This window comes from Mustela lutreola, chromosome 2, assembly GCF_030435805.1.
Source record: "Mustela lutreola isolate mMusLut2 chromosome 2, mMusLut2.pri, whole genome shotgun sequence".
NCBI classification, from domain to species: domain Eukaryota; kingdom Metazoa; phylum Chordata; class Mammalia; order Carnivora; family Mustelidae; genus Mustela; species Mustela lutreola.
In genome coordinates, this window is record NC_081291.1 from 122037276 (window position 1) to 122181454 (window position 144179).

The window sequence follows — 144179 nt, forward strand, 5'->3', positions numbered from 1 at the left end:
ATCAGGAGTGTCAGAAGAATACAACAAAGGCAATCTCAAAACATAAGCTATAAAATGGTTTAATATGGAAGTGCATTGTGCATGAGAAAATTGGAAAGTATTTAGACATAACCATTTGGGGGCAAGGATGTCTGAAGTGACACATAAGTTTTTTAAAGAATTGACTGAGGAATCACTTCCTACATCCTTGAGGAAATCTGTTGTAGATTCTATTAGACTATTTCCATTTTATATTTTATTTTATTATTTTTTAAGATTTTATTTATTTATTTGTCAGAGAGAGAGCGAGAGCGAGCATAGGCAGACAGAGTGGAAGGCAGAGTCAGAGGGAGAAGCAGGCTCCCTGCGGAGCAAGGAGCCCGATGTGGGACTCGATCCCAGGCTGCTGGGATCATGACCTGAGCCGAAGGCAGCTGCTTAACCAACTGAGCCACCCAGGCGTCCCTCCATTTTATATTTTAAAACTTATTTTGTGGGGTGTCTGGGTGGCTCAGTCAGTCAAGCATCCAACTATTGATTTCGGCTCAGGTCATGATCTCAGGGGCATGGGATGGAGCCCCACGTTGGACTGCATGCTCAGCAGGGAGTCTGCTTGGGATTCCCTCACTTCCTTCTTCCCTGCCCCCACTCTAAAATAAATAAATAAATCTTTTTTAAAAAAAATCTTATTTTGTTGTTGGAAGAAAAGCTATTACTTTAGTTCTATAAAATGTATTATATATATAAAATTTGGCCTCATCCTGAATACAATAGACTTGGAATACATACAACACATTCAATAGAGCAGTACTGGTGTATGGTACAATTTGATGGTTCTGTTCTTCTTAATGCACTTGTCATTCAGAGCAAAGCAGGCTTAGAAAAAAATATTATGATTTCTAGGGTATCATTTAAAAGCAGAGGTTATAAAGCCAGGGCACTCTGAATTTTAGGGTATATCCCTGAGACCCAGATTCTCAGATACATTCAACACCGGACTGAGAGCAGAACTTCTTTGAATTTGATCGTAGGAGAAAACACCCTGCAGAAGCAACTGCAACCAAATTCCCAGAAAAATAATGATCACTCTCTCCCTTTCTATGACTCTGAGCGGGGCATGGGAGTAGAGTTAGGTACGAAGGTTATTTGAGTAAACCAAAGTGGCCAAGTTCCTTCCTTAATTCATTTGTTCATCAAGTACCTACTGTGTGCAAGGTCTGCTCTTACACACTACTTGGAACACAAGGATGAAACAGGGGTTTTATCTTCAGAAGTTCTTTATCGCAGATCCCATCCTCCTCTTTTAATAGAGTAAGATGTCAGAACAAGAGCCTAATAAGTTAGAAATCTAAGTATCAGCGAGTGGCACCCAAACACAAGAACACTGAGTTCAAGCATTAGAAGCAGGATACACCCCTGCAATTGTCTACACAAATCAGCAGGTTTCAAAATAGTAATCCAACCCTTTCCATCCCTCCCTCCCTCTCTCTCTCTTTTCGTTCTTTCTTTCTTCCCCCCCCCATTTTCTTTTGACATGGATTACATCATCATTTGCAATATTACTAATTGCTGGATCACTTAGATGCATTACTAGGCTCTTAGGAAATTATTTCTGGTAATGAAATTCTTTTCATCAGATCGACTTTCAGATTTGCAATACAGGCTTGTCCTCTAACAAGTAAGTGTTCTTTTCAGAAAAATATGCGGCAGATGTGGCAAAACAGAAATATAATATTCTTGGAAGTGGGCTAGTTTGGATAACAATTAAACTTTCATATTTGGACTTTATTCTTTTTTTTTTTTTTAAAGATTTTATTTATTTATCAGAGAGAGAGAGGGAGCGAGCACAGGCAGACAGAACGGCAGGCAGAGGCAGAGGGAGAAGCAGGCTCCCTGCTGAGCAAGGAGCCCGATGTGGGACTCGATCCCAGGACGCTGGGATCATGACCTGAGCTGAAGGCAGCTGCTTAACCAACTGAGCCACCCAGGCGTCCCTGGACTTTATTCTTCTAGTAATTTGTCTGTAGCAAATTTTCACCAAGGTTGAAGTCATCATTTTGTGCAACTTATTCTTAAATCTTCAAACAAAGATCAGTAAATTCTTGTTATATCTTTTCAGATTTTTGTAGTAAGAAGTTGTTGATTTATATTTCCCTCATTCTTTTCTGGAATAGAATATCTCAATAATTTCAACCAGGTTTTCCCAAATATTAGCAACTTGTTATTCAATGAATAAACTTAACCCGATTACTTCTCAAAGGCCTATAACATCTGTTGAAGTTCCAGGGCACAAGGACAAGACAGAAAATATCTAAAGAAAGTGGGCTCTGAAGTCAATCCAATATAGGTTCCATGTAAGCTCTGCCATTCCCTGTGTGACTTCAGGTAAATTAATCTCACTCAGTCTCAGTTTCCTTATTTATAAAATGGGGATAAAGTGTACATTGTAAAGTTATCATGAGAACTAAGCACAATATAATAAAGCAGAGCGCCTGGTGTATAATCAGAGTTCCTTAAGGAATAATTTCCTTCTGCTTCCTTTTTAAAATGATGGTGCTAAAGCTCGGGATTTAATCATTAAAACAATCAGTGACAGATGCAAACCATTCAAGTTTCAATCAACTTTCCTGACACTTTGGTATGTAGAATATTTGACATTTCTCCTTTCTTCTTCATGGAAGAAGCACCCCCACATCAGGGAAATGAAAAAATTGGGGGAAAAACACCTATAATCTCATCATCCTAGCACTACAACAGTTTCCATTTTTGTCATGGTCTGGCTTTTATACAAAAAGTCCACATGTTCTGCACAGTCGCAAACAGACTGGGCTTCGCATGGCATCATCTCTTTCAATGTACTAATAGATTTATTCCAGGTGATAGTGGGAAGCAGCTGAAGAGCAAGAAATGCAAAGCTGCGGAGGTGTTCAAGTTCTCTCACATCGTTCAAACCTTTCTCCTTCACAGAAACTCCACAAAGAGCTCCTCTGCTGTGTTCGTTACCCAGGGCGGTTTCTTTAAATTGTTTGACGTCAGAGAAGGAATGCTATAGCAACAGTCTGTCAAACTGGAATTAACTCAGAAGAAAGATGGGGGTGGGGAGAGGAAAACTGCTCCCCGGCGGTACTGACTTCAGAGGAAGCAAACTGGGTAGTTGCATTCATTTTCTGACATTTTAAACATTACAAAGAAGAAGAAAGAAAGGAAAAGAAAAGGGAAACAAACAAACAAAACAAAAAACCTCGGTTGAGATGCATACGATGTTTAACTCCTGCAGAGATGAGCGACTCGCCAGGATCATGTGAAAGGCCTGGTTTCACCAGTAACAACTTCCAAGTATTGGTCATTTATTTAGAGGCAGGCTCTGGGCAAACGGCATCTCATTTGATATGTTAGCACGTTTAGGAGGTAGGGATCATCCCTCTTTGGCCTGTGACCAAGCTGAGCCCCTGAGACGTACGCAGGCACCCGACCAGCTGGGATTCCAATGCAGTTTAGTGTGACTCTGGGCTCCAGTTTACTTTCTTAAACGTAGAATTCCAGGCTGTTAAACCTAAACAGAACGGGGTCTTCTACCTCAGCCCCCCATCCTGCCCACGAGCAAACTGAGGGTTCTGCGGTGCCAGGAAGGAAACCGGCCACACCACTTGGACGCTCTGAAGTGTGCTCTTGCGTCCAGGCGCCACAACGACAAGAAAACGAAACTGCCTGGGAATTAATGTTTTTCTTCTTCTTCTAGCAGGAAACGAGACAGAAAATAGGAAGCAGAAGCTGCGCGCGACGCCCGCCGCCGCCTTCGCCCCCTGTCCCCCTGCTCGGGCGACGCGCGCTCCAGGGTGCGCGCGCGCCCGCGCCGCGTCCCCGTCGGGCCCGCGCGCCTCGTGCCTCGCGCCTCGCGCCTCGAGCCACGTCCCCGCCCCGGCCCCGGCGCGCCGCGGAGTTGGCTGCTGGGCGGCGCGGGCCTGGGTGTGGCCGGCGGATCTCGGTGGCGCTCGTCGCGGCGGTGCGCTTCGCTCTGCACGCCGGCTCCGCGCCCGAGGAGCTGCTGAGCTCCCCGCGGACTCAGGCAGCGGCCGGTCGACGCGGACCTGAGTCCCTCCAGGTAGGCGGCGATCGCACGCGCCGCGGCTCGTCGGAGCGCCCCGCGGGGGGGATCCCGGGCTTCCCGCAGGGGGCGTGGGGCGCCTCGGGGCCGACCCGCCAGAACCCCGCCCGGGGGTAGAGTGGGGCTGGTGGGGTCGGCGAGCCGGGTGGCGGAGCCTGCCAGGGAGGGACGGGACGGGCGCGCCTTGGTCGCGCTGCGCTCCCGCACGGGGGTCAGCCGCTCGGCCGCCGCCCCGGGCACTTCCTGGGCGGCTCGGACTGCTCGCTCTGGGAAGCGAGGGGGCGGCCTGTAGTCCCTCGGCCTCCACACCCCCAGGTGGGTCCCTACGCCCCGAGGCCTCCCGGAGGGACTCAGAGCGCGAGCTGGTGGTTGCCCCAAAAATAGCGGTTAGTCGGGACTGCCCAGAAGGGTTATTGGGTGGAGAGCTCTGGGAAAGCTCATAAAAGTTTTCCGCTGAGTGCTAAAAATGAGTCTAGCGGTTTCTTGTTAAATTTGTTTTGGAAATGGTTGTGTCCAGTATTGGGGGTGGGTGGGTGGGTAATGGATTATGAATTCTTGTATATTCTGTACATGATAAAATGTTTTTCCTTTTCTTTCCACATTCTTTCTCTGCTTCAAAACACTGCTTCAAAAATGATTGCCTTCTACTTTGGTATTTATTGCCATACGGTAAGGGAAGACTGAGTTTCCAAAAGTTTAAAAACAGACTTTCATTTGTTTATAGAAACGATGCTTTGTTATTTTGCATCTCTCTCTCGGTCTCTGTCTCTCTTCCCTTTTCTCCCACTCCTTCCCTTTCTCTTCTGGTAGAGGATGTGGATGCATCTTTCTCTTTTGGCCACTGGCAGAATAGCTCGGCGTGTAGATTAGCACCCTGCTGGGAAGTTTTCTTAAGACATTTGAGATTTAATTGTTGATGAGAACGCTCTCTTTTCATTCCTTTTTAGTGTTGCAAACTGAGATTGTGACTCTGGAGTAGAGCTTCTAGAACTTACAGCACACACTGCTTATTTAAGATGAAATAAAAGTCTTTTCTAGTTGTGGAGGAAAAGGACGGTTTGGATACATAAAATTGTATGCTTTGAGTTTCTTTGCCATTATACATTTTAAGACTCGTTCGTGTGGGACTTAGGGTTATTACCGATCTGTGGCTCTGAAAGTTTATTGTGTATTTCAGTATTTGGCTCAAGATCATTTCAAGATTTTCCGTATTGTAGATGAATCTGAAACCGAAATAGAAGCTTTTAAAATACTGTTTTATTGAACGTGGTTAACTGTCTTGTGTATACACATTTGTAAAATTATAAAATTGGTTAATATGGCTTGCAGTACATTCAGGTGCATGTCTGTGAGCCATCAGCGTTGTTTACGAGGCTATTCTTGAGTCATTGGTCTTTGTTAACTTGTAGAATTTCTTCTTTTGTAATTTTCCCCGGCTTTGTTGAGATATAATTGGCACATAACATGGCATAAGTTTAAAGCATACAACCTGATGATTTGATATTTATATACATTGAATAATGATGACCACAGTAAGATTAGTTAACACGCTGATCACCTGTTTGTGCCAGTGGCCGTATTTAGCCACTGTCAAGTATAGAATACAGTGTTGTTAACAGTAGTAACCATGCTGTACCTTATATCCCCAGAGTGTCCTCTCTCGTAACTGGAGGTTTGTGCCATTTGATCAGCATCTCCCTAGAATTGTTTCTTTTAAGCCATTGGTGCTTTAGTATGTCAGCACATATTTTTACACTTTAAAAATAGATTCTGGGACATTTTGAAAATTGAGAATTAGAACAAAGTATCGGACATTTTTTTGCCCTTACCAAGTACTGCCTGAGATGATGTAAGTTCTGGGAGTTTTTCCGGGGGGGGGGGGGGGTTACTAAAGTACACTTTGTTACTAATTCTTTACCTTGCTGACTGGCTTAACCTGTATTTGTTCTAGGAACTAATTATTAGACATTTGTTCTGGGCCGGGGGTGATGCTGTACATTATTCTATTTATATCTTACATGGACTTGGCAAAGTAGGCATTATCCAGTTCTACAGGTGAGGAAACTGTACTCCTGAATTCTTAAATGACTTGCCTGTGGTTCAGTTCACTCAATTTGGGATTCAAGTCCAGACCTCTCTGAACCTGGAGTCCACCTTCTTGCTTCAGTGCCACAGTGATTTCTTGCCAGGACATGAGGAATGACCCTCAGTTACTCGTTAGCACATTTGTAGACTTTCCAAGACATGCCAGAGATGTGGATTTGTTTTTCCAGTGTGATTGTTACCATGTGGCTGTGTTAATTGTACACAGATCCTTGAGTCAGCCATTCTCTCACCTCTCTGTTTCTGGTTCAACGCCTGGCTCAGAGTTCAAGACCTCCCTCTGCCCAGGGCAGATTTTCTCCTGTTGACATTAATGGGTAGTGAAAACTTGATTATCCTTCCAAAATAATGATCCCATTTTAATGTGGGTTTTCTAGAGCTATACATACAACTATTTTGGAAGGTTATGAACAATATGGCAGTCTCTTTTTGAATATGAGAACCCTCTGATATTCCTCAAATTAAACCAGAAGATATTTCTTTTGAAGAATTTATTTACTGACAGAGAGAGAGAGCACGAGCGCATGTCTGCGCACAAGCATGGGGAGCTGTAGGTAGAGGGAGATGGAGAAGCAAATTACCTCCTGAGCAAGGAGCCCAAAGCCATACTCTCTCCCAGGAACCTGACCTGTGTGGAAGGCAGAGGCTTAACCAACTGAGCCACCCAGAAGCTCCTTTGTCTCCCATCTTAAAATTCTTTTCTTGATCTACTGTTTTGCCCTGTGTCTCCGGCTCCACATTGAGAAAGCTTTTTTTTTTTTTTTGAGAAAATGTAATTTTTTTGATAGAATAAAAATAAATGCAGGAGAGGATAACCAGAAACTAGTAAGTTACTTACAGGAGGTGGGTAGGAACTTAGTAGAAGGCATAGTGGAGGGAATGACACTGCTGTGACTATATCTTTTTGTATAGTTTTGGAAACTTGTTTATGTTTTATATGTTCAAAAATAAAATTAACAAGGCTGAAATAAAAAACGTCCAAAATTGAATACAAACAGCAACAAAGGAACCAACTATGTTTCAATGAATAACATGAACTCTCTGAAGAAAAGAAAAATCCAAGTAAGTTTTTAATACAGTACTTTGACTATCTTCCTTAAATCTAAAGGTAGAAAGGATTACAAAAATAAGAAATCTTGACCCCTGTGTGGTAGATATACAGTAACTCTTGAACTATTTTGTATGTGTCATAGAAATAAGCAAATGAGTAAATTCATTGATATTTTTTGAGGTAGAGTTTTTACTGTGGGAAAAGAAATAAAGATGAAATGGAAGAAGGCAGTGAAGCATCTCTGGTGTTTGATTGAATTTAGAGTAACATTTTCTAGCTCTGTCTGATGGAAAGGTCTAGAAGCAATGATACCCTAGTAGCAGTAAGCACAAATAGTGCCCAGGTCTAAATGGCTGACTCCAGGGCTGGGGCAGAAATAGCAGAAGATTAGCCTAGAATACAGGGTAAGGAAGTATTCCCCAAAATGGTGGTGGTACTTCAAAAAGACATAGGAACTAGCTTGAACAGCCAAATCTGGGAAAATTTGAGCCTCAAAATGAATAATGGTAATAATGGGTTATAACCCATTGAATAAAGTAAGAATCCACAAGTTCATAATAAGTAAAGGAAAAGGAGAAAGCATTCTCAAGTAGACTGTCAATAAAAATGTAGAAGGAGTAATAGAATTAGAAAACTGACTGGCGGGGCGCCTGGGTGGCTCAGTGGGTTAAGCCGCTGCCTTCGGCTCGGGTCATGATCTCAGAGTCCTGGGATCGAGTCCCGCATCGGGCTCTCTGCTCAGCAGGGAGCCTGCTTCCCTCTCTCTCTCTCTCTCTCTGTCTGCCTCTCCATCTACTTGTGATTTCTCTGTCAAATAAATAAATAAAATCTTTAAAAAAAAAAAAAAAAGAAAAGAAAACTGACTGGCTTGCAACAATTATGGTCTTGTTGGTTCACACCAGCATTACTAATGGAGAAAACTGGATGGGGAGAAGGGTACTAATACAGTTTCCAGTGGTCTCTCCAGAGATTAATGACCAACGGGGAAAAGGAGTACTTCACAGTGAAGAAATCTGGCAGACACCATCTCAACAAACTGATCAAAGTTAACATCACCAGTAGTGGGATAAATAGGTTCCTCTTGGGGCACCTGGGTGGCTCAGTTGGTTAAGCGTCTGCCTTCAGCTCAGGTCCTGATCCTGAGGTCCTGGGATGGAGCTCCGTGTGTGCTCCTGCCCAGCGGGAAGTCTGCTGCTTCCTCTCTCCCCTGATCAAGCTTGCTCATGCTCTCTCTCTCCCCCTCTCAAATAAATAAATAAAATCTTAAAACACGTTCCTTTTGATGTGCTTAATTGGGGACATCATTACTTTTCTGTGGTTTTTCTAAAATGCATAACCAAAATCTACATAGAAGAAACAATTGAGGGACCTTAACTGAGGGCATTTGGGTGGCTCAGTTGGTTTAGCATCTGCTTTCAGCGCAGGTCATGATCCCAGGGTCCTGGAATGGAGTCCCCTATTGGGCTCCCTGCCCAGGGCCGGTACTCTGCTTCTCCCTTTTCTCTGCCCCTTTCCTCTGCTTGTTTGCGAGCACAAGTGCATGTGCTCATGTATTTTCTCACTCGCTCTCTCATGCATGCTCTCACTCAAATAAATAAAATTTCGAAAAAGTGCTAAAGATTAAATAAAGGAAGTTTAAGAGCTCTGACAAAGTGCAGTGCATAATCCTGGATTGGATCTTGGATCAGAAAATCTAACTGACCTAATAGCATTATCAGGACATTGGCAGAATTTGAGTATGTAATGAATATTAAATAATAGTATTGCATCAATGTTAAGTTTTCTGAATTTGGTCATTGTACTGTGGATGTGTAAGACAACGTCCTTGTTCTTAGAAAGATACACAGTGAATTATTAGAAGTAAATGGTCAGAATATCTTCAATTTACTCTCAAATGGACAAACAATAATTATTAGACTGAAAAGAGAATGATAAAGCAAATGTGGCAAACATTAACAATTAGTGAATAAGTGAAAGGTCTAAGAGTATTTTTCACCATACTGCTTTTTTCTTTTTTTATACTACTTTTTTCAACTATAAGTTTGAAATTTTAAAAAATGAAATGTTATAAGTAAAACCTCAAAAAATAATAAAGCTACTTTGTGTCCGAAAACAACGACAGAAATCTTGGGAAGAGTCCATGTAGGCTTATCTATTCCTCAGCTCCCCACCTCTCCTCTTCTAAACCCACTACAGAGTGATTGATCCTTCCTGTGCTGTAAAAAAACGATTCTTCTCATGGTCACCAGTGACATCAGTCTTGCCACATTAGGTCTCTTGGTCACCTTTAGCACGGATGGTAGAGAACTGCTTCCTGCTGAAACAGTTTTCCCTTGGCTTCTGGGACATGGACTCTTGATTTTCATCCTGCTTCACTGGTGGTAGCTTCTACTCCTCAGAAGATGGTGTTATCCTCCATCCCGTTGCTTAGGCTGACAGTGAAAGTTATTCTGAAGTCTCCTGTTTCACTCATCCTGCATTTGGTCCCTCATTGTCAGCTGTGATGGCTCCTAACTTACTGTCCTTCCGATTTTGGCTGTTTTTTATTGTTTGTACTGCCACTGCCTTTGTGTCAAACCACCATCTTCCTGGGACCGGACTGCAACAGTAGCTCCTCACTGATCTTTCAGCTTCCAGTCTTAGGCAACAGAACCCATTACTGTTAGATAAAATCTGAAGTTTTTACTGTGGTCAGGAGGCCCACATGATTACATGGTTGGTCTTCTGCCCACCCCTGTGTAATCTCTTCTGCTTTGCTCACTACCCTCCAGTCTCACTATCCTCTCTGCTGTTAATTCAGTATCCCAGGTTAGTTTCTGCCCCAGGACCTTTGGATTTACTGTTTATTCTTCCTGGAATGCCCTTCTCCCATTTAAAGCATGGCTCATTCAATCATTTCATTCAGGCATTACATATTAATTTGTTTAAAAATAGCCTGCCTTGTCACTAACTTCTTGCAGGTTTTTTTCTCCCACAGAGTCCTTATCTGTACTTGAAATTGTTTGTTTATGTGCTTTATTATCTGTCTCCTAGACAGATACAGATTAAAGCTCCACGACAACAGGACCTTTTGTTTGTTTTATTTACTGCTGAATCCCTAGAGCCTGGAATGTGACTGGCATGTAGTTGGAACTCAGATATTTGTTGAATGAATGAATAAATGCATGAATTAATATTTGCCACCTTTTCTGCTGTATTTTGTCTAATACTGTTTCCAGTTGGGAAGGCGGTCTCAGAGAATCCTATAACGGTAGTGCTTTTGAACTTCTTGGTTGATACTACTAAAGCTTCTTGGGAAGCTAACAAGTTGGTAATTTTCCCAGCTTCATCTTCCTTTTGTCTGCCCTCTGGTGGAGGTAATACTGATAAGCAGCCAGATGAGTATAGTGGGTCACTAGGAAGAAACAAATTACCCACAAACTGGGTAATTAACTTTTTAAATTACAGAGGTTAAAAAATTGTAATTTTTGGTAAGCCTCTAAATTGACCATATTAATATAGGAATGAATGACAAGAAAAAGGACAATAGTTAAAGAGAGATCTGGTTTAGGATAAAAAAAAAATTAGCTCCAGAGTGTTTTGGATATATAAAATAATTCCTGTTTAAGTATACTACTTTCTCTGAAAGTAGTTTTTTATTTTTTTTTTTTTTATTTTTTTTTTTTAAAGATTTTATTTATTATTTATTTGACAGAGAGAGAAATCACAAGTAGGCGGAGAGTCAGGCAGAGAGAGAGAGAGAGAAGCAGGCTCCCGCTGAGCAAAGAGCCCGATGCGGGGCTCGATCCCAGGACACTGAGATCATGACCTGAGCCGAAGGCAGCGGCTTAATCCACTGAGCCACCCAGGCGCCCCTGAAAGTAGTTTTTTAAAGATTTTATTTATTTATCTGACAGAGAGTGAGCAAGCACAAGCAGGAGGAGGGGCAGAGGGAGAGGGAGAAGCAGACTCCCCACTGAGCAGGGAGCCCAAAATGGGACTTGATCCCAGAACCCTGGGATCATAACCTGAGCTGATGGCAGATGATAAACCGACTGAGCCCCCCAGGCACCCCTCTCTTAAAATATTTTTAATATTTTTCCATTTTTAGCTCACAGACACCTTTTTCTAAACTACTCTTTCGGTTAATCTTTTGATTTTTCCATTACAGAGAGCCTTCTAGAATTGCCCAAAGCTATATTTACTTAATTTGTTTTGCAATAGTAGTCATATTAAATGATTTTAATGTGCATGTACTACTGACTTGATAAAATAATTTAAGTTTCTCTTAATGTCCATCTTTAATATTTAAGGCAGTACACAGCTTAATGTAACCCCTTCTCTAACCCAGTTTTGGCTTTAGCAGGGTTGTTTCCTGTGCTGTTTGATTATTACCAAGAACGCTTTGTATATACCTTGCTGGGTAAGGGCATACTCCCACCAAAATGCTTACTGTACAGTTGGGACCCCAAAAGGGAGCATTTGCTCAGGGGGTGTCATTAATGCTGGCATCTTTGCAAGTTTTTAGAGCTCTGAGGTTCTCATCTTAACAACTATGTAATATTTCAGTGTATGGATGTATCATATCTCCTCTTCTGTTGATTTATGTTTGTAATTTTTTGTTATATAAACAGCTGAAGAGTGATGGTCCTTAAACATTTAATTTTTATTTATTCAAAAATACTATATTTTTAGAAGTCTTACTGTTTCTTCTTCTTCATCTAATTTTTTTAATCATTTATATATATTTATTAACATATAATGTATTATTTGCATCAGGGGTACAAGTCTGTGATTCATCAGTCTTACACAATTCACAGCACTGACCATAGCACATACCCTCCCCAATGTCCATGACAAAGCCACCTCATTCCTCCAACCCCCTCCCCTCCAACAACCCTCAGTTTGTTTCCTGAGATTAAGAGTCTCTTATGGTTTCTCTCCTTCTCTGATTTCATCTTGTTTCCTTTTTCCTTCCCTTCCCCTATTATCTTCTGTCTTGTTTCTCAAATTTCTCGTATCAGTGGGATCATATAGTAATTGTCTTTCTCTAATTGACTTACTTCACTCAGCATAATACCCTCTAACTAGTTCCATCCACGTTGTTGCAAATGATTTCACTTTTTCACATCAAAAAGATTTCACTTTTTGATGGCCGCATAATACTCCGTGTGTGTGCGTGCACACACACTCCCCCCACATCATCTTTATCCATTTCTTGTTCATCATCTAACTTGTAATACATTTTTAAGTATGGAGAAATTGATAGAATCTGTACTGTGGAGGGAGAACACTACTTTGGCATAGACAAAGATGAGGATGGGGGGGGTCCCTGGCTCAAAGGACTATTAGTCCCTGTGCTTGTGCATAGGGATTTTTGGTAGTTTTGTTATGGTAACATGTAGCAATGGCTTGGCTCATTTTTTTCCCCTCTTCAATTTTTCTGGAGTTCCCCATGTACACACTCTTTTATTATTATTATTATTTATTCATTGGACAGACAGAGATCACAAGTAGGCAGAGAGGCAGGCAGAGAGAGGAGGAAGCAGGCTCCCTGCTGAGCAGAGCCCAATGTGGGGATCGATCCCAGGACCCTGGGATCATGACCTGAGCTGAAGGCAGAGGCTTAACCCACTGAGCCACCCAGGTGCCCCCATGTACACACTCTTATCCTGGAATTGTTTAAAGGGTGAAAATTGGGCTTTAGCTATTTGGTAATGTAAAATTAAAAACCCAGTAATATACCTTAAGCTGAATGAGACTGCGTTGTCTAACTGGCTTTCAACATAGATCATACATTGTATTTAGGATAGTTAACAAGGCTTCTAGTGACCAGGTTTTTATAAGGAAATAATTTAAACATTTTTTTAATCTCCTAGACTTCTGTAAATTAAATTATGTACGTAGTAGAAAAATGGACGATAGCTAATTATTTAAGGATTGAAATTCATCAACAAGGGATCCTCATTATGTGTATTACTTATGAAATGAGTCTCTGGGGAAGCTGTTGTGGGAGTAGGACTAAACTTTTTGAAAAATGTGGTTTTAGGGCATCTGGCTGGCTCAGTCCAAAGAACATGAGACTCTCGATCTTGGGGTCATGAGTTTGAGCCCCACGCTGGGTGTAGAGATTACTTAAATAAACATTTAAGAAAAAAAAGAAAAATGTGGTCGTCTTGTCACATGATATAAAAAGCAAAAAAAATTGTTATTTTAAAATTTTTAAAACTTAGATATTTTCATGGTTATATGTTAATGTTTATGAGAACTAAAACTTATCAAGGAATTTCATTATTTTATTAATTAATGTGTGACTAGGGAAGCTTTTGGGGGGAAATTTTTTTTTTTAAGATTGTATTTATTTATTTTGACAGATAGAGATCACAAGTAGGCAGAGAGGCAGGCATAGATAGAGAGAGAGAGGAGGAAGCTGACTTCCCCACTGAGCAGCGAGCCCGGTGTGAGGCTTGATCCCAGGACCCTGAGATCTTTTTTTGTTTTTTTTTTTAAGATTTTATTTACTTGACAGAGAGAGAAATCACAAGTAGGCAGAGAGGCAGGCAGAGAGAGAGAGAGGAGGAAGCAGGCTCCCCGCAGAGCAGAGAGCCCGATGTGGGGCTCAATCCCAGGATTCAGGGATCATGACCCAAGCCGAAGGCAGAGGCTTTAACCCACTGAGCCACCCAGGTGCCCCCTGGGGGAAAATATTTAAAAACACACACAAATATTCCTTTGTGACTTGGGTTATAAAAAAGAAATGTTGCTATGTAAATTTCATCCATGGTTATGCGCTAGTTTTCAGTGAGGAAACATCTTTGTAAAGTTTTTAGAGATAATGGAGACATGTCCTGAAGGGCTAGTGAAGCATCAGGAATAATGTGTGTTTCCTCAGCAGTGCTGAAGAGCAGTCTTGGTGTATGTGAGAGTGAGTGTTGCTAAAACACTATTCAGGCCACCTGGGAGAGAGAAGACCCTTTGGACAGATGGCTTTTGAGAACCTTAGTGGTGGGGAAGGGAGTTGAGGATGGAGTGGAATCACAGATAGCTAGTGTGGGTTATTAGCTGTTAGTTTAAACCCAAGAAAGCAGTTGTGTGATATTTTGGTAAATAAAGTATGATCCTGAAGTGGCATTGGTGGAAAAGTGTTCATCTCAGACTGATACCACACGGATGCATTTGCTTTTTAATTAGTAAAACCTCCGAAGTTTTACCTTCTACCTAGGTATTAATGGCTTTATGTTAGAAAGAATGAGATCTGTAGTGGGAGAAAGACGCTAAGTGATGTACTCTTATTTCTACTTAACTATTGGTAACTTTAAGATAATTTTACTTCTTAAAATAAAGATTTTTAACTTTTTTTTAAAGCTGTGAACACATGAAGTTGCAGCTACCTTTCCATGAATATGTGATTGGCAAGTCACATTTTGTGCCATGTAGCCAAATTAACAAATAAGCTAGATCGTGATGCCTTATAAACATTATAAACCTAGAAACATTGGATGGGCACTTAACAAACACTTGTTGGGATGAAATTCTTATAGCCACTGTTGTCATATTTTCATCTTTTAGTGGTGGGATTCATTTAAACATTTTTTAGATATAATCAAGAATAATGTGTAACAAATTCTGGTTAATTTAAGGGATTGATTTTGGTTAAAAAAAAAATACACACACAACACAAATTATGTGACTTTAAAGTGATCTAAGACTGTGTGATTTAGTGATACAGAGATGAACCATACTTGGTCCCATAAAAAAAAAAAATCCAAGAGATAGGGGCACCTGGGTGGCTCAGTGGGTTAAGCCTCTGCCTTCGGCTCAGGTCATGCATGATCTCAGGGTCCTGGGATCGAGTCCCGCATTGGGCTCTCTGCTCAGCAGGGGGCCTGCTTTTCCCTCTCTGTCTGCCTCTCTGCCTACTTGTGATCTCTCTGTCTCTGTGTCAAATAAATAAATAAAATATATTTTTAAAAAATCCAAGAGGGGAGTTAGAGAGGAGAAGGGAGTTGGGGGAAGTTGGAAGAGGAGGTGAACCATGAGAGACTATGGACTCTAAAAAACAATCTGAGGGGTTTGAATTGACGGGTGGGTGGGAGGTTGGGGTACCAGGTGGTGGGTATTAGAGAGGGCACGGATTGCATGGAGCACTGGGTGTGGTGAAAAAATAATGAATACTGTTATGCAGAAAATAAATTAAAAAAAAAAAATCCAAAAGGCAGTAATACTTGAGTGAAGTCATCTGAGAAAAGACAGTCTGAGAAAGTTAGGATTTGTAATTTATATAATCGTAATTTATTTCCTAATGTCTGAGTCACAAAGTCTTAGAAATACTAAAATTGAGGCCTCTCAACTTAGAGAAGGTAGTTGTAGGACTAAGTAAAAGGAAAAGAGGTAGTGCAGCTAAAAATATAAGCATTCTAGAAACAGTTTCAGTTTAAGGGAGATCCTTAGTATGGTAAGTGCAGTCATATTCTCATGAAACATTCGGTTTTGGTTACATAGTATTTTAAAATATGTGCTCTGTTGCAGCCCTTCTGTACCGATATCAGTCAGTAATTAATATCAGTCAGTAATTACTTTTCGGAAGAAGATAAACTTTTTTGATTGGGGTGGGTCGTTGTGAGTGCCTAGTGCAGGGTAGGAGTTAAAGACATGTTTGTAGTGGAGGCAATTTGGATTTGACAGGTCAGGATAGTGTTCATTTCTTATATATGTTAAGACTGTTGCTAAAAATAATAGGAATAATGCAGAAAGAAAAATCCTTTTGAAAGCTTTCCCAAATGTTCACTAGAAAAAAGCTAAACCTCTTCACTTTAAAGCTTCCATTTTCTCTCCAGTTCTGTAGGGAGAATACACTAAAAGAATGGAAACACATGCATGCATTCTACATTTAGAAGAGGCACTCTGCATCTGGTTTTTATATAGTACCTGATATTATTATAATCTTAGGTTTTGTTACTACCTTTGTCTCAAAGAGTTCTTCCCTTTTCCTTGATTTAAAGGATAATTTTATAACTTGTAATTTAAAAATTAAACCTAAAGAATTTATAATGAAACACTCAGCTTTTTATAAATGGCATAGTTTAAAAACTACAGTCGTCACACATTTTATTTATAACACACAAATGTAAAAATGTGTAGGAGTGAAACAACAAAATCCGTTTACTTTAAATTCCATGAATACCTTCCTTTTTTTTTTTTTTTTTTTTACTTTAATGCATGACATTTTATTGGGCCGTGGAATTTACTACCTGAGTTTAGATTTCTGCCACGATGACAAGTCCTGTTCAAAGAGAGAGCCCCTAATTCTTACCCAGAGGGTTCACCCCCAGTGGATCTGTTTATGATAGTCTGGATAAAGAGCTTGTTTTCTTGTTGGTTGATTTCTGTGTGGACTGATTATGTTGTGACTTGTTAAGAAAACTAAATCACAAAGTTCTTTTTTAAAGAAAAAAATTTAGTAAGAGCTACTTTTGGCAGATGAGAATCTAAGTCCCTTTTTTAGTTAATTCCGGAGATACATGAAGGAGTATTGGCAGGTGTTTTCTCACATGCTTTGCTACTTTAACAAAGATCAGTGCATTTAAGTCTTAAATTAAAAACTTTTTTTCAAGCATCTCTCTTTTCTGGTGTCCTAGGTATTTCCTGATAGAAGATGTCCTTTCAACTCTTGAATTTATTTCATTCTTAGTTTCTTAAAGAGTAATAGCATGACCAAATACAGATTTAAAGAAGGTAGTGGCTGCCAAAAAATTCAAGTTTTTGCCAGATGGATTGTTTCCCTTGAGGAAGGGGAAGATAACACCTGAAATACGTCAAGAAATTGTTAATGATTTCTTTGTAAAAACAGATATCTTTAAGTTGTGAGTGTTTGAGAAATAGGAAATTTATATGGGGAGTGTCTGTTTTTTCTCTTACCATTCTGAAGGCATTCCTCAGAAAAAAAATTCAAAAAATTTTAACAGTTCAGATATGGGAAATAATCCTGTCCTATTAACAACAACAACAAAAAAAAACCTGATAAGAATGGGAATTTTTTTTCTATAATTGTGTATTCCAACTACTATGTTTATTTTTTAAAGTATTTAGATGTTTTGTTTGAGCAGGAAGATAATATAAATGCCATTTAGGTTTTTTTAGGAAACTTTTTTTTAAGATTTTATTTATTTGAGAGTGTGAGAGAGAGCACAAGCAGCAGGGAGGCGCAGAGGGAAAGGGAGAAGTCGACTCCCCGCGGAGCAGAGTGAGTCTGATGGGGGACTCTGAGATCCGGACCTGAGCCGGATGCAGACGTTTAACCAGCTGAGCCCCCTAGGAGCCCCTTAATGAATACATTCTTTAACCTTCTCTCAGTCAAAGGGTTTTAGATTTGTTTCCTATAGAACCTAGTTCAGACCTGTGTTTCTCAGACGGTAGGAGGCAGCAGAATCCGGGGGGGGGGGGGGGGGGGGCTTGGCTGGGAAAGGCCTAAAATGTGCTTTTCTAGCAAGTTTCTCAGTGGTACTGCTGCTGCTGGTTCCCACACTTTGGGAACCACGGATCAGGTTATTTAGTGGAATCGTGGTTAGCAACCGTGCTGCTGCTTCCCTTACACACCTGAGGAACAGGGAGGGCTTCAATCTCAGAGTCAAGGCATTGGAGTTGGGGGTTGGCCGCATGCTGGGCTGGGCCCAGTACTGCTGTCCTCCCAGGTAGGTGGAGTTTGAGAAAGGCCTTTACATAATTGCATGTTTTCTCTCCTACCCTCTTTCCCCTTTTGACTCTCTTTTCTCTCCTTACCACTCATTAGGGAGTCCTGGTCTGTATAATAGGGGATAGGGATAGAGTCCTCTCCTTGCCAACAGAAGTCTCCAGAGTTCTCAGGGAGGGATCTTCTGCACCTCTCAAGGAGTTACGGAGAGAACAGAGGGGTTACATGGCCGCACAACTGGGAGGCTGGGGCTGTGAAAATTGTAATAATTGGTAATAATTGTATTTTCTTTTTTGTTTAAAGTATTTTGTATTACATCTATTGATCCAGATACTGATAATGATCTGATCAGTGCTTCTGGTTATATAATGTCTTTGATACTTCCCTTGCTGGGCCAAATTAGCCCTCACTTAAAGTTCCAAGGACATTTTGTGAATGTGCATCTCTGATTTCCCAAACAGTCCCATAGGGTATCTCCACGCTACTGATGTCAGCAAATTGAGACTCAGAGCAGGCGAGCAGTCCTGGGATCACACAGTAAGGACGCTGCGAGTGAGTCAGCAAGCTGTTAGGTTATATGAACTCAGGTATGTGTGGTAAGCTCCATAACCTGTGGTTTCGTCATCTGTGGGATGGGGAAGACACTAGCCCCTACCTTCTGAGGTTGATTTGAAGCCATTAAATGAGTTACTGTGGAGAATTTCGAATAGTGCATGGCACAAAAGTGCGCAATGAATGCTATTTCTTGGTTGGCTGACTCCTACTAATGCCTCAGTTCTGGGCTTATCCTGACTTTGTGCCATGTGATCTTCCTCTTAGGCATTACAGGTCAATAATCTCTTTTCCAGAAATTGGAGATCCAAAATGCTATGCAAATGGCAGGTTTTTTTCATACATCACTTAGTGGCAAAACCTTATACGATTTGGACGCATTTTGTACGGCAACCAGGCCTGATCTAACTTGAAACCTGCTAGTCTGTTTTTCCCCACCTACTTGTGAATGTGCTTATGTTTTGTTACAGAAATACTCCTTAATTATATGGGCTACTGCCCCAGGGTCCATACCTTTTTAAAATCTGAACACTGCCCAGATCCAAGCCACACCTGGTGTTAGGGCTGTGTATAATGAGATTATGGACCTATGGGAGTGTGCCCCTCAATGTCTGTTTTCCTACTTGAGTGTGAATTCCTGGGGAACTGGAGCTGTCCTATTCATACGTAGCCTCAGGTCTTTGTGCATGATAGACATTCATTAAATGTCCCTTGAAAGAAGGAACCGTGCCACAGCATAGCGGTTAGGTGAAGGGAAACCGACTGAAGAGCGTGAGCACCTTATTTGTTTCCTAGAACACAGACAACACAGACGGCCGGCAGTTCACAAGAGGTGGAATTTTTTACTTTGGGTGCCTGTAAGTGTTCAGTGGGATGAGAAAGTAAAAAAACCTGAATGCCTGTGCTACAGTTTCAGCAGCTCTAACTTGTATTCTTCTGGCTTATCCATTCACCCCCTGCAGTCCTAGGTTTTTAGTTGACTTCTGTGAAAGCCACATGGGAATATCTGTACATGCAATGCTTGGGGTGGATAGACAAGTTGGCTTTTAAATTCCATGCTAAGAGGGGTGTCTGGGTGGCTCAGTGGGTTAAGCGCCTGCCTTCAGCTCAGGTCATGATCTCAGGGTCCTGGGATCGAGCCCCACATCAGGCTCTCTGATCAGTGGGAAGCCTGCTGCCCCCTCTCTCTCTGCCTGCCTCTCTGCCTGCTTGTGATCCCTCTCTCTGTCAAATAAATAAAATCTTAAAAAAAAACAAAATGAAGCAAAAGTAAATTCCATGCTAAGAATGATTGTAAAAGCTTTAAATACCTAATTCATTATGGGTTTGCAGTTAGGTGTTTTTTTTTTTTTTTTTTTTAAATTTTACAAAGTATAGGAATTAACAGATTGCCAAGAGAAACGTAGAACATTAGAGATTATAAAAACAAATTTGAATTTTTCTGATGAATAGACTTACTAAGCAAAAGTAGTTTTATGCCTAAATTTACAACCTAAAATATTCTTTCATGCTTTGTGAGCTTTCATGATCAGGATGAAAATTATTAATAGCTAAGAAATAATTCATATTCCTTATTGCATATAGATGAAAATGGCTCTGTTCACTCACACAGCAGTATAATTGTATAGACTACATAATGCCTTGCTTTGGTAAAGATTCTGTGGACGTTTTAAGAAGTGGAGAGGGAAGGCTGAATTACGCAAACAGTGGCTCATTGGTTTTTTTTTTATATGTGTAACTGGCACAGCTGAACTTTTAAAAAGATAACTGATATGCTGCTTTCTTCTCAACTTACAATGCTTTCATTATATGATAGAGTAATTTCAGTTGTGTTAAATGAATCATTTATTCATGTTGAAAAAGAACTTAGTCAAGAAGTTATGGTAACTGAAAGACACTGTGCTTATATTAAAATAATTTCTGTTAAGTTATTAGTTTAAAATTGCTTTTGTCTATCATTTCAGTACTACTTCAGAGATTGTGATGAACCGCTTCAATATGACCTAGATTAAAAATCACCATTGGTGAAATTTCTTGACAATTACACTGAATCCTTCTGATGTTTTTTGTGTTTTGTTCTTGGTTGTGTTTTTATGTATAATTTCAAAAAATCTTTTAAGACTTTATTTTTAAGTAATCTCTACATACTCCCAACGTGGGACTTGAACTCCTGATCCTAAGATCAAGAGTCCCATGGTCCACCAACTGAGCCAGCCAGGTACCCCTGTAGTTGTGGGTTTTTTGTTTTTGTTTTTTGTAAAGGAATGTAGAGATGGCTCATCTGTATCTCGTATTCCTTTATCTTTCCCTCCTCCTAGGAGGAAAGTTTCTTGGCTAGCTGGCTGAAGATAGATTCTGGGAAATATAAGTATTTAAGTGAATGGGGTGGGGACAGACAGCAAAAAAAACCCCCAGAGAAACAATAGTGAGATACAAGGGGAATCTAGGAAGTTGGGGTCATGAAAGCCATAGTAGTAAAGGGAATGAGGAGGGGTAATATCATTAGTCAGATTTAGCAGAGAAGTTTGATGAGCTGCCCTTTGAAAACATCAGTGTGGCAGGGTGAAGACAGCCGCGTTCCAGACTCTCACACATGTTGGATTCAGTCCCCACCATGCCTCTAATTTTAGGCAAGTTATTTCACCTGTCTGAACCTCCATTTCCTTTTATTTTTACCTCATTCCACTTATTTTATGGTTCCCAGTGGACTTAAGGTGTGGTAAGAGTTAAATGGAGGCATATTAAATATTTACGTTTTTGTTTTGTTTTGTTTTGTTTTGTTTTGTTTTTTAGCAAAAATCTATTTGGATTGGGCATACGTAGGGGCAAGATTCTTAGAGAAAGAAGCAAAGCTAGGAAATTATTTGATTAGCTATAGCTATGTGGTTGCCTTATTTGGAAAGCCTAGTTGCCTGTGATTGGTTGTCCTTGGGTTTTACAAGTTTAGGTTTGGGTTTGCTTATGTAGTTTGTTAAGGTATTAGAACCGCCTCAGTCTAAGGGTCTCCTTGTTCAATTTATTATTTTTTTTAAGATTTTATTTATTTATTTGAAAGAGAGAGAGCACAAGAAGGGGAGGGTCAGAGGGAGAAACAGACTCCCCACGGAGCAGAGAGCCTGATGCTGGCTCCATCCCAGGACTCCAGGATCATGACCTGAGCTGAAGGCAGTCGCCCAACCAACTGAGCCACCCAGGCGCTCCTCCTTGTTCAATTTAGTGCAAGAGTTAAATTAACTTATTTATTGTGGATCCACTGTGACTCACTTCTATATATTTGCTTGCTCATTGGTAACATAAACACCCATAAAGCAAACCCAGCTCACGATTCAAAAGTTAACCATTACTTGCAGCTATTGTACTTGTGTGCTTCTTCCTTGTACTGTTTATCATTCCCTTTAAGAATATTTTGTTACATCGGTGTGCATTCTTAGTTGTTTTTGAGCTTTATAAAAAGAATTATGCTGGTATGTGTCTTCTGGAACTTGTTCCACTCCCTACCCCCCCCCCCGCCCCCACGCTCAAATACTACTTTTCAGATTACTCTAGATTGTCTGTACTTGTAGTTCATTTGTTTTCTTGTGATATAATAATTCATTGTGAAAGAAAACACTACAATTATCCATTCTCCTGTTGGTGGGCATTGGGGTTTTAAATTTCTTGCTCTTACGAGTAGTATTATATGAATCCAACTCTCTTTCTTTTTTCTTAAAAGATTTTATCTTTTTTTGGCAGAAAGAGAGATCACAAGTAGGCAAAGAGGCAGGCAGAGAGAGATGGGGAAGCAGGCTCCCCGCCAAGCAGAGAGCCTGATGCGGGGCTCGATTCCAGGACCCTGAGATCACGACCCCAGGCGAAGGCAGAGGCTTAACCCACTGAGTCACCTAGGTGGCCCTGAATCCAACTCTTGACACATGAGCACATGTACTTGAGTTTCCTTTAGGGCTTATGTACCCAGAAATGGAATTGAATCTTATTTTTTCTAATAAACTAATAAACTTTATATTTTCTAATAAACTTTTTAAACAGTTTTATTTTATTTAAACAGTTTTATTTATTTTTCTAATAAACTTTTTTTTTTTAAGATTTTATTTATTTATTTGACAGAGATCACAAGTAGGCAGAGAGGCAGGCAGAAAGAGAGGAGGAAGCAGGCTCCCTGCTGAGCAGAGAGTCCGATGCGGGACTCGGATCCCAGGATCCTGGAATCATGACCTGAGCCTAAGGCAGAGGCTTTAACCCACTGAGCCCCCAGGTGTCCCTCTAATAAACTTTTTAAACAGTAATCTGTATACCCCATGTGGAGCTTGAACTCATGACTCCAAGATCAGGAGTGGCTGGTATGTCCTACTGAGCCAGCTGGGGGCCCCCAGAAATGGAATTGTCATATTGAAAGATAGAGGTATCCTCACCTTTGTTAGATAGTGGCCAAGTTATTTTCCAATAGATTTCCTACCAGAGTGAGTTACCTTTTCCCCCAACCTTGCCAATTCTTCTTTTTCTTTTTCTTTTTTCTTTTTAATTTAAGTAATCTCTGTTAGGTGTATGACCAGTGTAGATGAAAACCTTAATTTTTGCCTAGCATCACTTCTTTTTTTTGGTCATTAATTCAGGTGAAGTCTGATGATCAGTGAGAGAGTATGTTTTGGTTTACTCCCTTCATAGGTTGGGTTCTTGAGTATCTTCAACTTTAAGGAAGATTTGGAGTTCATTTATGAGGCAGTTCACCTGGCTGTACCCAGTGGTAAATTTCTGTAGTGGTGGTTGACTATTTATCTTTCTGGTTTTCTTTGTCCTGCCATTACTTTCCATGTTTCTCCCCTACATTCACAAAGTATTATGAACTATTTTGCCATTTTCTTGGTTTTTGTTCTTATTAACTATGGATGTAAAGGATCTAACTACAGGAGGACAAGTAGCTGGAGGACTTTGTTGCTTGCAGTAAAATATGTGCCCCTGGAGGGGCACCTAACAGAAAACAGAGTAGGACTTCTGGGGACTCAGACATAGTGAAAAGCCCCAAAGCTGAAGGCAAAGAGGCATCAATTATTTTACCCCTCCTTTCTTTTTTAGAGCTTCTGACATATGGGAACCAAATCAACCTCAAGGCTTACTAAATAGCCCAATGGTCTGCTGCACACACACCCCAACCCAACTGTTGACAATCATTCTTAACAATATTCTCTCTATATCCCACTATAAAAACTGAGATAAGAGAAGGTCAGCCAGAAGGGCTACCTAGCACCTTCAGGTAGTCTGAATTGGAGCATGCTTTAGTTGACCGTTTGAGGCAGCGACTTACTAAACTGTACCTTATGCCATAATATCATCCTCAGGAATCCAGAGCTTTCATAGCCCTGATACGTCCACAGACCAGGTCAGTACAGGGGCTGGCCACTTCATTAGATCCTCCTTTAGACCTTCAAAACATAACTTACTAGGATTTATTTTACTTGGTTTCACCTAGGGGTATCTTTGTGGCTTCATTTTACCCTAGTCAGCTCTAGGCTTGTATGGAAGTCATTTATAATTTAGTTTGTGCTCGATGTGATCCTTATTGGTATTCTCAGCAATTGTCAGGTGGGAAGAAAAGAGCAACAGAAAGTGTGTCATCAAAATATTCTTTCTCCTTAGTGACAGAACCAATCAATTTTCCTTAAAGAGTGAAAAACAAGTTCCTCCTTTTAGCAGTAGGTCATGGAAGGTAGGGGAAGGCAGCTTTAACATTTCTTTTGAGGCATCTGGAGAAAGTTTGCAGTTCTCTCTGTCACGGAGGAAAAGTGATTTTCTCTTTACTTTTCTGAGTTCTTGGCTGAGACACCCTGCAATAAAAGATAAATGAGAAAAACAAGTTTTTGAACATGTTTGTATCCCTCACATATACATCAGAGATTTCCAGGGAGAAAAATGTGTAACTCCCTAAGGTAGCCAAGGCACCAGCTGACAGACAGTCTCTTCAGCTAGAGGAAGAAGAACTGGCGCCTTTGGGAGTGCTGGTGGGGTAGGGAAGGGGACAGTCCTGGGAGGTTATCAGGCAAGGCAAGGGTAAACAAAGGTAAGGTGTGTTGGTGCAGATTTAAATCCTGCACTCTATATTGGTTCAGACTCTCTGGTTTAGAGTCCTTTCCTTCCTAGAACAGAAAGCAAGACACTCTGACAAGTAGAGATTTTCTTTATAAATTTAAATTTCCATTTCAGAGGATAAGGTCTCTTGTTTTTAGTCTCTCCTGTGTCTGCTGTTTCTCTGAATAATTCTGTGTCACATCCTTAAACCATCATTGGGATGGCATATTCGCTACCTTTCATTTGGTACAAGCATCTCAAGGGCTCTGATTTTGCCACTAGAAACCTTTCTCAGACCCATGCCTTCTGACCACTCCCCCATTTCCATGATGCCTGCTTTAATTTAGCTGACGGCAGCTGGACAGGAGTGAATGAAGCTTGAGAATTCAGAAGTCCCTGTGAAGAAATGGGGTCATGTATAGACAGCTCTGTTTGAGAGTTCATAATGAAGGGTAGAAAAAGGACGGCCCCGTGATAGTGAACTGTAGAGTCAAGGCATTTTTTCTCTCTCTCTTTTTTAAAGGTAGAGACTTGGGCATGTTTAACCCTGATACAAAGTATCCACTTAAAAGTGAAAGGTTACCCACAGGTGGTGGTTTGCTAGATGAAACTGAGGACTTAAAATAGCCTGAATTGTTAACACTTGAATACCCTCACCAATCTTAGCTTTACAAGGAGCGAATGAACAAAGATTAAGTGTGCTCTGTTTTATGATACCACTAAGTCTGCATGTTACCTAGAACTATTCCTGTCAAACACATTGTACTTGAATATCCTTTAACCTGTGGATCTAACTTAAAGTTTTTGGCAGTATAGAGGATAAACAAGTTAAATGACCATAAGGAAGTAAGCAGAATGCAGGACATTGAAAAGGACAAGTCGCTCATTCTGTCCAGTAAGTCAGTATTTTAGGGGGAACTATAGCAGGCAATGGATACTTCTAGATGGAGAGATGTAGCAGACATAACCCAGTGTGTTATGTCATCTGTAATTTGATCCTAATTTGAACAGATCAGATGTAAAAAGACATTGGTGGAGTAATTAGGGAAATTTGAAAATGGACTAGGTATATTAGCCCCTGAATAATTACTGTTAATTTTGATAGATCTATTAATGTTAATATGGTTTAATAGAGAAGTGTCCTAATATTTCTGGAGATGAGTGCTGATAGATTTCAGAGTGGAATGTCTTGCTGTCTGTGACTGACTTTAAAATACTTAGGAAGTGGAGACTCCTGGATGGCTCAGTTAGTTGGTCAGGTCATGATCTCAGGGTCCTGGGATTGAGCCCTGGGTTGTTGGGTTCCCTGCTTCTCCCTCTTCCCCCCGCCCGATCCCCACTGCTTGTACTTCTACTCTCTGTCTCTCTCTCTCCAGTAAATAACATCTTAAAAAAAAATAGAAATTTAAAAAAATGAACAAAATCAAGAAAGAAATACAGCAGTAACACGAACAATTTATAAATGGTATGGTATATATATATATATATATAATGGGTGTCCATTATATGGATTTCTCTACCTTTCTATGTTTGAAATTTTCCCTAAAAGACTAGAACAACAGAGGAACAATGAGAACTTGAATGTTCTAGAAGAGATTATTAAGGGAAGTATAAGATTACTGGAAAGACAGTAGGTAGGATTTTTTTTTAAAGGTTATTATTTATTTGACAGAGAGAGATCACAAGTAGGCAGAGAGAGCGAGGGGGAAGCAGGCTCCCTGCTGAGCAGAGAGCCCGACACGGGGCTTGATCCCAGAACGCTGGGATCATGACCTGAGCCGAAGGCAGAGGCCCCAACCCACTGAGCCACCCAGGCGCCCCAGTAGATAGGATTTAAATCACAGGTGGAGGAATTGGACCAAAGGACAGAAAAGTCAGTTCCTCTATTCCAAATGGAGGGAAAGGAGAATGTGATGAGTCTGTTACATTTGTATAGTTTTACATATCTATCTGGTGGTAGAAAATTGAAAGAGTTCATGTCTGATGGCTTCTGCTTTCTCTGTGATAGAGAAGGCAAGGTCATTTGTAAGATGGTGTGAAAGGTCAGAAGCTTAAAGAGTTCAAAGGAACTGAGGTAGTTGATAGAGTGAAAGTGATGAGTAAAAAGCTAGGTTGCCGGGTGGTTTTGAGGGCCCAGTTGAGATGAGTGAAATGAATTTGTAGTGTAACTACTATGCGCTGTTTGGCTTTTTAAATCAATGTTTGGTGGCTTGAGTACTGGCCAAAAGAAAATAAGTAGTTGAATTCATACAAGGTTGTGATTTTTGTCTGTTGAGTGTGACAATGTAAAAGGGTTGGGGAAACTAGGGTTCTGCCAACTCATGTGGGTATATTGCTGGACCTGGAGTCTAATCTGTTGAAGAAGGGGACTCGGAGGGACAGGATGAAGGAGTTCTGGAGGAGTGCTGCACAGAGCAGTGATTGTCCTCAACTACAAGGTATTGTATGCCTGAAAGTTACTAAAAGACTAGATCTTAGATGTTCTCTCTACAAAGAAGAAATGGTAATTGTGTGATGGGACAGTTAACTCTTTGTTAATCGTATTGCAATAAATAAATGTCAAAATCACTTTCTGTAACTAAAACTTACACAATGACTTACACAATGTTAGGGGTCAGTTAGATCTCCATTAAAAGGCAAGAGATACCATAAACTCCTATTGAACTCCTCTCTCTCATGAACCTTCTCCTTCAAGGGCTTCAAAGTGTCTGGGATTTTCACTACTTACAAGATAGTAAATTAGCCTGTTAACTGTTTCATAGATGCTAGCAGATGTGAGACTCCTTGGTCAGAGACCAAGGACTTTATTCCAGCACAGCAAGTAGCCTATCCTGGTGTTGGTTTGTGCTGATTCCCCCATGTTCCTCAGTTCCTATGGGGTTAACACCAGTAGTGGGCCTAGATAGAGGCCACATGTAACCAGATTTGTGTCGCAGCCCAGAAACACTGAGCTTGGGGAATGTACCACTTTTTTGTAAGTGGAAGCAAACCTCTTCTGTCTTGGCGGGAGACATTGTCTCATCCCTCAAGGTTGCTTATCCAAATAATCCCTGAGAAACAGCTCCGGTGAGAGCAATTAAGGCCTTACAGTTTGGCAGACCCAGGAAAAATGTGTAGGGATATTCAGGGTCCTTGACCTCTCCCAGAAGTAATCCAGGAGTGGAGAAGTAACCACTCCATAGAGTGGTGGTGATGAGGGAACTGCTTTCTCTTTGTCATTTCTGTTCATGGTACTCCATCCTTTTGGGCACCCAAGCTGGAAAATCTCCTCCATTTGGTGCAGATCCTGGTATATCCTGAATAGCTCTCGGTGGCTGTGTTACCTGAAACTGGATTTGCCTTTTGGTGAGTGTTGAGCCAAAAGGCAGAAGCCAAAGTAAAGGAAAAGGAAAAGGAACGGTTTTACTTGCAGTAAGTAAAAGAGAACAGTGGGTTAATTTTTTTCCCCTCCCCAAAGCAGTGTCTCGAAGGAGGACAAAATTGGGGAGCTTTTAAGCTAAGGGTGCATACGTATTCGTGAAGGAGCCTCGTCGGTGGGGAATACAGCATGGAGATGAGGCAAAAGTCGTCCTAAGGTGATGGAATCCAGGTCAAAGTCACGAGGAGCTGTAAAAGCAGAGGCCAGTGTCCTCACCTCTCTAGCTCTGGATGGATGGACTGGTATCTGAGTGCTTAGAGGGTTTAGATCCTGCAATAATAATTCAAGAGTGTGGGTCAGGTGCATCTCCTGGCCTGATGTGGCTGGCTGTTCTCACATTCTTTCCCAAGATGTCTGGGGCCCTGAAATGACTTTTAAAGAGAGCTGGGTCTGTTGATCTTTTTTCAGGAACCCCTTACTGTTTCTGTTTACAGCTCTGCTGTAGAGAGTCAGTTGTATGTGGGTGGCTGTTGGGGTGAAAAGGCAGTAGTCGATGGGTAGGTAAATGGCAGTTTTGAACACCCTGAAACAAATGAGACCTGTGATGGACCTTCTTTTTAGTACATCAGCAACTCAGTAAGAGCTTTACACCAGTTTTGCATGCCCAGAATTTTTTGGCACTCAGCAAATAAAGAAGCATCAGAACCAGAGTTTTTAGGATTTGGGGGCCAGTGATATCTTTGGAAATGTCCAGCAAAGGTAATTAAGGTTGTGAATTTAAAGAACCTGAATGCTACTTATTTCATTAGGCAGAATGGTCTTCCAGATTGGCTGTAATCCAACCAGCCTAGTACTCTCTGAGGAACATGCTAAATTATTAAACATAACTTCATCAAGAAATGGTTAAGCCTTATAATGATAAAAATTTGCTGGACATTTAGATAAACAGAGAGCTGTATTATAGTAGTAAATTGGACATGGATTATTAGAATGATGTCAGTTCTTCTTACTTTGTAGTTTAAGACCATTCCAAGCAAACCTAATTAACTTGTTAACTTGACAAAATAAATTTAACCCTAATAAACAGATACTTGAACTACAGTTGAAGTGAATGAAGGCTGACACCAGAAACACATCGTCTCTTATTGGAATCAGAGTCTCTCAAGTGGGAATTTAGAGTTGGGGTAGTCATTTGGACCTCTAATTTTGACCTGAGGAAGTAAAAACTGGGTCTTGTGCTTGGAGAATCAAAGAAGTTATTTTGTAGAAAGGAGAAAACAAATAGAGAAAAACAGGGCAGGTAGAGGAAAAAATACTACTAGTCTTCAACTTTGGTTTTTTCCTGAGGTGGTAATATTCCTGCCTTTGGGTTCTGTGATTCATCCTAAATCCTTAAAAATTTTATTCCTTTATTAAGCTATTTCAGGTTAATTTATTGGAGAGGTGTCTTGGGTGCTAGGGATGTAGCAAAAAAAAATAAAGTGAACAACGTCCCCTCCTCGAGGAGCTTACATTCTACCAGGAGAAAACCAACAACAACTAAGCAAATACATGCTAGATGGTGTTGTCATGAAGCAGCCATATAGGGTAAGGTGGGTGCATATGGGCTGTCAGCAAAGGTCTGTCTGAGGAGGTAACATTTGAGCAAAAGTCAGCAAGCAATGAAAATATCAGGGGTAAGAGCGTTTCAGGCCAAGGGAAGAGCAGGTGTAAAGACACTGAAACTAGATCCTACTTAGTGTGTTCAGAGGACATCAGAAAGCCTTTGGAGTGGCTGGAGCAGAGTGAGGGGCAACATGATGGATAAGGTTAGAGAGGTGTGTAAGGGATTGTGTAGGGCTCTGTAGGTCAAGGTAGACTTAGGTTTTCCTCTGAATTGGAGTGGAAAACCTTGTAAGATTCAAAGGAGAAGAAAGACGATGACTCGGTTGCTATACTTAGGACAGAGGAGGACAGTAGAAGGGAGCCCAGGTGAGAGATGGTGGTGGCTTAGACCAAGGTAGGCAGAGTGGGGGTAATTGGGTTTAGTCAGGTCCTAGTTACTTTTCTGAAGGAAGAACTGCAGGTTGTGCTGATGGGTTACATGTAGGGTGTGAACGAAATAAGGATGACTCTCCGGTGTTTGACTTAAAAGGTTGACAGGACTTCCCATTTACTGAAACAGGGATGACCTGGGGGTGGAGTGGGGTTCGGCTTTGAAGTATGAACTCTGTGGTGCCTATTAGACATCTAAATTGGGATAAATAGGAATTATGGGTGTTGTCTGAAGTGTCATAGATGATTTCTCTCTGTACTGTATTCTAGTCCTGACGGTCTGTAAATTAGGCTTGACTCTTCAACTCAGGATTTCTCTTACATCCTGGGATCACGTTCTCCGTTGGACCCTTTCAGTGAGTAATTGAGGTCTGTATTTGCTAAGTCGGTTGTTGCCGGATCTTGGAATTGCTAGCTCGCTTGAATTTCGGAAGGATCAAAGAGAAGTTGTGTGTCAGTGGTTTAAAAAGTAGGTTAATGTGTAAATGGAGACCTGAATCTAGCCCGCTGGGTTTTTGTTTTTGTTTTTATTTTTGACAGTTGCTTCCACTTGCTGATTTCTGAGGCAAACAAGCAGAAGGATGAGTGAGCTGGAGCAGTTGAGGCAGGAAGCCGAACAGCTACGGAATCAGATCCAGGTAAGAGCAGAGTTTCTCGTTCTCGAATTTTGACACTTCTGTTTAGTAGCAGCAATGAATAAAATGTGTTCATTATTGAATCCGTTTACAAATACTAAATGCACGAGTCTTGAAGTGGTCAGTTTGTTTTTATCATACCTCTAAAGTACTTTCTAAAAACGATTTCCTAACAAATATCTGTGTGGACTTAGGACCTCTGTGTCCCTAAGAAGTTAATACTCTATATGTAATTACTGTGGAGAGACAAACCTAATTCTTATTCACAGACCTGGAATTGTAGCTTGGTTTTTGGTGTCCTGTGATGAGGCAGATATTATCACGTTGCAATACACTAGAAAAATCTGAATCTCTGAAATATTAGATTGCAGAAAAACATGAAAAATTATTAGTGGCATAATAAACACATACCTGTCATCTTTTACTCTTGGAAATCAACTCAAAACAGTGAAGAACTTAAACAAATACAATTTTTATCTAACCAGAAAATTTAAAGACCCTTAGAACTTCATGCCAAGAATCAAACAGTAATGCATCAAGGTGTGGGAAAACTGAGAGGGACGGTTTTTGCAAAGTGACTAGTACTCCCTCAGCAAAACACCAGTAACCCTCTGGAACAGTGGAAACACGTTTTCCTGGACCAAGAAGATAGAGATAAAAGATGGCATGTCTATTTTCCTTCATGTTTAGGAAGCCTCTTGGTGAGCAGGGTAGAGGAAAGAGACTGGACTGTATCCTTGCCGTGCCTACTTACTGCAGAGAAAGCAAGGTTTGAAACAGTAGGGGATACACAGAACTTCAGAACAAAGCCAGGAGAATCCCTAATGACTCAGAACACTGCTGGCCGCCCCCCTGCCTGTGAACCTTCTTCCGCAAGAGCTGTTTCAGAACTCGTCTGATTTGATGACGGAAGAATCAGAAGAGAGAATCAAGCATAGGATCTATACACAGATATTACAAGAAAAGAGGAAAGGAACAGGAAGAACAAAGGATGGCTGAAGGACACTCACCAAAACAATGTGGATACTGACTGGATTGAAATCCTAACGAACCAAATCTCCTTTCAGGAATTCAAGGATGTGGATGATTAAGATGCAAATAAGAACTCTGACTTTGGTAGTTTAGGTGTCTGACAAAGCTGTCAAAGGAGGGATTTATTTTGCATGGGATGATGAGGGAAGGACTCACAGAATAATGTCTGAAGTAGATATTGCCAGCACCAGAAGGGATTCTCTGCCACCTCTGCTTGGTGTCACTTGCTGCAGAAGCTGAACAGGACTGACAGACTGGCTGAGTGCATGGTCCCATGAGCATGTCATTTAAAAAAATGTTCTCTGTATACACGAGCTTGGATTTTTCTTTCTTTCTTATTTTTTTTTAAATTTTGGAATATATAAATGAGATCATATGGTATTTGTCTCTGACTTCTTTCACTTAATGCTCACAGTGTCCACCCGCGTTGTTGGAAATGGCGAGATCTTTTCTTTTTATGGCTGGATAATACTCTTGTGCTTGTGTATGTACCACCTAGATTTTCTAGTTTTATGGTTTCGGGTGTTAACTTCAAGTGTTTAATCCATCTTGAGTTTATTTTTGTGTCTGGAGTAAGATAGTGGTATAGTTTCATTGTTTTGCTTGTGGTTCTCCAGTTCTCCCCCACACCATGTATTAAAGAGACCATCTTTCCTCTGTTGTCATAAATTAATTAACCATACACACACAGGTGTATTTCTGGGTTCTCTGTTCCATTGATACATGTGTCCATTTTTATGCTAATACCGTACTGTTTGATAACTGTGACTTTGTAATGTAGTTTGAAATCTGAGAGCATGATGTCTCTGGTTTTGTTCTTTTGTCTCAAAATTTCTTTGGCTACTCAGGATCTTCTGTGGTTTCATACAGAGTTTAAAAAGTGGAATGTGTATTTTTGTGGAAAACACCGTTCGATTCTCGATAGGAATTGTCTTGTGTCTGTAGCTTGCTTTGGGTGGTATGGATTAACAGTTTTCTTTCGATCCATGAGCCACAGAACAGCTTTTCATTGATTTTGTGTCTTCCAAGTTTCTTTCATCTTTGTTTTAATAGTTTTCCGTGTACAGGTCTTTCACCTCCTTGATTAAATTTATCCCTAGGTGTTTTATTCTTTTTGATGCAGTTGTAAATGGGATTGTTTCTTGATTTCTTTCTGATAATTTTTAGTGCATAGAAATGATACATTTTTTTTTTTAGATCTTGTATATATTTTGTATGTCTTGCAGCTTTACTGAAATTTTTTTTGATAAGATTTTATTTGACAGAAAAACAGCGAGAGAAAGGGAACACAAGCAGGGGGAGTGGGAGAAGCAGGCTTCCCGCTAAGCAGGGAGCTTGATGTGCGGCTCAAACCCAGGACCCTGGGATCATGACCTGAGCCGAAAGCAGACGCTTAACAACTGAGCCACCCAGGAATCCCCTGAATTTATTTCTTGTGTGTGTGTGTGTGTATGTATGGTCTTTACGGTTTCCTATATATAACACCATGTCCTATGCAAATAGTTTTATTTCTTTCTTTCCAGTTTGGAAAAACTGTTCCTTTTTCTTGCCTAATTGCCCTGCTGAGGACTTCCAGTAATATGTTGAATTACAGTGGGTAGAGTGGGCATCCTTGTCTTGTTACTGATGTCAGAGGAAGAGCTTTCAGCTTCTCATTGTTGAGTATGATGTTAGCTGTGGGCTTGTCATATAGAACTTTTATTACGTTGAGGTATACTTCCTCTATACCCATTTTTTTGAGAGTTTTTCTCATAAATGAAAGTTGAATTTTGTTGAATGCCTTTCTGCATCTATTGAGATGAGTGTATAGCTTTTGTCTTTCATTTTGTTAATGTACTGTATCATTGATTTGTGGATGCTGAGTCATCCTTGCATCCCTGAGGGAAGTCTCACTTGATTATGGTGTGATTGTTCCAGTATACTGTTATATTTGGTTTGCTAATAATTTGTTGAGGATTTTTACATCTGTCTTGATCAGGGGTATTGATCTGTAATTTCTTTGTGGTGTCGTTGCCTGGGGTGGTTAGCCAAATACATGGTCGCATACTAATCTCCTTAATCCTCTTAGCAACCCTTTAATGTAGGTGGTTTTGCTTTGTTTTATAGCTGAGGAAACTGATCCTCAGTGAGAATGAAATAATCTGCCAAGGCAACGTGGCTACTAAGTGCTAGCTCCAGGATTCAGGCCAGGTATATGTATGTTTTTAAAGATTTTGTTTATTTACCTGAGAGAGTGTGCGTGCGTGCATGCACAAGCTGTGGGATTGGGGTGGAGGGAGAAGGAGAAGCAGACCCACTGAGCAAGGACCCAGGTGCTGGGGTGGATCCCAGAACCTTGACCTCATGACCTGAGCCAAAGGCAGACACTCAACCGACTAAGCCACCCAGGTTCCTGTGTGCCAGAGCCTGTGTCCTCCTGGCCCTGCAGCCTGTGTTGTCCTATGAGTCTGGGGCCTGTTCTCTGATGATGCGCTGCTCTTTCCCCCTTCATCGCCCTTTTACAAATGGTTTCCTTTGCCTAGGGTCGTACTACCTTGGCTCCAGTTTTCCGCCCATTGACTCCTGTCTGTTGAGTCCCAGTCCTCTGAAAAGCCTCACCAGAGTCCTGTCCTTGGATTTAGTCTCCTTTCATTGAAAGGCCCGCCGAATGGCGTGGTAGAAAGTGCATGGGCTTCAGCTCTTCCTAATCCTGTGGTCTTGAACAAGTTTAACTTTTGTGACTCTTGATCTCTTTCCTGTAAGGTGAGAATACCAGTGCCCAGTATGTAGGTTTGTGGAGATCACGTGAAATGACGTGCTTAGGACTTACCAGTAAATTACGGCACTTTGGGTTTGTGTTACAAGGTTGACCAGAGCTGGCCTCGTTTTTATAGTTCCCTGGGGACATTTGCCTCTGCTGCTTATACTCTAATCATTGTTCATAGCTCACCAGCGTCCCAACACAATTGCATGCATAGATGCAGGTGCTCACATTCCTCTCCCGTAATTTCAAGTGACCACGTGTATGTATGGTGCTATGTACTGTACCTCTCAATTTAATCACATCATGCTATATTTCAAGGCCCTCCGTTTGTCCCCCTCACTTCTAGAATATATAATCTAACTGTATACTTCACTGTGGTATAAACACATGACATAATGGAAAGGTATGCAATCTTACGCAGTTGGATTTATTTTAAATTTAAAAAGTAAAGGAAACATTCTTCTTTTATAATTGTTATTTGGAGTGAGAAATAGGTCACTTTTGCACAAGGATGTCTTACATTTTGGTGGACAATATGGACTTCAGCCTTTAATTGGGAATCATTTTTTTAAAGATTTTATTTATTTATTTGACAGAGATCAATTACAAGTAGGCAGAGAGGCAGGCAGAGAGAGGGGAAGCAGGCTCTCTGCTGAGCAGGGAGCCCAATGCAGGGCTTGATCCCAGGACCCTAAGCTCATGACCTGAGATGAAGACAGAGTCTTCATCTGAACCCACTGAATCAAACAGGTGCCCCAAACTGGGAATAATTTTATATTCATTTTATAATGGATAAGTGTCCATAAGAATAAATCCTTCTGCATGTGAGTAGAACCTTCGCATGATTTGCAAGTAACTGCTAATTGTATAATGCTTATATTCCAACGTTTTAATTTTATCAATTTGCACTATTCAGTAATTATCATTTACTGTTTAATTGTAGTACTAATATTACAAACCTTCCATGAGGGCTGACATTTCTGGCTTGTCTACTGCTATAACTGTGGGCCCAGGATAGTACCTGACATTTTTTTTATTTGAATGACTGGGTTAAGAAAGGTGACCTAAACAAGGATAGTACCATTTTCACAAAGCTTAAAATTAGAAAACTGTTTCTAGAATTTAGTCTTTACCTCCACCACTTTTGGAACATAGATAGCTCAGGCCATCACCATCATTTCTGGAAATTCTTTTCATTGTAGGATACTGGACTAAATTATTCTTTGCCAAATGAGGCTTCTCAACCCACAATTTGACTAAGAATGAGAGAATCCTATGTTTGTGTAACTACTTGTGAACACCCTTACATAGAAATAGTCTAAGTGTTACAAATAGGTTGAAAGGCAGCTAAAAAAGGTCGTGTGTTCCATCTAGTCTTGGCTGCAAGCAGAGGCAGGCATTTTTCCTTCAGCTGACTGTGACACGCTGCCCATTTGGGGCATTTATTCAGCTACTGTGTGCTTCCTCTTTGCACAGGAGTGTGCTAAGTACAGTAGGGAAAATGTGTTGGAGAGGATAGTACCCTGACCTTTGAGGTGAAAAAATTGTTTAGTAGGAAGAATTGTGCTTCTGATTTCCCCACGTTATATGAATCCTCTCAGTTTATTGAGAAACTTGATTTAAAACATCTTGTTGCTTATTAAATGTTATTCGTTATATTGATTTGTTTCACTGTTATCTTCTTTTTGATAAGGCCTTCACTTGTGTAAAAATTTAAGTTCTCTTTGAAAGGCTCTCCTAGAATGCTTAAGCGTAACCAGCTGCTGACATGTAAGGACCTTGCTACTTACAGATCTGACTCAGTATGAGCCATTTCCTATTACAAAAATTGTTTTCCTAATGTATCTTATCTTTTCTTCATTGGACCTAAAATACTCCTAATTGCGTTTACACTGTACACAGATACTAAGCATTTTAAAGAAGTGCTATATATTTATAAAAATACTTCCGAAATGACCTGAGTATGCTATAAATATCCTTCCTATCACCTCAACTTCTAAATGCCAGAACAAACCAAATGGGAACTCTGAACCTTTTTGCTGAAGCTTAGAAACATATAACTCTGAATACTCTGGGCCCATTAAATCAACCTAGTTCATTTTTACTCATGGAGATGCAATTTAAAATCTTTTAATCATAAACCAGAAGTATATTTGTACAATAGAATTGAGAGTCCCTAAATGAACCCATATATCTAGGGCTGATTGATTTTTCTTTTTCAGTGAGGATAATACGACCATTTGAGAGGGAAAAAACAATCTTTTCAACAGATGGTGCTGGGACAACTGGATACCCACATGCAAAAGAATGAATTTGGACTCCTACCTTATATCATTTATAAAAATTAACTGAAAATGGTACCTAGATATAAACGGTAACAGTGTTGAAAATTTTAGGGGTGCCTGGGTGGCACTGTCATAAGTGTCCAACTCTTGGTTTTGGCTGGAGTCATGCTCTCAGGGTCCTGGGCTTGAGTCAGCTTGAGAGTCTCTCTCTCACACTACCCCTCCTGCTTCTGCTGTCTCTGTCTCTCAAATAAATAAAATCTTTAGTTACAAAATTTTTACTTTTTTTTAAAACACAAACTGTTAACCTTTGTGGCCTTGGATTCAGCAGAAGTTTAATATGACATGGAAAGCCCAAGCAACAAAAGAAATAGATAAATCAGACTTAATTTAAATTAAAAACTTGTGTAAGGACACAGTCAAAAAAACGAAAAGATAACCTACAGAATGGGAGAAAGTATTTGCCAATTATATATCTGATAAGAATCTAGTGTCCAGAATATATATAAAGAGCTCCTACAACTCAACAATAATAATGCAGTTTAAAAAGGGGCAAAAGATTTGGACAATTCTCCAAAGATCTACAGATGGCCAGTAAGCTCATGTCCAGATAGATATTCCATGCAAAGAAGATGCTCACCGTCACTAATCATTAGGGAAATGCAGATAAGAACTACAGTGAGATACCACTTAACAGCCATGAAAGTGGCTATTAAAAATAAGAATAAAGATGACAGTGTGGGTGAGGATGTGAAGAAATCAGAAAGCTCATACTGCATTCCTGGTGGGAATGTGAAATGGTACAGCTGTTATGAAGAAAACAACTTGCCACTTTATTAAAGAGTTAATTGTAGAGTTACGCGTCACTCACCACTCCTTGGTACATATACCCAGGTGTCGCGGCCGGCGTGACAAATTGACCAGGAACATGAGGGTAAGAGGATGGTAAAAAGAAATTAAGAGACAAAGAGATGGGGGCAGGAGGAGCACTGAGGATGATGTCCAACGGTGCCAGTTTTATTCCACATCTTACAATCATTTATAAGGCAGACCACAATAGGAGGAGTAATACATCAGTATCTATAACAAGTTTACATTAACTACAAGCAAACCTCATGATGCCAGGTAGTCTTGCTAATGCCATTAGCAAGACAATCAACTGGGGAGTGGGTTATGGGAAGTACAGGAACAACAAGGACCAACTAAGAATTCAGGACCCTGACCACGTTGTTCCCTTCTGTAGGGAGAGCGTGTGGGAAGTCATGTAGGTGAGAGCACAGTGCATAGCACAGACCCTTTCTCAGTGTTACTCAACTTTCCTGTCCTTAACTCCTTGTCAAGGTGTCCGGACTTTAAAGGAGACACAAGTCAGGGCCTGGTTTGATCCACGACTCCAACCATGCCGTAGCCTCCAACACCCAGGAGAACTGAAAATGTGGATGCACAACTCACAAGGGTGTTCACAGCCTCAGTATTCACAGAAGCCAAAAAGTGGAAAGAAATTAAATGTCCATCAGTTAATGGATAAACAGCATGATCCTTTCAAACAGTGGAATATTACTCAGCCATGAGAAGAAATGGAGTACTGACATTTGCTACAACATGGATGGACCCTGAAAACCTACATTAAGTGAAAGAAGCCAGACACAAAATGTCCTATTAAAAGATTCCATGTATAGAAATGTCCAGAATGGACAAATCCATAGAAAAAAAAGTAAACTAGTGATTACCAGGGAATGAGGGGATTGGGGGGTATTGGGATTTTTTTGTACCTTTGTTTCTTCTTCTAACTTTTTTTTTTTTTAAATGGTAACTGTTCTGGAATTAGTGGTGGTGGTTTCACAAAGTTATGAATGTACTGACCACTGAATTTTAAATAAAGACTATGTGGTACAGTGAAAGTTGGATTTGTAAGTCTATGTTTTCAATGAAAATAGTATTTTAAGTCCTATCCAGAGATTTCCATGTTTAAATGTATTATAATCTTCTTTCTTTACTTCAGGATGCTAGGAAGGCATGTAATGATGCAACGCTTATTCAGGTAAAGTTATTTTTCTCTCCATTCATTTAAGTAATTCACATGAAAGAGCTTGATGTGGATGCAAATGATACTCAGATAGTTATTAGTATTTAATTTAAAAAAGTGAGCTCTGTATTTAAAAATACTACAGTTTGTCAGATGCTGTACATGTGCTTTTTATTTTTTTAAAAAGCTTTTATTTATTTATTTATTTATTTGACAGAGATCACAAGTAGGCAGAGAGTCAGGCAGAGAGAGGGGTGGGAAGCAGGCGCCCTGCTGAGCAGAGAGCCCTGTACATGTGCTTTTTAAAGCACACTTGTTCAAATAGAAGACTCTAGGGGGAAAAATATGTAGATTCATATGTATTTTTTTAGGTAACTTCTGATTCATTTTGATATGCACTGATTTTACTTTTTTTTTTTTTACATCAACTCTTAGGAAGGTTTTATTAGTTTAATATTGATAATTCTTATTAAGGAAATATTTTATGTGCTCTACTAGAGCTTGCTTTCTTATGAGCAGTTAAAAGTATCCATGTTTTTACTCTTTGATCATCTACTATTTGATTTTTATCTGTGGCTTTTTTTCCCCCTAAAGTTAGAAGGTATGTCTATTCTTAAAAGTTAATAGTCTATGATAAATATTCTCACTGGAAGGTGCGCAAATAGGAACATTCAAAGTTCCTTTTTCTTCAACTTACTGATCCTGTAATGGCTCTGGAATTATTTAAAGTACCTTCTGTTGCTATAAAGTTGTCTTCTGTCTTATGCCTCTTATTTCTGCTTTATTGTCTGAGGTATGTCTGACTTGTAAAAAATAACATTGTTGTTGTTTTCTAAAGATCACATCAAATATGGATTCTGTGGGCCGAATACAAATGCGAACAAGACGTACGTTGAGGGGTCACCTAGCTAAGATCTACGCTATGCACTGGGGATATGATTCAAGGTTTGTACCTGCTTTTTTTAAAAAAATATTTTATTTATTTATTTGACAGAGAGAGATCACAAGTAGGCAGAGAGGCAGGCAGAGAGAGAGGAGGAAGCAGGCTCCCCTCCAAGCAGAGAGCCCGATGCAGGGCTTGATCCCAGGACCCTGGAATCATGACCTGAGCCAAAGGCAGAGGCTTTAACCCACTGAATCACCCAGGCGCCCTGCATTTTTTTTTTTTTTTTTTTTTAGAGATGCTGAGAGACAAGCGGTAGGAGAAAGGTGGGGAGAGGAGAATCTCAAGCAGACTCTGCACTGAACATGGAGCCCAAGGCAGGGATCAGTCCTGGGATCATTACCTGAGCCAAAGGCAGAGCAGCCTAACCAACTGAGTCACCCAGGTGCCTGCGCCAGCTGATTTTTAAAGAATGTATTTCAGGGTACGTGGGTGGCTCAGGGAGTTAAGTGTCCAACTCTTGATCTCAGCTCAGGTCTTGATCTCAGGATTGTGAGCTCAAGAAGATTGTTGCTGCTGCTATATAAATTTCCTGCTAATGTCATTTACCTATAGGGAAGGGATCCAGATGGCTTGGTGACAGGGAGGGGAATGTGACTTTTTTCCCGACTGGATAGCTTTTTAAAAGATTGTATTTATTTATTTGACAGACAGAGATCACAAGTAGACAGAGAGGCAGGCAGAGAGAGGAAGGGAAGCAGGATCCCGGCTGAGCAGAGAGGCCGATGCAGGGCTCGATCCCAGGACTCTCAGATTGTGACCGAGCCAAAGGCAGAGACTTTAACCACTAAGCCACTCAGGTTCCCCTGGATAGCTTTTTTATATCTTTTGAATTTTATATCCTAGTGAAAATGTCCAGAGCAAAACAATTAGTTAACATTACAGTTAACTAATAGTTGTTTAGTTAAGAGTTCATATTTAACCAGCAAACAATGCTTTCTGCTGTTCAGGCCCAGTCCACTTTTCTCAGCGGTTACACCCATTTCTCACACACTGTGTGCAAGTGGAAAATTCACAGTTCCTGAAACACGTGCTGTATTTTTCTCCTTGTCAATGAACATACCCTCCTCACAGAATGTGGACTTCTACCTTTAGCTTACAGAATTCCATTTTTCAGTATGCGTTCTTTTTGGCAAGACTCAATAAGACTCAACAACAGCATTGATTTTTATACCACCCCTCTGACAACTTCCACTTACTTATCTTACTGTAAACTTGTTGTCAATGCCTTCTCTCTGCCAGATGGTAGAGGACTCAAAGGCAGGAGGCATATATATCCTGCATCATATCCAGAAAGGCTGCCTTGCCTTCACAGGCTCCCAGTTCAGATTTTTAGGTGGAGGGAAATACGTTTTTAAGGTTATATGTACACTGTTATCATTAAGCCTAAGTCAGTAAATAATGAACCAGTCAGCTATTAGCTGTTAGAATCTTGAATAAGAACTAGAATGTTGTCACCATAAAAAGTTTAATCATTTTTTTTAGAAAAGTTGAATTATAACCAGAGACATTTTTAGTAAAAATGTTTAAATTTAGTAAAATGTTTAAATTTTGCTAAATTATGTATCCTACTGAAAACTTTTGGCATACAGAAAAATTTATTTTTTTAAGTTGGGAAGATAATTTTCTGGTATCAAGTTTTTAATTAGAAAAATATTTTTTTCTTAACTATTCTATAGTAATGCAGTGGATGACTAATTTAAGCTACTTTTTTCCTCTGTCAAAATATTTTTGTGTTTTTTCCTCTAGGCTACTAGTCAGTGCTTCCCAAGATGGAAAATTAATTATTTGGGATAGCTATACAACAAATAAGGTAGGATATCTTAGTCATTCTCTTTAATCTTTTTTTTGGTCTGGTGTCCACCAGTGCTTTCCTTTATTCAGTTATTTCAAACTTAAATTTCCTTCAAAGATAAAATTACTCCATTTATTTTACTCTAGATCCTCTGTTTGGGCCTACTATTTGCTTTTAATAATTAAGCCCTTTTATGTTCCCAAGGACAGTGGAAGGACTATCATTCAGTGTATTTTACTTGAGTCTCCTACTTTGTATTTTAGTATTAGAAAAGGGTGTGCATTAGTTTTATACATGGATGGTTTATTTCCTTAAAGTTTTATTTATTTAAGTACTCTCTACATTCAGTGTGGGGCTCAGACTCACAACCCTGAGATCAGGAGTCCCAGGCTTTTATGAGTGAGTCAGCCAGGTGCCCCTATAAATGATTTTTTTTTTTAATTACTGATTTCCTAATGGGCAACAACCCTGAGGTTTTTATTTCTAGTTGTGGGTAAGCCACGTTGCTATGGTGAGGGTTTTCTTGGATCCACTGATTTGTGTTTCTGGCTTGCTCAGGAGATGCAGAAGCTTGGAGGCAAAAAACAACTATTTCCCATCTTGGCAAAAACCCAGTGGGTCCTCCTAATGTGTCCACTGGAAGGAGTCCTTGATGTCAAAGGGTTGAGTGGCAGTGGAAAACCTTCCACTCAAGAAACTTAACATATGAAATACCTTTTATATTCTGTGTATTTCTATCACTACTATTATATATTATTAAAGATTTAAAAGTTCTGTTTTGTGAAGTAAACAATAACTTCAGCCTGATTGAGATTTTAAAGCTAGCTAAGACAGATTCATGAGTTTCTCTATATTAATTGGCCCATCCAGCATGTCTTTCAGCCATATTTTTCTAGAACAAGAAGAGTTTTTATAAAATATTTTAGGTTTAAGCAAGAGCATAATAGGATTCAACCAGTGTGTTCATTCTCTGGACCATTTAGCCTTGCTGTTCCCATATACCTTAAATTTTGTCACCTACTTGCAAAATTGGGTAAAAAGGCACAGCAAACTATTGCCATTTTAAAAATTTGGGTGCAGAGTGTATATCCAACTATTAGAAGGACACAGTGCCATCTCTCTCTCTCTTAAGATTTATTTATTTGATTGAAAGAGAGAGCACAAACTAGGGGGAGAGGCAGGAAGGAGAGGGAGAAGCAGACTCCCCACTGAGCAGAGCTCATGGCAGGCTTGATCCTGGACCCTGGGGTCATGACCTGAGCCAAAGGCAAACGTTTAACCAACTGAGCCACCCAGGTGCCCCCACAGTGCCATCTCTTCATAGGAGAACCTTTATTTTTAAATTTTTTATGGAAGAACCATTTTAATTGGCTCTGATACTTGCTTTTGTTTATGTCATATTGGAGAAAATTCCTCTTTTGACTACTGTTGCCAGAACAAAGAATTTTAGTAAGTTCTTTAACATTTGCATTTAATATTTTGAATGGATATATTTATTAGCATTGAAACATTCTACATCCTTCTCTTAAAATAATTCCTGAAAAAAACACTTAAATCCAAATGAATTGGTGATATATGCTAATGTGCCTGTTAGTTTTTCTGTATTATTAGTATTTTATTTTTCATTGTTCATTTAAACCATTGCATTTTTAATTTGGCTTATTTTTAGTTAGATGCATTTAATTTTTAGTCATATTTGCTTCATTGTAAACCGGTTTGAAAAATGGTCTGTTTTTGTAATCTTAGTAATAGTTTCTGTGTTATATTTGTTGTACAGATGCATGCTATTCCTTTGAGATCTTCCTGGGTGATGACCTGTGCCTATGCTCCGTCTGGTAATTACGTCGCGTGTGGAGGGCTGGACAACATCTGCTCTATATATAACTTAAAAACCAGAGAGGGCAACGTGAGAGTGAGCCGGGAGTTACCGGGTCACACAGGTGAGCTGCACTGGATACTGTCCTTTCCTACGAAATAGGAGGACTCCTGAGTGAGCCAGTGAGCTAGAGTGTGTGGCAAATCGTGCTCAGCTGCTGAAGGTTGAGTGTTTATCAGGTGAGAGTAAAAATGACTATGAGTCAGCAAAGCTCCAACTTTAAAGATCTACAAGTGATGACTGTAACCTTATTTTTCTTTCAAAAATAACACTATTTTATGAAAATGACAGATCAATTGCAAAAGATTGAAACAATAAACCCCACAGATACAGGGGTGCTTGGGTGGTCAGTCATTTAAGCGTCTGACTCTTGATTTTGGCTCAGGTCATGATCTGAGGGTCGTGAGTTCAAGCCCGTGTTGGGCTCCATGCTTGCCACGGAGCCTATTAAAACAAAACAAAACAAAACAAAACATAATTAGCTGTTTTCTCTGCCACCATATAAGAGTTAATGGAATTTTGGCATCTGAGTTATGTAACTGAAAGTGTGTATTAGATACATAGTGAAAAATACTTCATAAACGTGAGAGTACATTGATTTGCCAGGGTGCACACCGTAGAGTGTATTTGATTTTCAGTGTTAATGAGGAATTTATTGCCACTCATCAGACTTCTGCCTCTCTGAATTCTTGGTAGTACTATTTGATGATGCTTTTCATAAAAACCTCTAATATCCTTTTCCTGCCATATCCATTTCCATATTAGGAAACACTGGTAAATTCTGAGCACTCAGGTGACCGTGTTCCATGAAACCGTCACTGAGGTGGTAGTTTCTTATAGTGTTAGTAGAGGAATTCCCAGCGCACCAAACCCAGTCTGCCATAGGTGATAGAGATTTGTGTAAAGGAATCTCTCTCTTCGGTAATCATGGTAGGCAGAAGGGAACTGTGTCCCAAGTTTGTCATTTCTGGATTGTCTAACAGGATATGCCATTGACATGGTAATTACCTGAGAATTTCCTGATAAAATTGAATTGAGTTGCAGACAGCATAGAACTGGAAGTAAAACTATAGGTTATGCCAACAAATATATGTTGCCTACGTATTGGGTTTTAAAAAATGTGTATTAGTATTTCACGTGGTAATTGGGTTATTCTGTTCAGTTAACCTAAAATGTGTTGCTCTCCGTGCTATAGGCTACTTGTCCTGCTGCCGATTTTTAGATGACAGCCAGATCGTTACAAGTTCAGGAGACACAACTTGGTAAGTGTGGTCCATGCGAACACTGATTTGGGGATTGAGGGCGGTAGTTGGAACTAACATAAGGAAAGATCTGATAGCTGTTATTTTAATTTACGTTTAATTACAGTGCTTTATGGGACATCGAAACTGCCCAGCAGACCACCACTTTCACTGGGCATTCTGGAGATGTGATGAGTCTTTCCCTGAGTCCTGACATGAGGACTTTTGTTTCTGGTGCTTGTGATGCTTCTTCAAAATTGTGGGATATTCGAGATGGAATGTGCAGACAGTCTTTTACTGGACATGTGTCAGATATCAATGCTGTCAGTGTAAGTAAATAGCATTTCTAAGGAAACTGTATTCTGGATATAAACTGTTAAAATCTATAATATGGTTATAACAACAAAAACCCCAAACAGGTAGCTACAGATAGATTAGGCCAGATAAGTATTCTGTGTATATGAGCATGAACTAATCATATGTGGTTATTATTGTCCTATTTAGGTCAAATGCTAAACTGTTAAAAATGACTAGAATTTCCAAAAGTACTATGAATGCAAATGCTTTTGTGTATGAGACACTCCTCATTTTGGAAGAAGATATATTTGGGGAAAAAATGTTTCCTGTTTATTCACATATAATAACAAACAAATCCATTTTTGGGGGGCGCCTGGGTGGCTCAGTGAGTTAAAGCCTCTGCCTTTGACTCAGGTCATGATCTTAGGGTCCTGGGATTGAGCCCCACATCGGATTCTCTGCTCACCGGGGAGCCTGCTTCCCTTCCTCTCTCTCTGCCTGCCTCTCTGCCTACCTGTGATCTCTGTCAAATAAATAAATAAATAAAATCTTTTAAAAAAATGAAAGCCATTTTTTATAATTTTGTTGAACATCTAAAAAGTAAAAGTGGTAGAAGATCACTTAAAAGTAGATTGCTGCAAACTGTAGTATACCACAAATTTTCTCGGCAACCACAAAACAGCAGCAAAAACCAAAAACCAACAAAAATGTTGCTAAAAAACCAAGACACGATATTTAAAAATGCAAAATTTTTTTAAAAACTCAAAAAATGTAGAAAAAGAACAAAGAATAGGACAAAAGGCAAAGAGCAAGATGGTGACTTTAAACCTAATACTGTCAATACAATAATCATATAAAATGTAAATGGTCTAAACAATAAAGACAGAAACAGGACTCTTTTTTTTTAAGATTTGAGCGAGAGAGCAAGCAAGCACAAGTAGGGAGGGGAAAGGGGAAGGTGGGAGAGAAGCAGACTCGCTGCTGAGCAGCGAGCCCGATGCAGGACTCAATCCCAAGACCCACCCCTTATTATTTGGCCAGCCTGGTTAGAATAGAATGTTAGAGCAGGTATACCTAATCTTCTCCATCTCTGTCTTCTGTCACCTCTCTCGGGTTGATGGTATTCTGTTTTCCTAGTTTGTGTAGATTTTCTCAGGGATGAATGGAGTTTATTAAATGCTTTCTCTTCATCTGTTGAGAAGATCATGTGGTTTTTGTTTTTAGTCTGTTATTGAATTCACATTGATTTTTTCCCCCCCCTAATATTAACCCAACCCTTTATTTCTGGGACAAATCATCCTTGGTCATCATACATAATTGTTTTTATATATTACCTTTGATTTATAAAAGTTTTTATGAAGTTTTATAGCCATATTCATAAAAGTTGTTCTATTTTTTCCTTTCTTCAAATTTTTTTTCTAGTTTGGTATCAGACTAATGTTGATAAAGGCCTTGTAGGCAAAGTTGGGGACCATTCCCTCCACTTCAGTTGTCCGGGACAGTTTGTGTAGAATTGGTCTTACTTCTTCCTTAAATGGTTTATTTTTTTTGTTTTGTTTTTGTTTTGTTCTTTGTTTTTGTTTCTTTTTTTAAAGATTTTAGTTATTTAACAAATAAATAGAGAGAGAGAGTATAGAAGCAGAGTTCCCCCAGCAAGGACCCTGGGATCATGACCTGAGCCAAAGGCAGACGGACACTCAACTGACTGAGCCACGCAGGCATCCCAGATGTTTGGTTTAATTTCTCTGTGAAAGCTCTCTGGGAGAGTTTTCTTTGTGAGAAGAGATTTAACGGTGAATTTAATGTCTGTCTTAGATACAGACCTGTTGAGGTTATCTATTTATCCATCAAGTCCTAACCCCCACTACCTCAAGGTGTGTGACCTTATTTGAAAATAGGGTTGTTGCAGATGTGATTAGCTGAGCCATACCAGATCAGAGGTCTTTTAATCCAAGATGACCAGTGTTCTTAGAAAAAGGGGAAGGCTCCAGACCAACAAGCAGAGAAGTTTAACAGTGTGAAGAGTCCCAGGGAAAAGACTACCAGCCACAGCCCTTAGACACCTTGACCTCAGGCTTGCAGCTTCTAAAACTGCGAGATGTTAAATTTCTGCTGTGTAAGCTATGCTGTTTGGTCCTTCGTTACATGGTAGTCCTAGCAAATGAATACATTTGTAGAGTTTCATCTGTTTTATCTTCTCAAAGAACAATCTTTTGGTTTGAGTGATTTGCTCAATTTTTGTTTTATTTAATTGATTTTTCACTCGATTATTTCTTGGCTGTGTAGTTGGGTGTCATTTTCATTTCCTAGGTGTATAAGGTAGAAGGTGAAACCATTCATTGGAAACTTTTTATTTTTAAAGATTTTATTTATTTATTTATTTATTTATTTGTCGGAGAGGAAGAGAGAGAGAGAGCACACAAGCAGGCAGAGAGGCAGGCAAAGGCGGAGAGAGAAGCAGGCTTCCCGCTGAACAAGGAGCCGGATGCGGAACTCAATCCCAGGACTCTGGGATCATGACCTGAGCCGAAGGCAGCGTCTTAACCCACTGAGCCACCCAGGCATCCCAGAAACTTTTTATTTTTAAATATTGAAGCTTATAGTGGTAAATTTCTAAACATTGCTTTTGGTGCATCCCACAGGTTTGACTGTTGCTGTGTTTTCATTTTCATGTAGTTAAAAATTTTTTTAATTTTGATCTCTTTGACTCATGAGGTTTTTAGAAGTATGTCGTACAGTTTTCAATTATATGGAGATTTTCTAGATATTTTTATTTTTGTTTTTAATTGTATTATGGTCCATGAATACACTTTGTATGACTTATAGGATTCTAAACTTGAGATTTGTTTTATGGTCCAGAAAATGGTCTGACCTAGTCACTGTTTTGCACATGGAAAGAATCTCTGTTCTGCTGTCACTGGATGGAGAGTTCCACAGATAACAGTTATCTCAAGTTGGCTAATAGAATTATTCAGGTCTTTTGTATCCTTACTGATAACTCAGTTCTTTCTGTTATTGAGTAAGAACTTTTGAAATCTCTATTTGTGTATTTGTTCATTTTTCCTTGTAATAGTTTTTGCTTCAGTGAGTATTTGAAAGCATAAAACTTCAGGATTATTGTGGTCTCTTGGTTGGCTGATTTGTCATTATGAAATGTCCCTCTTTATCCCTGGTAATATTATTTACTCTGAAATTTTTGTGTGATGTTAATAGAACTACCCTGGCTTTCTTTTGACTAGTCTTAGCATAGGCATATCTTCTTCCTTGCTTTTGCTTGCTGTTTATATTTTTATATCCAAAGTGATTTTCTTATAGAGAAGTAGTTGGGTCTAAAGAGTCCTTTTTCAGGGCACCTGGGTGGCTTGGTTAGTTAAGCATTGGCCTTCGGCTCAGGTCATGATCCCAGGGTCCTGGGATCGAGTCCTGCATCGGGCTCTCTGCTCAGCAGCAAGGCTGCTTCTCTCCTGCTGTCCCTTCCCCTGTCCTACTTGTGCTTGCTTGCTCACTCACTCAAATCTTAAAAAAACAAACAAAAAAAACAGAGTCCTGTTTCTGTCTTTATTGTTTAGACCATTTACATTTTATATGGTTATTGTATTGACATGATTAGGTTTAAATTCACCATCTTGCTCTTTGCCTTTTGTCCTATCTATTCTTAGTTCTTTTTCTACCATTTTTGAATTTTTAAATACGATGTCTTGGTTTTTTAGCAACATTTTTGTTGGTTTTTGGCTTTTGCTGTTGTTGTTTTGTGGTCGCCGAGAAGATTTGTGGTATACGTCTACAGTTTGTAGCAATCTACTTTTAAGTGACTTTCTACCACTTTTTCATACAGATAACCCCCCCCCCCACCGCCCTTTGTGCAGTCCTTCTACACTCCTTTCCTAAGTCTGAAGCCCTACAATACACTGATAGTATTGTTGCTTTCAAGTGCTGATGCTCCTTTAGGGAGATTTAAAAAATAAAGTCTTTATGTTTATTCACATAGTTACCATTTTCTGTGCTCCTCATCCTTTTGTTTATAGATTCAGATTTTCACCTGTTTTTCTTCTTGAAGGGCTTTCTTTAATGTATCTTATAATGCAAATCTGTTAATGTCCTTCAGGTTTTATATATTCTAAACATTTTTTATTTTGCCCTCAATTTTGAAAAACACTTTCACTGTGTTTTTTCTTTTCTTTTCTTGATATTATGAAGATGTTATTCCACTGTCTTCTGGTTTATGTTGGTACTGATGTGAGATGTGCTGTCATGCTTATATTTGGTCTCTGCACAGTGTGTCCTTTGTTTTCCTCTGCCTACTTTTAATATTTTCTGGTTTTTCTTCCTTATTCTTTTTTTTTTAGAAAGCCCCTCCTTTCCCTGAAGATTTTATCTATTTATTTCAGAAAGAAACCAGGTTGAGCTCAGGCATGGGAAAGGGACAGAGGGAGAGGGGGAGAGAGAATCTCAAGCACACTTGGTGCTGGGCATGGAGCCTGACTCAGGGCTTGAACCCACAACCCCAAGACCATGAGCTGAGCTGAAACCAAGAGTGAGTGGCTAAACCAGCTGAACAACCCAGGTGTCCTTTCTCTTTGTTTTTTAAGCAACTTGATAATGATGTGTCTTTGCGTAATTTTCTTCCTATTTCTTATGTCTGGGATTGTGGATTATAGTCTTAATCAAATTTGAAATTTTTAGCCATTATCATTAAAATATATTTTTGTCTCTTCTCCCCTGAGGGCTCCAAATCCACATATATTAAGACACCTGAAGTGCTCCCACAGTTCACTCACACTGTGTTCATTTTATTTTTCAGTCTTGTTCCTCGCTGTATTTCACTCTGGATAGTTGCTGTTGCTACATCTTCCAGCTCATTACCCTTCTTCTGCAGTGTCTCATCTGCCATTAATCCCATATAGTGTCCTTTTTAATCTTGGACACCTTGTCTGTTAAGTCTATCATCTGTGATATTTTGGGGGTTTGTGTCAGCTGAATGATCCTCCCTCCCGATTATGGGTCCTATTTTCTTGCTTTTGCATGTCTGATTTTCATAAGATGTGATGCCACACATTGTAAATTTTACGTGCTGGGTGCTGAATAATTTTGTATTTATATAAATACTATTTAGCTTTGTTCTAGGGCATAGTTATCTGGAAATAATTTGATCCTTTCAGGTCTTACATTTCAGTTTCGTTAGGTGGCACCAGAGCAGCACCTTATGTATGCTTCTTTGTCCCATCCTTGAGGGAAAACCTTATGAGGTTTTCCCTCTTGGTAGGAGGGACAGATGTTATTCCTGGGCCTGGGTGAGCCTCAGCTTGTTTCTGATTATCTTTATGGTGTCTCCTCTGCTTGAGAAGTTTCCTCACACACCTGTGATCAGTACTCAGTTGAATACTTGAGGGGCCCCTTATTATCTCTTGACTTTATCTACCAAGGGTTGTCCTGTCTGGTGCTCTGGCCTGTGAACTCTAGCCTTGGACTCCTTCGATTCCCATCTCTGTCCTCTCAACTCTGGGATGCTAGTGGCTCCATTTGGGTTCCCCTTCCAAGTACCATGACCTATAACCTTTCTCCAGGCAGGAAGTTGAGGTAGTTACGGGGCTTGCCTCATCTGTGTCATGTCTGTCAGGGACCACTCTCCTCTGTTGACTGATATCCAGTGTCATTAGAACCATGTTTCTTTCCCTCTCTCTTTTTTAAAGATTGATTTTATTAAAAAAAAAAAAAAAAGATTTTATTTGACAGAGTGCAAGCAGGGGTAGCAGCAGGCAGAGGAAGAAGCAGACTCCCCACTGAGCAGGGAGCCCCATGTGGGGCTTGATCCCAAGACCCTGGATCACGACCCAAGCAGAAGGCAGATGCTTAACTGACCGAGCCACCCAGGCACCCCTAAAACAATGTTTCATGTATTTTTGTCAATTTTATTTATTTTTTTTATTCTGTCTTTTTCAGCATGGCGGTAAATGTAATCACTGTTACTCCATTTTGGCTGAAAGCAGAAGTATAGCAAAGAATTTTTTTTTTTAATGAGCTGAAGAAAGAAAACAATTTAAAGAGGCTTGCCCAGTATTTTAAAGTAATTTAAAAGGCTAAAATAGGGGGCGCCTGGGTGGCTCAGTGGGTTAAGCCGCTGTCTTCAGCTTAGGTCATGATCTCGGGGTCCTGGGATCGAGTCCCATGTCGGGCTCTCTGCTCGGCGGGGAGCCTGCTTCTCTCTCTTTCTGCCTGCCTCTCTGTCTACTTGTGATCTCTCTGTCAAATAAATAAATGAATAAATCTTAAAAAAAAAAAAAAGGCCAAAATAGACCTATCCTTTTGAATTGAAGATATCAAAACATAAGGACAAAAAAGTTCTAGAAATATTCAAAGTGAAAAAGTAGATTACCTAGATACAAAAGATAGAAAAAGTCAGGCTAGACTTACACTTTTCCATAATAGGGCTGGAAGGTTTCTGAACAATATCCACTGAGTGTTGAGGGAGAGATATTGTAAGTCAGGAATTTTAAGTTTCAGAGGCTATACTTTATGATAGGGGAGAAAAATTCTAGTAAATACAGCATAGGATAAGAGGTTTAGACCACATATAGGAACTCAAGGCAATACATGTAAATGGTCGCCACTATTACAAGATATGTTGTAAGTCAGACTGTATGTACAAGAGCTATATCTAAAACAAAATGGCCCAGGAAAGCTAGCAGTGAAAATGAAAGAGGGGGCAAATTATAACCTGAAAGAAATCTGGAGTAATTCTAGTATATTTCTATTATACTAAGTAAAATTGAAACAGATTGCAAGATGAGAAGTTTTATGTTAACAAGAGATGGTGTGTAGTGAAGCTATCACACTGAAATGTACACGAAGCCAAAGCCATTAGAAAAGCGAGGAGAAATGAATCCAAAACACCATTGTGTGGGAGACTTTCATCTACAACTTTGAGATCCTGATGTCCTGTGTAGGCAGGAAAAAAGATGAAGGATTTGAATACTCTAGTTTAAACATTGCACTTTGCACTGGACAGATGATTTTTTTTTTTTTTTAAGATTTTATTTGTTTACTTGACAGAGATCACAAGTAGGCAGAGAGAGAGAGGAGGAAGGAGGCTCCCCGTGGAGCAGAGAGCCCAATGTGAGGCTCGATCCCAGGACCCTGGGATCATGACCTAAGCCGAAGACAGAGGCTTTAACCCACTGAGCCACCGAGGCACCCCTGGACAGATGTTCTTAATCATAAGAACCAACTACAGGGGCGCCTGGGTGGCTCAGTGGGTTGGGCCGCTGCCTTCGGCTCGGGTCGTGATCTCAGAGTCCTGGGATCGAGTCCCGCATCGGGCTCTCTGCTCAGCAGGGAGCCTGCTTCCCTCTCTCTCTCTCTCTGTCTGCCTCTCCATCTACTTGTGATTTCTCTCTGTCAAATTAATAAATAAAATCTTTAAAAAAAAAAAAAAAAAAAAAGAACCAACTACATAGTAGGCCACTAAAGGAATACTAAATATGAAGTGAATAGCTCAGGACTTCGGGGAAAAAAAGAACAGTTCACAGTAGGAGAGAGAGAGGAAGGAGCTGGTAAAGAGAAAAGCAGAAATGCAGATTTGAAGTGAGAACCTCTCCCTGAACCAGCGGGTCCACCACCCCCTACCCTCTTGCCCCTTCTCGGTGGTCCGTCCAGCCTAGCTGCAAATCTGACATCTGGAGAGCTGTGAAAAACGTTTTCTCCCCTACGTTTAGTGTAGACTTACTCTGTGGCAGAACCTGACTAGAACGACAAGGAGCTGCTCAGTGACTTTACTTACCCCACTTAGTATGATGTATCTGTCCCTGGACACACTGGACACTACTCTGGGCCCAGTGGAGTTCTTCTTAATACACAGCATTTTCCTCTTCTAAAATCTGAAAAACTTTAAGTTCTGAAAAACAGCCATCCTGAGGGGTTCATATCAGCCTCTTAGGGACTGTGAACCTGTGGTCACCCATGACCCACGCTGCCTCCCTCCCTCTCTGAACTGCCCAGTCCTCCCTTTGCCTCAGTCACACTGGCCTTCTTGCCACCCCTCTAACCTCCCATCCCCCAACCCCGCCAGCACATTTTCTACGGCAGGGACTGTCACCACTACGGACCCCTCTCTGTGTCTCTGATTTTCCCAGCAGAAGCCACCTCTCACCTCCCGCCTGCTGGTGGTGGAGGGGGTGCTCTTTAGTAAATACAGCTTCTCAGTAAAGCCTTCCCTGGACACCCTAAGCTTTTACCCATAAGCTTTGCCCTTTTTCTGCCCCCCCCCCGTATTTATCATTATCTAACATGCTTATTTTTTTATTTGCTTTTCATGTTTGTGGTATGCTTCACAAGAATATAAACTCTCTGGAGACAAAGGGTTTTGTCAGTTTGTTGACTTCCATAGATCTCCAGACCAGCATTTAGAACTGTACATGATACAATAGGTACTTAATGAATATTTGTTGAATGAACAAATAACTTAGAAAATTTTATAATAGAAAAACAAAATTTTATAATAGAAAACTGTTAGAAAATTTAAAATTTCAAATACTCAGAAGACTTGACTCCCTAAATCTCTGGTAAACTTAAGAAGGGTAAATATTGCAGATACATAAAATTAAGAATAGTAAAGGTTACATTGCAAACCCAAAGAAACCCAACTAAATGAACAGCCAACATCACACAGACTTTTCTTTAAATGTATCTGGCAGATTTCAAATATATTTAAGTATTTCCTGTAGTTCTGAGGGCCATCCTAAGCTCCCAGTTAAAACTAGTTCATCATAGCTTTGCGCAGTGGCAGTATTGTAGCCAATGAGGTTTATCCGAGGCGTGATTATTGCTAATTGAAAACTAGTTCATCATATTGATCACGTGAGCTTCTCTCATCCAGCCTAGGAAATGTGAGATTTTGAGTGTGAGAGAATGCTGTTACCAGTTTTGCCTGGGAGAAGAGCATGAATGGGGACAATCCTATACAAAACAGATGTCTGGTCATCCTGTGTCTCGAACATAGACTGGCGTGCTGTGCCCCATACACTGAGCTGAAAGGGGTGATCTGATTGGGTGTTCCGTGCTAGGTGTCCTTTACTGTACTATAGCTTCTGTTTTGGTCCATGGTAGAGAACAGGTTTAACCCCATACATGCTGATAAATATATGTAAATGGTATTGTTGGACTTCCTGCAAAGGAACAATGGAGAGTATCTTCCTGGCTGTTAGGATGGAAGAAAGTGGTCAAAATCATTAGCCTCTAAGAAGGCGGTAAGGGTTTGGTGAAGCCTTTCACTTGCTTAAGGACCTTCTTTCTAAACTACTCTGTAGCCTGGGAGAACTAATAATTTGGATCCTGGGTAGATAGAGGAAATTATGGCTAGGGGTTCCTTATGCCTTTTGGGAACTTGAAAAGGTTTGAAAAAAGGTTTCAGAAAGGTCTCAGTGGGTTAAGCCGCTGCCTTCGGCTCGGGTCATGATCTCGGGGTCCTGGGATCGAGTCCCGCATCTGGCTCTCTGCTCAGCAGGGAGCCTGTTTCCTCCTCTCTCTCTCTCTCTGCCTGCCTCTCTGCCTACTTGTGATCTCTCTCTGTCAAGTGAATAAATAAAATCTTTAAAAAAAAAAAAAAAAAAACCATCTCCACTGGGACCAGATTGAAACTAAAAGCACTAAAATAAGAAGTACTTGCATTTCTGGGACGCCTGGGTGGCTCAGTTGGTTGGACGACTGCCTTCGGCTCAGGTCATGATCCTGGAGTCCCGGGATCGAGTCCCGCATCGGACTCCCAGCTCCATGGGGAGTCTGCTTCTCTCTCTGACCTTCTTCTCATTCATGCTCTCTCTCACTGTCTCTCTCTCAAGTAAATAAATAAAATCTTAAAAAAAAAAAAAAAAAAAGAAGTACTTGGATTTCTGAGAATCTGTTACCTTGTTATCACTGCCTTCTTCCACCATCATCCTGAGTGTGGGGGGACTTCTTAACAGTGAAAACACTGGAGGCTTGTTACTTGTATTAAGTAACAAGATGATAATACCATCACCATTATTTAAATGGATCTGAAACGTCCAGCTGGTATAGTTGGACCCAAAATGGAAATAAAAGCTGAATTAGAAAGTAAAACAAATATCATTATTTGCAGGTGATACAGTCTGGCTCTCTAGATATCCCAAATTTCAGTGTGTTTTCTGGGTGACAGAAACCATTTTAAAATCAGTAATTTTCTTACATACACCAATAATAACCAGGAAGAAAATGGAAAGGAAGAAAATCCTATTGGGAATAGCAACAGAAGTTAGGAAAGAGGCATACATTTAATGAGAAATGTGTAGAATCTTTATAATCATAAAATTTTTTTGGAACTTTTTTTTCTTTGTTGTAATTCCATATTCCCTGGATACCTGGCTGGCTCAGTCAGTGGAGCATGTGACTTTTGATCTTGGGCTTGTAAATCTAAGCCCTGTATTTTGGGTATAGAGATTACTTAATAATTGTGGGGTCCCTGCGTGGCTTAGTTAAGGATCAGCTCTTGATTTCAGCTTGGGTCGTGAGTTGGAGCCGCACCTGGGGCTCCGTGCTGGGTCTGGAGGACTCTCTCCCTCTTTCCCCCTACCAACTCTTATGTTCTCTTTTTCTGAATTAAAAAAATAAAATCTTTGAAAAAGTACCATCTTCCTGAATGAAAAGACTACATGTTTCAAGCTAATCATTTATCCCTTAACCTAATTTTTAGGCTTAATACAAATTTTGAATCAAAACCCAAGTGGAGGGGTGGCTGGGTGGCTGGTCTGTCAAGTGTCTGACTCTTGTTTTCAGCTCAGGTTGTGATATCAGGGTCATGAGATGGAGCCCTGTGTCCAGGAGAGTCTGCTGGGATTCTCTCCGTTTCCTTCAAAAAAACCCCCAAGTGGATCTTTTTTTTTTGAGATGAGTCAGAGGAATATGAAGAAAAGAAACTTGATCAGATGTCTGTGAAATTGAAGTACGGGGCGGGGTGGAGAAAACAGATTGATTTGAATCAGAGTACCATGAATATTTTGCCATGCCAGATAGAAAAATTTACTGTCAACTTAGGATTTTTTATTTTATTTACTTATTTAAAGATTTTGTTTATTTATTTGACAGACAGAGATCACAAGTAGGCAGAGAGGCAGGTGGAGAGAGACGGAGAAGCAGGCTCCCTGCTGAGCAGAGAGCCCGATGTGGGAATCTATCCCAGGACTCTGGGATCATGACCTGAGTCAAAGGCAGAGGCTTTAACCCACTGAGCCATCCAGGCACCCCTAGGATCTCTTAAAAAATGTGGTACAGGTACAAGAAAAGAGAGACAAAACTAACATTTTTGTGTGTACACAAGAGTTCAGTGAATTAAAGATGTAACAACAAAATCAGTAAAATGATTATTTAAAGAGTTGGGACAGTTACTTGACTATTAAGAAAATTAAGTTATATCCTTATGCTGAATGCTGGTATATCAAATAAATCCTGGATAGATAAAAATTAAGATGTGAAAAATGAAATTACTTTAAAAAATTAGAAAAAGATACAATTGAACATCAGCTAATAAGCCTGAGAAAGGACTGTATTCATAAATCAATGGAAGAAATCTCAAATGGAAAGGTAAATTTGGTTACATAAAAATGAAATTTTATATTTTTAAAAGAAGGTATAAAGAACTATAAAATGTGTAAAAATAAAATTTGCATTCATCTTATTCCTACAAATCAGCAAGTACTAACAGCATAGTAAAAAATAAGCAAAGGTCGTGAAAAATCAGTTCACAAAAATAATACAGATACACAGATGACCAACAGATACCTGAAAAGTCTTTGTTTTATTAAAAAAAAAAAAATCAGTGTTCTGCTAGGTTCTGAGGAAAGAGGATTCACAAACTAATAATGCATAGTTTACTACTACCTGAAGTTTATACCTAGCCTAACTAGGCTGATTTATGTTCTCTTTTGTAAAATCTTTCCTGTTTATTTTCATGATGGGACTTTGGAATGTTTAAGACTGCATATATAAATTCTATAAACAGTGCCATCTGCTTTAAATCTTCTAATAAGCTGCATGGAGGAACAGAGCCAGTCTTTACGGTGTACTTGCTGTGCTGAACCACGGACCTTGAATGTTAGTTCATTCAGTCCTAACCAGCACGCTGAAACTGAGGGCTGCAAGTGTTAAGAATTTTCAGGGCCCGACATTTCTTACCCGGAAGAAGCCAAGTTGGAGTTCAAATTTAGGTCTCATCACTCTGCCTCATGTGGATTTTGTATACTTCTGGGGAATAAATGTCTGTTCCTTTGCTTTCTAGTTTTTCCCAAACGGATATGCCTTTGCCACTGGCTCTGATGATGCCACGTGCCGGCTCTTTGACCTCCGTGCAGACCAGGAGCTATTGCTGTATTCTCACGACAATATCATCTGTGGGATCACTTCCGTAGCCTTCTCAAAAAGCGGGCGCCTCCTGTTAGCTGGTTACGATGACTTCAACTGTAACGTGTGGGACACGCTAAAAGGAGATCGTGCAGGTTGGTAAAGAAGTTTCAGTCGGTTTGGATTTTGTCAGGAAACAGCAACAGGTTCCTGTCGGGTGGTTCTCCCGGCCTCCCGGATGCTATGGAGCCATGGGGAATGGCACCCTGACAGCTCTCATTCGTGGTCCCTAGTGACATTCCCGTTTTGTAAAGAGTAGTAACATCTGGTTCTAGAATATCTTGTTTGGTAAGTTTTGCTCTGAAGATGAACAGTGAATCTGATTCAGTGTGGACTTCGCTAGATTGCAGTTTCTTCTAACCTGACAGGAGGCACTGTAACTGCTATGAACCCTCTTCCTTCTGGAGTGGATCTTGGCTGGGACAGGACACAGGCCCACTCTCCCCTTAGCCCCATGCTCAGACTTCTCCCCTGTGGCCTTACAGTCCCACTGTAGACTCATGAATAACACCTTACACAGAGTGATTTTAAGTATTTCTTACAATCAGTATTATGCATAAGGAATCAAACAGGTACATGGCTTGTTACCAAAGCAGCAGCCCTCTGGCCCCAGCTGCTATTTCCTGTTCCCAAAGGTAGCTCCTAAGTATGTACTTCCGTATCTTTAAATAACACGCCTTTCCTGCTCTCCTGCTAGCACTCAGTTTGTGTGTGTGTGTGCACTCCCACATGGTTTATTAGGAGCAGCAGGAGAGATGTTAAAGCTGAACACTCAACAGAGACTTGAAGTTTTAAAACAACGATTTGAATGAATCATTGACTTTTTTTTTTTTTTTTTTAAACTCGGCATTCTCTGTTGAGGGCTCAGCTTTAACAGTTCTCCTCCTGCTACAGCTGCATCCTTCCTGTCTTCTAATGTTTCCCACATAGAGTGGATTTTATTTAGAACATCAGTCAGTGTTTACACAATTAGGACTTTTGTTTAAAGAGGTATTAGGCGTTTTGCCTGGATTGAATCAGTTAGTATCCATAACAGATCAGAATGTGTTTGTTTCCCATAATTTTTGGTTTCGTTGGCCCAACTGGATACTCTAACGGTAAAAATTGAATGGCGACTTGTGAATTGCTATCTCATTTTCCTTTCCAATGTGACTTGGAGTATTTAGTCACAGTGCTCATTTTCTGTTACTTCAACCCACGATTGTACATTTGCCTGTTGCCAAACATTGCTGTGCCAGAGGGACTACAGGGTCTTAAGAGTTAGATGAGGTTATGTTCCTGCGGTTGGGTGAACATGATTGAACATGATTTTGCTTTGTTATAGATACTGCAGACTCAGAGTTTATTTAAAAAAAAGTAATTCTTGAATTTGATATAGTCCAAGTTTGAGTGTAGATCTTCATGATTCTCATTTTCCTTGCAGTTACCTAGCTTACCCCTCACACCCAGGCTCCCCATTTGGAGCAAGGAGCCTCCTCTGACAGCCAGGTAGCCAGAAAAATTTTTAAAAGGCAGATGTCCACTTCAGTACTGACGGTCTACGTTATCCCGGTGTATTGCTGAAATAGGGATGGGGATGAAATAAAACCTCGTGAACAGATTTCTTGCAAACGAATACTTCTTGAAGCTAAAGGCAAAGTCATTCCTGAGACTGCTTTTGGCAGTAGTTACTCAAGATGTGGATATAGTGAATATATAGGTATTCTAGACTCTTTCTGTCTTGTTGATATTCTAATGAGTTTTAAGTGTTCTGTTCTCTGATTTCCCATACCATGCATACCGTTTCTTTCCAGCTCTTTCGTCCTCACAATTGTTTGTTGATAATTGTTTCAGAAACCGGTGAACATACACTTAAACATGCACAGTACGCCTTGGAAAATAAAAGATAAAGAAAAGATTTGAAAATGAAATACGGTGTTTTGAAAAAAATTTTTTAAAATACCCTTCTAAATCTTGTATGCACATAATTGTTTAATTCTGAAAGTTGGCTCTTGTTAACTTTTTACTAAACTTCTGCTTTTCAGGTGTTCTTGCTGGTCATGATAACCGTGTCAGCTGTTTAGGTGTAACAGATGATGGCATGGCTGTGGCAACAGGCTCTTGGGACAGTTTTCTTAGAATCTGGAATTAATAGTGCATACATGTTTGCTGTTCTCCGTTGCTATCTGGAGAAATCAGTGCTACAGCCTATCGCTGTGAGAAGAAAATTCTACCTTATATTTGCAGGTGAAGATTTTTCTATTGAGATTGTTATATACAAAAAGATTTCAGTAAACTACAAAACAAAACAAGGGGGGAGAGGCAAGGGTGCTTGCTGAGATTGAAAGGACAAGTGCATTAATTTGAGGAATTAAGCTAATTGAACCTTGATGAATTTTTGTTGTACTCGAAATTCTTTATTTTGTGTAGGACAGAATGTTCACATTAGAGCGGTTTATTATGTTTGATTGTGTTTTTTAAGACTTAAATTTTTAACTTTCTATACATAAGAAACATCACATTTTTGAGTTTTGTAATGGAGGAAGTAGGCATTGTAAGAGATGGAAGTGATCCCATATGTATGTGTACTTACGTTTAAAAAAGTCTCCTTGATTTCTGACCTTTTAGCTCCTTGTTGCTTAATGTTTAAGAATGCTAGCAGGCCTAGATATCTCTGAGGGCAGTCCCTGTTGAATATCGTTAGTTTCTGGTGTATCCTTCTGCCATCCTGTGAATTTAAGTAAGTGCTCACTTTCAGTCCCTGGCCTTCCTTGAAGGCCAGGGAATCAAGGAAGGTATCATTCTGAAATTTTAGACATACATAAGACATTCTTACATAGTTAGCAGTGATTGCATAAAAAACAAATTCTAAACATTTAAAAAATCTGGTTATGATCTAATGACGCTTTGAGTAGCTCTCTAAAGAGCAGGGCTTTCCTAGTGATTTCATATTCTGAAACAGAGTTTGTAGGTTACCCTCATTATTTCAGATTAACATTTGGGTTGTCCTTGCATCTGAAGAATTTTGTCCAGTATTCTCCATTGATAGACATGTAGATGGGAAATACAATGTGATGGCATTACGTTGTTGAAAGAAGTGTTAAAATCTAACCTTCACTAGACTTGATCAGTTACAGTTGTGTAGCAAGGTGGCTTTATGAGTTTGTGTTCAGTTTATATCAATTCAGATTTCCTATTATCGTGACTTAAATTTGGAAAAGGAAACATTCAGACTTTTCGCTCTTCTGTGATTTTTCTCTTGGCACAAAAAAATGGTTTCTAAGTGATTTCGCCAAAAGGAATACTTAGATCCATGTGACTCCACTTTAAAGCCAAAAGAAAAATTCCAGGAGTCCTTAAAGGAGTCAGAGGAACATTGCTTAGTATTTTCCTAAGCAATTCCTACTTGTCATTGATATAATGTGTCTATTACTAGAATGCCCCCCTCAATTTAAACAAAGATACTTTCCCCCTATAACTAAAGCTAAATGATTGATAATACAAGATTATTAGCCTTGATTGATGAAGTCATGGATTATTCTTAATACAGAAGTGCATTACTTTTGTAATTTAGTAAACCATGTCTGTTTCAACTTAGGTTTCAACTTTTGATCACATGTAACCCTAATCTAAATGCTTCCCCAATTTTACTTGTGAATTTTCATTTTTATATTGTGAATATGCTAGTAAGTGCATCAACCATAATGAAGTCTGTTATCAGTTTTAAGATCAGCTGATGATGGTAAAAAGAAAATGGATAAAGGAAGAGTAAGATATAGGACCCAAAACAGACTATTTTAGATGGCAGGCATGAATGTATATTTATAAACACGTAAGATTTCTATGAACTTTTTTTGGAATTAATGTTTGTGGACTGTCATTTCATAAAGAATAGCTCTTTAAGGTAAGGCATAGCTTAAAGAATAGCTCTTTAAGGTAAGAATATTTTAAAGGAACGTATTCATTTCCCAAAAAGGTGAGGGTTTGCCATGTAGTTCAGCAGTTCATTCCAAATTCCTGTAAGAAAGCCCTTCTGCCATGTGCAAAAGCATCTCCTCTACCTTGAAAGTTTCTCTAGCAACAAGATACTTTTGCCAGAGGGGCACCAGACTATAAGAATTCCATGGTCTTAAGCATGTTGATAGAAACAGTTGAAATCTTTGTAGATAAGCTTAAAAGTAGTTCCCATAATTAAATGTGTACTAGGCAACTAAGACCCAATCACTATTGTGCTATTTATACATAGACCAAATGGTGACCTTATTACCACATTAACTTACTAGCTAAATCTTTGCTCTCCAGTAATACAGGTTCCAATTGCTAGGGATATTTATTTACTGCAGTTTGAGTTCAGCTGATAGTCTCAAGTGTTGTGCATAAGATTTCTAACCGGTAAGAGTAATACAGTATTTAAGAATTTGCATCAAGATTGTTGCATTTATTTGGTGCCTGTTTTCTTTTACCTTATAAGAAACATTTTAACATAATACGCCTCAGCATGTTTATTTATAGATTAATCATCTCAGAAAGTGTCCCCCACCCCCAGATCTAGCAAGAATAATTTAAGAGAACATACTCTTTTTTAAAAAGAGTGATGATTGCCATGTGGTTCAGCACATAATCCCAAAAGCTGGTAGCAAAGACCTCTCTACTTTGATGGACAGACAGTCCTCAGTTTTGGCACCTGTACTAGAGGTTTAGACTGAATATCCAAGGTCTCATCCTTCCCTCCTTCCCTCAGATTTTTCTAGCTTGATCCGTTGGTTCCATGCACACCACACAGAGTTCATCTTCACAGATGCAAAAGTTTGGGTTTAATATTTCAATTTTAAGAGTCTAATAGGCCATTCTCATTTTAATGTAGACTCAGCTGAACTGCTACTGCATGATAGTGAACTAGTATCCTAGACATACAGATATAGGTGCTTCTGGAACATGTTCGGCAGTCTTAAAGTTAACCTGTTAAGAGAAATGGATCTTGCCTTCTCCAGGTGACAGTGAAATTTTTATTGCTAAAATATACTGTGCCAGTATTATAACTAACCTTCTCCAACACTATTGAAGTCTTAGATTTAATAATTTTAACCTTTCTAAAAGTGACAACATTCAGGGAAATTTATGCTTTGGTGTTACTGTTGAATGTTCACATTTTAAATTACAAGGCAGGTGAATGCCTGTGGCTAAAATCTGTTGATGTTTAAAGTTAGGAAACGGATTAATCAATCTTAGAAATGGGCCTATCATTTTCACAGTATTCTCTCGAGAGTCTTGAGGGTTTAAGTCAGGCTTAAACATTTCTGCTTTTAAATCAAGTACTGTGTTCAGCTTCAAATTTCCCTTTAGCCATTGTGGAAAGCAAAATTTTAAACTGTCTTATCTCCTGTTAGAATTTTTTAAAGCACCCACAAGGTTAGACCATCTTTCTTGTGAGAAAGAGTAGCACAATGAAAAAAAAATTAGTACTTTAAATTAGACTGTTTGGGTGAATTATGTTTCATATTTACTAGTTTTTCCTCCTGCTCATTTTGAGTTGCCTTAAATTCTGTGGTATATCTTAAAATAGGTACTCATTAAAATGGTTCATAGTTGAATGTCTAAGCTAGCAGTGTATCTTTTAGAAGTTTTAGTCACAGATTGATGGTACACCTTGTATTTAGCGGATTTGTTTGCATGTTGATAAAATTTCCTCTTTTTTCTTAAATCCAATTACTGATCCTATAAAATAGTTAAAATGCAGCATCATGAAAAAGCTGGTTTTGTGTTTCAACTGGTGTTAAGTGTTCCCAACAAAATCTTACATCATGTAGTATTTATTTTTTAATTGAACTTCAGTGATACTTGGTAGATATTTCAAGCCTTTTTGTTTTTTACACAATGGTGCTCTATTCTATTTGTTTTGAAAGCATCTGAACACTTGGATTCACGTATTCTTATCCAAAGGCATCCACACAGAAGTGGTTTTTAAAGCTGATTAAATTGTTTTCCTTCACCTACAGTGGTTTCTACAAACTTGTAGCCAATTGACTTTGAATGTCAGTAACATGACTATGGGCAAGGTGAACGTAGTAGATTAAAGCTCTTAGAAAAGCTTTAAACCAAACTATGGACTTGTACCATGACTTAATAGTATTCTTGGATCTTTCTTGCACAATGATTCATTATTTGTACAGTAGCTCTGTGAAATGTTGCTGTGAACTGATATTGTAATCAATAAAGTGCTTTTAACCAGATTTCATGTAATGTTTTAATTTTTAGAATCACACTAAAGGGGTGCCTGGGTGGCTCAGGGGGTTAAAGCCTCTGCCTTCGGCTCAGGTCACGATCCCAGGGTCCTGGGATCAAGCACCACATCTGGCTCTCTGCTCAGCAGGGAGCCTGCTTCCTCCTCTCTCTCTGCCTGCCTCTCCCCCATTTGTGATCTCTGCCTGTCAAGTAAATAAATAAAATCTTAAAAAAAAAAATAAATCACACTAAAAATAGGTGCCTGGGTAGCTCAGTCAGTTAAGTGTCTGCCTTCAGCTCAGGGCATGATCCCAAGGTTCTGGGATTGAGCCCCGCTTCAGCAGGCTCCCTGCTCTGTGAAGAGCCTGCTGCTTTCTCTGTGCCACCACCCCCCTCTTGTACGGTCTCTCACTCTCTGAAATGAATAAATATCTTTGTTTTTTTTTTTTTAAGATTTTTTATTTATTTGACAGACAGAGATCACAAGTAGACAGAGAGGTAGGCAGAGAAAGAGGAGGAAGCAGGCTGCCTGAGGAGCAGGAGCAGAGAGCCTGATGCGGGGCTCAATCCCAGAACCTCGGGATCATGACCTGAGCTGAAGGCAGAGGCATTAACCCACTGAGCCACTCAGGCACCCCATGAATAAATAATATCTTAATCACACTAAAAATTAAGCCTTAGAAGTAAACTCCAAGCCTGGTATTTCATGCTCGGCCCTTTTTCCTTTCCTTAACCACCTCCTCACCACTGTGAATGCTACCTACTGTTAAAAGGCTGAAAAGTTACTGCTTTCATTTCTTTGTCCTTCAAGAATGAATTGGAGGAACTTTTTCTTGGCCAGGAGAATGAAATGAGGGAGTCTCTTTTCTTGGCAGGGTGCATGGGCCAGTCTACTACATAAAGATTAAAACTCACTGCCAGCATAAATGCTACATTTATCAACTATCAGGCAAACAAGTTTTATTTTCACCTTGCATACTTATAAAAATGTAGTTCTATAAAAAGTTTAAGGCTATACAAAGTTATAAATAATCCTGCAAACATACAGAGTAAACCAAGTATGTGCAACAACTTTGAACTACAGCTGTGAATTGACATACTTCCTGTATAATTCATGGCCTTAGAGGGGCACATATCTCTAGGCATAAAGGTTGGGTTTCATTACTTCAGTGTTCCATTTCCAACATTCATGCATTTTCACACTTGATCAGGTGGAACTACAGTCAAACTGGGGATGGAGAACTTAACTGTAGCTTCACTATACCAGAACCACTATTCTGGTAGTTCCAACTTGAGCATGCATGAGGATCACCTGGAGGGCACGTGAAAACAGACTGCTGGTTCCCAAACACTACTGGATTCAGTAGGTATGGAGGAGACCCTGCAATACGCTTTTCTCAAAAGTTCACACAAGTGATAATATACTTAATCCAGGGACCAGACTCTGACAGCCACTGTACTTTTACTAAGGAGGTGATACCAAACCACTATGCTCTTTCAAAAAGTTCAAGTACTTTCATATAAATATTAAGGTCTTGAACTTGTAACCTAAGTTAGTAGTAGTTTTAGACATCAGTTTTTCATGTGGCAGTTGCTACATTTGTTGGTAGCATGTGCTATTATTTGGTTATAAAACAACAACAAATGCTATAAAGTAGTACTTGGATTTTAATACTGCATCCTAGTATCTGATCTGCATAAAAATACATTTTTGAAAGGCTTCTGTGACCTAAGTAATGTTATTTTCTCCTTAAAATATCCTGGAACAAAAAAAAAAAAAAAAACCTGTTTTTGCTATGGCTGTAAAGGTATTTTCCTTTTGCCCCACTCCTTCCCATGCCTTTACTCTGGGATCCTATTTTGGGCCTGGGGTGCAGGCACCTGGGGCTGGTCTTAGGAGGGTGCTAGGCTGCAGACTGCCTTGTACCCCCTGGACACCCTCACATGGTTTTTCTGTGTTATTTCATAAGACTCTTTGAAGTCCAATAAAGCATGTAGGAGATTTTAACCTCAAAAAAAAAAAAAAAAAAAAAATATCCTGGAACATAATGCTGCACCAAAAAGACTTGAGTAGCATCCAGGAGTCTTAAAGGCACAAGAAAGGAAATACCAAAGATAAAAGAGCCTAACATGTTATCCCTCTGTGGAATAGCAGAAACCATCCCCGGCCAAATGCACTGTCATGATGCATCTAACAAGCGTCTAGATGCTGGTGCTTTGGTGATCCTCAAGACTACATTTTGCATAGCAAACCCCCGGAATGCCATTTTGTATGTTTCCATATATGTTTCTATTAGTTTTTACACAGAAAGAGACACAGCACTCGAACTCATGAACATTTCATTAAGTTAGAATATCAACAGTGCCCTGGCAAATTCATACAATTAAATAAAAGTAAAAGCCACCTGGGGGGACAATCCAGCAGTATTCCCAGCAAAAACCTTCTGAAGAATAGCATTTGTACATGACCGTAACCACTGAAAATTCAGAGCTCCCATATCTTGGGCTATTTTTATCACTTCAAACTTTATTCCTAAAACTGAGATAGAAAGGTTTTCTTGGCCATAATCATAGCTGAAGCAGAAAGTACTTCTTTAGAAACAGATCAGGCAACTATTTATTCAGACCCAGATAGTTTTTAAAGAGACTTTATAATAACAAACCTTTATACTATTTTACATCAGTTTTAATGAGAAAAAAGAGGGAGTAAAAACTGTGTATTAGTGGTTTACATACCTGCCAGGATGGCAAAAGTGATTGTAACTTGCATCAACAATACACTCAAGAACATTCCACACTCCTCCTCGATAGAGCAATACAGTTTATAAAACAACAAAAACAAATGACTACTCCCATTAAGGTGGGCATCAAAAATTAGTTTTGAGAAAAGATGAAAGGAGCATTCTCTAACTCCTGGATGCCAGGAAGCAGAGTTTTTCAGAATCAAAAACAAAGAGAGCCCTAATTAAGAACAAGGCCCCACCCCTCAGGGGTCACATAGTTGGTTCTGTTGCTTTTAACTAATTCATCATTTTTAGCACAATTTAGCCTTTCTTTACCCAAAATTAAAATTAAAAATACATCACAACACTCTTCAGAAATGCAAACACCCTGAGATAGATAATTACCAGAATCTACACAAGGATTTGCTATTTAGGTACAGTTAGTATAATTCATATTTAAAGTCATTTCATAAACAACTGTCCCAATCTTCCAAGTTCCATTTTCTCCTATGATGATCACCAAAGCAATCTCTACTGTTAAGATTCTTCTTCATTGCTTGAATGTAGAAACTGCTTAGTAAAATTCTCCAGTTCATTTTCAAGTTGAACGGCTTTATTTCTAATTTAGAAAAATGAATAAAAAACCAATCTAATTATCATAAAGTCCAGTGAGAAAAAAAAGTGCATTCCATCCAATCTTAAGAAGAAAACCACTAGTCAGGTGTTGCTACATTTATCTGAATGCAGATTAAATTATTACCAACCTTTTAAGAGTATGTATATATGCTATTACTTTGCTGTAAACACAGAATCCAATGTCCAGAACTTGAAAAAGGTACACTGAGATAAAAACCAAAAACTTAAGAAAAGCATAAGAGACAAAAGAATCCTATTACCTTACATGGGAGTTATATCCAAAGTCTTTGAATTCCCTTTAAGTTAAGCATAAAGTATAGAATAACTGGTTTTATGTATACATAAAGTAGCTGTCAGATGTCAAAAGACCATGGTATACCAAAAGTTTGTTTTTTTTTTTTTAATACTAGGATTATACCTGATATAGCTAAGTATCCTAAAAAGAGGAAAATAGGAACACTGACAGAGGAACACAGATTGTGTCTCCCATTCTCATACTATGCCAGGGCGTGCACATACTTGAATGAGTTTCTCTTTTCTCTTGGTCTTGTACTGTTGCTGGGTGCATACTGTCAAGGTCATGTACTATAGACTCCACTGCGTGCTGCTTCAGGCTTCTGCTGAAGCCTGAGGTAAGTTTTATTTGAATTACTAATCCTAATGTAGCAACAATGGAGATTCTAAATATTATGGTATTTGTTATTTTATACTTTCCTGTTAGAAAAAGGATGAGCAGATCATAATTATTCATACATAAGTCAGTCTGGCCAAAATAAAAAAGCTACAGTAAGTGCCAATAATATCATTTACATTTTACTCTAAACAAGATGAAACACTACTAAAAAAACTTACCTAAGTCAAACACACACACAAAACCTATTAAATGTAATCTTACTAAATTTGAAAGGCTGTATTTGAGATAATCTTAAATCAGTTAGAACGGAATAAAATTTACTTGGCTGTGTTTGTATGTATAAGGAAGTTAAGGTCTAAGTGATGGCAGTCTTTTTCAGAGATGATGAAATTGAGGAGTGATGACAATGTCACTGTACATCAGATTAAGACATCGTGGACAGACTTAACTGCAAGTGTTTTAGCTGTACGTCCCAAAATTTAGTTCACAAGGACAGCCTCTATAATTTGGAGACATTGCGAGCTGCTCTTGGATGAGCAACCATATGAGGCACATGCACTGGTAAACGGCAGCAGCTATTAATTGCTGCTTAATGATAACTTGTTAGGTGAGCCAGCTAATGGGTAAAAGGTGAAAGTTAGGGACTACCAAGAAGTAGTTTCTTCTACTACTCATCACTCATACTCCTGGTCAAGTCCCCAAAGGCAAACTTTACTTAGATGCCACAAAATCCATGATAAGTTTTATTAAACCAGAATTGAACAAATTAGGATGTCTTGTTTACTTCTGTTGCTTTAAAGTTAAGTACATCCAACAGTCCCCCAATGAAAATGGAAGTTAAGGGTCTTGAATACAGAGGACTAAAAACTCGCACTTTTGGGGCACCGGGGTGGCTCTATCAGTTGAGTGTCTGGCTCTTGGTCTCCACTCAGGTCATGAGCTCATGGGTCCTGAGACTGAGCCCCGTGTTGGGCTCTCTGCTCAGCAGAGTTTACATGAAGATTCTTTCCCTCTGCCCTGCCCCTCAACTTGTACAGGTGGTAAAAGTGTGCAAGCATGTGCCCACTCTCTAAAATAAATAAATCTTAAAAAACAAAACCAAATCTTGCACTTTTAATTACAAAACTTCTGCTCTGAATGGGGACTAGTATGGCTTAATAGTTTTAGATAAAGATCTAAAAAAATCCTTTTAATTTTTTAATTCAGATTTTCTTTTTCTTGTTGAAATTAGGTTTCACTGAAAATGAAAAACAAATGGAGTATGGAAAATAACCAAATGTAAAAAGTTTTACTACAAATTCACTAGTTATTTTATATAATTATACTCAAGTAACGAGACCAACAAATGTTCACATTATTGAGAAAAAAGATTCAAATACCTTAAGAACTTCGAATTGTTTTGTATCTTCTCCAACTGATCTATTTCTTTGGATAATCTAGCAATTTCTTCTTCCAGATGTTTCTGTGTAATATCAACTTGTTGGCACAGGCGAGCAAAAGTGGTTGCCATTTCCCTTAAAATAAAAAAAGCTTTTTTTCAGCAGTCATGAATGTCTTTTAAAATGAATGAAGCTTTAATTTAAAGCTTATACTGAAAGACTAAGTTTAAAATATACCTAAAACATAAGATATCAAAGAACACTTTTAAGAATGCTCTGAAGGAGGCTATGGCCCTTGTAGCCTTAATTTCATCTGGTCTCAAGACAAATGCTCAACAGGCAGTATCAACCTCTAATGAATATGAATAAGCTATAAAAAGGCTGAAGATGGGTGTATTTCTTCAGAAGCATAATAAGCCTTACTCGTTCCTTGCCTATACAAATAACAATTACTGAGCACAAGCAAGAAAATTTCATAAACTTGTGACTTAGACAAAAAAATAATTTAAATCATAGCAACACTGAACCATGTTTCCATAACTAAAGGATTGTATTTAATTTGTGTGCCAGTTAATATGGTAGCTTTGGCAAACATGTTATTTTTGCAACTGGGAGCATGCCTAGTAGGTGTGTATACCTCTAGAATATGATTAACTGACTTTTCTCTACAACTATTCTATGCATATTCATCTTCCTCATGTTTTTTTTTTTCCTTTCCATTTCAACCCATCTCACCAAATATCAATATTAAGACAAATAAGAATCTTTCATTTTTTTCATATTTCATTAAATCAATATTTAGCGAGTATTTTTTAACTGAGTAATATATCGAGGCTGCCTCCATTAGGATGTAAAGTCTTTTAAGAAAGAGATCAAGTTATCTCTATTTCCTATAACCACCATTAGCATAGATATTGGCACAGTTATTAGCACATGGTAGGCAATTAACAATTGATGATTAAATGAATGAAAAGCTTCATTTTTTTAAAAAGCTTTGTTTTTACATATATAACCTTAGCTGATTTCTTCCGGAGGTCTAGGTACCTCCATTAGAAAAAATATCTTCCTTAATATAAGTAAAATGAAAACTCTTGTATAAGACAAGAGCTCAGTAAATATCTGGCAAATATCCTCCAGTCTGTGCCCTCATTGTTTCTATTCTCTGCAGCTCTGTGTTAGTACAGGCTTTGAGCTTGTGTCTGAAAGTTTAATCTCCCTTTAACTCTGGTCTCCTCAGCCTAAACCATTCAATACACCACACCACTGTGGTTATTTTTATAGAACTAATACACCACACCACTGCAGTTATTTTTATAGAACTAAATGTCAATGACATCAACTTCCAGGACGTCCAAATATCCACGCTCCTGTCCTAGTATTAGGTTTATATTCGAATGTACCCCACTCAAATACACATCTGCCATACTCAAATTTCTCATGTTTCTGAACACATTTCTTCTCCCACTTACTTTCTTTTGGTTTGGGGTGTTTCCCTCTGCCTACATCTTCCTATTCCACACATTCAAACTTGGTAGGCTACTCTTCCTTGTGGGAAATCTTTTTTTTTTTTTTTTTAAGATTTTATGTATGTATTTGACAGAGAGAGATCACAAGTAGGCAGAAAGGCAGGCGGCGGGGGGCGGGGGGGGTGGGAGCAGGCTCCCCGCTGAGTAGAGAGACAGATGTGGGGGTCAATCCCAGGACCCTGAGATCATGACATGAGCCGAAGGCAGAGGCTGTAACCCACTGGACCACCAGGCACCCGGGAAATCTACCCTTCATGATTTAAGATTCTAGAGCCTCATATTATGAAGCTTACTTATCACTTACATTACTTACCACTTTTCAACTTTTATTGTAATTATCTATGTTATTTCTCCCATTAAATCACAATTCTCTTCAGCTCAGAAAACAGTTTAATTCAGCTCTCAGCAGCATCCAAATACAGACTATTATGCATTAACTTAATTGCAGTTCTAGATATTAAATCAATGAAACAAATTTTAAGATATATAAAAGAAACTAGTGGACCCAGTATAATAAAATTCTCTTCAGGGGCACCTGAGTGGCTCAGTGGGTTAAAGCCTCTTTAACTTTGGCTCAGGTCAGGATCCCAGGGTCCTGGGATCAAGCCCCGAATTGCGCTCTCTGCTCAATGGGGAACCTGCTTCCCTTCCTCTCTCTGCCTGCCTCTCTGCCTACTTGTGATCTCTGTCTGTCAAATAAATAAATAAAAATCTTAAAATAAAAAATAAAAAATAAAAAATAAAAAAAAATTCTCTTCAATTCTAAAAGAATTATGCCTTTAAACTTGTAAATGCAGTGGGGCACCTGAGTGCACCTGAGGGCTCAGTTGGTTAAGCATCTGCCTTCAGCTCAGGTCATGATCCCAGGGTCCTGGGATTGAGTCCCACATCAGGATCCCTGCTCAGTGGGGAGTCTGCTTTTCCCTCTTCCTCTGCCCCTACCCCTGCTCCTGCTTAATTCTCTCTCAACAACAACAACAACAAAAAATCTTAGACTTGTAAATTTCGGCTGTGACAGTAAAAATACATTACACTTGCCATCATGCTTTTTTAAAATTTTTGGTGGCATTTGGTTCCCAGATTATTTTTTTCACCTTTTTTTTTTTTTATTTTTGAAGATTTTATACGTTTGACAGAGAGAGAGTACACAAGCAGGGGGAGGGTCAGAGGCAGAGGGAGAAGCAGGCTCCCCCCTGAGCAGGGAGCCCAACGAAGGGCCCAGGACCCTGGGATCATGATTCCAGCCAACGGCAGACGCTTAACCAACTGAACCACCCAGGCTCCCCTTTTCTTACCTTTATTGAGATATAATTTACATACTATAAAATCTGCTCACTTAAAATAATACAATTCAATTTTTAGTATATTCACAGAGTTGTGTGACCATGACCAAAATAAAATTTTAGAACCTTTTATCACTACCACCCCACAAAAAATCTCATATACATTACCAGTCATTACCCTTTGCCCCTTTCCCAACCCTTGGCAAATAATAATATGCTTTCTGTCTCTATACATTTGCCTACTCTAGACATTTAATATAAATGGGACCATACCTTATGTGGTCTTTTGTGATTGGCTTCTTTCACTTAGTATGTTGTCAAAATTCATCTTGTCTTGGAGCGCCTGGGTGACTCAGTGGGTTAAATGTCTGTCTTTGGCTCAAGTCATGATCCCAAGGTACCAGGATCAAGCCCTGAGTGCCATCATGCAGTTCTGAGCATGTTTGATACCCTTGTTTTTTTTCACCTTGGTGGTGATTACAAATGTGTTTATACTGTGGTAATTCTTTTGAGCTAAACTCTTGTTTATGCATTTTTTATACATATCATACATCAGTAATGCTTTAAAAAAAAAAAAAAGACATCTTTCAACTTACTGTTGTACTTGATGGCTACAGTTTGCACTGGTGAAACTAACAATCATCTGCAGTTTTTCCGTTGCATAGTTCACAAACTGCTGTTTAAAGGCTCTCTCCTTGGCACGTGTGGTCCAGGTCAGCCTCTCATAAAGATACAAAGCTCCATACATACTTAATGAAACAGATATGAGTTTCCACCCTACAGTTTTCCAGATCTGTAGGGATAAATTCACAGGTTATTTCAAGAAAGAATATCACTACTAGGGAGACTGTACATTAAAGCATTTTAACAAACTCATCAGCCCCCTTTGACTCAAATCCGTATTTTTAAAAAAATGTATATTCCTTCTCTGTTAGAAAATCTGAAGCTACTGGAAATCAATCAAGATGAAAAAGGAGCTATACATAAATACCAGGCAAGAACTTTTATAACCTGCCAGACATTTACTAACTTGATATATCTCAAGAAGACATGTGAATTTTTTTTTAGGTCAGAGATTTTATTTCATTTATTTTTAAAGATTTTATTTATTTATTTGACAGACAGAGATCCCAAGTAGGCAGAGAGGCAGACAGAGAGAAAGGAGGAAGCAGGCTCCCCGCTGAGCAGAAAGCCCGATGCGGTAATGGATCCCAGGACCCTGGGATCATGACCTAAAAGGAAGGCAGAAGCTTTAATCCACTGGGCCACCCAGGCGCCCCAGGTCAGAGATTTTAAAAACCAAAATCTATGTTGTTAATGATGTGAAAAAAATTTTAACAGTTAAAAAGAACAACTAAAAAGTAATCTTGAATATTTTAAGGCAGATCCCACTGGTATTCAGAGAAGTCTACATAAGGGACCTGAATAATTCCTGTTACTCTAAATTATAAATATAATTTATGTGCTGTGAAGTGAAAATAGGAAGCATTGTTTTAAGGACTAGCTAGTTGGTGGTATTTTTTTTTCCCTAAAGAGGTATTTGTTAAAAATGTATACTGTGGCAATCATTTTGCAATATATATATATCAAATCATTATCTTGTATGCCTAGAACTAATACAATGTTATGACAACTATACCTCAATTTAAAAATAAGTAAGTCTGTATTTTTAAAAACTTAAGATTAGACCTGTGAAACGCATCTTTATTCACTAATTTTAGCCAACAACTTTTCATGTCATTCTACAAATTATCCTGGAAATAAAAGTAAATATACCTTTCTTTTCATGTCTAGCAGACAGCTTTGCAAAACTCCAATTTTAATTATACTAAAAAGAACTTCTTACCACTCCTCCAACAACTATGATGCCCATAGAAGTTCTAGATGTGAGAGAAGCTAATCCTGTTATTAAGGTGACCATGAGTTCTTCCTGTGATGCACTGTCTGGAGTTGCTGGATTGGTTGGAGCAGTGGGAGTAGAGGCTAAAGATCTGGGAAGCTGATAAGGTTGGGGAAAAAGGATTATTATAATTAAACAACTACAAATGGAATAGTTACATTTATAAGTTCTATTGTATTTCTTGTATAATTACAGTAGTAAATCTATAAAAAGAATGAGTCAAATAATGAGTTTACTATAAATATATGAAGAAAATAAAAAGTCTCAAAATTATTTTCTATGACCAATACTGAATTTTTATACTATATGATTCTACCTTTAACAGTAGGCCCTCAACTCTCAAGTGGAATTAAAACTGTATTTTAACATTCTCACATGAAAGACACAACCTTAGAAAAAAATTTTTTTAATTACTTAAAAATTAAAATCTTCTACACTTCAAAATACACTATACGAAAATTAAAAGACAAGCCACAGACCAGAAATACATACTCTGAAATCATGTATCTGACAAACAACTTGCATCTAGAGAATATATAAAGAACTTCTACAATAAGAAGCCAAATAATCCATTAAAAAATGGGTAAATGATCTGAATAGACATTTCACAAGATACACAAATGGCCAATACAAGTACACAAAAGATGTTCAAAATCATTAGTCATTAGGGAAACACAAACTGAAACTACATGAGATACCCCTTCACATCCACTAATAAAAAAGACAGACAATAACAAGTCTTGATGGAATGTTGAGAAACAGAACCTTAATATACTGCTGGTGGGAATGTAAAATGGTGTAGCTGCTTTGGAAAACAGTTTGGCAGTTCCTCAGAAAGTTAAACATGGAGTTACCGCATGGCCCAGCAATTTCATTCCTAGGTATATACTCAAGAGAAATGAAAACAGATGTCCACATAAAAATAGTACATGAGTGTTCATAGCAGCATCATTCATAATTGCCAGAAAAGTACAAACAACTTCAGTGTCCATCATCTGAATAAAATATGAGATAATCTATAATGGAGTATTATGCACCTATAAAAAATGGAGTACTGGTATATGCTACAACATTCATGTACCATCATGATGAATCTTGACAATACTCTGCTAAGTGAAAGATGCCCCAGGGACAAAAGGGCACATTTTTTATTATTCCGTTTATAGGAAATGTCTAGAAAGGGAAAAATATGACAGTTACAGAAAGCTAACTAGCAATAGGGCTGGAGGGGAGAATGATCACCTGCAAATGGACACAAGGGTACCATTTTGGGGTGATAAGTTCTAAAATAGGATTGTGGTGATGGTTTTAAAACTCCACTGATTTTCTGAAAAAGTATTGAATTGATAAATTCAAAAGTTTTTTTTTTCTAAATGCTTGCATTTACTCTAGTTGAAGTCAAAACTTCAATTTTATTTGAAAACAAAAACTTTTAAGGAAAAAACTGTTTCAAAAAGGAATGTGGAACAACTACAACAGTACTGAATGAAAACGCTGGAAGTGCCTTTCCCTTTGCACAGTATAACTAATTCAGAAATGGCTCTATGTGATTGGTATTAGCTCATAACTATGCAAACTGGACACAACTAGTTGTATTAGAGAAATCACATAAGCAAAGTAGAAATATTTTTTAAAAAAGAGCAAGAATCTCAACTGGTAGAATCAAAGATAAATAACTGTGTAGTAGAGCAACAACAAAATCAAAAGCTTACTCAAAAAGAAAAAGATACCTGGAAGATGGGTTCTGATAATCCTAGCAACACCCTCTGAGCATTCACTGGGCCCAAGAAACGATGGACAAGGGAAGACCAGCCCAGGGAAAAACGAAATACAATATCCTCTTGAAAATCTGAACATAACTTGTGGCAATTTAGGTCATAGCTGAGATCAAATTTCTTGCAAGGAATCAGTGTATGTAGTTTATTTTGTATACCAGTTGGAAGTAATGGCTTCAAATTTTCTAGATAAAACAAAATAATGGTATTTAAGAAACAAGAGTAAATAATGTTTTACTTTTTATAAAACCCCTTCAAGGAAACTAAGTCCTTTCCCAATGAAATAAATAAACTACACATGAACTTATAGACGTAAATATTACCAATTATTTCTTGCTGGGACTGAAGCATTGAAGCATTGACTTCATTGGTACACCGATCCGCCAAATTTCTTCCCATACCATCTTCTATGTGCTTATTTAACTCCTGTTAACATGGTACATGTGCCCATTATTTTTTCTCTAGAACATGTACAGATTTTGCAAAAACTTAAGTGTAGTAAATGGTCTTATTTTAAGAGAATATTTTTGGGTACTTTATATATAAGATAGTTTCTATTTATTACAAGAGTGCACAGGGGCTAGAAAAGTTCAATCATGTACTAATTGCCAGGAAGACATTAAAATGGCTAATCCACTAAATAAAAATGTAGAATAAGGAGAGGAAACTGAGCAAACTTTTACTTTTAACAATAATTTAACTTACATTTTTATATACTTTCAATACACTTGGAGTAGGATGAAACTCAGAACAAAATTCATCAACTAAAACGGAGAGTCGACAAATTTCATCTGTCATTGCACTGGAAACCTGAAAATATGAAGTTAAAAAAAATTAACCAAGATTATCAACTAGTCAGTCAAACTGTAAAAAAACTTAATAAAATGTGCCTTTAGGCTAATGGTGATAACATTTTTAGGATTACCAAAAATATTTTCATTTCCAGAAATTTATTTTATTTAAAGATTTTATTTTTAAGTAATCCTACACCCAAGGTGGGGCTTGAACTCACAAACCCAAGATCAAGAGTGGCACACTCTACTGACAAAGCCAGTTTCTCCATTCCCAGAAACTGTAGTCATAAAGTCACCAACTTACCTTGTTTGCCACCTCTTCTGTAACTGCCCTGATTTTTTTCTTAACATCCAGTGTTAAAAGATTCATCTGGTTTCGGATAAAGTCCAGTCTATCAATTTGATCTTCCCTCTCTTCCATTGAATAAACCCTATTGTAGTAGGTAGAATAATTAATTCTCAGGAAATACTGAAATCCCAAAGCTTATTAAGCTAGGGCATTCACTTAGGTAATGAACCATCTGCTGGCATGATACAGTGGCAAAAAAAAATCCAAAACTTACATTTCACATCTAAAATGATTCAAATAATATTTCATTTACAAAGTATTTTCTAGAGGATCGAATATAAACTACTTTGTCTGTGCATGTAGCATCCAAATCCCAAATAAGGACTCTCCAAACACAGATACGAACAGTCACAATAAAAATAATGACTTCATTTAAAAAACAGGGTCAGCAAATGGCATCCTGAAAGCCAAATCCAGCCAGCTGCTAGTTTGTGCCATGCCATGACCATTCATATGCCTCATATGCCTATCATCTGTATGACTACCTTTGCCCTAAAACTGCAGAACAGACTAGTTGCAAAAGAGAAAGTACAACTCACAAAGCCTAAAAGATCTACTATCTAGTTTTTATAGAAAATTTGTCAACCACTACAGGATCTAGGAAAACAAAGACCTGAGCATTTTAAAAATTATCTTCAGCTAAGAGAGTTCCCAAGACATGATTATATAAACCATTCTCAAATCACATGTTCTTTGTGCTGTGTATAGTTCAATGTCCTGTATTTTTAAAATCAGTAATATTAAGGTCAACTGGTGGACCAAATGCTCACTCTGGCTACTATGATAAAACAACTGAGCTGAAAGAGGCATAAATAATAAAATAATCTCATAGAAACAGTGCACAGGGCCCGAGATCAGACTCTTGAGTTCTCACTCTTGTGTTTCATTTATTAGAAATTCTCTAATTTTGTATATGATGCATTCCAGGAGAAGTGTCATAATTAGGCAAGAGATTTAGGTGTATTTGTTCCCAGTAAGATCAGATGCATTTAAAATTCCCAATTTAATGTCCTCTTAATCTCTGATGCTTTGTATCTTTCCCTTGATTGGCTTAAGGCCACTAACTGTTCAATTAAGGCTTAACATTCCGTATCACATCTAATACCGGGATCACATCTAATAACCTCAGCTTTGTTTCAAGTGTACCAAGTCTGTGAGAACTAGCCTTTTCCTCAGTGTTAGCAATTTCATGAATTTACTTTCATCTTTATGTCATAAATGGAGTAACAGTGCAGTACAATGACATATAGGGTAGTGCTTACCAAACTGACCTTCTGGCTGGCAGGTAATATCGCCTTGTTTACCAGTTGATAAAAAAACCACAACTGGCATCAAAGAGAGATTTCTAGGTATCAGTGTATAAACATGAAAAATGTGTCATAGGTTGAATATAAAAAGAGGTCCACCTGCTTTTTGGATTTCTTCAAAATATTCCACTTGTTCTTCCACTGCCTTAAAGATATTTTAAAACTATGAAGCACGTTAAAATCATAACTCTTGAGAATAATGGGTTCCAGGAAATGCAAATGATGTTAAGGTTGTAGAATAAATATTTACAATTTCAAATATTCATTTAAAACCATGCAAGTAGGCTGCTGACTTAAGTGCTAAAGTATTTAAAAGATAACAATTTAAAACCTTAGTTTAAGGAATTTATACGGACATGAACTGACATTTTTATTTTGCAATAAAATGAATTCATACCTTTTCTCTGCTGCTGCCACGTTTACTGAATCCATTATGTTTTTCACAGTATCTAGTATCTGTTTAGCTCTGATAGTGTGCTGTTCAAACTTTGTTTTCACTGCTGACTGCGAGATACACTCCTGCGAGGGCCCAAGCCATAACACATTACTGTAATTCCATCCCAACATTTTCAGGAATTTAAACACAAAAACTTGCTGTTTGTAATGATAACCAAAACATAAGGGCAGAAAATAAATGCATAATAAAAAGAACTTAAAATAACAAAGGTTAAAAAACCTACAAGAAATCAAAAGTAAAAAGGGTATTAACAGCAAGTTCATATCTTTGTGTAATTTTACACAGTAATGTGCAATGGTTTTTTGACTATATTTTAAAAAATAAATGAATAAGCAGGGTACTGTTGTCAATGTTAAAGTTTTCTCCATTAAAATTACTAACTTTATTGGGATTGCCTTTAATCTATTTCTAGTCTGTCTTAATTTTTCTCATGCTTACAATAGATAACCTAATGAAGTTCTTAACTGAGTTATGAATGAGAATTCCACATTTTAAGAAATCAGTTGATGATAGAACATAGTTATTAGAAATTAGGACTTGTATTAAAACTTGAACATGAAAAAAAGTCTTTAGCAACAAGCAACCGAAATAATAATATTGTTTAAAAAATACCTACAGCTATTTCAAAGATAATCCTATTATTGTCCTTGCTCTATAGTTTGTGCAAACAGGTTCGAATGATGCCCTATCTTATTTGTTTCATCTTTAAGCTAATTGTAGCTCATAAACCATTCACAGCTGTACAAATCTGGTTTCATGACCACTGTTTTTTTTTTTTTGTTTTTTGTTTTTAAATAGAATACGGTAGAATGCATCACATATAGTAATGGACACATTTATACTATAAAACTTGTTTCAATTTCAATACATCTGAATACTATTATCTAAAATATTTACTCTGAATTCATCACTGAAAACTTACAAAATTATATTAAAACTCATTCTTACTTTATAGAAAGTTAAATTCTGCACTGACATAACATCTAAAAACAACTACAAGTGTTTACAGAAGAAGGTCATCTGGTCTTTGAACAATCACTTGTCTGTATCACAGCAGCAGTAACTACAATAGGTGTTTCGTAGAAGTCACATTTATTCCCTGTGATAAATTTTTTTAAAAATTGAGAATATACCCCAACTTTCCATGATTTCCATGAATTCATCTTCCTGAACCTCTTTTCACTGCAACCAGTATAAATTGTGTTAACTATCTTTCATCACAATAAACAGCTTTCAAGCTTTAAAAAGTATTCACTTAATACCAAAGTATTTATTTTGAAATCACTAGTATGTTCATTCAATACACTATTTATAACCTAGAGCCTTCACATTTCTAAAATGATTACCTATTCAATTCACTAAGATAGAAAAAACTTTTATAATTTCTTCTGCCATTTTAGCTGTCCTCTGTGGTACTATGAGGTATGAAATAAAAACAGATTCACTTCTTTAGTTATAGGACATTGAGGGTAATTCATTTCCTTAACACTTTATAAAACCTTAACTTAAACCTATGACTTTCTTCCACTGGATAGCCTAACTTTTGTTCATGGTTAAACTTATTTATACATCACTCAACATCACTAATCCTGAAAAGACTAGTTGTAGGAAGTTATGGTATTCCCATTCTCTATGTGCCTACAGAAAAACCACCAATAAGTACACAATATTAAACAGTTAAACTGCTTATTTTTAACAACCAAAACAAAGCTCTGATTTTCTTTAAATAACTGCACCTCATAAAATGACAAATTAACCTCCATAAAAACAATAAAAGCATAAAAATATTTTTAAAAGAAAAAAAGGTTAAAAGAAATCCTATATTCCTCGATGAAGCAGATCTAGATATCAGCAATGAAGACCTAAATTTATAGGTAACAGCACAGTATTAGAGCTAGACCAGAAAGAAATATTTTCAAAAGTTATTAGGCAATATAAAAGTCACTCCTTGATTTTAAAAATATACAATAATGTCATGAATTAACAGAGAGACATAAACTACTAGTTAATATAAATAACTAGTTAAAATAATAAATAAACAAACTCCTTCTAGTTTAGAAATGGGTATCTTACACTGATATTCCCACTGATCACAAAAATATCAAGTCAACCTGCAAAAGAAATACTCTATTCTGAGGTGTGAGAAATGTTAATTTAAATATGGGTTTTTAAAACTGCATTATTTCTCAGAACTCTCACTACACTAATAAGCTTATGAATCCCCACAGGAACATACATAGTGAGCAGCAGCTTCCAGACTTACTTTATCAGGAACTCTAATTTTCCAAGAAGGTTAAAATACTGTACCAAACCATTTTAAATCCCAATTGTATCTCAGTTAAGATAGTTTTCTAACTTACTTTTTTTGTTTGTTTTCTAACTTTCTAATAATATCTAAAGAAGCCAGCTGGTAGTTAATTACAGTCATAGATTTATAGATATTAATACTTATATATAATTAAGACATAAAATTACTGTCAAATCCTCTTAACAGACCCCAAACACCCAATAATATGCTATTCACCACTCCCAACTTACTATTTTTAAAGATTTTTAAAAATTTTATTTATTTATTGGAGACAGGAAGAAAGAGATCACAAGTAGGCAGAGAGGCAGGCAGAGAGAGAGGGGGAAGCAGGCTTCCCGCTGAGCAGAGAGCCCGATGCGGGGCTTGATCCCAGGACCCTGAGACCATGAAATGAGCAGAAGGCAGAGGCTTAACCCACTGAGCCACCCAGGCGCCCCTATTTTTAAAGATTTTAAATTGAAAGGGCAATGCAAGAAAAAATACTACTATACAATATACCTCTCCCATCTGTCTCCCTCTCCATACAGATATATCTATATAGAGAGCTATGCATATATTTTTATAGATATTTTTTTCCTGTTGAACAATCTGACACTTCTTTGCAGACACCACAACTTCACTACTAAATATATTAACATGCCTTATTAGGAATGGGATCATTTTCCTATACGACCAAGAAACAATCACTGCATTCACTGGGACAGTAAATACTATTAACCTAACATACAGTCCATTTTCAGATTTCACCAGTTGTCCCAGAAGGTCCTTTACAACTAAGTCACTGACATTTTAGAGTAGAATTATCTTATACCTGTTTTCCATCTTATAATCAAAACTATTAAGAATAGCTAATGGCCAAATATTTGAGCAAAGGTATTTAGATTTCTAAATTATCTTTAGAATATACACTTGTTCAAATACAGGTTTAAAATAATAAGAAACATGCTGACAGAATTAACACCGATTTTGATTGATTTTAATGGATTTAATTTTCAAGCCTTATTTTAACTTGATACTCCAAATGTTCCTATAATGTTTTGCTCCTCAAGAACCAAATGAAACCCAAAAAGTCTATGGCAAATATCAGACCACTAAAAATGGTAAACTTGGTGCAATTTTTCTTTTCACAAAAATCATTTTCTAAGACTCCAAAAAAAGTGAATTCTAAAAACAAAGAGAAAATACATATATAAGACACATTCTGTGACCACAATACAAAGAAAACAAAAATAAATAACCAAAAGTTAGATGAAAAGAATCAAAACATCTTATTCTGAGCAACTCCTGTATTGAAGAGAAAATGCCAACAACTGTAATTAAAAACTATTAAAAACAATGAAAACTAAACTGGATACTGAAACCCGTGGTATATGTCCAAAGTTACATCACAAATTCACAGCCCTAAATTCTTCCCTAAAGAAAAAAACAAAAAGACAATTCCACTTAAAAAAAAGTATAAAAAAGTCAGGAGAAACTATGTTTAAAGATTAACATAGAATTTAATGAATAAAAACCAAAACCTGCTATTTATGAATGGAAAAATTAACTAAAAGCTGGGGCTAGGTGTTTGGAGGATAGAGCAGAGCAGTTAAATCACTGGGAAATCCAATTAAGGTTAGACTATATACATGTGGGGGCACCTGAGTGGCTCAGGTGTTGAGCATCTGCCTTCGGCTCAAGTCATGATCCCAGGGTCCTGGGATCAAGCCCTGCATCGGGCTCCCTGCTCGGCGGGAGGTCTGCTTCTCCCTCTCCTAGTACCCCCTGCTTGTGTTCCCTCTCTTACTGTGTCTCTGTCAAATACATAAATAAAAATCTTTAAAAAAAGGAAAAAAGAAAAAAATAGAATATATACATTACATGTACGTATGTCTAAATAGATATGAGAAAAAATACAGAAGTTTTAAAAATGAACAATTTTATCCTACTAAATTATAAATTCTTAAAAATGCCCCAATTTATAGAAGTCTTAAATTATGAAAATTGATTTAAGAAGTAACTAATTTCACTCTGGAAAAAAAGCTGAAACAAGTAATCATCAAAAAATGCTTTGGCCACCAAGACAAGACTTTCTGCCCATCTATTTATTTCTTTAGGTAAGTTCAAATAATTTCTAGCTGATTCTTACATTAAATCTATCATACTTTTAATTGAATAAACATTTCAAATTCTAAGGTCTGATATTCTCTATGACTTTATGTAAAGTTCTTGCACATGGTTTTTTCTATACATAATTTTTAGACTCCCAAATGAACTATTACAATAAAAAACTGCCAAATTTCTTCTAAAAACATTAAAAACAGTAATTCCTAGGTCTGCCTGATTATTGCCCTCACTTGGGGAGCAAGTGAATATATACGGATTGCTAGGTCCATCCCATGCCCCACTGGATCGTCCTCTGGGATAATTCAGGCAGTTCTCTAAAGCACCTCATGTGATTCTCATGATCAGCCAAGGTTTGGGAACCAGTGTTCTACAGCATAGCTTTTTATTCTTCTCATTCCCACTTCTTCAAGGAGATACTCTGTCTGGGTAGCAGGAACCAATATGAAAGAGGTTATAAATGCATATGAGAACAATATGATTTAGTAGGAGAAATCAGTGACAAATATCTAATACACATAGAAAGAAGGAAAGAAAGGTCAATAAGTAAGACAAAGGGAGACAGAACAAAAGATCCTCTCCCCAATATTTTTCCCATGGATGAAATAATTGAGAAAGGTGAGGAGAGCACTGAATCTTGTGAAAGAAAAAGGAAAGAACATAAACAATGGTCTTGGAGTGACTGGGAATTCATGCAATCTATGGTTTAGCTTAGGATGACATATGCTAATATCTCAGGAGCTCTGACTTTAGAGACATCTTACCAAGGTCTCCACTAGTGTGGACTTTCCTTCTCTACGTATGCTGTCTTCATCTACTTAATAGTCTATTTCCAACTCACCAAATTAAAGATGGGGGATAGCGACCAAATGTTTAATTTAAAAAATTCTGCCAAGTACATTCAACATTTTCACATCCTTGCTATTAAAGCTGTTACAACTTAAAGGAAGAATTACAAAAGAAGTTTTTCTTAGTTCTGAAGTCTTCATGTTCATACATGGGTGAAAAGGGGATATGTAATCTAAACAGAGCTAGATTAAAAAGGGCTAAATAAGAGCTTAGAAATTAACATCTAAAGAACTTTTTTCAGTTAAATGTAGGATGAGTTTTAATGTCTCTGAATAAAATGCCTGCACCAAAATAGAAATAAGTGTCCTTCCTTCCCAGTGCTGCAAATACATTAGCTATTTGTGTGCCCAGTAGTTCCTACCAGATTCCTATACTACAGAATACCCTGTATCCTAATTATTTTTGTACTCATTTGTTTAGGACATTTGACATAAAATGTGGAGAATAAACAGGTAATGACACAGCTTAAAATGTAATAAATTCAGTAAAATGACATTAACAAAAGAAAAACATGATCTTCACTTTGCTCCATTACGCATTCCAATAGCAATTTCATTTATTTAATCTTGCTTCAAATTACTGAATAAAGAGAATTTCACTCACTGCACAACACATGCAATATTAAAAAAACAGTTTCCCGTTTGAATACAACCATATAAGAAAAAATGAGAAATTATAATCTTTAATTCTCAATTCTTACAGATTTTGCAGGGACTTCCTTTCTTCAAACTTGTTTCACTTGCTGTAGCAGTAACTATACTAAATAACAGCAAGCAAAGGTTATTTGACAAAGATAAATAGAGGAAACAGAGGATTATGATCATTCTCCAACCAATGACAGGGTTTTATATTAGTCAATACATACACAAAATTCCTACCTCGAAGATTTGTTCAAAATTCTGAAACTCCTGTAATCTCGCCTGAAATCCTTCAGCAAGTGCCCCACCTGTAATATTTAGGTGAAGAGTTTAAAACCTAGGATACAGCAAAGTAAGATTTATAGCAGTTATTTCTACAACTATTCTTGTATTTCAAAAGACAATCTATATTAATACATACCACCTTCTGGCATTCCCTGTGCTTTGTGCTTTCTAGCACTAAGAACTTCCTTTGCAGAAACAAAGAAAATACGATTCTGTGCCTCTAAAGGATCCACAACTTTAAGCTCCTCCACCAAGAAATGCAGACATCTTTCCATGTGCTGTCTACGTACCTAGAGAAAACAGGGTACCGAAGTAAACAAATGTAATGACTGCTACAGGCCTTTACTTAGCTCCATTTATAGTGATATTATAGTAGTATCTCCAATACACTTAAGAAACCCAAAAATTCTAATAAATGAAGTTTGATACTTGCTGACAGAATACTTTCTCTTAGAGTAATGATCCTTCTTTGACCACTTAAAATTCTGATGGACCAACAAATACCATGATGCCATTTCCAAACATAGTATTGACAAATAATAATACTTACTGCCATGGGAAAATGTTCTTATTTCTGTATTATTGACATACATGACTATACTACAAAGAAGAAATATGTATATACATATTGTGAAAATTAATAGTTGGCATGAAGGCAACAACCACAAAGCAGGTGGGGCATTTTTCTTTCTTATGCTTGTTTTCCAAATATTTTTAAATGAAGCTATTAATATCTCTGAGATCAGAAAATAAATGCTACAAATAATTTGCTACAATGAAGCTATTTTTATTGCAAAATCAGAACATGGTCTATTTTTCTTTCAGTGATTGTTTTTTAAAGATTTTATTTATTTATATGAGAGAGAGAGAGCATGGTAGGGGGGTCAGAGGGAGCAGCAGACTCTCTGCTGAGCAGGAGCTCCATGGGGGACATGGCCCGAGCTATAGGCAGTCGCTTAACCAAGTGAGCCACCCAGGCATCCCAAATAGTCTATCTTTCTTAAAACACTGAGAATTAAATTTGGGGAGAATGCATTAGCTAGGGATTAGGGTTGCAATGTTAGGTTTAAGATTAGCACTTAGGTATTAAAATTAGGATTAAGAGGGGTGCCTGGCTGGTTTAGTCAGTACAGTATGTGACTTGATCTTGGGGTTGTGAGTTTGAGCCCCATGTGGGATACAAAGATTACTTAAAACTTTAAAGAAAATTAAAAATTAAAGAAAAAATAAGACTAAGAGTAAAACTAGTTAGGGTACAGCCTCTAGCATTGTGCCTAAGATAAGGGAACTAAGCTAAATAAGAATGGAAAAAAACAATCTGTGGATGATATTTCCTAAATCTCTGATGATTAAATGAGATCCCAATTTGCAAAAGTATGACCACATGCGTTAATAATAGCAGGATATATAAAGCTTCATATTAAACAAAATTATAATTCTGGGGGTAGGGGAAAGAATGAAAACACATAATCAAACATGTAAACAGTGATGGGACTGTGTAAATTTTAATTTTTTTGTAAGTAAACACAAATCGTGATTAAAGTCAAAAAAAGAAATTATCAGGCAAATTAAATATTATTTATAGACCACAGACCAAATTCCAGATACTCTATTCTTTTTAAAAAGAAATTTCTAGGGATGCCTGGGTGGCTCAGTCGGTTAAGCATCTGCTTTTGGCTCAGGTTATGTTCCCAGAGTCCTGGGATGGGGTCCCATATTGGACTCCTTACTCTGCAGGGAGCCTACTTCTCCTGCCACTCCTGCTGCTTGTGCTTTCTCTCTCTCTGACAAACAAATACAATCTTAAAAAAAAAAAAAGTTTCTAAAACCACCAGCATGACTAAAATTTAAAACAACAAAAAAATACAACTGTTGGTAAGGATATATAAATCACTTGGAACTCTCAATCTGCTTGGGAGTATAGACTGGTACAAGCATTTTAGAAAACTCTTGGGCTGTGTTTACTGAAGCAGCATATTCTCTACCAGCAATTCTACTCCTAGATATATACTCACAAATTACTGATCTCTGCAGTACTGACATTTTGGTTGGGAGGGTTGTTCTGTTATGGGACTTTTAACAGCTCTTAGCCTCTACCAAACAGATGCCAGTAGCACACTCCCAGAGCTGTATCAATCAAAAATATCTTCAGACATGGCCCAATATTCCCTAGAGATCAAAACTGCCCAACCCCTCAGACCGAGAAGCACTGGAATATACCCAGCAGAAATATATACCTATGTGCACCAAAGACACACATGTAAGAATATGTAGAGCAGCACTACTTATAACAGCTAAATCTAGGAAGTTTACCCAAATGCCTGTCACTAGCAGAATGAATAAATCAAATGTAGAAATTCAAAGGCTGAAATACTATACAGTAATGACACTGCACTTCAACCATGCCCAAGAGTATGGATGCAATAACAAATGTAATGTTGAGCAGAAGAAACCTGACACAAAGCAGATACTATATGATTCCATTACATAAAGCTGAACAACCAAAAAACTAATCAAGGATGTCAGAAGTCATGTAAGTGCTCATTCTTATGAGATAGGACAAGACTGGAGGGGGGTGTTGGCAATGTTCTGCTTCTTGAGCTGGATCCTGACACAAACTGAGGTTCTTTCAATTCCTGAGTTTGAGTTCTGTTTCTTGAGCTGGATCCTGACACAAATCGAAGTTCTTTACAAATTGAAAGAACTTCAATTTGTAAAGTTCACTGAACTGGACACTTAGGATCTACACACTTTTTTGTTATGCTATACTTCAAAAAAACTACAACAAAACAAAGTTTCATTATCTAAAATGATTAGATAGTACACTTCTATAACAATTTTCCTCCAAAGTAGTTTAATAGCCTGGTCTTGACCACTAAGTCTTTTCTCAAGTAAAAGAACAGCTACGTAGGATGTTCTATAAGGTATACTGTTTTCTCAGATAACAATGTACATGACTACAGCTCATAACTTAAAAGAAAAAATAACTTACGTCTTCCATATACTCTGGCTCTGATGCAGAGGCATCCCAACGATTATTCAAAATGAAAATATTAGGCTTGGAAAGTCGTTCATTTACCTTGTGAAAAAATTGCTTTTCCTAAAAAACATCAAATACCCAAGATATGTTTACTTTTAACAGCTATTTTATATTTACATTTATAGTTGAAGTTCTTCTAATCTTAAAGTTTGAACCATTAAGACAACAGTGGATTCATACCCACCGATAAAGGATCCCAAATCACTGAATATTACACTTCTCCAAGATGAGAAAACTAAATTGTAAGATGGCAAGAGTGAAGATTTTCCTGCTCCTGCCATGAGTCTTTTCTGAAATTCAATTTAATAAATATCTATGCCTCTACTATTGTGCAGAGCATAACAGATACTGCTGGATATTATAGTCAACATTTTCAAAAAGCTACCTCAAATCTTTTTGAAGATTTAGAATAACAATGTAAGACCTATGCACATAATAATAAACAACAGAGAAAGGTATGTGCCTTAAATGCTAAAATACATACTATGCTTATTTAAAGGAAAGAGACACCATAACCAGTTGGAATTAGGAAAAGCTCCATAAAGAAGGGAGTGATGATAAAGATGTGCTTAGAAGTACTGATAATGGCTTTCTGAAAGATAAGCTGGGAGTAGAGGAAGAATTGTGGGCAAAGAATAGCATAAACAAAGACACAGAAGTCAGAATGTAATTCAAATGGCGTTATTCTAACAAAGATTTTAAGCATTTATCTGTTTCTCATATCATGAGATTATAAACAACTGTCCATGTTGTCATAGCAGCCTGGTCCATGTGATATAGATCAGGTTATACAAAAGCTAGTACCAGTGGCAAACCAGAGGTCTTGCTAGTAACACCTAGGTTATAATGGTGTTTGGCCATTTATATGCTTTTGAGGAATGACAATTTTTAAAAACCATACTATAGTTTTAGATATTAGATATCTATAAACCCTGGAGTTTATCTGGGATGAGTATGGCTCTAGACAGCCTGGATAAATAATCGAATCTATTAAATCTGACAGCGGCGTATAACGGACACAGGTAAGCCAAAACCTAGAGTACACACAAGTAAAGCTGGGAAGGGTTGACAAAACTAGAAGTATGAAAAGCCTTGCCTGCCAGATGTGGGGACTGGGGGGAGGGTGTGAGATGGGAGTGTTAAACTTTATTCAAAAGACTGAAATCATCACCCTGACAATCTGGTGCCCATTTCTTCTGAAACCGGCAAATAACCACAATCAATGTCAATACCACACACATATCACACCTTGCATTTAATTAAAGATTCACTAGAAGCGAGAGACATCAAACCCTAGATTCCCAATGGGAACACTCAAGAAGGCCAGCAACAACTTTTCCAGTCCCACGGAAACACAAATTCCTCTGTTCACTCTTGATATTAGAGGTTCTTTTTAATCCATGATTTGGATTTCCCTCACTCTTCAGAAAAGACACCATCTCATTTCCTACCACTCATACATAATAATATTATTTAACCTACCGTGTTCATTAGTGTTGATTCAGAGTTTGCTACCAAAACGAAGACATCAGCATCTAAGCAAAACTTATCAATCCAGCTATCCAGCTCTGTAGTGACATCTGTACCGGGACTAATGGGAATAAGATAATATTGTATTTTATATTTTTAAAAAAAGAAAATTTGATTATAAAAGACATTTTATAAAGCTTTTATAAATTGAAGTCTAAAGGCCAGGATTTCCACCAGTTTTCAGCACAAAGCCCAAGAGATCTACTTTTTCCACCTATAAAAAAACACTTGTGACAAGCTGAATCTGTGTTTTATAAACTTCCATATCTATTCTGCTGACAAAGAACTCCCAGAGCCTATTCAATTGAAAACTTAAACAAATGCTTTAAAAAAAAAAAAAAAAAAAGTTGTTTACTAGAAAGAAGTAACCTTGGGCACCTGGGTGGCTCAGTCAGTTACAGTCTGCCATCAGCCCAGGTCACGATCCCAGGATCCTAGGATGGAGTCCAAGTCACTGGATCCCTGCTCAGTGGGGAGCCTGCTTCTCCCTCTCCCCCTCCCTCCTCCTTGTGGGGGGGGGGAGACGACAACACACGACACACCCTCTCTAATAAGTAAATCTTTAAGATAAAAACAAATAACCTTCTGATTTTTGACAAAGTAAGTAACACAGTCAATATTTTAATCTTTTAAATCCTCATGGTTTGGAAGGATGAAAAATAAGTGCTAAAAAACCCTCCAACCCCCCCCCCCAAAATGGCTAATATATACCAAAATCAAAGATGTAAGTAGCTATGTCCAGTACAGCTGAGAGAATATTTAAATGCTCATGAGCATAAATAATAAAACACCCTCTGCTAAAACCTAAGTTTAATATACTATACAATAAAAATTATAATATAACTATCTACCCACTGTGACAATGTAGAAAGATGAGAGGTTGGGGTCATGGACATAGTCTGGCCATGAAATAAAGCAAAATTAAAAGCCCATCACCAAAACTAAAATGGTTTCCACACAACACTGAAATTTTAACCAAAGAAAACAAAAGAGCATACCAAAATTTTGAAAAATCATTTAACTACTTTTTTTAGTTAAGGACATTGCTTAGCAAATGTGCATTATCATTTTACTTAGCACCAATATAGTAAAAGAACATATAATAAATGAAGACTCATCAGAAGAGTTGAAACAAAATTCCAGAAGTATTCAATTAATTCCTGAACAATTAAAAAATCTATGTAAACTGTCCATTAAGCTATTCTGGGAAACTTGGGCCTTAAGCATTAATTTATTATGCCTGGGTGACTCAGTCAGTTAAGCGTTGGACTACTGGTTTCAGCTCAGGTTGTGATCTCAGGGTGGTGACAGTCTTGCATTGGACACCATGCTTCTGTGTGAAGTCTGCTTGAAATTCCCTCCCTTTACCGTCCCCACCCCACACTCTACGTCCCCACCCTGTCCCCACCCCATCCCCACCCCACACTCTACGTCCCCACCCCACACGTCCCCACCCCACACTCTATGCATGTGTTCTTTCAATTCTTAAAAAAAAAAGAGGTATTACTAGATAAAAAGATTTACCTAATCAGAGGTACCTACATAGTCATTTAGAATTAGGCAATCTCTAAGCCCCAGCTATTTATCCAAACTACAAGGTAGAGGGGGGAGAAAAGTGGCTATCCTTGAAATTTCATCTAATAGAATTAGACAAAGCAACTGGCACTTTATATAACCAGTAAAAAACATAAACCAACACCTTTTCTGTTTCTTAACAATCTAACAAGTGAGAACAAAGGAGCAACTAAACATTTAAATCTTTATGTATTATACTTTAAAACAAGCAATACTATTCTATCAAATAAACTTTTACAAGGAGAAAATGCAATTCATATGTAATTTTACCTGTCCACTAAAACCAGGTCATCTCTCAAGAGGGCACATTTTGCCTTTGGCCAAAATACATGTACAAGACAGCCAGCTTTCAAGTCTTTGTCCATATGAAGGGCATGAGCCAGCTGATTAACTGTCTAAAGTGGAAGGGAAAGAAATGAACAAAACTCTGCTTGTAATAAAACTCAATAAAAATGAAAAACACTATGATCTGGTACATTTATTTTTGCAAAACATATACAAAAAGCAGAACTTTAAATAACTGTAAATAAAACTATCTCAGCAATCTTGAGAAACTGAGTTTTAGAATTACCAAGAAGGGGGAAAACAGATACTCTTAAAAACAGTTTAGTCATCCACTCTGCAAAAATAATCAGAGATAGTAACATTTTAAATGCCCAATAAGTGAACTCTGGCAATGGAATGCTATGTAATACCCGATATTGATATTGTATGTATGAAAGCAAATTTACAATATATTAAGAAAAAAAAAAAAGGCAAGTCAAAAAAAATAACACACATGAAACCATTTTGTTTACAAAATACAAAGAAACACATTTAACTCTATACCATAAGAATTTTCCACTGGTTTTAGGAAACATGTGAGTTTTGAAGTTTCTTTTTGCCCAACTGTATTTTCTGTCTCTTCTAAAACGCACTGCTCAGTAGTTAAAGGGTGGAAATAGAAGAAACATTACTAAAATAGGTTTAAAAACACCAGAGTAATAAGACCAAAACAATACAAGAGAAGCTCAAGACATATTCTTTTAATAAAGGATTTTTTTCACTAGCTGGTTATTTATTCACATAAACCTACTTGACATCAATGACTATGCCTTCTCTTTCCATCTGAATTCACTAAAATATTTCTATTTCTCAAGATTATTTCTGACATATGCTAATTTATTAATGTGTTACTTTAATACTATTCATGTATGTGTTAAATATACAATACAAAGAGCTTAATATAAAATTAATATTCAAGGAACGGACACTAGTACACATACAAATGAGATGTAGAGGTATCAATTTTTAAAGGGAAACATCTATTTTCAAATGGGCACAACAGTCCTGATCACGGCTGAGGTAAATCTCCATAGTGACAATGTTATTGTCAATGGTTTTATTTTTGCTTGCTTTCATAAACTTTTTGACTGAATTATAAACTTGTACTAAAATCTTGATGCCTGGTCTGTAAAATTAAGATAATAAAAGCACCTATCTGACAGAGCTGTGGTGAGGTTTGAGTTACTGTAGGTACTTAGAATATTGCCTGGTACTTAGTGTACAGTGAAATATTAGCTATTACTATTGCATTTCTTTTACTAAGTAAACAACTACAGCATGAGACTCCAAGTCTATACCTTAAAGCAGGCCTCAACTTGAGGTAAACAAATTTAAATTCTGGAGTAGGGGAGAGGTGCAAAAGGGCATGAAGGAAGTGGACTGGAAGTAGAGAGTACAGACCAAGAAAGAGGAGATGATTACTTTAAAATATCATAGTACATTTTACTGAGGATCTAAAGCCACCAGTAGTTTAAATTTGGATTCGGTAAAAATCCTGATTAAGAAGTGATTCCTTCATTTGGATAGGTTAAAAATCTGAAAATATTTTCATAAACATCACCTCCTTTATTCCCCATAACTAATCTGAAAGGTATTAGGCAGATTGAGTTACCTGAGCTAAATCAAACAGTAAACTCACAGAACAATAACTACACCAGTGAATTCAACTTAGTTTTGCAAAAACTAATATGGGATGGATTTTAAACACTGAACTTCTGCATTTGTGGGAGAGATCTTAAGACTTAAGAGAAAGTGTTAATACTGAGAAACACTTTTTTTCCCTCTTTTGGCTGAAGGAACTAGTGGCACTGGGTTCCTTAAGAAATTTATGAAAAGGGAGCCTGGGTGGCTCAGTGGGTTAAGCCTCTGCCTTCGGCTCAGGTCATGATCTTAGGGTCCTGTGATAGAGCCCCACATCCGGCTCTTTGCTGGGCAGGGAGCCTGCTTCCCCCCCTTTCTCTGCTTGCCTCTCTGCTTACGTATGATCTCTCTCTCTCTGTCAAATAAATAAATAAAATCTTAAAAAAAAAAAAAAAAGAAATTTATGAAAGGTAGGGAATTGTCATTGGCCCTTATCTAAAAAAACTATTAAATCTATTCATGAATGTTCTTACTAAATACTCCAAAGATAAAACAGATTCTAAAGGCACAGACATGCATCAAAAACATTCCAGAGCCCCATTTTTTAAACAAAGTTTTCTTTCAAAAGATGAAATCAGATTTGAGATTAAATAGCAACAATACACTTCAGAAATGCTGTTTTCACTGGGAACATTATTTTTAAAATGTAACAAACTTTTAACTCTAATTTATTTATTTATTTTTTAAATTTTTTATTTTTTATAAACATGTATTTTTATCCCCAGGGGTACAGGTCTGTGAATCGCCAGGTTTACACACTTCACAGCACTCACCAAAGCACATACCATCCCCAGTGAACTCTAATTTATTTTAAGGACAAGTTTTATTCTTCTAATAAGATATTCTTCTAATATGGTATGCTTTAAGATCTATTCTTCTAAAGATTTAGCTCTGAAGCAAAAAAAATTTAGAGAATTCAAAATATCAGTGATGGCTTTAAAGCTACAAATAGAAGTATTAATAGTTCTTTTATGTCCAGCAATATAGACATCTTACAAATTAAAAAAAAAAAGTTAAGGACATTATTTCAGATACATTATGCTGCTAATAATATTATACCTTCACACTCTTTTTTTCATCTGATCCTTCTGTCATAAGATAGGCTTTATCTCCATCAGTTCCTTCAACACTCAGGAAGCAATTGGTTGTATGGCCAATCCCACTAGGGAGGACTTTATCCCATAACATTGCATTGATAACAGAGCTCTTCCCACTGCTTGTCCTGAAGAATGATATATAAAATCATGAAAATAAAACATTCACAGTAAAAACTATTCTTTCACTGGGTCTAAGGCCAACCTTTTTAGAATTCAAACTTTGATGAAATTTCATCAGATTGCATTTTTTACAAAATTGCCAACCTGATTTACACAAATATTAGGAAAGTACATATCAGAAAAACAAAAGAACACAAATTCCACCTTTCTCATATATCTATCCTTGCCTTTTTATCTTGTGACAATTTGACATCACAATTGCAAATTCTTCCCATCACAAACTGTGGTCTAAAGTCTGCATCTCCGTAAATCTGGGTTGGATCTTTTCCACTTCCAAAGATATTACCTATCTCTCCTCAAATAGGACAACGGAGTCATCACCTCATCAGAAGGCCTCTTCCTTTCCATTTCCACTCCACCCTAATTTGAATTAGGGCCTATTTATGGACCTACCTCATGCTAGATTCTGTAAGGCCCATAAGGTGAAGCAGAAGTGGACCTAAATAAATAAATAAATAAAACAGCACCGTGGGAAAGGTTTAAAGGGCATAAGTGGGGCACTTTAGAAGAGAATAACTGAGAAGGCATACTTCAGACAGAGCGGTCAGAGAAGATTTGAAGTTGTAACACTTAGGATGAGATCTGAACAGTGAGAGTCACACATAGATAAATCAAGGCAAAGGGAATTCTAAGTATAGGAACTCACAAGTGCTTGAAAAAAAGCTCTAAGATGCACTTAAAAGTTAGTTTAGCGAGTAAATCCATTTTCTGTTGACACACAACACATGATATGGGCCTACTCATTTTTCTTTGCATTCCTACTGCCTATCAGAGTGCACACTACACAGGAAGTTAACAAATTACTCTTTAATGAACATGAGTTATGTCACAGATTGCTCTATCACTCGAGATAGTTAACAAATGGCACTTTCTACTCTCCCTCTGGAAATCGTGGGGCTCAGAATCCTTTTGGAAGGCACACCTGATAATTAAGAGAAACTTTAAAAAGTCACAGGTTACACATATCATTTATCTGTATTTCTATTCTTTGGACTGGCTAAGAAGCTAATTCTCAGAGATCAGCATCCTTAAAAAGTAAAAATACAAATGACCTTTAGAAAGCTTCGTTTTATACCAAGAAGTAAAATGAACAAATGCTTTTTCACGCTAATAGCTTTAGCATTTAGCAAAGGGAGAAACTCTGTGGGGTAAAGGGGGAGGAATATCACTTGCTGAAACATAAGAAACGAGGTTGGAGATATGATTTAGAAAAGCTGATTTCTGGAAACTACCCTTGAGAGAAACAATAAAGGATTACCTGCCAAAAAATGCCACTTTCATATGTCTCCGAGACAGCACCTCACCAATGATGGAAAGCTTGTTTCTATAACCCTGTATTTCTATCAGATCATCCTCAGTAGCTACTTGATCAAGTTCTGGATTCCTGTATGTTGCTAGAAAATTGAAATGGTGTTAGCAAAAGTGATAAAAATGATTATTAGGTTAGTCATACAAAGGAATACCTAAGATACGCACACATTTTGCGTATTTTGGCTTTGCTCTATATTAACATGGCCATTTGAAAAGTAAAAATGCCACAGTATCTGAATATTTGGTAAAAGGTGAATGCCTTGTTGCAACAGGTCATAAGAATCCCGCCCCTAAATTCCAAAATTATTAAAAATTACAGGGGCTATCCTCAAGCTAAAAATCTGGTGAGGGAGGAAGGATAAGGAAAAAAGTTGGACTCCCAACTGTTTCCCAACTGTCACTGAAGAAGTATATAGAATCCCTCCTTTTTCACTGTACCCCTGATAGTCATGTAATCTTAAGAACCAGAAAAGATTTTAACAGTTACCTCCAAAGCAGTATTCCCCAGTAAGACATTCCTCACCAACCTGTTTGAACAGTGACACTCACTCTAAGAAAGCTTCTTTTGCTCTTTCCCCCACCACGGTCCACCCTCGTCTGAGAAGATAAGATAGGTCTGAGATCTAGACTAACAGCTGACTTGGGGAAGAGATAAGTATAATGGCTTAACTGTGGCCTGCCTGATTTTTAGTCCGGACATTTACTAGCGAGGTGATCTTGGGCAAGTTGCTTAAATTTTCTGTGCCTTGGTTTCTTCATCTTTAAAATAATTGCAATTAGGGATGTGTGGGTGGCTCAGTCAGTTAAGTGTCTGCCTTTGGCTCAGGTCATGATCCCAGGGTCCCAGGATCAAGTCCCACACTGGGGTCCCTGCTTCTCCCTCTGCTGTTCCTCCTGCTTGTACCCTCTCTCTGACAAATAAATAAAATTAAAAAAAAATACAATAATTGCAATTAAAATCTGTCCCAGCATTGATATAAGGATTCAAAGCATTAATAACATAATAAAGTGCTTACAGGTATCATACATAAAACTACTTATATCTTATGTTATTAATACCACTCAATCTTCTTCCTTTGGAGGGCAGAAATGGGTTTCATTTGTTATGGCATTTCTCCTAGACTATAGAGCAATGCCCTGTATACGTGTTCCGTAACTAAGGGTGAAAGGACAAAGCTCCTGCATATACTTTCAACCGTATTATTTTAAAAACTTAGAGAAACTAACCTTCAACAAAATAGGATCCTTCAGTAACAAACTCCAGTAATTGGTCGAAGATTGTAGTAATTGCCCTCTTAGCCAGCACAAAGTGCTTCAGTGGAGAAGCAGTTTCTGCCATTGTGTTACTGGGGGAAGAAAATTAAAGTCAGAAAAGCACAAATTAGGGGTGGCTGGGTGGCGTAGTTGGTTGGCATCTCAGGATCCGGAGATCCGGCCCCACGTCAAACTCCATGCTGGGGCGGGGGAGTCTGCTTAGGATTCTCTCTCTCCCTGCTTCCCCCCGCAACTCCCTCCCTCTGTCTCTCTCTAAAATAAACAAATCTTTAAAAAGAAAAAATAGGGACGCCTGGGTGGCTCAGTTGGTTAAGCAGCTGCCTTCGGCTCAGGTCATGATCCCAGCGTCCTGGAATCGAGTCCCACCCACATCGGGCTCCTTGCTCCGCAGGGAGCCTGCTTCTCCCTCTGACTCTGCCTTCCACTCTGTCTGCCTGTGCTCGCTTTCGCTCACGCTCTCTCTCTGACAAATAAATAAATAAAATCTTAAAAAAAAAGAAAAAAGAAAAGCGCAAGTTAAACTATATGATAAAGACATGCAAATTAATGACACCTTCCTACTGCATTAACTCCCCAGTGAAATAAACTAAACTGCCAAAAGACTTTTGGATAATTGTTTCCTGAGAAATGTTTTAGACAAGCTATTAAAGACTTTTCAGGGGCGCCTGGGTGGCTCAGTGGGTTAAGCCGCTGCCTTCGGCTCAGGCCATGATCTCGGGGTCCTGGGATCGAGTCCCGCATCGGGCTTTCTGCTCAGCAGGGAGCCTGCTTCCTCCTCTCTCTCTGCCTGCCTCTCTATCTACCTGTGATCTCTCTCTGTCGAATAAATAAATAAAATCTTTAAAAAAAAAAAAAAAAGACTTTTCAGTGGGTAGTCCATTAAAATAATTAACTATGGGAAAAAATCTTGGTTGCAGTTTCTACTTTTCCTTTATTTCCCTTTGGAGAAGATGAAACTAATTGTGGCAAACAGTGACTGCACGGGACGCTTAGGAACAGGGTTAGTGAGATGGAACAAGTTCGGGAACAAGAAGTTTCTCAACTTGGAGCTCTAGAGGGTGGAGGTGGATACCCAGTTAGGAAACAAAATTCCAGTATCATAAAGTAACTCCGACGTTTAAAAAAAATTAGTTCTCATCACAACAAATAAGCAGGCAACGCTTAAAGCGATCATTAACGTTACCAGCCAAAGCACCAAGAACTTCGAAGAATAGAAGTTAAAACAAATTTTCTTTTCTGGCAAGTTCTCATGAAAGAGACACCAAACAACCGATTACACGCTAGTCCAGTCCCGGTACGCATGTGTGTGGAACGGAGCAGAATGGCCATAAAGCCTTCCGAAGGGTCACGAAATGACTCAGTGAAGGAGCTGCGTGGGAACAGCGGGGTGAGGGCAACGACCCGGTTCTACCGGCTGCGAACACCTACCTTCCACAGGAAAGGCCTTCCACACCGGGCGCTGGAACGCCGCCAGCAGAGCTAGGGACCGGACCTCACCCCTACCCCCGCGAGCGCCAGCCCCAGACCGGGCTCCCCAACCCCGGGCTCCAGGCTCCGGCCTCGCGAGCTCCGCGGGCCGACCTGGCCGAGGGCCCCCGCTTGCAAATCCGCTCGCTAGCTCCGTTCCCGCAGAGCCGCGGCGGCGCCTCGTCACAGAGCTCCGGCGCACGATTCTCCGCCCCCCGTCCCTGGCCGCCCGAAGGTCACCCCGAGCGAAGCGAACGGGCCAGCAGCCGAGGCAGCGAGCACTCACTCTGTCCCGGCTCCGACTTGTCACCCGGCAACCGCAAACCAGCCACAGCCCCCAGGCCTCCTCATCCTCCCGGGAGAGGCTGGGAAGAGGAGAGGAGGTGGGAGGAGTGTCAAAAGGGCGGTCACTTCCGGTTTCTTCTCCGCCCCGATTTTGTTTGGCTCCGTGGCCGGAAGTGCAGCTGCGCCGACCGCCATTTTTCCTAAGGGCAGAAGGCTGGGTTTGTTGAGGCTAGGGAATGCGACCCGAATGGTTTCTTTCCCGGGCACCCTCCCCTCCCCCCACCCCGGATACGTCTGCCCCCCATCTCTTCTCCCATCAGAGTCTCCAAAGCTCTGCCTCCTTTAGGCATGGCTAGCTTCCACTTTAGTGAGGGAGATCTCAAGAAGGAGGTGGGTTGAACTGGGCTGAGGTGGGGTTAGGGCTGCCAGACAAAAGGGATTTATGATTGCCGCAGGAGGGGCAATAAAAAAAAACTTTTTGACCGCTCCACTACCACTAATCTTTTCTGTTGTGTGACTGGCTTCCTGGGCTTGGGATAGTAGTGTGTGTGTTGAATTACTCTAGAGGTGAGAAGAAATTGATACATTGTTGATGAGTGTTTTTCAAATTTTATAGTTAAGAATCACCTGTGGATCTTGTTAAACAGCACCTTCTGATTTATTGGGTCAGAGGTGAGGCCTGAGAGCGTGCATTTCTGACATCCTTGGAGAGCTGCTGCTGCTAGTCTTTGCATGGCTTAACTGTTGGTCTGGAGATTGCTTTCCTGGGCTAGTAAGTGAAGTGCAGTTTTGCACGTGAAGCCACCTCATCTTCCTGAGCCTCAGGAAACCTTCCTGAGCCTCGTCTATAAAACTAGAGTACTAAGAAGACCTACCTTATAAGTTCTTGTGAAAATTAAATGGGTCAATAGCAGGTAAAGTGCTTATAACAGTGCAGGGTATATAGTTAGAGCTGGATAAAGAAAGATTAACGTTTTATTGGAATATATAAATATCGATTAAAAAATGAAATAAATGAGATCATTTCAGATGTGCTTCCTACCCTAAAAAAGGAAAAAATGACAATGGGATAGACTATGGGAAGAAAAATGAGAAAAACTGAGCCACACAGGGTGATCCTTTCTGGGGAGATACTTCCTTGATTTTTCCCAGGAAGCCAATCCTTGGAATATTGGAGGAAGAGTGGCACAAATAGTGGGAACAGGAAGTCCAAAGGCCCATAGGAAGGAGAGTGGTATAGTGGATGAAAAGGAAAAGGCCAGTATATCTAGGATGTAGGGAGGGAGAAAAAAATGTGGGAAGTTTAGAGAGGTAGGTAGCTGTAGAATCATACAGGCCAAGATTAGAAGTTTGGATTCTATTTTAAGTGCAATGGCTAGCTGTTTTAAACTTGAGGACTGATAGGACTTACATTTTAAAAGGTCACTTTGGTTGTCCTCTAGGTATTGGACTCTACCAAGATTCCACACAATGTTTATTAAAGAGCTATTCTACTGACTGGAATTAGAAGTATCCATCTAAAAAATGGCTTTTAATATTAGTAATATACTGGAGCTGTAGGCGTAATTGCAAAATAAACTGGAATCATGTGACTTCAGTGTTCTATGCTTTTTAATTCCTTATCTACTTTTACCAACCTTCTTCCGCACTGTATACAAATGCACACACATAAACAGTATGCTACTCATTCTGCTAGGAATCCTTATATTGTACTTCTAACAAAATTTGTTTTCTAATAAAGGTCTATTTCAGGGCACCTGGGTGGCTGTCTTCGGCTCAGGTCCCTGATCCAGGGTTCTATGTTGGGCCTGCTACTCCCTCTCCCTCTGCCCCTGCTCTTGAGTGCTTTCTCTTGCTCATTGTCTTTCAAGTAAATAAATAAGATCATTTCAGATGTGCTTTTTTCAGATCTTTTTAAAAAAAGATCTATTTCAATAAATAAATAAAATCTTTAAAAAAAAAAGATCTATTTCTACGATAGATAAAGGTCTGTTTATGTGAGAAAACTTTGCATTATAATGTAAATGACGACTTGGCAGTTGCATACTTCGCTAGTCAGAGGGTTACAGTGTTTATCAGTCAGGATTCAGAGGACAAATTTATCGCAAAGAATTGGCTTCTGTGATTGTGAGGGCTGGCTAGGCAAATTCAAAATTTGTAGGGCAAGAGGTCAGTAAGGGCAGATTGGAAATTCAGTGGTTCTTAAAGGGGCAGAATGGAAATCTTTGGGCAGGACCTGATACTGCACCATAGGCACCATTCCTTTTTAGGAAAATCTCTTTTCTCCTCTTAAAGCCTTTTAACTGGTTGGATCAAGCCCACCCACATCATCCCCAAATAATTTTCTTTATATAAAGTCTACTACTTGTAAATGTTAATCACTAATACTTTCCCAGAAACACACAGATCAGTGTTTGGTTGAATAGTTGGGTATTACAGCCTACTCAAGTTGACATATAAAACTGTCTATCACATTGTTATGGACTTTTTGGGAAAATTATTCAAAATTTATAATGTGAAGGCTTTTGACCTAGCAGTCCTAGGAAAATAAACATGTGGACAGAGACTTAGCTATAAATAAATAACCAAATACTATATATTCAAAAATACAAATAAATATTTTAGTAAAGTATTATTTGAAACCATGAAAAATTATAAATACAAGTGTTCCCCCAAAGGAGATGGGTTAAAGAAATTGTGGTAAGTGGACCGTATTAAATATGATGTAGTCATTAAAGTTTGTTTTAGGGATGCCTGGGTGGCTCAGTTGGTTAAGCAGCTGCCTTCAGCTTGGGTCATGATCCCAGCCTCCTGGGATCGAGTCCCACATCGGGCTCCTTGCTCAGCGGGGAGCCTGCTTCTCCCTCTGCCTCTGCCTGCCATTCTGTCTGCTTGTGCTCGCTCTCTCTCCCTCTCTCTCTCTGACAAATAAATAAATAAATAAAATCTTAAAAAAAAATAAAGTTTATTTTTGAAAAATATTTGACATAGATATATTCCCCAGTACATAAAAATATTTTTGTAAATCATGTAATACATACATTTTATTTCTGGATGATGATATTACATGTGATTTTTTTTCCTTTGTAGTTTTCTGTTTTCACAGTTTCTATATTAAGCATGTATTTTTGTAGTGAAAAACTATAAAGTTTTTATTTTAATTCTTAATAAAATACTTGTGCATCTAGTAACAATTCTGACTGATAAGCACTATAATTAACAATGGTTTTAAGGCATTAAGCAAAAAGGAATGAAATTTTAAGGATGAATTTCAAGCATCTGGCAGCATATGGAGGGTGAAAGCATTCACCACCTTTAAGATCTACTCATATGTTCATTCAACAAATATGTATTGAAGAAGAAATCTTTTAATGTTAAAATATGGAACTTGAGGGGCGCCTGGGTGGCTCAGTGGGTTAAAGCTTCTGCCTTCGGCTCAGGTCATGATCTCAGGGTCCTGGGATGTAGCTAGGGCTCTCTGCTCAGCGGGGAGTCTGCTTTCCCCCCTCTCTCTGCCAGCTTCACTGTCTATTTGTGACCTCTGTCTGTCAAGTGAATGGATAGAATCTTTAAAAGAAAAAAAAAAAAATGTGGAACTTGAAATCTGAAGACCTCAGTGCAAATCTAGACTATGCCACTTAATAGCTATGTGAAACCCTTAATTATTCAAATCAGCTCTGAGCATAGGGAATCTGAAAGGGAACTTTTGCTTTATTTTTAAATTTTTAAAATCATGATGGTGCCCCTTTGTTAATTCTACAAATAATAATTACATGGTTAAAGAATTATTATATTTTAAAGTAAAAATGAACTATAAATTACATTATAACAAATGTTTTAATATAATAGCTAATAAATCATTTAATCCATTCTTCTTATAATGGAACAGGCTTCATGGGCAAAAACCAGCAGAGTAAACATAAAGAAGAAAAAAATTGGGGCGCCTGGGTGACTCAGTTGTTAATGATCCCAGGGTCCTGGGATTGAGCCCTCCTCTGGCTCCCTGCTTGGTAGGGGGTCTGCATCTCCCTTTCCCACTCCCCATATTTGTGTTCCCTCTCTAGCTGTCTCTCTATCTGTCAAATAAATAAAATCTTTAAAAAAATTAAAATATAAAGACTAAAACAAATACAGATTAACAAAAACTAAAATGTAGTTATTCAAAAAACTTATAAATTTGACACACCACTGCCATATGTGTTCAATAATGTCAAAAACAAGGAAGACACATATCAAAGGAAAATAACTCCAGATATATACCATAAAGCAAATAAATTTGAAAACTTAAATGAAATGTAAAATTTCTGGGAAGGCATCAAATACCAAAATTATTCTAAGAAAAAAAAGAAAAACTGAATAAGTTAATAATCACTCAAAGAACTGAAATGGCAATTTCCAATGCATGTGTGTCTTTTAAAAGCCAGGCCTAGATGATTTTAAAGGTGACTTCTTACCAAACACTTTAAAAAGAGATTAATCTTATCTGATATAGGATTTGGCTGGGAATAGAACAAGAGAGGAAACATCCAACTTACAAGAGTAGAATAACCTTGATACCACACCGGATAGGAGGTACAAGTAAAAAAAATTACATTTGTGAATGTAGAAGCAAATATTCTCCATGAACTCTTAGCTAACTGAATCCAACACTGTATTTGAAAAAAGTTTTTGTCCAAACAGGGTTTTCCTGGAAATACAAAGATAATTCCACATCTGAAAATCAACCAATATAATTTATTATATTAGTAGATTAAAGGAGAAATCTCACATAATCATCTTAATAGGTGCACAAAAAGTTATTGCTTAAGTTTAATATTTATAATAAAAGTTCTTAGAAAACTAAGAAACCTAATAAAGACTACCTACCAAAACCTACGGTAAATAAACTTACTGGGGAAACTTTAGGAGTCTTACATCTAAGACTAGAAACAAAAAAGGAATGCCTGCTATTGCTAGTTCTGCGCATTAATAATGGCACTCATTAGTAATAACAGTAAAGTTACAAACAAATTCTGTGATTTAAAAAAAGCTATTAAGGACATTTAATTCCTTAAGTTTATGTCATTCAGAAGTTATATAATTATTTATATTAAAAATTGAGCAAAGATGGCTATTAGAACTAAGAAGACTAGAACCTGAAAAGGTATTTATATACAAAATCAATGTTTAAAAGCCAGAAGCCTTCCTATGTACCTGTAATAACCCATTAGAAAATAAACATGCTAAAGAAACCTAAACTGTGAAGAATCTAGGCATGGACTGGACAAAAACTACATATGACCCTCATTAAAAAAAAATTAAAAGAACATTAAAAAGAGACTTGAGTGAATGGAGAAATATACAATATTCACAAAAGGAAAGATTTTAATGTAAAGACGTTACTTCCCTCTAAAATGATTTAAAATTTTAATGCAATTGCCACAAGACTTCAGACGGAATTGGAACTAATCTTAAATTTACATGGAAGAAGAAAAAGTCTACCAATAACTAATACAATTCTCCCAAAGAGTAAAGGGAGTAAAGTCGCACTACTTTATACTAAGACATATTGTAAAACCCTAATATTTTAAGCATACTGTAACTGTTTAAGCCTGGAGCACTGTTGCTAGAACAAAGGAATATATATGAGTACAGACACAGACCTGTATGCCAGTTATGCCTGTAGGCAATTGATATATGATAAAATTGGTATGAACACTGAGAGAAGATGCATAATTTAACAAATAGTATTAGGGAAATTGGCTCACTTGAATCAAATAACAACAACAACAATTTGAATCATACCAACACACAAAGAAACTCAGATGTGGACATGCAAAGTATAACCAGAAAATTATTAGGGGAAAATAACTTTATGACATTGGGGTTAAAGACAATTCTGTCTTTAACAGAAAGCACAACTTGTAAAGGGAAAATGTAATGGATCTATCTACATTAAAGATTTCTATTCAAAAAAAGATATTAGTAATATATAACAACCTGGAATTTTTTTTTTTTTTGTGCAGTATATATAGGAAACAAAGGACTGATATTTAAATTTTATTAAGAACTTTTGAAAGTCAACCAGGAGAGGCAGTTCACAAACTAAGAAACCAAAATATCTTGTTTTAAGATATCAACCTTGTTAGTAATTTGATAATGCAAATTTAAACAATAATATTGTACTACTTTATGCCCCTCAGATTTACAGAAAATTTAAAATGTGGTATGATATTAATTTTTGGTAAGGATGTAGAGAAATGTGATTTGCTGATGGGAATATAAACTTTAGCCAGTCTGAATAATATTTTGGAAGTACTTAATCACACATATATTATGTGTATATGTAACCCACACACCCCCAAAGAAAACCAAAACAAACCCCAAACACCTCAATACATACAAGAAAGTTCTGGTAGCCTTGTACATAAAACAAATACTTAGAAATGCAAAAGTTACTCAGTTTGATATTTAACTGAATTGACTTCAGAAATGTGAGGGAAGAGTTTCCTGCCTTATATGGTAAATCTCTTTGAGGACAAGAACCATAGTTTATTTATCTTCATATCCCTGAGCACACAGCTTTGGAATTGATATTCCATAGCTACTTATCAAATAGAAGAGTAGTGAAATAGAAGTTTTTAAGGAGTTCCAGAGACTCCATGGTCTATTTGAGAAAAATTTAGTAATATTACGTTATATATAGCATATGTATATGTTATATATATAATATATATATATATATATATATATTATATATATATACATATAAAACCACTGTTCATGGTTATAGTCATACAATTTATAGTTAGCAAACAGGGTTTACAAATCACTCATATTTTGGTCCTGGACTCTGACATTTTCTCTCTTCAGGTGTCTAGTATAACATTCTATGAAAAAAACAAATAGGGCATATTTAAACTTTCTCTAAAGAAAAAATTTTAAGAGTGATGGGGAAATTAGAAGTTCCATTTATTCTAGCTTAAAAAGCATTTGACTAGGGCATCTGACTCTTGGTTTCAGCTCAGGTCATGGTCTCAGGGTCATAGGTTTGAGTCCTGCCCCAGGCTCTGCACTCAGCAAGGAGTCTGCTGGATATTATCTCCCTCTTCCTCTGCCTCTACTCTTCCTCCTGCCTCGAATGCTCCAAAATAAATAAACAAAATCTTTATAAAAAATCATTTGACTAATGGTACTAGATAACCATTCTTCTTCTTTTTTTTTTTATAACCATTCTTCTAAACTATGAACAAAGAAGCTCAGATCAGAATTTTGTATTCTTAAATTTTAGTCTTTAATGTATCATTTACCCAACTTTTCCATGTCTATGTATCATTATTTACTTCATATTTTCTTCAAATCAATCTGCTTTTTTCTTAAAAAAGTCAGTTTTGTCCTAAGTAAATATATTCACAATTCAGATTTTATGTGACAGTTAACATATAATTTATTGCCATGAAAACAAAACTTGTATCACATACAATTATTTTTATATGTTGTGCACTTTGAGTCTGGATTAGAAGACCTCTGAGATCCCTCCCAGACAGACTGACATTCCATCATTCTAGGTTAGTTCCTCTACCTCAGTATTTTAATTTTCAGTAAAGAACACTGAATGAGTGCCATAAGGAACTTAACCATAATCTTGTGACCATAAAAAAGTATTTATTAAGATCTGTGCCATGATATTCTGCTTCTTAAAACCCAAGATAGATTCACTGAAATTTATAAATTCAGCACAGTCAACTGCTATTAGAGAGGAACATGTAAAATGTTTATAGGGTATAGAAACCAGTGATGTGGTATATGGTGTGAGGGAAGTTAAATTAACAGTTTGGAGAATAGAAGAATTAAAGAAAACAAATTTACTTTTGCCCTTTTAATTGGGAAAATTTTAATCTTATGAGACTTCCTGGAGGTATGGAAGACTTGTAAAGATGAAGGTAACCATAGATTTTATTTGAGGAATATGTTTTAGAAACATGAATAATGGAGGTAACCCTAAATAAAATGAACAGGGTAGGCAGGAAAAGAGAATCTAATATTCTCAAACTTCAGTCAATTCAAATTTAGAACAGAATGGTGAATGACCTTCACACAGAGAATTAAGTAAGGAAAAAAAAAATTACCCACCAGAAGTTACATTTGATGGGTATGATTCCAATTCCTGCTCTCAGGTTATTCTAAAGAGAAGGGCAACAAAAGTATCAGTCATTTCAAGTAAAAGTTTTTTGGCAGTGGACACTATCTGGGTAAGGTTAAAAACTAGAAAACTTTTGAGTTTTCATTCAAAACATACTTTTCATTAAATTTCTCAGGGTATAAGTCATTCAGTTCAATATTTTTAGCAAGAAAAAGACTATTCAGGTTATACTCACTTGCCTTTTTAAACAAAAAACAACACACTTTTAAACCTTTTAATAATAAAAACTCCTTTAAAAAGCTGTCTAAATAATCAACCTTCTTGAAATGTGGGAATAAGACTAGTAGGTAATATGATATTTCTATGTAGCAATGTGAGAGATTTTTTTTTCATTTTTTAAATGATTTTAAGTAATCTCTATACCCAACATGGTTCTTGAACTCACAACCGTGAGATCAAGAGTCCCATGCTCTACTGAGCCAGACAGCTGCCCCCCAAAATTGTTTCTTTTTAGAATAAAGAAATTACTTTTCACAAATAAGATTTATTTGGGTTTGGGTAGTTACCAGTTTAACACCAGGATTACGAAGGAGAATGAACTTAAGGAGGTTGTGATGACTGATGCTTTAATACAGGAAGTCTTTATCCAGAAATTATTTTCAATGACGAGTATGAAGTAGGCTTCAAAGAACACTGTCTTGGGGTGCCTGGGTGGCTCAGTGGATTAAGGCCTCTGCCTTTGGCCCGGGTCATGATCCCAGGGTCCTGGGATGGAGCCCCATATCGGGCTCTCTGCTCAGCAGGGAGCAGGCTTCCTCCTCTTTCTCTGCCTGCCTCTCTGCCTACTTGTGATCTGTCAAATAAATAAATAAAATAAAATCTTAAAAAAAAAAAAAAGAACGCAGTCTTAAAATTTTTTAAATTACAAATTGAATGCATAACTTCATATAAACATGTAAATTACTTTTAGCTTTGTGAATTTATATTTTACAACATGAATGTATACATTTCTTTCTCTTAGATTTGAATGTTGTCTTAAAAGATTTTTTTATGGAAAGCTAAACCAATGTAAGTATATGTAAATCCATAACCTAAACGCCTTGAATGAAAATTCTTGTAGATACTCTGTCTTTAGTCACCAGAACTGAAAGTTATAGGCAAAGGAATATATATCCCCAAATTTGATCTTAATTTATAGGAATCAGACTGTTTTTGCTTTCTTTTTTTAATTCAAATATTTTATTTATTCATTTGAGAGAGAGAACGAGAGCAAGAGAGCATGAGAGTGGAGCGGTCAGAGGGAGAGCAGACTCCCTGCGAGGAGAAAGCCGAATGCAGGACTTGATCCCAGGACTCCAGCATCACGACCTTAGCCAAAGGGAGTTGCTTAACCAACTGAGCCACCCAGACGCCCCACAAATCAGACTGTGTAAACACATAGGTAAACCTGAGTAACCAAATTTGCTTTTCCTTGGGATGCTTGATCTTAATTATTTGTTTTCACTTAAATTCTTAACAAATATTGATTTTTTGGTAAACCAATCTGATTCCCAAGAGGATTGGGGCCATTTGATTTTCATTAACTTTCTCAAGTTTGTGTAAGTCATAGTGCTTTTAAGCATTAAAATCCGCTAAAAATTAATCATAGTAGTTTGGGAAACATATTAAACTTCTTACAAAAGGTAGTAATACTGACAAAAGAAGCAAAAGTAAGGTTAATGGTAAAGTGCCAGAAATTAAGTAATACAGTGCTTTGCAAATTAGATTTAAAAATTAGGAATAGTGTTATTCCAAACACCCACACACAGAACCTTACATATACTACACCTACCAGTAACTCAGCAATCACCTAACAACACACTATGGACCCTGTGAAACGGAGAAACCGGTTAGTATGTGATGACACACATTCATGAAATCTAAGAGAGTTGATTTAAAATGGTAAAACTGGCAAATTTACGAGAAGAGAGGCTTTTGAATAGCGCACAATCACTTTAAAATTTTGGAGTACAGGTGAAATTTGGAATTTCATAAGTAATAACTCATTGCAAGGTGAAGATAAAAAAAGCAAGAAATAAAATGGCCCACTGCTACTGCCAAGAATTCTATTGTAGTGCAAATAAACATCAGGATCAATTATGTATTCTCAGACTTGAACTGTGCTTTAAATCACAAGAGAGTTCAGTGGAAATGTTTGCTTTTTTGGGGGGAAAAACCAAGAAGTAGTTAGAAAAAATCTCTTTTTAGGTAGGGTTGTTTTTCTGAAGAAGTTCTTTAAGCTAAAAATATAAACCAGCTGTCATTGACTTATTTGAAAGTGGAGTCAAAGCAAAAAGTTTTTATTGGGCAAACTGTCAGTGGGATGTGTCCTCAAGATGCAGATTCAGTAAAAAGTACAAAATTACATGGGTCTAAATTTGGATTAATATCTCTTGAGGTTTCATTACAATTATGTTAATTTGATTACTAATGTGATCAAATGTAAAGTAATAAAATACAAAATTGAAAAAAACCCACTAAGGCATTATTTATTTAAAGTCTGTTTCCTAAAAATAAAATTCTTGAAGGTGGATGTATATTAAAAAGGCATTAAAAAAAGAATTACCAAGAAGGCAGCCAAACAGCTATGTTAAGTAGTCATGAAAAACACCCCAAGGACAAAGCTTGGATTTTAATGTAACATGGTGTAATGGAAACATTAGACTAGAGGCCAAATAACTTGGATTCCACTCCTGTCTCCTATAACTGGTTTTGTGACCTTGGCCTATTTCAACAAGAAACTTAAGAGAACTAGAGGGTTTAGACCAGATGGTTTCTAAGGTTTTCTTCCAGTTTAAATACTCTGATATTAAGTCTTAGAAACATTTCTATCAGGTAGCCCTACCTGGAATGTTCAAATCAGATGAGTTTCTAAAAATACAATTATGCATATATGACAATAGTAGAGCCAAAAATGATTATTTTTGAGAAAACTTGTTGCTGCCACCATTCTCAAAATAGACTAAATTTCCACAGTTCTTGTAGTGGAACACCATAGGTCATAAATTGATCTCTTCAACTGTATCAATATTCCTGAACAATACTGTTTGTTAGTAGGAGTTCATTGGAGTTCACTGATAGACAAAATCATATCTTTGCATATTGCTATTTAAGAAGCTGCTACTGAATTGTGGTTTTGTCTCTTTTTCTTCAAATGTTGAAGTCCTGAGCTCCAGTACCTCAAAATATGACCTTATTTGGAGATTGGATCTTTACTAGGTTAAAATAAGGTCATTAAGGTTAGCTGTAATCCAGTGACCTTATAAAAAAGGGGAGTTTGAGAAATAGACTTGCATACAAAGAGAATACCATGTGAATGAAGATGGCCATCTACAAGCCGAGAAGAAAGCCAGAACCCCTCATCTTCTAGATTTTTGTAATTCCAGATTAATACTTCAGTGGGTATTCTCAGTCAATAAATGATTTGTCATCAGCAGTTTGAGCTTACTTCGCTGTTACATAACTGAAAATGAATTGTGAAAATGTTGAGCTATTAAATGTTACTTTTTATTGTCTAACCCCTTACCAGTTCCTCCTCATTCTCATTTTAAAATCATTTAACTCATAGATAGGGGCTAAAATAGAATGAGAATTTAAAAAAAAAAAAAAGACCATCAACAAAACTGGATCTTCCCTTCCTACTGTAACACTTGCTTCCTAGTGTTGTTAAAAGAATAATACAGATGGAGAGTCCACTGAGTCTTGGAGATAATTCCTGATGGGGATTATCTGGGAAGGTTTGGGTTCTTATAAATGGAAGTATCAGTGGACTTAATTGTATGGTACATTGTATTTAAGTTCTGATAACGCAGTACTTTGATGACTTCAAAGATGGAAAAACTGAGTTTGTCTTGAGTTTAAAAAAGTTAATAGCACCCATGGTTACAAAAGGAAAACTGTAGTCTAGTTTCTTTAGTACATCTGTTTCTCATCAATTCATGAAATCAGAGGTTCTGTAAGAAACAAGATGACAGACACCAAGAGTGGTTAAAACTATCATGCACTGAAAATAACACATTTAGGATACCACTATATACTGAAAAATGTAGCAATGCCAAGAAAATTGGACAATTAAAAAACTTACTTGTTAAAAGCAATTCTCATATGTTTAAAATCATCCATTTTAACATCTCCAAAAAAGTCAAATTTATTATTTTACATTAACATTATGGCAGGTAAAGAAAATAATCAAGTCGTCTCATGGACTGGAAGGTGACTTATTAATTCCCTTTCATTTCCAAACCTCATCAAGCAGTCACTACATTTATGAGGTAAGTCAGCTGAATGCTTGAAATCTAGATGGATTTTAAGATCTTCAATTTGTCCTGTTGAATATTCACAGTATTGACATAAATAAATCCCTTCAGATAAATGTGAATTTAAATGTTTGCAATATTCTAGCATACTTGAAAAGCCTTTCCCACAGTCATCACAAACATGAGGAAAAATTTTAGTATGTTCAATAGCAACATGCCTGTTAACATTTGTATGAAGTCTACTCCGAAAACCACATACTTGACACACAAAGAAGTTTTTACATTTGTCAAAGGTAATTTTGCTTAAGAGGCTGTACTGTCCATGTTCTCCATTGTTATACTTATCACTCAACTCAATTAATTTACATGCATGTTCATTTACCACATGGCTATGCAAGTCTTCTGGATCATTTGTTTCATGTTCACAAAACTGACACAAGTACTGTTCATCACAGCTGTGCTCCTGGAAATGTAGGTAGAGTTCACTGCTTGAGGAGAACTGTACATCGCACTGCTCACACCAATAGAGGTGGTCACTAAAATGGGTGTCTGCAATGTGCTGGCTGAGGTTCTCAAAAATCACTGTTTTATAATCACAGTATTTACAAATGTAGGGATCCTCTTCATGCAGTTTGGCATGTTCGATCAAAAGCATGTTGGTAGAGAAACTTTCCTTGCATACTCGACACACATTTGAATCAGTACGCTTATGCTTCAGGATCATATGCTGCTTTAAATCAGAAAAATATTTGCTATTGAACTCACAAAGTTCACACTTATAGAGACCACTGCTATTGGCTCTCAGTAAAGGCCACTTCTGTTGGGCAGTCACATTCAGAGCTTGGCTCTTGTCAAGAATTTTGCAAAGTTTAGCTGGTGGCTCCTCATCAGTTTGGTCTTGAAGACTTTCTGAGGAATTGTTTTCTGTCTCTATATCATAATCTTCAGAAATTGCATGTACTTCTGCAGCAATTGGAACATCTTCAGCAGTGTGAACTTCTATAGGATTTTCCTCTTGCGTCTGTTGGTTGACTGACTCAGGTGAGTCACACTCTTCATCACAAATTTCAATATCAGCAGATTTTTCTGAAAAATATAAAATGTCTATTATCATCACTAAATAAGACCTAATGAATAAATAATTGGCAAAAATTTTTTCATTCATCTATATAAAATAAGCAAATGCTATCAACTGGTTTCCCTAACCTGTAGAAAAGGCAGTGTGGTCTAGAATTCGAAGTACAGGACTGGGAACCAGGTAGTTTTGATTTCTATTTCTGGCCTTGATTCCATCTGTAAATTTTGGCAAGTCATTTGATGTCTCTGTATCAGAATCATCATCTGTAAAAAGAGATTTGGAATATTATATATATCAAAGCATTAAATATTAATTACTATTAAACAAAGCACTAAATGTTTTAAATAAAATTTTGAACTCCCACAGGAACTAAAGGACTTAGACTTAGCCAGGAAAAGAGATGTTATCCAACAGACACACAAAATAATCTGTCCAAACAAGCAACTGCTTTTGCATCTGTGCCCCATTTGGACTAGAATATACTTATTAAAGTAACTTAGGAATTTTCAGTTTAAATTACGGAGTTTGAGTAAGCCTTTATTCCCTCAGCCCAGACCCCATGTTTCAAAGTTAGCATGGGGAAACTGAAATACAGGTCAGTAGAAAAAAATAGGCTTCAATATCATGTCACTGTTGTTCTTAAAAGACTTTATTTTTAGGAGTTCTCAGAAAAAACTTGAGAAGATAATACAGAGGATTCCCATATATTCTGCATTCAGTTTCTCCATTCTCTTACATTACATTTCAATTTCTCTATGCTCTTAATATGATACATTTGTTACAATTAATAACCAATACCAGTAAGGTGGTATTAACTAAAGTCTATACTTGGGAAGCAGATTTTCTTAATTTTTTCCTAATGTTCTTTTCCTGTTTCAAGAACCTAAGATTTCACATTCCATTTAGCTGTCATCTCTCTCTCTAGGATATTGTTAGCTGTGGCAGTTTCTTAGACTTTCCTTGTTTTTGATGACCATGACAGTTTTGAGGAGTAGAGATCAGGTATTTTGTAGGATGCCCCATGATTAGACTGGGATTATGGGTTATTAGAGGTAGACCAGAGAGGCAAGCTGCCTTTTTTTATCACATCATATCAAGGGTACATAGTACTTACATGATTTTTTACTGTAGATGTTGACTGTGATCACCTGGTTGAAGTAGTATTGATCAGGTTTCTCTGCTGTACTCTTTTTTTTTTTTTTTTAAAGATTTTATTTATTTGACAGAGAGCACAAGCAGGCAGAGAGGCAGGCAGAACGAGGGGGAAGCAGGCTCCCCGCTGAGCAGAGAGCCCGATGTGGGGGTCAATCCCAGGACCCTGAAACCACGACCCAAGATGAAGGCTCTCCATAGAGTACTCTCCATACTCTATGTTTTGGAACGAAGTCCCTGTATGCAGTCCTCATTTAAGGAGTGGAAAGTTATGTTCCACCTCCTTGAGGGAGGAGAGTCCACATAAATAATTTGGAATTCTCCTATACAGTTTCTAACTTATTCATTCAATTACGTCTGTATGGACTCAGGAATATTTATTTTATATTTTGGGGTTCTAATTTTTTTTTTTCCCCTTAAATTGTTTCAGCTTTGACTACTGGGAGCTCTTTAGTTGGCTCCTGTGTTCCTCTAACTACCTGGATCATGTGTGCGTGTTGAGTACTTCCTTATTTTCTGGCACTACAAAATGCTCCAGGCTCATCTTATGTATTTCCCACCTTAGAACTAAATCAACCATTTCTCCAAGTGCTAGTTCTTTTTATTGGAGAATGGTTTTAAAAACAAAATCTGGGCTCACTCCCACTGGGGTGTCATATCTTTTAGGCCCTCTCAACTAACAGAGTAAACACGTTTGTACAGTGCTCCATATACACACACATAACTATAATTATCTCTGTATGTAACCATCTGTGTCTCCATTAAGCCAAACATGAGTTCATACAAATATCTTCAACTCCTTATGCTTTTTCAAAAAAATATATTTCTGTGCCTCTGGTAGGAGCTCAAGGAAATTGGCAGTTTTGATGATTGCAAAGAAGAGAGCAAATGCAAATTTTTATCATTTACCCAATGCTGTTTTAAAGACTCAACAAAAGATGTTAAGACTGAAAAACACTGAATGCTTCACCCTCCATTCCTTCCTTTCCATTAGCCCTTTAGACTATAGCTGAGTGGAAGAACTGTGTATAACACTATTCCTAACCTTTCATCATAAATGCTCCCAGCTCTGGGTCAGTCTTGATTTTCCACCAACTCCTTGCCACTAAAATGGACTTAGGAGAGTGTGCTTTTTATTTACAGGTCTGAAATAATGCTAAAAATTAAAAATTCATACTTGCTTACAAAAAAACCCAATTTCCTTACATTTAAACAAACTGAATATATGCCCATTTAGAAGTCATAACTTTTACCCACATTTTCAAGTAAGAAATAAAAATATATAAAATCAACTTAAAGGATATTTTGGAAAATATTAGATATACCTTTGTTGTCAAAGTATTTTAAGTCCGGTTGTCTCATAGAACAAACACTGTAACAATGATCAGAAAAAATTCCATTGAATCCATCTGCAATTCTGCTTATTCCAGACGAATCTGAACATAAGAGGAAAATTTTTAAAATTTCAAGTAAACAATTAAACATGTAAAGCCATCACTTTATCCACCATATATAAATTTTCATATTTGTAATAAAGTATATTTCCTTCAATTCTGAAAGCCTCTATATTTCAGATCTGATAGTGACATTGAGCTTTGCAAGAACCACCAATTACATGATTTACAATATAACACTTGAAGTACACAAAGACAGATCTGCCTTACTGTCAGAATTCCACACATTATAAATACGTGATAAATATATTAACTGCAAAAAACATTGAATTAACACTGAATTAACTAACTACCAAGAAGATCTGCCATGTAATGAAAAAAAAGTAAGGCACAGGAGAAATAGTCTGAGGACCAATGAGGGCTTCTGAATAGTCATTTCAAGTCTTGTTGGGAGAGGTTAAGAGGCAGTAAACCAGGCTTAATTTCCTCAGATATGAAGAATGAATGTGTAGCTTGGGTGGGCTAGCAGGTATGCTAGAGACTATCTCAAATATAGATATGTGAGATTAGTTACAGGTGGCAACAAAGATCTCTATTTTTTTTTTGCACCAACATATACTTTATTATTTAGTTAAACTTATTTAAATTTAATTAATTAATATACAGTATATTATTAGTTTCATTAGTTTCATAGGTAGAGTTCAGGGATTCATCAGTTTGATACAACACACCCAGTGCTCATTCATCACATGCCCTTCTTAATATCCATCACCCAGTTACCCCCTCCCCTTCCCCCTCCTCTCCAGCAACCCTGTTTGTTTCCTACAATTGAGAGGCTCTTAAGGTTTGTCTCCTCTCTGCTTTCATCTTCTTTTATTTTTCCCTCCTTTCCCCTATGCTCCTGTTTTTTTTTTTTCTTTCTGTTTTGTTTCTTAAATTCCGCATAAGTCAAATCAAAGACCTCTCTCTCTCTCTTTCTTTTTTAAAGACTTCTCTTCTTAAGACCTCACTTATTGCCAAGATAGTAGAGCCAACCTCAACCAAAGGACCTAAAATAACACAATCAAAATAAAGTTCACATTTTTGAAAATAATGTATAGGATAAAAAATTTATCCCCAACAATCCAAATACCTTCCACCAAGGTTAATGTACCTTAAGAACACACAAGCAAATCTCAATTAATGTATAAGCATGCAACTCTGGATATCTAATTTTAAATATCTATCAACTACTCAGTTGTATATATTAAATAATGTCTGTAAACTTCTGATGTGCGCCGAGCATGTGGGACAATGAGGAATATGTATTTAAAGAACTTAAAGCTTTCTCTTACCTAAAAATTGACCCAGATATTTAACTGTTATCTGATCATTTATGAAAAAATGGATAAGAATACAATTGCATGGGACTCAATCCAGAGCCCAACTTTAAAATAATCCACTGACCTGAGTAACGAGAAGGGTGTAATGTCTTCCTTTTTCTTTTTTTAGGATATTCATTCATATCTTTACAATCTAAAAATGGAAAAATTTAACAAAAAGGTCACAAATAAAGATTGTTAATATTTTATAAAAATTCCTCCTAACTAAAGAACTTGCTGGGAATAAGAAGTATGTGTGCCACTTGAAAATCTACTTTGTAAGAGAAGTGTTAAACAATGCTTCCATTTATATTTTGGATTTAATTTTCTTTTCTTTTTTTTTAAAGATATTTATTTATTTATTTATTTATTTATTTATTTATCAGGGAGAGAGAGAGCGAGCACAAGTAGGCAGAGTGACAGGCAGACACAGAGGGAGAAGCAGACTCCCTGCTGAGCAAGGAGCCAGATGTGGGACTTGATCCCAGGACCCTGGGATCATGACCTGAGACAAAGGCAGCGGCTTAACCAACTGAGCCACCCAGGCATCCCTGGATTTACTTTTCTGATCAAGTTTAAAGGCAGGACACCAATACTTTTTTTTTTTTCTTGGTGAGGTTGAGAAGTCCATTTCAAATGTTGATGTAATTTTAAGAACAGGATAATTACAATAAACCATGCCCTTAAATTATTTTTATTTAAAAAAATCATTATAGTGCCCTATTAAGAATATGACAGGTACATTTCTTCCAATTGGGAATATTTTGATACAGTTTTCAAGCTAATGGTGGATATACACCCTTGAAAAATCTGTATCGATCCCCTGATTTCCAGAAAATATACTCATCACATAGAAGCTCAGAATATGATTTTCAAGAAAAAATTCTTTTCTTACTTATAAGGTCACATTCAACATTCTATTTAGAACAAAAGAGATAGCAACTTTTGTTTAATCATTAAATAATTAAATTCCAATGGACTGTTATAAAATTGACTAAATAGTTTTTATCACATTCCACTTACTTGGTATAATTCTTAACACTGTAGTGAGGAGAAATGAACTATAGGGAAATTTTCACAGATGGTAAAAAATGCCTGTAGGAAAAAACACAAAGGAAGTCACATTAGCAAAAATGTATTTCACTTCTGAGACTCAAGAATACTATGGCACCAGGTCTCTAATTAACTGGAAAGTTATATGGAATTAATTCAAATATAAATAATCTTTTGAACATATTGTATTAAGCACTAAAAACTGATAAATATGTGAGTATATACATGTGTCATATTTCTTTGAAATGAATCTACCTTCTAAAACTATAGCTATATTTTAACACCAAAATAGGAATATATATCTGGTTATTCGGCCATAATGAAAGCAAACCAAATCAGACTTTGAACTGTTTAAGTCCTTACAGATTGTTTAACAATACAAGGACAATAACGATTTACTGAACACCAATCATGTGCCAGGCCACTTTATCTTATTTAATCCTATAATATGAAAAATATACAACACTCCCTCAAAATTGATTATATATCAATTGATATACTGATTGATGTATCAATTGATGAGGAAACTAAGGCATAGTAAAATCAAGTCCAGGAAATGCTTTGTAAGTGGTAGCACTGGAATCTGAGTAAGGATCTAATTTTATAGCACATGCTTTGGAAATAGGGAGATACAAATAGGGAGTTATAATTCAGGTAACAGATTAATGTCAGAATCAGAATCACCTCTTCCATTTCAGGTTAGTGTTCTTTCACTGTAGAAGTGGCCAAGTAAGGAATGTCAGAAAAAGAAATGGACATTTTCTCTGCCAGCTTTATATGCTGCCTTTCTTATCATCAAAGTCATATATATAGCAGGTAAACTTGATATTAATACTGAGACCATCTTGTTTCTAATGGTAAGGTATTTGAGGTGCACACACTATTTTTGCTGCTTCACTAGGTTCTGGGTACTAGGTTTTAAGTGATGTGATTATACAGTAATAAGACAGTGATTTTCAGTTTATTGAGCATTCTCCTCTTATTTTATTTGATCTTCACAATCCTGTGAGGTACACAGAAGGGTTACCACCAAACTCACTCCAATTTTACTGATGAGGAAACATTCAGTGAAAGTCAGTAACTAAGTGGCAGAACCAGAGCTGAAAAATCATGTCTTCTGACTCTTGAGTTTTGAACAACTAACTGTGTCAGTAATTTTTGTTGCTAATCACTATTACCAGCACGTTACATCTTCCAGTTCTTAGTCACCAACAGGAAGAAGGGAAGGGAATCACCCAAAGAAACTGACAACAGTTAGATTTATAGAAATAGTATCTCTCTATAAAATGGCTTACCTAATACAAATAGCATTCCTTGAACCCTTCCCAATCAAGTACATTCAAAAACTTCTCATTATGCCATAAACTAAAACCTCAAGACTCATTCCTAATACCTCTTCTGTACACTTCCAGAATTTATACAGCCCAGGGTATTAAACTTCATGTTTTACATGTTCTAAAACTGTCCGGGAGAACAATGAAAACTATCGGCCCAACATTAAAGTAGCTTCTTGCTATTTCAGAACACACTTTAAATTCTTTCTAATTTGAAGAATGAAAAAGCAAGGAAAGGAAACCAAGCATGGCACTAAAAATTAATCTTTCAAGTTGGCCTGGATTCAGGCTGTCAGGTGAGAGGAATAGGATCACCTTGATCAGGAAAGGTCTGACTCCCACCCTTTCAGCATGATGCTAAGATGCCTACTCAAGACCAGAAATGCTAACATCTTTCATTTCAGCAAATATTCTTATGTGCTTTTTGTATACATAACTGCCCTGATGAAGAAGTTTGTTTTTTTACTCAAAGATGTCTTATCAACCTCTTCACTAGGTCTTCCTCTCATGGGGAAGGTTTTGAGTCACCTTCTCATTCGCTCTCTCTTCCCCATTTAACAAACAACCCATGTAATACATGTCACAGCAGGTTATAAGTTAATTTAAATTAATTAAATCACTTTGAATCTATTCACCCAGGAAAAACATTGTTAACATTTTGGTATACAGACATCTAGACATTTTCCTAGGCTAAGGTATACATATGTATGTTCTACATTTACAAAAATGATACCATGCCACATGAAACATTGATTTGTTTTTTTTAAAAGCAACTTACAAAATACCTATCAGCATCTCTCCACCTGTCATTTTTTTCAAGAATGTCTGTACAAAATGCCATTTAACACGCAATCAGTACCTATATCAAACAGATCGACATCGAAGGCCTTTCATCTAATATAAATACTCTCTAACTGGTATAAAAATAAGGCAAGTATTCACAATCAAAAGCTCTATTTTTACAAGGTTTTAAAAGCAAGTTTTTTTCATCCTCCTTTCAGAATAAGTACATATTCTCCAGATTTTAAAAGAACTGAAACACAAAAATGTTTCAGTAGAGTTTTTAAACTAGAACCCACGGTACGTGCAACTTGAGTTACCAGTCTTTGCCCAAATTTTTACCTCTTCGCAAAGAGGTAATTGAAATTATTTCAAATTACTCGCGTCGTAGGCTGTACTGAAAAAGAAAAGCTAAAGGGGTGTAGGGGCACCCAAAAGAAAAGCTAAAGGGGTGTAGGGGCACCCGAAGGGGGGGGCAGGCCCCTGGCCCGAGATGTGAGCGCCAGGCTGCATTCGGCCGCGGAGGCTTGCGGGCGAACAAGGGATTCGCAGCGAGTCCCCAAGCCGCTCCGCACCGCGGGGGGCCAGCCTGGCACCGACCGGCTTCGGGAGCCCAGGCGCCACCGGACACGCGGGTCAGAGGGGCCGCGCAGGAGACCCCCGGACCCAGCAGCCTCCACGCCCGCGCCACGCGCCGGGCCCAGGAGGGCCAGGCGACCAGCGGGGACTCCTAAACCCCGACCCCAAAAGCGCCATAAAGAAAACAGCAGCAGGGGGCCGAGCGTCCTCCGCGGGGGGTGGAACTGCCTCCAGGATGGGGGAGGGGCCGCCATCCCGTCTTAAAACGGAGGCAGGGTTTCATTTAAAAAGACGTCGTGGGGTCTTCCCTAGCCTCTCCTGTGGGAGGCTGCGTCCGCACGCCGCCGGCCCGCTCCTCCTCACACTCACCAGGACTCCGGGGCCCGCCCAGGCGCAGCTCCGAGGCGGCGGCGGTAGCCGAAGCGCCCGAGTGCGGGCGGAGCGGCCGCGCGGCCCTGCCGGCGGGCGGCGCCGCGGTGGCCCTCGCGCTCTCGGGCGCTCCCCCGGGCCGGCCCTTCTCCCTCCCGCGCGCCTCACGCCCTGCCCGCCAGGCGCCAAGCCCCAGGCCCCAGCTCGGCGGCCGCACTCACCACCTCGCTCCGCGCCTGCGCCGCGCACCTCAGAGGCCCGCCGACAGGGCGGGGGAGGTGACGAGGTGAGAGTGGGGGGGCAGGGGATCGGGCGGCGCGGCCACGCCGCACACCAGACCTGGGAGGGACCACCGGCCTTTAGTCCCGGGGGTGGCCCGGCAGCCCGCGCCCCCTGCCGGCACTTCTGTGTCGCCGCAGGGTTCTTCCGGGCTGGGTCCCGCCCCTCCGGAGCCTAGCGGGTGATTCCACTCCCTAGAACTGCTCCCCGCAAGGCCGCCGAGGGAACTTCCCTGCCACGGGCTCCCGAGCTTTTCCTCCCGCCTCCAGAGAAGTGGGAGAAGCGCGGCGAGCTAGCGGCCCCTTTCCCACCTGGCTCCTCCAGGGGGCGTGCGAGAGCGGTTTTCCACGAGTTCGGCAAGGCAGATGGCATTTCAGCCCCCAGAGCGGCGGCTGCTTGCTGGGGACGCAGAGGGCGACGGCCTTGCCAAGGTTGTACCGCGTCCCCACGAAAGAACTATGCAGGGGTAGGAGGCTGAGAATTTTGAAGATCGCGGTCGTTATTAGGCTTCAGGCCGATTCCTTGATTCAAGAAATCCCCGTGGAATGAATGTAAAATTTTAGAGGATTGGATTAGATTATTTAATTCCTTTTCCGATTTAGAGCTCCTAGGAGCAGACGTGGAGAAGATTAAATTGAACAAGCATAAATAAACCTGTGAACACGGTTTCAAAGATGAACATCTCTGTACAAGGGGGGCCCGTCATATGTTTAATTTTTGATAGTAAGTTGAAGTTGTCGGTCCCAATTTACAAATTAGATAAGCGAGGGTCTAAAGGCTAGGTCTGATTCATTTTTGTAACCTCAGCACCCGGGCTTCAAATATTTGTTAAGTAGATGAATGGGGCCCGTATTACACGCGCTCAAGGTCACTCGGAGAGTTAGGGCTGCAGTCCATGTCTTTTTAGCCACATCCACTGTGCTTTTTCTGATTACCATATGTTACCCAACCAACCAAACGCTGGAGAATAATCATCCCAGACCTTACTCCCATTCCTTCACCTTTATTCCAGAAGATGAAGCCGTATTTTAAAGAGACACCCGGTTTCCGATGCTCACTTTTTAGGACCTCGACTACTGTGTGTGTGTGTACTCAGCCCAAATAAGTGAATGTTTACGAATGCTGGCTGGCACGGCCTGAATAAAGTACGAAGAGATTTAGTGGTATCTTTTAATCCTCATAGAGTTCGTACCGCTGCAGGGTGGGGAATGGACACGTGTTTGCTGGACTTACATAAACAGTATTCACGGTTCCGTCCTCTCGGCTGGTTGGGCTGTTTCCCGACGTGACACATTGGAAGCCACAAGGGGGTGGTATGGGACCATTTTAAGTTACTGTTTCGCTCATGCGTTGCCTTGTACCAAACAAAATCTTTACATTCTAGGCTGAAGTTTTATTTCAAAACATTCTGTAGTGAGAGCAAACAACACGACCAGCCCCCCAGCACATTACTTAAACAAACAAACAAGCAAACAAGCAAACAAACCCACACTATTTTCCCTTACCTAGAGAAGTAAATAGGAAGAGCATTACAATGTTGACTTGTCCTTTAGCATAATCACAAGTCAGGCTACTTGATGTTTTTTGATTAGCTGGAGTAAGTTTTCTAGTTTCATTTTTGCGTCCCCCCCCTTTCCTTTCCTTCCTCTTAATGGAGGGTGGTGGCTGTGAGGATGAAACCCTCAAATCTCAATAGAATACCGAGTTGTAGGGTTTGTTATCTTCTAATACAATTTTGACAGAAGGGGTATTAAATCCTCACTATTTCTCCCAACTTTTTATCACATTTGTAGTATAGCTCAGTTTTTTTCCTGATTAGAAAAGGGATACATCTTTATCACTTAATGGAAACAACAGCAAAGTATGAATAGCAAAAGAAAAAGTTACCATATCCTACAACCCAGAGGTAATCAATGGTAACATTTTGCTCAGGGGCTGTACATTATTATTATTTTTAAAAATCTATATCCATTTAGAATTGGTTTTTAAAAATTTGGATAGTATTATGTTATTCTGCAGCAGCTCCCCCCTCCCTTAATAAAGCCTGAATATACTTCATGCTGTTAATGTTAATGGCACTGTGGAATTCCACTATAAATAACCAACTAAATAGTTACATGGTGGATGATTAAGTTGTTTCTGCCTTTAAAAAAAATGCTTTGCTAATTTGGTAAACAAAACATAGTATTCCATCTTAATTTGTATTTGTTTTTTGTGAACTTAAATATTTTCTGTGTTTACTGGTCATTTATTTCTCTTGAGAATTTTCAGTTTATGTCTTTTGTCCATTTTTCTATGGGCTGTTTATCTCTTTAAAGAAAGTTAAAATTTTTAGCTTTTTACCCGAGATATATGTTGCATATATTTCTTTCAAGTTTGTTATTTGCTTTTTAATTTTGTTAATGGTACGAATGTTTTAAGTTGTTGTGAAATTAATCTTTTCTTCTATCCAGTATCTGGTTGTATTTTTTCACTTCAACTTTTTAGCTTATCTATAGTTTATTTTGGACTGTGAGATGAACAGAATTCATTCTCTTTCTGTCATAATCCTTTTTTTCTCATTTCTCTCCATCTTGTATAACAGCCTGAAATTAAATTTGTTAAGGATAGCTTCATCTGATGCTCAATTAACTTCTTTTTTTTTTTTTTCCCCAAGATTTTATTTGTTGATTTGAGACCAAGAGAGTGAGTGAGAGAGCATGATAGGGGAGGAGGTCAGAGGGAGAAGAAGACTTCCTGTGGAGCTGGGAGTCCAGTGCAGGACTCGATCCTGGGACTCTGGGATCATGACCTGTGCTGAAGGCAGTTGCTTAACCAACTGAGCCACCCAGGCGCCCCAGATGCTCAATTAACTTCTTAAGGCCTGAGTTTTCAAACTTTAACTGCATCAGAATCACCAGCAGTACTTGTCAAACTATAGATTTCTGTGCACTAGCCCAAGTTTCTACCTGGATAAATCTGAGCTGGAGGTAAGTGACACTGATGTTGTTGGTCCAGGATCACTGTTTGAAAGTCACTATCCTAAGGCTTTCCCCACCCAGACCTACACTAGCCAAACAGCACTTCTCACTATTCACAGATAGTCTCTAGCTCTTTTTCACTTGTGTGTTTCAGCATATTTTTCCCCACCTGCAGTGTTGTTACCTTGTTTCTGTCTGTAAGATCAAGTTCATAATTTATCTCTTCTGTGAAATCTTTGATTATCCCCAGCAGAGATCTCTGATCACTCTTCAGAGACTAAACAGTATTTGGTACATTGGTCCACTTATTACCAGAGATGCATTTACTGTGAAGGAAACAAAGCTTAAGCTTCAAGTCTCCTCAATTTTATGAACCTCTTCCGAGATGAGGTATTTATAATTTGATATTCTTGTATAATTTTGTACTTAAGTAAAATTTTGTATTTATAATTTTATATTCTTTTTCTTAACAATTTAATTCCCCCAGTTTGAATAAGCTTTCTTCCTCACAAGAATTGGCTTCTCCTATTTATCGTATTATTTCTTTACAGACTTTGAATTACGATTTAATTATATTCAAGACTGCTCCATCTTCCTGCTTAGTAGTGTCTTATATAGACTCTCATTAATTTTTTTAAAGATTTTATTTATTTGACAGAGAGAGACAGAGAGTGACACAGTGAGAGCACAAGCAGGGGGAGTGGGAGAGGGAGAAGCAGGCTTCCTGTGGAGCAGGGAGCCCGAAGTGTGGCTCAATCCCAGGACCCTGAGATCATGACCTGAGCTGAAGGCAGATGCTTAATGACTGAGCCACCCAGGCCCACCAACTCTCATTAATTTTTAAAATAAAATATTCATTGCAGTGGTGCCTAGGTGATGCATTCAGTTAAGCAACCAACTCTCGGTTTCAACTCACATTGTAGATCTCAGGGTCATGAGATTGAGCCCCTCATGGGGCTCAGTGCTCAACCTGGAGTCTGCTTGAGACTCTTTCTCTCTCTCTCTGAACTTCTCCCCGCCCCATCAAAAAAAAAAAAAAATCACTGTGCACAGGAAGGGGACAAAAAAATAAAATATTCACTTCATATATACCTTTGGTCCAGCACTATACTGGGTACTGGCAATACAGTGTGATCAAGATAGATATAGCCCTTGCCCTGCTGTACCTTATAATAAAGTGGGGAAAATTGGCAATTCAGCAGCATTAGAATGTGATGGCTAACCTTATATAAAGTAAGTAAAGAGTGTTATGGGAGCACATACAGGTAACTTACCTTGGTCTAAGGAGGATGGCACATGTAAAAAGGTATTGAATTTGGTGAATTAATTGGTAAACTCTGTCCTGGCCACAAGCTTGCTAATACTAGTGCAGACCTGACTGACTGACATACTCCTGACTCAGACATGAGGCAGCTACATGCCATAGCATTAAGTCAGGGACTTACATCCCCAACAGAGACACCTGGACTCCATAATTGTGAGCCACTCAGACAGATAGAGGTCCTCCAAGGAGCCAGTTCAGTGCTTTCAAAACCAGCAAGTCTAGATCTAGCCCGTTAGTCAAACACTGATCCCTAAAATGGAACAGAGAGAGTCTTTTAGCTTTAAAAGACTTACTCCATTTTCCCTTCCTTGACCAAGAGTCATATCTAGACTCTATTCTGGATCAGGTTCCCTGCTTGGCTATCAAACTTTTTCACTCAATGCTGAATTTTTAAATTTTTTTTTCCTTTAACCAAATAAGTGAATGAATGAATAAAATCTGACTAGACTTCCTTATTAGAATATTACTAATAATTTCTACATGACACGTTTTATTTTCTAGAGTACTGGCTTTATTTACAGCATTTGGGAATGAAGGTAAAGTGCTGTATCCATGTGATAGATTTATATTTAGACATATATACCTGCAAAGATCTGAAGGCTGAACCATGTCAAGGGAGACTGAGATTAAAAGATGATGAAAACAAAGCATTTCCTCAGTAAATGGTTGTATTTGTTATCTCTAGGAAGAAAATGAATTGATTGTTTAGGTTTGTGGCAGGTGTTACACTGTTGCACAATATCCAATTTCTGGTGCTCTCTGCTTTCAGGCATGCAGAATATTACACTCCCTGTCCTGTTTGAAGTCAGGTAGAGTCACATGACTTGTGTTGGCCGTGAAGATGTCTGTAAAAGTATTATGTGTGGCTTCTATGTCAAGGCATTTCTTTTTTTTAGCTCTTGCTTCTCTAGCCTTCCCTTCCTCTGCATGGAGAGGTATCAGCATCCATAGGTCTGACATGAACAAGAAACATACTGAAGCCGTTAAGAAAGGAAAAAATATTTAAGGAGGAACATCATAATGAATGCAGGTCTTGGTTTTCCTGCCTTTCATAGATGTAAAATCCCTTTGTTTAAGAATTTTTAGGAGAAGAGTTAAGGTGGCAGAGGAGTAGGAAGACCCTGTGCTTTCCTCCCCCTAAACACCCCTAGATAAATATCAAATCATTCTGAATATCCAAGAAATCGATCTGAGGATTACCAGAACAGATTGCACAACTAGAGGGCGAGAAGAGACCACATTGTGGAAGGTAGGAGGTGTGGAGACAGGATTTGGGGGAGAAAATGATCAAGGGTCCTGCAGAGGGGAGGGAGCCCTAATCATGGAGCGGGGAGAGAGAGCCGAAGGGAGGGAGGGAGGGAGGGAGAGAGAGTGAGAAAGCAGTGCACAGGGGATCACACAGAAAAGTGCTTTCCCAAAACTATGGACTGGGAAAATGAGAGGGGTTTTTACAATCAGTGCAACTGAAAGACCTGAGTTTATGAAGTCAATGCCGTGGCTGGTGTTGAGCTTGGTGCACACTGCAGTGCTCCTGTGGAGAAGGAGGGCAGGGGCCTGGGGGCAGACAGCTGTAATCTGAGGATCCCCTGGGACTCACTGGGAGAGATGGTTCCCCCATCTTGGAGTGCATCTGGGGGAGGTGGCATTGCTTCTCAGAGACAAAAGAGATGGCAGGCACCATTGGGCTTTCCTGCCCCTTAAGCATAGAAGTAGAGACTCCTGCTAAGGGCAGCCAACTCGGACTCAGGCACTTTACTCTAGACTCCAAGGTTCTGCATGTTGGTGCAACTCCTCTTCTGGGACAAACCAGCACCAGCCAGAGTGTGGGGAGACCCTCCACCAGAGGACCCGTGCAGGTCCATGGCACACCCCTGACATCTGGAGTTTTGAAGCTCAATTGGCACGCCTTTGATAAAACATGGGTGCACTGCACTGCCAGGTGAGCAGATGGCATGGACACAGACAGGGTGAAGGCAAGGATCTGAGGGATGCCTGGGATAAACAAGGAGTGATTGTTTGCTTTTCTATGAAAGCTTCCCGGAGAGGGTGGGCACAAACGCCCCTCTCTAGGGAGGAGGGAGAAGACTAGTTCCATTTTTCTCCCCCAACCATCAGCATAGAAAGACTTCAGTGAGTAGTACAGTGCCCACAGTGGAGGCTTCAGCTGCTTACACTGAGCCTTACCCTTCTGTGCTCTGCAGGTGCTTTTTTTACTAGTTCAAGTGTACCTGAGAACCAGAATAGCAATGGGCCCCTTCCCCCAGAAGAACAGCACAAGGCCCCCTCGTGTACCAAGTTTACTGAGCATAGAGTGCTGCAAAGCTTCAACTGTAGTGGAAATGGGATCAGGCCTTTTTTGATGAGCAGGCCAGAGCACATCTAGTTAAAACTCATTACCCTCTGGACAAGGTCTAGTCCCCATTGCAGGCAAGGAGAAACTCTAAAGAGGACTGACCTGAGTGAAAGAGCAGCTAAAATACAGCAACTGACTGCACACAGCATACACCAGAGACACTTCCTGAAGCACCAGACCCTGGACAGTATATGACCTTTTCTTAATAAAGCCATTACTCTCAGGAACAGGGAACACAAGAGGCATTCCTAAAACATAGAAGACAGAGACCTAGACAAAATGCCAAGGAGGAGGAATTCATACTAACAGAACAAGAAAAGGTCACAGCCAGGGATGTAATCAAAGCAGATATAGGTAATATGTGTGATCCAGAATTTAAAACAACAATCATAAGGATATTAGCTGAGCTTGAGACAAGCATAGAAGACATCAGGGAGTCCCTTACTGCAGAGATAAAAGGTGTAAAAACTAATCAGTCTGAAATAAAAGATGCTATAACCAAGATGCAAAACTGAATCGTAGTGACCACAAAGATAGAAGAAGTGGAGGAATGAATAAGTGATATAGAAGATAAAATTATGGAGAATAATGAAGCTGAAAAGAAGAGGGAAAGAAAAATATTGGATCATGAATGTAGACCTAGGTAACTCAGTGACTCTATAAAGCATAACATTAATATCATAGGAGTACCAGAAAAAAAGAGTAGAAAGGGGGTATAAGGTTTATTTGAGCAAATTATAGCTGAAAACATCCCTAATCTAGAGGAGGAAACAGACTTCTAAATCCAGGAGGCACAGAGAACTCCCATCAAAATAACAAAAGCAGGCCAACACCAAGATATATTTTATTTTATTTTATTTTATTTTATTTTATTTTTAAATTTTATTTATTTATTTATTTGACAGAGAGAGATCACAAGTAGATGGAGAAGCAGGCAGAGAGAGAGAGAGAGGGAAGCAGGCTCCCTGCCGAGCAGAGAGCCCGATGCGGGACCGGATCCCAGGACCCTGAGATCATGATCTGAGCCGAAGGCAGCGGCTTAAACCACTGAGCCACCCAGGCGCCCCACCAAGATATATTTTAGTAAAATTTGCTAAATACAGAGTTAAGGAAAAAATCCTAAAGTCATCAGGGGAAAAGAAATCCCTAACTTACAAAGGAAGACAAGTAAGGGTAGCAGTGGATCTTTCCACAGAAATTTGGCAGGCCAGAAGGCAGTGGCATGATATATTCAACATGCTGAGTGGGACACATCTGCGGCCAAGAATACTCTATCCTGCAAGGCTGTCATTCAGAAAATAAGGAGAGATAAAGATTTTCCCCAAATAAACAAAAACTACAGGAGTTTGTGACCACTAAACTAGCCCTACAGGAAATATTAAAGGGACTCTGAGTGGAAAAGAAAGACCAAAAGCAGCGAAGATGAGAAAGAAACAGAAAAGTAACACTTTGACAGTAAATTCATATCTATCAATTATCACTTTGAATGTAAATCGACTAAATGCTCCAATCAAAAGACATAGGTTATCAGAATGGATTAAAAAAAAAAAAAAAAAAGAAAGACCCGTCTATACTCTGCCTACCAGAGACTCATTTCAGGCATAAAGACACCTGCAGATTGAAAATGAGAGGATAGAGAACCATTCGCCATGCTCTGCTAATGGACATTGAAAGAAAGCTGGGGTAGCTATACTTATATCAGATAAACTAGATTTTAAACCAAAGACTGTGACAAGGTATGAAAATGGGCGCTGTATCATAGTAAAGGGGTCTATCCAACAAGATCTAACAATTGTAAATATTTATGCCCCCAACTTGGGAGAAAACAAATATATAAAACAATTAATAATGAACAATACAGAAACTCATCAATAATAATACAATGATAGTAGGAGACATTAACAACCTACTCATATCAATAGACAGATTATTTAAGCAGAAAATCAACAAGGAAACATTGGCTTTGAGTGACATGCTGGACCAGATGAACTTAACAGATATATTCAGAACATTTTATCCAAAATCAGCAGAATACACATTCTTTTCAAGTACACGCGGGACATTCTCCAGAATAGATCACATACTGAGTCACAGATCAGGCCTCAACAAATAAAAGAAGATTGAGATCATACCATTCATATTTTTCCTACTACAACACTATGAAACTTGAAGTCAACCACAAAAAAAGATTTGGAAAGACCACAAATACTTGGGGGGTAAAGAACGTCCTACTAAAGAATAAATGGGTTAACCAGGAAATTAAAGGAGATAAAAAAAAAAAAAAACCTACATGGAAACAAATGATGATGAAAACATGACTGTCCAAAACCTTTAGGATGTAACGAAAGTGGGCATAAAAGGGAACTATAGAGCAATACAGGCCTTCCTAAGAGGCAAGAAAAGTATCGAATACACAACCTAATCAAGCTGGAAAAAGAACAACAAATGAAGCCTAAAGTCAGCAGAAGAGAGGAAGTAATAAAGATTGGAGTAGAAATAAATGATATAGAAACAAAAAACCAAAAAACCTAGTAAAACAAATAAGTGAAACCAGGAGCTGGTTCTTTTTTTTTTTTTTTTTTTTTTTTATTCTCATCTCTATGTAATCTTTATTTTTTTTTCTTTTTTCTTTTTTTTTTTATTAATTTTTTATTTTTTATAAACATATATTTTTATCCCCAGGGGTACAGGTCTGTGAATCACCAGGTTTACACACTTCACAGCACTCACCAAAGCACATACCCTCCCCAATGTCCATAATCCCACCCCCTTCTCCTAAACCCCCTCCCCCCAGCAACCCTCAGTTTGTTTTGTGAGATTAAGAGTCACTTATGGTTTGTCTCCCTCCCAATCCCATTTTGTTTCATTTATTCTTCTCCTACCCACTTAAGCCCCCATGTTGCATCACCACTTCCTCATATCAGGGAGATCATATGATAGTTCTCTTTCTCTGCTTGACTTATTTCACTAAGCATGATACGCTCTAGTTCCATCCATGTTGTCACAAATGGCAAGATTTCATTTCTTTTGATGGCTGCATAGTATTCCATTGTGTATATATACCACATCTTCTTGATCCACTCATCTGTTGATGGACATCTAGGTTCTTTTCATAGTTTGGCTATTGTGGACATCAGGAGCTGGTTCTTTGAAAGAATTCATAAAATTAATAAACACCTAGCCAGACTTATGAAAAGGAAAAGAGAAAGGACCCAAATAAATAAAATCATGAATAAGAGAGGAGAAATCACAAGAACACCACAGAAATACAAATAATTATAAGGGAATATTATGAAAAATTATATGCCAACAAATTGGGCAATCTGGAAGAAATAAATTCCTAGAAACATATAAACTACCAAAACTGAAACAGGAGGAAAATTTGAATAGACTGATAACCAGCAAATAAATTGAATCAATAATCAAAAATCTCCCAAGAAACAAAAGTCTAGGCTCCGATGGCTTCCCAGGGGAATACTACCAAACATTTAAAGATGAGTTAATATCCATTTTTTCAAGCTGTTCCAAAAAATAGAACTGGAAGGGAAAATTCCAAACTCATTCTACAAGGCCAGCATTACCTTGATCCCAAAACCAGGTAAAGACCCACTAAAAAGAAGAATTGCAGACCAACATCCCTGATGAACATGGATGTAAAAATCCTTAACAAAATTCTAGCAAATTGAATCCAACAGTACATTAAAAGAATCATTCACCACAATTAAGTGGGATTTGTTCCTGGGCTGCAAGGTGATTCAATATTCACAAATCAATCAATGCGATATACTACATTAATAAAAGAAAGGATAAAAACCACGTGATTCTCTGAATAGATGCAGAAAAAAGCATTTGACAAAGTACAACATCTGTTCTTGATAAAACCCCTCAGTGAAGTAGGGATAGAGGGAACATACCTCAATATACCATTTGCAAAAGACCTACAGCTAATATCATTCTCAATGAGGAAAAACAGCTTTTCCTCTAGAGCCAGGAAAAAGACAGGGATGTCCACTCTTACCACTGTTATTTAACATAGTACTGGAAGTCCCAGTCTCAACAATAAGACAACAAAAAGAAACACAAGGCATCCAAATTGGCAAGGAAGTAATCAAACTTTCACTATCCACAGACAACATGATACTCTATGTAGAAAACCTGAAAGACTTCACCAAAAAATTGCTAGAACTATAACATGAATTCACCAAAGTCATAGGGTACAAAATTAATGTACAGAAATCTGTTGCAATTCTCTATATCAAAAATGAAGCAGCAGAAAGAGACATCAAGGAATCAATCCCATTTGCAATAGCACAAAAAAAAAAAAAAGATACCCAGGAATAAACCTAACGAAATAAATAAAAGATCTATATGCTGAAAACTATAGAACGCTTAGGAAAGAAATTGAAGATGACACAAACAAATAGAGAAATAATCCACGCTGATGGATTGGAAGAAAAAACACTGTTAAAATGTCTATACTGCCCAAAGCAATCTACACATTTAATGCAATGCCTATCAAAATACCACCAGCATTTTTCACAGAGCTAGAACAAACAATCCTAAAGTTTGTATGGAATCACAAAAGACCCTGAAAAAGAAAAGCAAAGCTGGCAGCATCATGATTCCTAACTTCAGGCTGTATTACAAAGCTGTAGTGATCAAGATGGTATGGTACTGGCACAAAAACAGACACACAGGTCAATGGAACAGAAAAGAAAACCCAGAAATAGACCCACAAGTATATGGTCAGCTAAAGTAGGAAAGAATCATTAGGAGCAAGTAGGAAAAGTAGAAAAGTAGGAAATAATCCAATGGTAAAAAGTCTCTTTAACAAATGGTGTTGGGAAATGGAAAACAACATGCAAAAGAATGAAACTGGACCACTTTCTTATACATTACAGAAAAATAAATTCAAAATGGATAAAAGACCCAAATGTGAGACAGGAAACCACTAAAATCTTAGAGGAGAACACAGTCAGCAACCTCTTTGACACTGGCCATTGCAACTTCTTACTAGACAGGTTTCTAGAGGCAAGGGAAACAAAAGGAAAAATGAACTGTTGAGACTTCATCAAAATTAAAACCTTCTGCACAGTGAAAGAAACAATCAACAAAACTAAAAGGCAAACTTCAGAATGGGAGAAAATATTTGCAAATGACATATCTGATAAAGATATGACATACTGATAAAATGTATCCAAAATACATAAGAACTTATCAAACTCAACACCCCAAAAACAAGTAATCCAGTTAAGAAGTGGACAGAAGGGGCGCCTGGGTGGCTCAGTGGTTTAAGCCGCTGCCTTCGGCTCAGGTCATGATCTCAGGGTGCTGGGATGGAGTCCCGCATCGGGCTCTCTGCTCAGTGGGGAGCCTGCTTCCCTCTGTCTCTCTCTGTCTGCCTCTCCATCTACTTGTGATTTCTCTCTGTCAAATAAATAAATAAATAAAATCTTTAAAAAAAAAAAAAGAAAGAAAGAAGTGGACAGAAGACATGAATAGACATTTTTCCAAAAAAATACAGATGGCTAACCAACACATGAAAAAATGCTCAACATCACTCATCATCAGGGAAATTCAAATCAAAACTACAATGAGATGCCACCTTGCACCTGTCAGAATGGCTAAAATTAATAACACAGGAAACAACAGATGCTTGGGAGAACGTGGAGAAAATGGAACTCTTTTACACTCTTGGTGGATATGCTAACTGGTACAGCCACTCTGGAAAACAGTATAGAGGTTCCTTAAAAAGTTAAAAATAGAACTACCCTATGACCCAGCAATTGCACTACTGGGTATTTACCCAAAGGATACAAAAATACTGATTCAAAGGGATACATGCACCCCAAAGTTTGTAGAAGGATTATCTACAATAGCCAAATTATGGAAAGAGTCCAAATGTCAATTGACTGATGAATGGATAAAGAAGAGGTGGTATATATACGCATTCAGCCATAAAAAAGTGAAATCTTGCTATTTGCAATGACATGGATGGAGCTAGAGTGTATTATGCGAAGTAAAATAAGTCAGAGAAAGACAAATACCATAGGATTTCACTCATATGTAGAATTCGAGAAACAAAAGACATTAATATAAGGGAAAGAAAAAAGAGAGGGAGGCAAACCATAAGAGACTCAACCAGAGAGAACAAACTGAGGGTTGATGGCGGGAGGTGGATGGGGGGATGGGCCAAGTGGGTGTTGGTTATTGAGGAGGCACTGGTTGTGTTGAGCACTGGATGTTATACGTAAGTGATGAGTCACTTAATTCTACTCCTGAAGCTAATATTACACTGTAAGTTAAAGAACTAGAATATTAAATAAAAACTTGAAACATTGGGGCACCAGGTGGCTCAGTGGGTTAAGCCTCTGCCTTTGGCTTAGGTCATGATCTCAGGGTCCTGGGATCAAGTCCCACATCGGGCTCTCTCCTAGGCAGCGAGCCTGCTTCCCATCTCTCTCTGCCTACTTGTGCTCTCTCTGTCTCTCTTTAAAAACAAAACAAAACAAAACAAAACAGAAAAAACATGAAACATTGAAAAATAACTTTTAAAGGGATGTGTCATTAATTTGCTCATAAAAATGATGAGGTTTGGTATATTCAAAGGATAATTAATTTGGATGAGAATCTCACTTTATTTTTCCATTTTTACTCTGCATACTCTTGGTATTTTTCATAGCTTTTATAAACTTTTTCAAACATACAGTAGAGAAAATAATAAATGAAACCTCATATACTCAGCATCTCATTTTCAATAATTATCAAGCCATACTTTACTTCTTTTCTCTTTTTCCTTCTGCTCTCCCGCCCTCCCTTACTTCCTTTTATTCTTTTCTCTATTGTCTCAAGCATTTTAAGAAGATTGCAGGTCATTTCACTCCTACATAATTCTCTATAGAATATGGACATTTTCTTAATGAACATATCATTTTCACACCTAACAAAAAAGAACATTAATGCCTCAATATCATCAAAGACACACATTTCCATCTCCTAAACATCATTTTTCAGTTAGTTTTTTCAAAAACAAGATCCAAACAAGGTCCATGATGAAAACTAATTGTCATGTCTCTTTAGTCCCAATTAAGCTACAGAAATCCCCTTCCCATATGTTTCATGTCATTGATTTATGGAAGATGAATTTGTTTTTTACTTTCATATATTCAAATTTTGTTAGAATCAGATCTCCAAAAACTTTCACTTTACAGAAACTTTTCTGCTCTTAGTCTTTGCCAGTTTACAAAAAGCAGGCGGAGTTTCAAAACAAAACGGCCAGCCTTATGGTGAGAGGGGTAATGGGGGGGGGGGATTACTCTGTTTTTATTAATTTATTTGGCTTCATGATAAAAGCAGATTCAGAAATCTCATTTTCCAAGGAGAAACCCATTATTGGGTGCAACATAAGTAATTCATTCCCATTTCCGTCCCATTTCCCTAGCTGATCACTATTAACACTTCTTGCTGCTTTGGCTGCTTCACTTTTTTATCTCAGTAAGGACCTTTGAAAATGAAAGGTTAAATGGAAATCAAGATAGATTGGGACTGAGATTTTCAGTTCCCTATCTTGCCTTCTTCCTTATGAAGTAAATCCTTGACTTGACTTGAGTTCGAAATGTGTTTTCCAGCCTTCCTTGAAGACAGAGGTAGTATCGTGAGGAGAAACAAGAAATAAGAAATGGAGACAGAATGGTTCACAGAGAAAGAAATAGAAACGGTCTTTACAGCAGACGCTCTGTCACAGCCCCTGGGCCATTTCCGGGCACCTACCTTATGGAGCTCTGGCCAGCTTCTGAGGGGGTGCCGAGCCGCGCCGGCCAGGTACGAAGCTGCACATGGTAGGGGTGAGACTCCTCAGGCCGCAAAGGGGAGGCTTCCAGGGCCTCCTGGAGCACCTGTGACCCCCACGACTCGACTCTACTGCCTTTTCCTCCGTCCTTCTGCTGTTCCTCCTGGGTGGGGCTCCACCGGGCCCGGGGCCCGCCCACCTATGGATCTATCTTCTTGTACTGGGAGAGGTGCCTTTTGTATCCCCAATTAAAGGTAGGAAAGCACCCTGCTAACAATGCTGTTTGGTCTCCAGCAAAAAAAAAAAGAAAAGAAAAGAAAAGAAACGGTCTTTAAACATATAAAAAAAAGTTCAAATTAAATCGTAACAATATAAGTACAACTTAAAATTACCTTGAGCTATCATTTCTCCTGTGAGATTGGTATAAATCCAAAAATTTGAAAATAAACACTTTTGGAGAGGTTTGTGAGGAAACGGGCAATTTCATGAATGCAAAATGATACAGCACCTGGGGAAATATCTGGACAATATTAGCAAAATTACAGATAAATTTGCCATTCAATAGATAAGTTCCACTTCTAGAAATTTACCCTTAAGACATACCAGCACAACTATAAAGTCACATATGCACAAGGTTTGTACGTGTGTGTGTGCGTGCGTGCTAGCTTTCTCCTAAGTTCTTAAGTCATATTTGATTATTGAACCAAAAATCATAACATTATCTAATATGGTGCATATTGTATATAATGGAAATATATAAGATTACTATATTTAAATAGTGGAGAGTGTAAAGGGACCCAAATGACATATGGTTTTTACGTTTCCCCCAAAGTGGAAAACATTCATACCAGCTATGGTATGAATAGCTATGGTAACTTGCATATGTATATTCTAATACACAGAGCAAACACTAAGAAAACCATACAATGCAATATACTAAAAAAATTTTCAAATAAATCCAGATGGAATCCCATGTGTCCAAATAATCCACTGGAAAGTAAGAAAAGGGAAACACAGGAATGAGAAACAGAGGAAACAGAAAACTAATAATACAATGACATACTTAAGCCCTTACATATCCATATTTACTTTAAACGTGGGCGGTTTAAAAATATCATTAAAAGACTGGCGGGATGGCTTCAAATTGTTTTTGATCTGTAGGGAGTAGGATGATAGGCAAAATGAGTGAAGGGGAATGGGAGATATAGGCTTCCAGTTATGGAGTGAATAAGGCCCAGGAATAAAAAGCACAGCATAGGAAATAGTCAGTGGTCCTGTGATAGTGTTGCATGGTGACGGATGGGAGCTACAGTTGTGGTGAGCATAACATACTGCATAGAGAGTTGAATCACTATGTTGTACACCTGAAACTAATGTGGTATTGTGTGTCAACTATACTAAAATAAAATAAAATTTGATCCAACAAGATGTTGCTTATAAGAAACTTACTTCAAGGGGCACCTGGGTGGCTCAGTGGGTTAAAACCTCTGCCTTCGGCTGGGGTCGTGACCCCAGGGTCCTTTGATGAAGCCCCCCCCCCCCAATCAGGGCTCTCTGTTCAGCAGGGAGCCTGCTTCCTCCTGCCTCTCTGGCTGCTTGTGATCTCTGCCTGTCAAATAAATAAATAAAATCTTAAAGAAAAAAAAAAAAAAGAAAAGAAACTTACTTCAAATTCAATAGCATAGGGATAGGCTGAAAATGAAAGAAAAAGCAAAATGGCCAAAAATTATTTATTTGATTTTTTAAAAGGTTTTGCTAATATTATTTAGTGATTTTTTTTTCCAATTTTTTATGGAGAGTGCAAATTCAAAATTATTTTTATTTTCAGCCAAAGTCCTTGGTCCATTTTTAAATCTTTTTCACTCATCAGTGCATTTTAAAATCAGGAAGCGTAATGCCTCCACTTTTGTTCTTCTCTCTGAAGATTGCTTTGACTATTCAGGGTCTTCTATGGTTCCATACCAATTTAGGATTGTTTTTCTTACTTCTGTTAAAAAAAAAAAAAAAAAAAGTCATTGGAATTATCATAGTGACTGCATTGACTATAGACAATAGATAAGATTTTGGCAGTATAGATATCTTAATCATATTTTTCTGGTTCATGAACATGGGATATTTTCCCCTTTATTTGTATTGTCTTCAATTCTTTTCATCAATGTCTTGGTTTTCAGTGCTTAGATTTTTTGCCTCCCTGGTTAAGTTTGTTTCTAAGTATTTTATTATTTTTGATGCTATTGTGGATAGGGTTATTTTATTTTTCAGGTTGTTCATTTTTTAGTGTATAGTCTGGCTAAATGTCTGCCAATTTTATCTCTTCAAAGAACCAACTCCTAATCTTGTTAATCTTTTCTATTATTTTCTATTTCATTTATTTCTGCTCTACTTTTTATTATTCAATTCCTTCTTTGGCCTTAGTTTGTTCTTTTTGTAGTTTCTTGAGATGTAATGTTAGATTATTTGAAATTTCTTTTTTTTTAATATAGGCACTTACAGCTATAAACTTTCCTCTTAGAAGTGCTTTTGTTGCATCCTGTGAGTTTTGGTATGTTGTGTTTCCATTTTTGTCTCAAGATATTTTTTGATCTTTTAAAATTTCTTCTTTGATCCATTGGTTGTTCAGGAATATGTTGTTTAATATAAACATATTTGTTAATTTTCCAACTTTCTTCTTGTTACTGATTTCTAGTTTCATACTATCATGGTCAGAAAAGATACTTCATATGACTTCTATCTTCTTGTATTTGTTGAGAATTGCTTTGTGACCTAACATGATTTATCCTAGAAAATGTCCCATTTGCACTTGGGAAGAATATGTATCCTGCTGCTATTGGAAAGAATGTTCTGTGTATGTCTCCTAGGTCCATTTGGTGTATAGCGCTGTTCAAATCTACAGTTTGCTTTTTGATTCTATGTCTGGATGATGACATATCTTTTGTTGAGAGTGGGGTGTTAAAGTTATTACTATTATTGCATTGCTGTTTATTTCTCAATTTTTTCCAGTTAGTATTTGCTTTATATATTTAAGGGCTCTCATGTGAGATGCCAGAATATTTACAATTATTATACCTTCTTCATAAATTGACCCTTTTACCACTTATAATCACCATCTTTGTTTCTTTTGACCATTTTTAACTTGAAGTCTATTTTAGCTAAAGTCTATTCCTTCTTTCTTTCAGTTAATATTTGCTTGGAATATCTTTTTCCATCCTTTTATTCTCAGCTTAGATGTGTCCTTAAAGCTAGGCTGAATCTCTTGTAGGCAACATATCACTAAATCTAATATTTTTTTAATTTTAAAAATTCATATGAGAGAGAGACAGAGAGAGCATGAGCAGGGGCTTCAGGGAGGGGAAGAGAGGGAGAAGCAGACTCCCTGCTGAGCAGGGAGCCAAAGACAGGGTTTGATCCCAGGACCCTGAGATCATAACCTGAGCCAAAGGCAGATACTTAACTGACTAAGCCCCCCAGACCTCTGGATCTAATTTTTTTTAATCCACTCATCCTTTCTTTGTCTTTTGATTAGAGAATTTAATCCATTTATGTTAAAATAATTACTGATAGTTAATGACTTACTATTTCCATTTTGTTAATTGTTTTCTGATTGTTTTGTAGATCCTTTATTCATTGGTTCCTTTCTTCTGTCTTCCTTTGTGATTTGATGAGTTTGGGTGGCAATATGCTTTGACTTTTTTTTTTTTTTAATCACAATCTTTTGTGTATCTATGACACATTTTTCCTTTGTGGTTACCATGAGGCTTACCTAAAATATCATACTGTTATAACATCCTCTTTTAACCTGATAGCAATTATTTAAAGAATGCCTGTTATGTGCCTGTGTTTATGCTACTCACTCGGGAATACAAAGTTGAATAAAAGCAAGCCCCTACACATGAAAACCTTAGTCTTTTGGGTTAGACACATGTTCTCTGGGCTGGGGAGTGCAGGATAGAAAAGCCTTCTTGGAAGATGAGCAGGAATTAGCCATATAGTAAAGAAGGGAGAAATTGTTGGCCAGAGAGAATGCATATACAAAGGAAATGAGAAGCAACATGTTTTGGCATTTCTGGAAGAAAGCGTTAAATTTCTGGAAGAAAGCATTAAAGGTGGATCTATTTTTAGACTGGAAAAGTGAACAGGGACCAGGTATGGGAGGATTTTTTTTGTGTTACAAAGAAACTTAGTGTTTATGCTGTAGCCAAGAGGAACATATTGATAAATGATAGCATAAATATCTGGTTTGAATTTTTAGCAAAAATGATATGGAAGAGGGGGTGCTTCCCTGAAGATTGAGAAAGGAGTTAGAAGCTCTTGTATTGTTCTAGGTGACAGATGGTAAAGACTTTGAAATGGGGGCAGTAGCACTAGGGACAGAGGAACAGAACAAATCCCACAAGTATGTAGGAGGTAAAATTGTCAGGACTTGGTGACCATGGGGGTGTTTGGAGGTGAGGAAGAGGGTACCTTGTAGACAGAATCCCCAGTATCTGTCTTGTGTGACTGACTAACTGGTAGATTAGCTGGCATAATCAAGGATGGGGAGGAGAGTAAGCCTGGTGCCAAAAGAGGATGAATTAAGTTGTGGTCTGGTTGAATTTGGCATACGTTGGAGTTTGGTCAACAGGTCTAACATTTTGTGGAAGGACTGCTTCTGGAGTTATTCACATATGGCCTAGATTCAATGCCATGGCTTATGTGCTGACTGTGGCAGATGCTGTGTGAGATTTGTTCATTCATTGATTCCTGTTTCAGTATTCTTTCTTCCTTGAAAACAGTCAAGAATCTGTTGCAAGTGATAGAAATCCAGTTTGAAACATCTTCAGCAATAGAGTGTTGGTTCACAATAAGAGGCAGAGAGATAACACAATTTGTAGCAACCTCAGAGAGAGGTCAACAGTATTTTAGAATCAGAAAGTAGATACATGAGGGTTAGCTAATTTAGCCATCCATAAAAGCTGAGTTCTGTCAACATTCACCAGAAATTAACAGCAACATACCTGGAGTTAAACAAAATTATGTTTATTTAGTTTTCTGCAGCAAGGGAGAATGCATACCAGAGGAATCTTGGAAGCATCTCAGTACAGAATTGGGAAGGAATTATTAGAGGGCTGGTTTGTGCTGAATGATTCTAAAGGAGGATTAGGAAAAAGGATGGGATATAGTTGAGAAATAGGGACATTTCAGCAATTGGATGTCTTAGAAATCTTTGTTCAGAAAACTGAAGAAATAAAACCAGACAGGGCATGTCACTAGAAGCAAAGCGGCAGGCACAAGAAAAGATTATTAGTCATTTTTCCAGCTGTGGTATAGCTCTGTATAGAAATACACTTTGGGGTGCCTGGGTGGCTCAGTGGGTTAAGCCTCTGCCTTCAGCTCAGGTCATGATCCCAGGGTCCTGGGATCGAGCCCCGCGTCTGGCTTTCTGCTCAGCAGGGAGCATGCTTCCCCCTCTCTCTGTCTGCTTCTTTGCCTGCTTATGATCTCTCTCTCCCTCTGTCAAATAAATAAATAAAATCTTAAAAAAAAAATGCTTTATGTACTCTTGTCCAGTCCATTGGAAACATTATTTATGTTCTGTTAGGAATATCACAGTCTGAGTACCACCAGGGCTGATTTTCATTTTCTCAACTCTAACTGCCTACAGAGGGTAACTCCAAGAAGCAAGCCAGTCTTGGAAAGGCTTGAATTAGATACAGCAGGCAGGGGAATGAATGGGATTGAACATTTGAGAAAGTCTATATGAAAATGAGAGTCTACATAAGAAAGCAGTTGGGGGGCACCTGGGTGGCTCAATTAGTAGAGAGTGTATGACTCTTGATTTCAGCTCAGGGCATGATCTCAGGTCACGAGACTGAGCCCCAGATTGGACTCTGCATTGGGCAAGGAGCCTGCTTGAGATTCTCTCTCCTCTGTCTGCCCCTTGCCCACTCTCTGGAGAAAAAGAAGAAGAAGAAGAAGGAGAAGGAGAAAAAGAACAATAATAATAATAACAATTATTATTATTATTTAGGATTTATTATGGACTGAATATTTGTGTCTACCACTGTCCCTGCCCCCCTGAAATTCATATGTTAAAATCCTAACCCCTAATGTGATGTTATTAGTAGGTGGACCTTTGGGAGGTGATTAGGTCATGAGGATAGAACCCTCATGTTTGGGATTAGTGCCCTTACAGAAGAGACCACAGAGAACTCCTTTGTCCCTTCCATGATTTGAGGACGCGGTGAGAAGACAGCTTTCTCTGAACCAGCAAGCAGGCTCTCACCAGACACAAAAACTGTCCATGTCTTGATATAGATGTCCCAGGATCCAGAACTGTGAGAAATAAATATTTATTGTTTAAAACACTCAGTCTGGGTGCCTGGCTGGCTCAGTGGGTTAAGCATCTGTGTTTGGCTCAGGTCATGATCCCAGGGTTCTGGAATAGAGCCCCGGTCAGGCTCCCTGCTTAGTGGGGAGTCTGCTTCTCCCTCTCCCTCTGCCCTTTCTCCCCTCTTGTGCTTTCTCTCTCTTTCTCTCAAATAAATAAATAAAATATTTTTTAATGTTTCATTTTTTATTATATTCATCACCATACAGTACATTATTAATAAATAAAAATCTTTTTTTTAAAAGATTTTATTTATTTATTTGACAGAGAGAGATTACAAGTAGGCAGAGAGGCAGGCAGAGAGAGAGAGGAGGAAGCAGGCTCCCTGCTGAGCAGAGAGCCCGATGCGGGACTCGATCCCAGGACCCTGAGATCATGACCCGAGCCGAAGGCAGTGGCTTAATCCACTGAGCCACCCAGGCGCCCCAATAAATAAAAATCTTTTAAAAATACTCACTCTATGCTATTTTGTTATACAGCCTGAACAAATTAAAAAAGCCTCTAGAACTTTTCTCTACGTACCCAGGCTCCAATTCACTACCCCAATAGAAGACTGAGAGTTTACTCTGTAGAGATGTTCAGTTAGAGGGACTGGATTGGGAATAGGAGAAATAGCACAGGGAAGGGAGATTCTCCTGGAAAAAGTAATTAAGAGTTGGACTCTAGCCTTCTGCCCCAACTCAGCTGTCATAAGACTCATTTTTAGGTTTGTCAATGGGAGGATTCTTCTTTTGGGAAACCAGTTAATCCAAAGAAAAAACTTTTAGGGACGCCTGGGTGGCTCGATGGGTTAAAGCCTCTGCCTTCAGCTCAGGTCATGGTCCCAGGGTCCTGGGATTGAGCCCCCGCATCGAGCCCCCACATGGGGCTCTCTGCTCAGCAGGGAGCCTGCTTCTCTTTCCCTCTCTCTGCCTACTTGTGATCTCTGTCTGTCAAATAAATAAATAAAATTTAAAAAAAAAAAAAAAAAACTTAGATGTTGGCCATAGGGTAAGGAGGCCCCACGGGAAATAGCTGGGTCCCAGCCTGATCACCTTTTAGTGAAGCCCACATTTAGCTTCTAACAAGGTTTTTTGTTTTATTTTGTTTTGGTTTTGTGCCATACTCTTAAACATGGACAGAACCTGAGGATGATGAGAGGTTTAAGAAAATAATTTAATATGAAAGAGAAAATGAAACATTCAAGAAATCTAGAGGAAAAGAGACAATCCAAGGTGAAGATATTATTGAATCCATGCAATAAGAAAACGGTGCTCTAAAAATGAATATTCAGTGTTCAAGAAAGAGGTTTTTGGAAATTAAACACGTATTAGCTAAACTAAAAATTAATAGACGTTTTGGAAGCTAGACTTCTCCTGAGAAAAGTGAGGAAAAAAAGAGTGGGAGAAAAAGGGGTAAATAAGGAGAGGAAATATAAGAAAATAAGTGAGTTCTCAAAAGAAAGAACATTAGAAAAGAAAAGAGAAAATAATCAAGGAAAAAAGTACAAGAAAATTTCTCAGAACAGAAGTGTGTGAGTCTCCAGATTGAAAGAGCCTCCTGAGGACCCAGCAAATTGAATGAACAACAACAACAATAAAAATCTCACATAAAGGGGCGCCTGGGTGGCTCAGTTGGTTAAGCAGCTGCCTTCGGCTCAGGTCATGATCCCAGCGTCCTGGGATCGAGTCCCACATCGGGCTCCTTGCCCTCCGCAGGGAGCCTGCTTCTCCCTCTGACTCTGCCTTCCACTCTGTCTGCCTGTGCTCGCTCTCGCTCGCTCTCTCTCTGACAAATAAATAAATAAAATCTTTAAAAAAAAAAAAAAAACTCACACAAAGACAAAGCATTGTGAGATTTTATTTTTTTTTATTTTTTTTTTTAATTTATTTATTTATTTGACAGAGATCGCAAGTAGGCAGAGAGGCAGGCAGAGAGAGAGAGAGAGAGAGAGAGAGAGAAGCAGGCTCCCTGCTGAGCAGAGAGCCCGATGCGGGACTCGATCCCAGGACCCTGAGATCATGACCTGAGCCGAAGGCAGTGGCTTAACCCACTGAGCCACCCAGGTGCCCCGCATTGTGAGATTTTAAAACATAGGGTTAAAAAGAAGATTCTAAAACTCTAGGAATGAGAGGGGAACAGATCACAAACCAAAGAGATGAAAGTTGCACCACTGTAAGGCAACACCTTCAGAATTCCAAGGGAAAATGAAATCCAATCTAGAATTCTACAGCTACCAGACAAACATGAGAGCAGACTTATGAATCTTTACTCCAATGTGCTCCTCTTCAGGAAGCTCTGGAGATGTCCTCCATTAGAACAAGTGAGTGAATCCAAAGTGAAATCTGGGGGCTCCAGTAAGTCAGGAATACAACATAAGAGAAAGGAGAGGGATGGTGAGATGGGTGATGGGAAAGATAATTCCCAGAGCACTATAGCATAGCAGGCCTAGAATACAAACAACTCAGATTAGAGCAGGAAGGGGGAGAAATTGAGAGAAAAGTACATTTAAAATTAAATAAGTAAATAGATAAACTAGTAAGTAATTGTATTTTTAAAGATTTGTTTATTTATTTGAGAGAGCGAATGGGGGAAGGGGCAGAGGAAGAGAAACAAGAAGAGTCCCTGCATCAGGCTCCCTGCTCAGTGGGGAGCCTGCTTCTCCCTCTGCCTGCCACTCCCCCTGCTTGTGTTCTCTCTCTGACAAATAATGATCTTTGAAAAACAAAAACAAAAACAAAAGGAAATGGAGAGGGGTGAAGGAAGGTAATGCAGTTGTATATTAGAAGCCTAATAAACTGATTTAACTCTTAAAAACATATACATATATTATTTTGGTAAGTAAAACATTATTTTAAAAAATCACAATAACTTATACACATAAAACTAATATAACACTGTATGTTAATTACACTGGAATTTAAATTAGAAAAAAATAAAATCAGGAAAACAAATGCAGCAGGAGAATTAAAAAAATAAAATTGGACTGGCAGATTATCTCTTATGTTTGAACACATTGAGGGAGTTTTCATAGTTCTGAGATTTTGAAATAGGTAAATAAGAAATTTCTAAACAAACATTAATGGTTGTTATTCTAAATTAAACCCAAAGAATACATATATAATTGTGGTACTTTTTTCTCAGCATATTATCACAGTATGTTATTCAATATCAGAGAATGTTATTTAATCATAATAATGTAAACACTGGAGAGTGAAATTTTTTAACAATGATGTAATTCTTTCAAGAGGATAAGGAGAGGTAGAAGTTATGCATAGTGAAGTGAGTTTTTGAGCGCTGAGTCCTCATCCAGTGCAGAAAGTTAATAAATAACCTCTAAAACTGATTCAAAGATGGTAGTCTAAATGTATAGAAAAAGGGAGGTCAAAAATAGATCAAGTAGTGAAAAGGCAGTAAGGGATGGGCCTTCGAAGTGGGGCATGGCCGAGCAGGGATTGCTATTTTTCCGTTTTTCAATCTAAAGTACTATTTGATCTTTTAGGGACGTATACGTCTATCACTTGGGTAATAATCAAAATTTAAATCAAGT

The 144179-nt window shown here is 38.2% G+C and overlaps 3 protein-coding genes and 1 pseudogene across 8 annotated transcripts; 2 read left to right on the forward strand and 2 right to left on the reverse strand.

Moving 5' to 3' along the window:
- Window positions 1-3863: 3863 nt before the first annotated feature.
- On the forward strand, window positions 3864-61074 carry GNB4 (G protein subunit beta 4). 3 transcript variants are annotated; one of them, XM_059163410.1, is made up of 10 exons: window positions 3864-4081; window positions 30452-30549; window positions 38609-38647; window positions 39471-39577; window positions 41325-41388; window positions 43148-43310; window positions 44442-44508; window positions 44615-44816; window positions 57068-57284; window positions 59214-61074. In XM_059163410.1, exons 2-10 carry the CDS (start codon window positions 30493-30495, stop codon window positions 59318-59320), a joined length of 1023 nt encoding a protein of 340 aa, XP_059019393.1. In that variant the 5' UTR covers window positions 3864-4081; window positions 30452-30492; the 3' UTR covers window positions 59321-61074. The 3 variants fall into 3 exon arrangements, with proteins under 3 accessions (XP_059019393.1, XP_059019394.1, XP_059019395.1); XM_059163411.1 differs by lacking the exon at window positions 3864-4081 and adding an exon at window positions 4245-4470; XM_059163412.1 differs by lacking the exon at window positions 3864-4081 and adding an exon at window positions 18411-18494.
- Window positions 53549-53702, forward strand: LOC131826092 (U4 spliceosomal RNA; annotated as a pseudogene).
- Window positions 61075-65713: 4639 nt separating the features above from the next.
- On the reverse strand, window positions 65714-98204 carry MFN1 (mitofusin 1). 3 transcript variants are annotated; one of them, XM_059163413.1, is made up of 19 exons: window positions 98063-98204; window positions 96262-96380; window positions 94982-95117; window positions 93506-93668; window positions 90752-90876; window positions 88859-88967; window positions 87329-87436; window positions 84473-84626; window positions 84292-84359; window positions 78094-78215; window positions 76345-76471; window positions 75952-76056; window positions 75570-75672; window positions 75202-75431; window positions 74237-74359; window positions 73418-73570; window positions 72168-72364; window positions 68763-68897; window positions 65714-66732 (listed from the first exon to the last, which is right to left on the reverse strand). In XM_059163413.1, the coding sequence occupies exons 2-19, from the start codon at window positions 96371-96373 to the stop codon at window positions 66651-66653; spliced, it is 2352 nt and encodes a 783-aa protein (XP_059019396.1). In that variant the 5' UTR covers window positions 96374-96380; window positions 98063-98204; the 3' UTR covers window positions 65714-66650. The 3 variants fall into 3 exon arrangements, with proteins under 3 accessions (XP_059019396.1, XP_059019397.1, XP_059019398.1); XM_059163414.1 differs by lacking the exon at window positions 98063-98204 and adding an exon at window positions 97738-98025; XM_059163415.1 differs by lacking the exon at window positions 74237-74359.
- Window positions 98205-110353: 12149 nt separating this feature from the next.
- Window positions 110354-120098, reverse strand: ZNF639 (zinc finger protein 639). 2 transcript variants are annotated; one of them, XM_059163417.1, is made up of 6 exons: window positions 119800-120098; window positions 116487-116558; window positions 115549-115617; window positions 114034-114144; window positions 111685-111819; window positions 110354-111564 (listed from the first exon to the last, which is right to left on the reverse strand). In XM_059163417.1, the coding sequence occupies exons 3-6, from the start codon at window positions 115604-115606 to the stop codon at window positions 110411-110413; spliced, it is 1458 nt and encodes a 485-aa protein (XP_059019400.1). In that variant the 5' UTR covers window positions 115607-115617; window positions 116487-116558; window positions 119800-120098; the 3' UTR covers window positions 110354-110410. The 2 variants fall into 2 exon arrangements, with proteins under 2 accessions (XP_059019400.1, XP_059019399.1); XM_059163416.1 differs by lacking the exon at window positions 119800-120098 and adding an exon at window positions 119579-119783.
- Window positions 120099-144179: the final 24081 nt, after the last annotated feature.

Excerpts from the sequence above, each read along its gene's own strand:
- GNB4 (XM_059163410.1), top strand. The coding sequence starts at position 30,493 with ATGAGTGAGCTGGAGCAGTTGAGGCAGGAAGCCGAACAGCTACGGAAT. Across the intron at positions 41,389-43,147 it reads ATAGCTATACAACAAATAAG|ATGCATGCTATTCCTTTGAG; the intron begins GTAGGATATCTT and ends TTTGTTGTACAG. Across the intron at positions 43,311-44,441 it reads GGAGTTACCGGGTCACACAG|GCTACTTGTCCTGCTGCCGA; the intron begins GTGAGCTGCACT and ends TCCGTGCTATAG.
- MFN1 (XM_059163413.1), bottom strand. The coding sequence starts at position 96,373 with ATGGCAGAAACTGCTTCTCCACTGAAGCACTTTGTGCTGGCTAAGAGG. Across the intron at positions 88,968-90,751 it reads GACCTGGTTTTAGTGGACAG|TCCCGGTACAGATGTCACTA; the intron begins GTAAAATTACAT and ends TATTCCCATTAG. Across the intron at positions 72,365-73,417 it reads TCATAGTTGTTGGAGGAGTG|ATCTGGAAAACTGTAGGGTG; the intron begins GTAAGAAGTTCT and ends TTATCCCTACAG.
- ZNF639 (XM_059163417.1), bottom strand. The coding sequence starts at position 115,606 with ATGAATGAATATCCTAAAAAAAGAAAAAGGAAGACATTACACCCTTCT. Across the intron at positions 114,145-115,548 it reads ACACCCTTCTCGTTACTCAG|ATTCGTCTGGAATAAGCAGA; the intron begins GTCAGTGGATTA and ends TCTTATGTTCAG. Across the intron at positions 111,565-111,684 it reads CCACACTGCCTTTTCTACAG|AAAAATCTGCTGATATTGAA; the intron begins GTTAGGGAAACC and ends TATATTTTTCAG.